The following is a 141,991-nucleotide window of genomic DNA, read 5'->3' as shown; positions in this document are numbered from 1 at the left end:
TGTACTGTCAATTATGTATTGATACTTGGGGAGTGTGAACCTTGCAGCTCTTCTCATCCTGAGCACTCCCAGCTCTTTGATTCTCCCTTGCAGTAACATGGTGGTGTAAGAGCTGGGTGAGTGGTTTTACAGAGGATTGATGCACATGATAATAAGGTGAAGTAGAAGTCCTGATGCGTGATAGATTTTTGAGCAGATGGTTTTACAGTGAAGAAAGAGCTACTTCAGCTCACTGCATTCTAGGCCTGTCTGCTGGAGGAGTCAGTTGGTAACTCCTGAGGTGCTCAGCAGAGATTCGTCGTCAGTTTGGTCTGGCAGCACCCGGTGCTTAGCTCAGATGCTCAAGGACTCTACGGCTTCACTCTGCGCTTGCACTGCTGACCCCAACATTCGCCAAACTCTTCCCCAGGCTTTGATTATGTTTCTAGGCTCCAGGCCCCACTTCTGATACTTGATTTCCTTTGGCCTCACTACTTATCTTTTGGAAAGTGTTAGCTCAATCTTTTGCTACTGTCCTGCTTCACTGATGGAGATTTCAGCTTCTGGATAGATGTGCAGGCTCCCCATAACACAGAGATTTGAGAACCTCAGAAGCCAGCTGAGGAAGGAGCCCCATAAATGAGGCAGGGGTTTGGTGTCTGGTTTGCTGCTTTGTGTTTGGCATGTCCAGCTGTGCAGCCTCCCCTAGAGGTAGGCACTTATGTTAGGTCATACTTTAATGTTCCTTTTACACAGAGATAAAAAATTGCTTCTGCGTCCCAACAGCCTCAAACCTAACGGCCAGGGAACACAACTGGATGGGACCATCTGATGTGGGGAAGAGTCAGTGCGGAGGGACTTAACACCAACCGGCAGAAACGCAGGTGTGGCAGAACATACCCTCAGTGAGAGCAACTCCGGTGCCTGGGGGGATCTTTGAGGTCCAATAAACAAAACAGCTTAGGATGCAGGCACCTAACTAGCCCTCTGGATGCGCAACTAAAAGTTGCACCCATTTGGCTGCTTCCTGGCCATGGCGATGCCTGTGCAATCCTGCCATTCTGCGCCGGAGCACACCCAAGAGTACCTCACTCCTGATGGGGCTGAGTATGTTGGCAGCTTGCTCACATCTGAGGTTTATCAGGTTCCTACCAACTGGTTGGTGCTGCCAATGGGTGTTTGCCCACCCTCTCCTAGCTGGGGGGCATGATGAGCCCACAGTCTCAAGGCACATTTGGTGCCACATTTGGCCCTGTGCAAACCGCAGGGGAGAGAGGAGGTCTCGCTGAACTTGCATTCAATATATGACAAGATCAGTGATTTCCGAAAGTGTCCTAAAGTGTTACAAGCCCCTGTGCTGGTGCCCTGAGCCCCCGCACTTGTTCCTTCTGGCAAACACTGTTCTATTTCCTGAATTATTAGTTAGGTTGGAGAAAAAGAGTATCCACAGCCTTGTTCTAAGCACACAGTGCAGGGGAGGAGAAGATAGATTCAAATCCCTACAAGAAAATTTAAAAAAATAAAGTGGATCAAGGGTTCTGCACACCTTCTTCCTTTAGGGAATACTAAATGAAGTAAGAGTCATAAGCTTACTTAATTACTGGGGAATATTTAAGCACAGTTGTAACTGAGAGGAGAAAGGGACTGCTAGGACCCTTCCCGCCTGAGCATGGTTTGTGCCGTCCCCTGTGATAGGAGACCTTGAATCTGAATCCCCTGGTATGCTGGCAATGAACTGACCTCTCCAACCTTGCACGCATGGAGCTAGTGAATGAGAATCCTCCTCTAGCTGTTTTAGAAGGTTATTTAAAATTGGGTTCAAGACAGTGACTGCATAAGAGGAGTATTCCTAACAGCCACCTCAGAAAACCTCAAGGAGGAGCAGGATTTAGGAAATAGTCTTGTCTTCAGGATTTCCTCTGGCCAAGGCAGGCAGCCTGGCGCCCGTTATAGAAGCCGGTTCTCGGATGCTTCACCTTCTCAAATGCGCTGCGGAGGGAACCGGCTATCCTGGAGCCTCGTAGCATTGCAGCCCAGCACTTCCAATCTAGCTTTTACGTTTTTAACTCTTTATACTTGAAGTGGGTTCTTTAGGGTCAAAGCTCTAGCAGCAGAAAGATCTAATGTAGGCTTTCATGAGCAGCACGTAGACTTCAGAAGATACAGACCAAGGCCCATTCGCCAGGACCACGTTGGAGAAGGGCAGAAAAGCAAAGCAAAAGCCTGTCCCACCTCACCTGCCCCCAAAGCTGTGATTACCAGCTGTGATAGGGTTGAATGAGTATTTAAGGAAGTTGGGTTCAGCCCTGTTGGGATTCATTACTTGTTGTTAGGTACTGGGATGATCCGTGAGTGCTGCTGAGCTGAAGTAAAAGGCTTATATTGATCCTATTTAGGATGAAGAGGATCTCATTTGGCTTCAGTTAAAGTAAGTTAACCTGATGATGCTGTAATGGAACAAGCCGAGCTCTGCTGTTGTGGTTTAGAGCTTGCTGAACTAAACTTGCCTCTCTGCTAGCAAATGTGGTATTTTAAAAGTGTTTTGTCTGTTTTGCTAAAGTTCTTCTACTGGGGTAATGACTAAAGAAGGAGCAAATGCATTCTGACTCTAAGGGTTAAAGCTGCAGTTTCAGGGCTACTTTTTAATTAAAGAAAACATGATAAAGTCACTCAGCAGGCTTGCTATGAAGAGCCTGAAAATCTGAATTCAGAGTTCAGTTCCCTACTGCAATGGTGATAGGGTGGCATTTTGTCTCTCCTTCAAGTTTATATTAAAATATGCAGGCAGTTATGACTGTAAACTGAAAAACTGTGTGTGATGGTCTAGCTAATTCCTTTGAAAGCCACGATATCCATTGTCCTCAGAGATGAAGTTTCTCATCAACTTATTCCCCAAGAAGTGGCATGACTGGCGGCACTGTGTACTCTGTAGAAAGAAGTAGGTGGAGCTGTGCTCTAGCTCTGTGCTTTGAGCCTTTGTGCAGGTCTGGCTTGTAGTCGCAAGATCTGTGCAAGGTGTGGAGGGGCATGGAGTCCGACACAGCCCTGGGAGGACAGACCGGGTGAGTGATGCTGAGCCAGGCGTGTACAGGCAATCAAAGCCCAGTCTTCAGTGACGTTAAATGCTGCACAGATGTGAGACTACCCTAATATGGGATCCTTCTAATCCCAATGCAGACGAGTCAGGGATGTGGTCTTTCTAGAGACAAATCATGGAGTCATTACAAAGGAAAAATGTGTATCAAAGAGAATAGTGCAGGTTCTTGCCAAAATATATTTATGAAGCGATGGCTTTCAGCTTTCAAATGCTGCTACATGGCAGCATCCCCGTGCAGCAGTGATACTCAAGTTTTATCCCTAAGGGGGCATTCTCAGTATGCCAATTCTTCCTCTCCACCCTTCCCTTGTTACGATAAACTGTGGCATTTTATATCCTAATCCAAAACTCAAAAGCTCTCTGCCCTTTCCCTGGTTGGAACACGTTCCAAAACCCAACGAGGGAGATACAGAGCAACAGATAGCACTTAAAGCTCCTGTCATCTGGCACTGCAGGGTGAACATGATGTAAGCAAAAGGAACTGGGAGACTAACCTAATGAACAGCTGCTGAGCTCTGTGGAGAAGTAATACAGCTCCCTGGAGCACAACTGGAAATAGCAGAATAATTGGCTGCAAATAATGCTGCCCAAATTGAGGCCTTTTTTTGTAGAAATGGGGAAAATTACTTTCCATTATTCAGTTAGCTCCTGGCAAGCTGGTTTTGATAGTGCTTTTGACTAAAATGTGATTGCTGACGCCATCTGAACCACTAAGCTGTGGTAACAGAAGAGCCATGAGCTACCTTCTTCTAGGGCCACCATACAGACATGTGAGTATATGAAAATATCTGATATCTCTCTAAAGTTCTGGTTAGAGATGTGTGGACTGTCACTTTATTAGGGTAATATCCTGCAAGAACATCTTGGAAATAAAGATGTCAGAAAGCCCTTAGTGTTATTTTTGAGCTCTGGTCTGCAGAGGTGTGACTGTCGTTCCCAAAGTACCAAAATTCGGAGGGGGCGGGGAGCAGAAACTCAGATACCAATCAGGCTGGCAGTGCTGCAAATAATATCTGCAGCTATTTTAATAATACGTAAATCCTTGCAACTATGCTCTCCAGGAGAATAAAATGCTTGGTTTACAGTTGAAGTATTGTTTGCATCTTTCCGCAAGGGAAAAAATACACTTCTAAAAGGGAAATAAATATATTTTGCCTCAAAGAGCCTTCTAACATCCCTTTCTCTTCACGTGGTGTGGTAGCAACAGCAGCAAATTGCTGTGCTCAGTGGTTTGCAAGTTCCTAGACTCCTCTTCCCGTGCAAAGGGAGGAGACGGTGCTTGGGGCTTGGGAAGAGCAGACCAGCATCTCGAGATGATGTGGGTGAAAGGTGCCAAGAAAGCAGCTGTGCCATTGTGTCCTCTAAAACCCAACACAGGTTAGAGCTTCTTGAGGCAGTTTATTTGTCTTAACTGGCAGCAGGCTTCAGAAAACCACAAACCACCCGATGTTTGTTGGGCTGCTGCGGGTCAGCTGCCAGCCCGTCCTTCCCAGGAGGGTGATGTGGAGAAGAGCTGCCAGGGAATAGCTGCTGGAGGCATCCAAGGTGGCTCCTGGTCACTCCGTATAGCCTGAAGGATCTCCGGCTCCTGCCTGTTTTCTGATGTTGCTGACAGGTTAGGGATCTCTGAGGGATGGAGACTATACCAAATGACTGAACTCCCCAGGCTATTGAGAGATGTGCCAGAAAGTGGTCCAAGTATTTTGTGTGGTCCCAGGCTACTGCAAACAAGTGGACATGAACTCTCCCAGGTGCTCTGTGTTGGCCTCGTTGCTCCATCAAAACTGATGGTTAAACTCCACCAGTTTCATCAGACTCAGAATTAGGCTAATACGTCGCCTTTCTGAAAGCACTCACCTGGCTTAAAGCTGCTGCTTACTCCTCTGTATCACCTTCAGAAGCCACATTTTTGGGGAGAACTGCAGAAAGGATTTAGCTTCAACCTACTATCTCAATGTCATAATTACACTGGCATTTTAATAATCTTCAGGCAGGTAAATTGACTAGTAATTAAATAATGAAAATAGCCTATTTTTTCACAAATGGTGCACCCCTCAGGTCTTGTATTGTGTAATTGGATTAGCAAATTGGCTGTTTGCCTGCCTATAGCAGGATTGCCTACCTGAGAGATGAACTGCCAGCGTCCTCTGCCAAAGCCAGAGCAGAGGGAAGGGAAAACTGGGTGAGTGAACAGCCGTGGAACGGCTGGGCTAATAAACCTGCCAAAAGTTTATTGTTAGTTAGTTGCCTTTGTAAAATGAGGTAGCGGGGGCTAAGTTTGTATTTCTATTACTGAGGGTCTGCATCAGCATTTTCACCTTAAGATTGCTAACTCTTCCAGAACATACTTATTTCCTAATTATTTTAGGATGATTTTTTTTTTTTTTTTTCCTTTGCAAAAACAAATAGTTAGTCTTAGGCCGAGTTTTAGATAGATTACAGAATGCATTCCCTTTATAAATCCTAGCCCGCTGAACTCGGGGGTTTGGAAATGGATTTGAAGGGAATTCTTAGAGCACTGTTGTTGTCTTTACAATGAAGATTATTCTTGGGATCAGGCTGCTTGACTGGAACTCAGACTGGGGTGGCTTAATTCCATGTCCTCTGTGGGCTTTTTGCATAGATTTAAGTCACTTAATAGCTCTATACCTCTTCAGAACATGGGCATAATATTCTTATCTGTCTTTCTTACATTTTAAATTGTCGAGTGGATTGTCCGTTGCTTGAAGGTTTCATGATAAAGCATGCACAAGGGGAGAGGAGGCAGTGTATTGGAGAATGATTGAACGTAAATTAGCAACGCAACCCTAACTTTTGTGTATTTAACTTTGTTGCCATCATTCTTTCAATGTAGCTGCATCTCTGATTTAGGTCTATACATGCTAATTAATTCATATTTATGATCCATTCCCTATCTATCTGCATGCCCTGTTTGGCTTTCCTCCTCAACAGCAATCTTCACTGACACGTTTACAATGCTGCTAGGCTCTGTTTCTTTAGCTGATGTTACCTCTTTAATACTCCGTGAGCTTTGAGCACGTCATGGTTTTTTTCCTTCAGTTCACGTTACTTTGTTCTTACCAGCATCAAGCTGCTTATTGCCCATTAAGTAGTTTAGGTCCCTCTGAAATTCCTCATGTTCTGTCCTGAATATACTCGGTAACCCCCAGGAGCAAATATCTCTGCTTCATGCTTCATCCATCTCTTCCAATAAAAAACTGGAAGGCATTAGGTTTGATTTCCAAAGAGGAAAAATTATCTTCCCACTTGCAGCAGTTCTGTGGAAAATTGAGATCGTAATGTTCTGTTCTTCACAATCACTCAAACTGTTTTTCCCAGATACAGATATAAAGCTTGCTAGTTTATAAGCGTTTGGATCATACCCTCTGGCTTCTGTTAAAATACGGGTATGGTCCTTGTGGTCCCCAGTCCTCTACAGCAATGTCTTGTCTTTCATAAATACTCTGTTTGCTGTGAATTGAGCCACTTCATTCTTAAACCTCATGGGTATGCAATCGTCTGGGACGGTAACACACTACAGGAAGCTGGAGAAGTTGGTAACCTCTTGCGGTATCCACAGGCAATCTCTTTACATGGTAAAATAGGGTAGTAAAAGTAGAAATGGAAATGCTGCACATAAAATTGGAAGCAGAATGGCACGGGGGTGCTAGAGCAGACAAAAGATGCAAACCATTTAAAGGCAAAACTTAACTGACTTCAAATGCAGCTAAGATCTCACCCCACATCTGCGCCAGCAGCTTTGTAATGTCGCTATTCTTAAACCTTGTTCAAGCCTCCCTGGGGGAGGAGGGTGAACAGAAATTATTCTGAAGAAAAAATTGTACACAGCTCTGAGTGGAGAATTTTGTAAGGCTTGTGAGGGGAGGAATTTGCCAGGGTAAGGGTGGAAAACATTTTCAGTTTCACTGGTTCAATTTAAATCCTGAGTTGTCATACAAATGTTCCCAGTCTTTGGCAAAATTGGCTTTTAAAATTATTTTTAACTGCTTTTTGTGTCATCCACTCCAGGAGGGAGGAGTGGTGGCAGTCGAGTACATTATACCACTAGCAAACCAAGCAGTACTTAAGTGGATAAAAGCTTTCCGAAGAAAACTCCAGATTTCCAGGGCGTGTTGACTGAGAGGAGGAAGAAAGGGCTTTGTTGCACAAACATTCCTGCAACTCCCCAGCTGCTGCTGTGCACAGCGAGGGGGAAGGCGATCAGCTGCGCTCTCCGGGATAAGATGAACATTGCTGAGAAAAACAAGCTTGGGATGTTAGTTATTCTCCAGATTCACTTCTCCTCGGGTCAAACACCAAGGAGTCTGTTCGTGCACAAAATGGCATTTGGGTGCCAAGACTCAAGGTGGCATTTGAAGTTTAACTCTGTCAGATCCAGACACAGCGAAGCCTATCGGTGGCAGCGCCAGTCCCCTTGCCTCCTCTTTTTCTTCGGCTTCCTATAAACACGTAATTGCTGATTACTGACAAACAGCTCCAATATTTTGAAATTGGTCTTGCATGGGTCAAGCCCTGGAAGGTACGATAGATGCATCCACAGTGTATGAATCCACCCAGATACTTCCACTAAGCTCGTCCATGGAGCATCAGGGAGCCTTCTGCCATCAGAGACTGCAAGCACCCAGCGCAGCTCAGGATCTGGCCCTGTCAGTCTGGAATTAGCAAATGATGAAGAAACGGAGTAAAGCTGATGCCACACTTAGCAGGGAAAAAAAAACCTGCACACTGATGCCTCTGTTTGCATGTGCAGCCTGGAAGGACCACATATGTGGTTACTGTGCAGATTCAAGAGAGTCCAACTTTCTGTCAGCAAGAATTGCTTAATGATTTGCTCATGCTGAAGAATCAATTCGATATTCTACCTTTTGCATCTTCCAAAAGTTGTTCCTTAAGTGTTGTGTGTGGGCAGGGGTTCTTGGCTGGTAATGGTGCAGTTCAAATGCTTCATTTTAAAAGCTCACAGCGGATGTATCAGTCTTGGTTCAGGTTGTAGGAATATTCAAATATAGCACCAAGTCACTGCTAAACAGTCTCATGCATACAAAGATGCGGTTATTTTTTTCCCCTGCTTTTGAAACTGTCATATATTTTTCCTCTTACTAGTTAAGTAGAGCTCAGGGATTTATGTGTGTGGTGGGTGGTTTTTTTTTTTACTTGTTTGTTTTATTCCCAGAGGATGCTTTAAATTAAACCTGAAGTCCTGCTTTTCTGTTCTTGGCACACACTGGGATTATCTCTCTGTCTTTTCTAATACAGATGATTGTACTGTTCTTATTTCTTCTTTTGCACAGTAACCCAGCCAGCTAGCTCACTGGGACACTGTGGCAAAAGCTGACCACTGGCTTCCTGCAAGGAGATGCTCCCTCAGCGGTGTGCCAGTGGCCAGGCTGCATGTTTGAGAAGGGAGATGTAACTGTCAATAGGACTGACTCAAAATGGCTATGCTGTTTGCTCTTTCCACTGGAATTTCTCTTTTCCCTCATTAATCTAGCTGCTGTTGCCTTTCTGACTAATCGTGTTGACCCTACAAGCTACAAAGACAGACACCACAATAATCTTGTTGGGGTTCGGGATCTGTTTCTTGGGCTCCTTTTTGCATGGCCAAGAAGCCTGTTGATGGTGGAGGTGAAGACGGCAAGGAGATGCACCCAGAGCTGAGCGTCTCCTGGGAGGTACTCCTGTTGCAGCCTGGCTTGCAGAAGACAATTTCTCATCTCATATGGTCAAAAGTGGTGAACAGCTTCCTTCAGCCAGCACATCCTCCTCTCTCTTCTCCAGACTAAAGCATATGTAAAAACTACACAGAGTAAGGAGCCCACTCAGCATAAATGCTTCCCCTTCCAGCAGAGGCTTTTTGGGAGGGCAACGCAGTGCAAGGTTTGCTCAAGTCACTGCCACAAGTGGATATTTTCCCAGTGCAGGAGTCCAAAGGCAATTCTCGGAGGGGTAGAAGCCCCCTGACTCTGGATAGCGGTCTATTTCTGCAGGAGTTCTATGGCCTCACCTCTGTGATTCCGTGGATGAGCAGTGATATCAAGCCTACACCATTTCCTATTGGGATGAAAGGAACCTGCAGGTCCACTTCTTCGCCTCTCTCCGTGTGGTCTCCGGCCAAAATGCCTCGTCTATAGAAACAGATCAAATAAATCCACATTCCTGCCTTCAGATGCTGGCCCTCAGAAAATCAACATATTTAAAATGTTAGTTTATTAGTGACAATGGCAGTGCTAATGCCTTCTAGACGGTGGGCTCCTTCCTTGCTGGAGGGCTGTTGTGGAAGTAGTGTGCTCCCTGGTCTGGGGCGCAGGTCCTCTTCTGGGACGTGCTTTCCGCTCCAGAGTGGTGTGGTGCTGGGCTTGTGTTGTGGTTTAACCCCAGCCAGCAGTTAAGGACCACACAGTCTCCCGTTCACTCCCCCACCTTGGTGGGATGGGGGAGACAATTTGGGGGGGATGGGGGGGGAACTCATGGACTGAGATAAAGACAGTTTAATAGGACAGAAAAGGATGGTAAAATAATAATAGAATATACAAAACAAGTGATGCACAATACAGTTGCTCACCACTGGCTGATGGATGCCTAGCCAATCCCTGAGCCGTGGTGCCCCCTGGCCAACTCCCCCCAATTTATATACTGGGCATGACGTCACATGGTATGGAATACCCCTTTGGCCAGTCTGGGTCAGGTGCCCTGGCCGTGTCCCCTCCCAGTTTCTTGTGCCCCCCCCAGCCTCCACTGGCAGGGCAGTATGAAAAGCTGAAAAGTCCTTGGTTTAGTATAAACACTGCTTAGCAACAACTGAAAACATCAGTGTGTTATCAACATTCTTCTCATCCTAAATCCAAAACACAGCACTATACCAGCTACTAGGAAGAAAATTAACTTTATTCCAGCCGAAACCAGGACAGCTTGGTGCCAGCATGCACAGCACCTCTGCTTAGCACCACAGGGAAATAATACTCAGAAAAATGTTGGTGAGAGTTTACAGTTTTGTGAGGATGGGCCCCACTGCCCCCAGAGAAGAGCCGCCCCATTTATTGATTGCAACAGCTCAGTCCTGAGCCTCTCTTATCAGGAAACATGGATCTTCTGTGCATCTCTTAAGATCGCCCATCGGTAGACATCACTGCTTCTCTGCAGGCTCAGTGGTATCGCAGCTCCCTTCAGGTGCTTTCTGGTTTTGTAGCGGATGAGAGCTTGTACAGTATTACTGTGTTACTATCCAGACTGGCCACTGGATTGCACCATTGCTCCAAATAAATGCATCTGAAAGCAGTGCAGCATCTGAGAGCGGAGGAGCCAGCTCTGTATATAAAAGGCCTTTTGTGTTCTCACTTGCCGAAGTCCCTCAGAGAACAGCAGCAACATGCTGAGCTTGCTACGAGAAAATCAGTCTCTGATCAAACATGTGTCTTCGTTTGTGAGCTGTCGGGGACTGAGAACCACGACAACCTTAGCACCCTTGGGTTTCCTTGGCCCTGGTTCCTGTGGCGTGCTCAGCCACGCGCTGTCTGGTGATGAGCTGGGCAAGAGCGGCTGCGTGGCGGTTCGGAAGAACACCCCTCCTGTGGTCTCTCATCTCATGGTCAAGGTGAGAAGATTGAGCAACTTGGAGAACTAATTGCTTTTTTGAAAGACCCTGGTGAGAGGAAGAAACAGCAGAGGGGCAGCGCAGAAAGGCAGAATCCGGGCTGCCCGACACAGCCATCGCAGCAGGGCCATCTGCAGAGACGTGGAGAGCTGGGATGTGGAAGGCCCTTTTAATGAACTGGAGCAAATAGTTCTTGCGATAGCTGTCTTGCTTCCACACCGCACGTCACCTCTGTAACCCCAGGTGTGCCTGGAGTTGCTGATATCTTCCCTGTAGCCCAGCCCAGGAGCCAGCAGCCTGAGACACTGGCACTGCTGCAGGGCTGCTGAAGCTCAGCAACTACAAGATTCGTTTCTGCAGAGAGATCGGATGACCCTCCTACAGATTTGGACCACGTGTAGCTCCTCTGCCTCAGGCACTCTGCGAGGCAGGGACCTCTACCATCGGTGTGCAGGTCCCCCAGTGGGTAGCCTCTGGGGTCTTTGGGGGAGCTTCCCCAAACCCGGGCTGCCACAGCTTGTACTTACATTGGAGGTCTCTGGTCATCCAGTCAGATCCTTCTTTGTCTTGCCTTGGTGCTATTCGGTTGTCGTAAGTCTCCAGTGGACCACGATTCTCTGTTGTGACTCTCAATCGGCTGCCTTGCAGCTATGGTTCGTGTCCTGCCCACCACCCTAAAGCCACCGATTAGGCATTTCTCTGGCACGTGGAAGATGTCCCGGGAAGACCCTGCAGATTCTGCCAGAGGTCCCCAGCAGAGCAAATGGGCAGGTTACAGAGAGGCACAGAAGGGGCTGGCATGGGGTCGAGAACTGAGTGCCAGGGTGTCCCCAGCAAGGCAGTCTCTTGTTCCTTCCCATGCGTGAGGTTTTCAGCACGCAAAATACTCCTAACAAGCTTACAGGCACCTTGCCTCTGCGAGGCAGCGTCCACTATTTCCCTGGGTTCAAATGGCACGCTTTTCCTCTAAGTGATGAAAGCAAAAGGTATGTTTGGCTTTCAGCCATCAAGTGCTTGACTTCTCCCTTTCACAGCGTCTTTACTTGAAGCACATAGTTCTGTATCTGCTAACTATGTATGTGAGATCAGTGATCTTTATTGTGCTTTCTGCCTGGCGCAGCATCTCAGTCAAGTGCTTAGTCCTCTTTCTTCCCGTGTGCCTGTGCCAGAGCTGTGCCCTCTCTGCTTCTGGATGTCTAGGCTGGGCTTTTTGTATCTTCCCATCTCATCTGTGCCCTGCTTATGCCCCACACCTCAGCGCAGAATATTACCTCTTTCCCTCTGGTGACACTGCTCCTTTCATGAGTATTAACTTGATTGCTTGTGTCTGAAATCTGTGATACTAACTCCGTGAACCTTTCTGACAATGAGATCAGACTCTGTTATGCTGAGCAAAACCTTAATGATGAGGAAAACCTTAGCACTGATCAGCCACCTTGGTGGCTTTTCTGAGAGATGAGGAGCATATAAGGCTGCTTGCACAGAATCAGGACAGCTGTGGGAGTGGGAGAAGAGGTGGCACTGAAAATATGAGAAGAGCTTTGCTTTGCTTCAGGTGGTGCAATGGGCCAACACATCTCAGGGACACCCATTCCCAGAGCACGCAAGAAGGGGAGTGATTATTATTGCATCTGGTTGTTTAGCTCATGTATAGCTGGTCTTAAGGCAAGGCAGACTTCAAAACAAGTTCAGACTGAGGTGCTTAACTCGTGTCTAGCAAGACGTATTCATTGCTTTATCACTGTGCCCCAAGACCTTGACTAAATTAAAAAAAACCTTCGCTGCAATGAAAGTCAGTGGGATACTTTTATGTACAGAGAATCCAAGAATGTTTATCTGTACAATACACTCCAGCACTGTTATTTTAAGAAAGAAGGGTAGAATGTGTATTTATTTCACTGAAAACCAGATACATTGTGCAAACATGAAAGTTAAGCTTTGCAGTCATTGTTGAGTTGTAATTTAAGATGCCCTTAGGAAATGCTGAATTCAAAAAGAATCTGTATCTTAAAAATATATCCTCAACATAGGTAGGAAGTAACCTAGTTTTACAAGTTGCCAAATATCTATGATTGTTTGAGACTATTTGATATGACTGTTCAGTCATTTGCAGGGATGCTTTGGATGATTCAGTTAGGCTTGCAAGAAGGTTTAACAGTTTGTTGTTGATAAAAGCTCTATGCTGCGATTCCTGGCTATGATACAAAGGAAGGTCTACAGTATTTGTCTGATGAATGTCTGAATTTAATCTATATCTTAGAGCATGACATAATAGGTTTCGTGCTTTTATTTATGTGCCATTAGTGTGGTAATATATTAAAGTGCATAGTGGCTGTTTTGTTTTGCACACCTAGCTTAAAAAGCAAAACTACGGTTAACTTGCTGATGTTGTAGGATCAACATTTTTATATACTATGAAGGTGAATATTGTGCTCAGTTTTTTAAATCTTTAGGCATGAGGGGAAGGAAGGTGTAGGTAAAGGCAAGGGCAGGTGTAGATCTCTGCTGCCATTTTACAGTATCTGGAGGTAACCTGGGACAGCATTCTTGCAGCCTAGGCACACTGTAATATTAATCATGTCCTTTGGGAATTTCTATTATTCCTCTTAAGTAACCAGCAAAAATGATCCAGAAGTTCAAGGGCTTGTCCAAGGCTATAAAAAGTTTCTATCTAAATTCATGATTGAACAGATCGTTACATAGTCCAGTGAACACAGAGTCCTCCAGGCTCAGGCATGAAGCAGAGAGCTTGGAGACACAAATGAGACCCGGAGAAGTGAAAACCTGAGGTCACTTGTGAGACAATTGCAAGGAGCTCCCATCAGTGGAGAGAGCCTAATTCCTAGAAAACCAGATCCCGATCCTCTACCCTTTCGGAAGTCCTTCCTTATTCTAGCTGTGCTGGAGGCTCACATCAAGGTAGCGCAAGGCAGCTGCATCAGACAGTGCCAGAAGATGCTTCTGCTCGCTCCACATGTTTTCAGTGCCTGGGCACTTTGGCTGACAGAACCTACTTGCATGCACAGTTTCTGCTCTCAGTGCCAAGTGAGACGGTCCAAGCCTGAAGTGGCACGTTCACTTTGCAGACAGCCTTTTCGGGCTCTTTTCTGTCCTGTGCCACATAAGGACAGCTAGGAAGAGCACAAGATGAAGCCTTTCACAAATGGCTTTCACCAGGCTGGAGTGACAGTGTTCAACATCATTGTTCTCAGTTCAGGAGGTGACATCATAGTTCTTCCCAGTGAAGGCCTTCCTCTTCCAGGAGGACAGACTGACCTCCTGCAACCATAAGTGAGAACACCCCAAGGTATCTCAGGGCAAGGTTTCCTCTCTCTTTGGAGGAGACAGACGTGGCTCTGAGTCCTCCTGGAGAAGAAGCATCAGAGTTGGGGCACGGAACTGCAGGTATTTGCTTCTCTGGGAGACTGAACACAGCCCTTTTTGAAAAGGATGGAGTCCAGTCATCCTTGAGGACTCCCCAAGGGGATGCAGTGATATCAGCACTTGGAAAGATGCTTGGTGAAGAGGTGAGCGAGGCCAACGCTGAGGAGTCCTGCTGGGCGTCAGGGAGAAGAAGATGGGAAGCAGGACCTTGTGCCCTGCAACGAAATGCCTTCCCAACTGTGGCTATTGGCCAAGGCCCATGGCAAGGACCACAGCTGACAGAAGACCTTTTCAGGGGTTGCTTTTCCTTGAAAGAGCAAAAGCAGTCCAGTTCACTCCATGTCTGCCACCCAGCTGGGGCTTTTGGCTCAGTGCAGCTCAGGAGCCCTCTGCAACGTGGCCTTGGAAGTCGCTTGACTTCCTTGAAGGACCACTCAGTCGGGTGTGGGTACAAGCCTCTCTCTTGTGTGGGTGCACCCAAGCTGCAAAAAAAGGGAATCAGTCCTTGCCAAGCACACAGGCAAATCACAGCTTCCCCTTGATCTCTGCCTGCCGCTTCCTTTGCAGGCCAGGTCAAGGTGCAGAGAAGACAGTCCAACTGAGGCTCCGGATTACCTTTTGCCCAGCTCCTTTCAAAGCTCCAGTGTCGTCCGTCTCCTGCGCCAGGCTACCCAGAGAGCTTTGCTCAGTGTGGTCACAGACTGGATGGGCACAAAGGCAGTGCTGGCCGTGGAAAGGTGGTGACAGGGACAATGTCCTGGCAGGAAAAGAGATCTGTGCATACGCCAAGCCAAAAAAAAGCAGCAGGGGCTTCCTGCATGGGTGCAGGAACAAGTCAGGACATAAGAACTGATTGATTCTCCAGCCTGTCATCAGTTTGAGGCTTGTGGTTGTAAGAAAGGGCTCTTGAGCACTTCTTAGGCATAAATGGGAGTCTCCGGTCAATAGATTTGTCTTTGGGAAACATGCCTCAGGTTGCCCTCAGAAGCAGGTTCTTTAGCTCTGCAACAATATGCCTACCCTCTGTTATGGATAAGCCCTTGAGCAGGACCATCCCTGGGAGAAGGGTTGCCAAAGAGGCTGGTGGATAGTCCATTTGGCTGGAATTTCCCACCATCTACGCTTAAAAAGAAAGTGAAACAATGGTGCACTTCCTACACTTCCAAAAGAGATGGCTTTGTTTTAATCGAACTTCTGTTTTTTTTCTTCCAGACAACCAAATCCCTGGTTTGTTTTGTGTGCCTTCAGACTGTGGTTTGGGAAATGCACCCAGTTCTTGGATAGAGGTGCTCTGAAGACAAAGTTAATAAAATAAGGCTGGCTTTTCTCTTGGGGGTATTTTGGTCCCTCCCCATGAAAACATCATAACCCTCCACAGCCATTTTCTCATCCTTGTATCTGTCTTGCCTCAAGCCCAGCACTGCAAGCAAATCGGCCAGGAGGAATCCACCAGAAGAGGAAGTTCACTGTGCCTGCACAGCCGCACGCAGTTGGGACTTTCTCAGTTACTAACAAAGTTATAGAGACAGGCATGGGGCAGCCTCCCATCTGAGCAAAAATAATTGTATATGAGAAGGTTATAAGGTCCTTTCCAAGGTAATGGCCATTTCTTGTTGCCCACCCTTCTTGTTTTGCATGAATCTGTTCTTTAAATTCTTATTGCATTTTTCCTATGTTTGTACACACGCATATACTAGGAAATTTTCTGTTGGGATCCCCAGCCCCTAGAGTTGCCACTGTATGGCAGTTTAAGGCACTGCCACATCCTGCTCTCCTCCTTACCTCTCTGCTGATCTCAGAACCCTCCAGGGTATCCAGCAAAGGCAATACTGGTCTCTCCTGTTCTTCTTTTTTGGGTCTGTAGTCAGTGCTATAAAGGAACATATGCTTTTGTTGTAGTCAGTTCACAGCTTGTTTTAAATTAAATAGGCTCAAGCAACTGAGATGTGAATATATTCCCTGGTAAAAAAACACAGGCATGAGGAGAATGAGGTGGAATGGGGGAAAACCAGACAGCTGTTCTAAAAACTTCCTAAAATAATCATAGCAGGGTTTATCAGGCTTGCTTTATCAGTTTTCAGCCCTCTGTGGTTCAACAGGGCAGCATATCCAGCTGTGAGGTTTGTAGGGCCAGATGAAAACTGCCACAGCCACGGGATGCAAAGTGCTGAACTAACATAAACTCATTCCACTGGTCACATTTGTTTTAAAAGTAATTACAAACCAACTGGACGATAGCAAGGTGGAGCAGGGGTTGTTGGTCCTTTTACACCTAGCATAAGCTCTGCATCATGTGTGCCGGGAAACTTGATAGAAGTGTGATCAATGCTTGACACAGACTGTATTTTTGTGGTCAAGTGATCTGGTCATATGACGGTCTGGCATTAGGCTGCATGGAATCAAGTGGTCCCACAAAAGCCACTTTGCTTTGTACTTCCAAGGGAGTTTGCAACAGGGTTTTTCTAGAATGGACTTGGAAAAAATACTTGTAATTACAAGCACTTGCTCTACACCGGACTAATTAACAGCATGAGTGATGTGATGGAATTTCTTTAACATTGTGAACTAGAGAAAAGGGCTTGTAACAAACAAGGACAGCAGTGTTTAATCCATGACCTTACAAGGAAAGCATAGCAGGAGCATCAAATTGCACTCCTTTTGATAGACTTTGTGCAGCCAGACATCAGAAATGCAAAAAGGGACAGAATATCAAATGGAAGTAAGGCACCCCGAAAGCCTTGGAGTAGGAACATGCTGTGAACTCAAAGCTATGCACATAAGATCAGACTTTAAGTTGAGATTTTCAAAGAGACCGAAAAAGAGCAGAGTGGCAGTATTGGTTTGTTGTTGGTTTTTTTTTTTTTTTTTTTCATCTGGAGCAGAGCAAGTGACTCTCAGGTGGGATTTTTCTAAGGTTTCTAATCTGCAGGGGTTTGGTCTCATCTCTCTACTTCCACTGAGCATTAATAGAGAGGAGACATGTGTGGGTATAGCCGGCAGAATGTTTTATTTTCTCTTTACAAATGTGACCACTGTTTTGACACAAGAACTGGTCAGTGTCTGATGGTTGAATATGGAGGAGGAACAAGATGTGGAACTTGTTTTCTCATTTCTTTTGTCTTCAGAGCCTTCTGAAATGTCCTGTGCTTTAAAGAAGGGCTTGGCTCTGTTTCCCTCGCTAGGAATCTGACTAACAAATCATTCTGGTTCTCAGCAGTACTGGGTCAAAACTCTTCAGACTCATTACCTGGTTATGGAGTAAGAGAAGGAAATGCTTTTTTTTGTTGTAGTCTCAGTGTGTGTCCTATCTGGGTAGTAACATGAAAGGCTTTGTAAAACAAAACTGGCTATAAATTAGGAGAAGCATGTACATCTGTCTGCATTTTGTTCAAGGCAGGAACACCAGCTGCAGACAGATGTGGTTGGAGAAACTCTTCCCAGAATCCACGTTTCCCCAAAGCATCCTCCTCTCATCCTGCCTAGAAATGCCCTCTGAGGAAAAGCTTTCTCTGGACTAGAAGGTATTCTTCTTCAATAGCATCCAGCTTACTCTTTCACAGGTGGTGTGTGGACCCCTTTAAGGCTACTGCCAAAAGCGTGACCAAGGGTTGTCTGCAGAAAACCTCTGGTATTTGCCACTGCTTTTCTTTCCCCAGATGCTGGGGGTCTGTTGGATTCAAACTAGGAAATCCTTTCACTAAAATGCACTTGTAGTACTTGCTAAGTGGCACTGAGGTGTGGGGATGTGCGAAGGGATCTAGAGAGGGTGAAGTAACAGAGCAAATCACTGAGTTCTCCACCCTCCCACTGGGACTAGCTGCAAGAAGTGGTACAGAAATGAATGCTGCAGGCTGCAAACATTCTCCCAGTTAAACAGAAGGTTTGAAATGAAGTTTCTTTAAAGAAAAAGGTTCCCCCTCATCCCATGAATCTGAGAGCCAATGAGCAAAGATGTCAGTACCTTGCTAATTAGTAACACCAAATAAAACTGTATGGCCTGGGCATGTTCCTAACCCAACTCAACAAAGTCAGTGGATTAAATCTACTTTCTTCCCCCCCTCTCCCCCTCCATTTTAAGTTAAGTCATATTTTAAGGTGTAACAATTTTGGGAGAGAGAAAGGAAGAGATACGTTTTACTTGTGTGGTTAGTTGTATGCAAACAATCAAGGCCATAGAGACCATGGTACTTAGGAACTACTTATTTGAGGTATGAATCTAGTCTTCTACTCATATTGGTTACACTCTACTTACACACAGTAAAGCCCCTTTAGTTTGTTTTGTTTTGTTTTGTTTTTTAAAGCAAACCCATGGTGGGGCAGGAGCTCATACAGTATCTCAAAAGCATGGAAGTTAGATGCTTATTCTCCGCAGATGTTTTGGATGCTCAGTGGAAGAGAAGGAGCAATTCAGAGCCACAGCCTAGTGTAGGTGGTGGATCCTGCATCCCCTTCCTAACTGCACGGGAATCCCACGGAGCCCACCACAATCTCGTAGGGTGCCTATTGCCCCCCTTCCCCTTGTTGCTCCCCCACAGAAAGCTTATCCTTCAAGAATGACCCTGAAAGACTGTTTCTGGCGACATCCCTGTCATGTGGAAGGGCAGCTATTAGCAGGGTAGGATGCTGACTGAGAGGAAGGGGAGAAGAATGCCAATGCCCTACACTTGGGGCCTAAATCATATCGTGTGTAGGCGCTTGTTACTGAAAACGAGCAACAGTGCTGATGGGGATAGGCAAGGGGTGAACTGACTGAATCCCACTGTCCTAGTTTCAGCTGGGATAGAGTTAACTGTCTTCCCAGTAGCTGGTACGGTGCTATGTTTTGAGTTCAGTATGAGAAGAATGTTGATAACACACTGATGTTTTCAGTTGTTGCTAAGTAGTGTTTAGACTAAAGTCCAGGATTTTTCAGCTTCTCATGCCCAGCCAGCGAGAAAGCTGGAGGGGCACAAGAAGTTGGCACAGGACACAGCCAGGGCACCTGACCCAAACTGGCCAATGGGTATTCCATACCATGGGACGTCCCATCCAGTATAGGAACTGGGGAGTGGGGGCGGGGAATCGCCGCTCGGGGACTAGCTGGGTGCCGGTCAGCGGGTGGTGAGCTATTGCACTGCACATCGTTTGTACATTCCAATCCTTTTATTATTGCTGTTGTCATTTTATTAGTGTTATCATTATCATTATTAGTTTCTTCTTTTCTGTTCTATTAAACTGTTCTTATCTAAACCCGTGGGTTTTGCTTCTTTTTCCTGATTTTCTCCCCCATCCCACTGGGGGGGGGGGGGAGTGAGTGAGCGGCTGCGTGGTGCTTAGTTGCTGGCTGGGGTTAAACCACGACACCCACGATCACATTACCTGCATGTTCTTCCTCATCAGAAACGACTATGAAAAGGAAACCCAGCTTGATTCGTGGATCCTAGTACTGTTTAACCTACTTCCCTCAAAGTCACAGACAGCACTTTAAAGGTCTGTCTTGAATAGAAATAAAAACGTATGTCCCTTAAAGTGTAAGACCCAGCCTGAGACTTTCGCAGCAATTCCACACCAACAAGTCAGATAAAGCAACTGATCGTGCCTCAGATAGCTGAAAGTGAGAATCTACTGATGCATTTGTTTAGTAGGATTGCCCTCAAGTGTACAAGCTATTTCTCACCCTTGCCGTACGGTGCTTTCTCTCACAAAGCTATCATGCTCTGATCACTTGCTTTTTAAATGAACTGGTCAAGCTGTCTGCATTACTGTAGCTTGGCACTGATTCTGCTGTCTAGAATTAATGCACCCTTAACTGGAAATTTTGTATTAAGTGCTTCTTACCTGGCATTAAAAATGAAACCTGTAAGATAATGCGAAGGAAGCCAGGGAAGACCTAAAACACCCAGAAGAGTAGTAGTTGTACACATTCTCATTTTTGCTGTACATGAGAAATAAAGTAAATCAAGCAAAATAATTTAATTGGCAAGAGAGGGGCAAATCCAGGGCCATTTTGTGACTAGCTGTCCACAAAGGCCTGATGTAGTTAGTTCCTTTTGAATGAGCGGGGTGTCTTCAGTAACTCGAATGCAGCCCTTCACACCTAAGGGACGGAAGACACGAAGGCTTCAGACTGCTTTCTCTGTGCCCTCGTAGATGAATCAGCTGGTATTCCCCAATTAGTATCCCCAAGTTATAGTCATGCCAGGTTATACCAGTGCCAAAGTAGGCGGTGCTGAAAGGGAGCTAAGCTGTGTACTGCTTTAGTTGCTCCCTTCTTCAACATGCAGCAGAATGCATTTAGCAATTTGTTTAATGCTAGTGGCTGTTGAGAAGTGGGAGAAAGGGTTGTTGCTACTGTTTTTTTACCAAAGCTACCTCATTACAGACTAAATTGTCAGCACATTTGTATACCTAGGCATGGATTGACGAGGGCAGGGGACATTTGCTCTCCCCTCACATTTTTTTCTGCTCACCTGCTTGTACTATATCCTGTGCTCCATGCAAAAAAGAGCAATCGGAAAGTACATGCTACCTGTATGTACTCACCTGCCCTGGTCCAGACACTTGTAGGCAGCAGTGTCATCTGCTAGCATGGACAAGGGAGCATTGGGTTGCTGGCAATAAATAAGATCAAGTTATGTTTTCTTTTAAATTCTCAGTCCTTAAGATCATTATGCTGGAAGTGATTTGGCAGCTTAAGAAGTTTAGGGACAACTAAGGCAAGTATCGCCATGGTGTCAAAATGCTGCACTCTGTTTCAAGTGGTGCCACAGCCTCTTCCCAAATGCTGCTTCCGCTTTGAGCCTCTTTGCGGTCACGTGTGTGTGGTGTCCTTGAGCAATAGCAGGATGTCCTTGAGAACCATGATTTCTTCTTGGCACTCCTCCAAATCTTTCTACATGACCCACTTTATTGCAAAAGTATCTCTAAGAAATCAGCAAGCCAAAATGAGCCATAATTACTGAGAGCAGGTATTTCCTAAAAAAGTCACATGAAGACCAAAAATGAAATCACCTTTGGAACAAGAGGGTTACACAGCAGCTAACGTCCAAGACCATTTGATTATATTTCCTTCTGTGGTTCTTCTTTTTGTCACTTCTTCCTTTTAGCCTCTTGTTCTCAATCTAATTTGAGATCTTTTAGGGCAGAGTATGCCTGTGCATGAGGGCTACTGCATGTAGCATGTTTCTGCTCAGATCCTCTTCCATAACATTCTCTTCTTCCCTTCTCTTGCAAAGACTCTTTTTCCCTCTTCCAAGCTTTCTAACAAATTGCAAGTGCCTTCACTCCTTTTTTAACTATTGTGGGTTTGGTTCGCCCCCTCCCCGCAGTACTAAAATTATTAGGGTTTCACCAGAAGCCTACCTGCTAGAAGCATCACCTGATGCTTCAGAATGGAGAGGATATGGCATTCAATAGCTACCATGTTAAGCAAAGAAGTGTTACCCATTTGAATGTTATGCCTCATGCTATACTTGGGCGAGTAATATCAAGCGTCCACGCATACCAGGCTCTCTGGAGAACTTTCCCCTTGCTCTCGGGCTCTAGCTGCAGAGACGCGGCTTTGAGATACACGCTGCCCCGTGGCTCTGTGCTGACTCATTGACTTCCAGCTACAGAGCGATGCCACGGTATTTCTGACTGTTAAATGATGATGCCTCGTGCCTTGTGCCCCGAGCTTACTGGTGCTTGTCTCTGGGCATTCATCTCCACAAAATAAAAAGCACTCTATAAAGATAAAATAACACTGTCAAGAAGGGACAGTGTTAGAGACAGACAGCAGGGAGGGAGAGATATTATCAAAGCTTGATTCCCTTTTAGATTCGCTCCTGTTATGTGCTACACAGCTCTTCCTCCTGCCCTTTAAATATTTGGCAGCCAAGTGCCATGTGTTGGGATTATCCTTCTGTAAGGCCATCTCTTGTGTACAGAATTTTTTGAATCAGTAGAAGAGACCGTAAAAATGGCTTAGTGACTTTTGACAATGACTGGGAAGGGGGAATTATTTTCTGTCAGTATTACACTATATGTCAAATAACAACCACAAAGAACTTGCTGACAATTCATCACTTGGAGGATTTGTGTGTTAGGTTTTTTTTTTTTCTCGGTGTGAATTCTGTCCTTTGGGAGGAAGAAGTGAACTAAACTTTCGGAGCAGAGAAAAGGAGCAGAGCGACAACCTCATTTCCATTGCCCCAACTGTCTCAGTCTAACATGGAGCAAGAGACCAGTTTTTCCCTTGGTCTCCCTGCTGAGGTGGTTGCAGTAGCTGGTGGTTGTGGTTCTCTTGGTATAGATTACAGCCTTCTAGAACTGGATTGATACCAAACCAGATTATATTAAATCTGTTTTAATTATCCAGTTGATATCATGCTACTGATTCCTTACATAGTCCCCAGCCAAAGCTCTCAGATGCTATAGCTGACTTGACTTTTGGAGGTGAGGCAAGTGACTATTGTGTGTGGAAACAATAAAGTGATTTACGAGCCAACACAGCTTTCCTACCCAGAGCTGCTAGGCTCCTCCAGATGGTCAGATGAATCATTAGCAATACAGAAAATGTGGCATTCATTGGCTAAGGTTAGCCTTTGATAAAGCATGAGCAGAAAGAGAAATGGGGTCAAACAATAATTTTCACTAGTATTGGGCTATGTTGCTCTGTTAGGGATAAAAAGACATGTTTAGCTGAGAGGAATTTTCACAAAAATTCTGGCAAACTATGGAATGAAGTCCCTGCCTTGACTCTAAATGGACAGTACATTACCTATGAGAAAAAAGAATATTTTATGCATTTCCTCAATCATGAGCCAGGGCATATAATGATGGAAGTTTCAAAAAAATTTGGCTTTCATCCTATGGTGATTCTTTTGAAACCAGCAAGACTTAAATGGCCACTACACAGAGGAAAAAAATCCCGTTCTTTGATGTTTGTGCAAAGAAGTACGCAAGAAGCCCAGGCCAGGGATGAAATTTGGAAAACTATCCCTTACTCCATTAAGTAATTTCACATAAGTAGCACTAATAACATGCAGCACTAATGTGAGCATACAGGAATCTGCTCAAAGGAGGAGGCTCCAGTGCTCCCTGCCTGCATGGACCCATTCCTGTTATTTTCTAAATGGCAGGCCTGGTTTTGATCTCTACCTTGAAGCACAGTGATATTTTTGGGTTGTGTTTTTTTTGTAAAGAAATATTTATCTCTTCTAATATGCTTCTTCCTCTCCAGAAAACTTCTTAAGCTGTATCTCCCTTTCATCACCAAAGCAGGAAAGATGCTTTCATCTTCCATCTCTAGTTATACTTCTCTCACTTCATCTTTAAAAAAGAAAAAAAAAAAATCCCCTTTTAGTAGCAATGCTGTTCAGAACTTTGTTGGACAATTCTTTGCCCTTGGTAATCTCTCTGCCTCCTGAAAGGAAACGGGTAAACCCTCTAATTTGAAATGGATGTGATAAAATATCTGTGCTCAGCTTGTGGGAAGCACAAAGATAAATATATACTCTGCAATATTGGCGTACACCACCTAACAACTGCAGAATAGAGGATGTAAACCGCAAAGCAGGGAATCTCTCAAGACAGGAAAGTAGCAAAGATTCTCTTAACAACTTTGATGATTATTTTGTTTTACCCTCAAGAGAGAAAGAAAGAAAGAAACCAGCTATACAGATTTGCTGGGGAATCTGAAAGCGCCTTTGCAGCACCAAGGGCAGCCGCACTTGTTCATACTGTAACAAAGGGGATGTTGCTGATTTCATTTTTACATGTTGAAAGAATAATTTTTAAAATGTCAAGGCATGTGCAGATGTTCAACTTCTTTGGCCTAAATGCTATATTTCAGTAAGGTCATAAATGCTCTTCTTCTATTTGCATTACCCTCCTCTGGGGTACATAACACTTGGCTGGTGCTAAGTGAGGAATGTGCACTTGTCGTGGTTTAACCCCAGCCAGCAACTAAGCACCACGCAGCCGCTCACTCACTCCCCCCCACCCAGTGGGATGGGGGAGAGAATCAGGAAAAAAAGTAAAACTCGTGGGCTGAGATAAAGAAAGTTTAATAGAACAGAAAGGAAGAAAATAATAATAATAGTAACAACAATAATAACAATAATAAGAATAATAAAAGAATTGGAATATACAAACCAAGTGGTGCACAATGGAATTGCTCACCACCCGCCGACCGATGCCCAGTTAGTTCCCAAGCAGTGATTCCCCGAGGCCGAATCCCCCCAGTTTATATACTGGCCATGACATCACATGGTATGGAATACCCCTTTGGCCAGTTTGGGTCAGGTGTCCTGGCTGTGTCCCCTCCCAACTTCTTGTGCCCCTCCAGCCTTCTTGCTGGCTGGGCAGGAGAAGCTGAAAAATCCTTGACTTAGTCTAAACACCACCTGGCAACAACTGAAAACATCAGTGTGTTACCAACACTCTTCTCATACTAAATCCAAGACATAACACTATACCAGCTACTAGAAGGAAAATTAACTCTATCCCAGCTGAAACCAGAACAGCACATTTCCCTAGTCACTATGAAGCACTAAGGGCATCTCAAAGATGCTACAGCACTGAAAAAATAGCAAAAGGAATAGCCTGTTGTTGTTACTCATGCAGGCTTCTTGTGACTTTTTATCTACATCTAAACAGCTTTTCTATAGGTTGTGTTTTTCAGGTTTTTTTCCTGTTTGCTGCTGTTTATCCTATGTCCCCTACATAAGGGTTACATACAACTAACACAGACGCAGCTCTTTTCTTAGTATCTTTTCATCAAAGTCTTGTAGACCAGAAGAAAAATTTTACTGTTTCAAAGCGCACACTTTTTTCTAACACTTAAAATTCTGATTTTGGCTGTACTTTATTATTTTAGTTTATGCCAGACTAGGACAAACTGTGCAAAGTTGTCACTAACTCCTATCAGCTGAACCAAAATAAGCACCCAGGCAGCCTTTTGCACAGGTTTGACTGATCTGTTTCAAATCATAAAATCATCTGGGTAGACCTTGTTTAAATGAGATACCTACGAGTGAAAGGCCTGAGCCTAAGGTGGGCTCTGGATTTCATTGCAGTATCGGGGCCTGACTACAGACAGGAAAGCTTAAAATGCAACAGCAAAAATGGGAAGAAAATTAAGAGAGAAGGATCCAGGTTACGTACCTATTAACTAGTATTTTAAGTAATTATTAGTAAGTAGTTTAAGTAGTTATTAGTAGTTTAATTAAAATGTTTGGGTTTTTTTCCTACTAGAGAGTGTTTTCTATATATTCTTGCCTCGCAACTAAGCGATGCTTCCTTCCCACTCCTGCAAGTTTTTTTCCTCCTCCGAAGCCACAGTGCCTGTGACCTTGCGTTCAGGAAATACCAGCTGAGCCTCTTTTAGCCTCAGTGTAAATAGCTGAATTCAGTGCTGTTAAATTTTTTCAGCTTTGTTTTACAAGATTTATAGACATCGAAACGTTACACCATATTTAAACACGGAGATCAGTTCAATTGTCCTTAGCTTTTTGTTTAATAAATACACAGTGTTAAGTCTGCTTTGTCAGGTTGGGGTATGTGAATGCACGTGCGTGAGAGGAAATTCAATGAGCTGCAGTGCTGAGAGCAGCAGATTATTTTTTGCTCTTCTCAAAGCAAATAGCTGTGATTACAGTTCATACACACACACCAAAAAACCCCCAAGAGTACAGGCTCTTAATGCATGTCAGACTCTGGATTTCCAGTTTGCTGCTTTGACACCTGATATGGACAGAACTGTGTGGTATTTTCAAATTCGTACGTTGGACTTTGAGCAACATTCACAGCCACGGTGATGCTCTCTGCACACTGTTGGTTGTTAGCAGCTCAATATAATAACTTTGCATTCACCTAGTGGACCTTGCACAATCAGAGGCAGATTTACTGAAGACAAAAATCTGTCTCGAAATGCTAAAGTAAATTTTGTGTATTGAAATAATCTTAGACCAGACATAAATTGACAATGTCATATGAATTGACAGAAAGAATCTTCAATTAATGTACAAGTTTGGATTCTGAAATAGATAATAATGACATGAAACAAACTGCATTTTTGAGGCATAAAAAACCTATTAGAATTTTAGAATTCTAGATGACGAATTTTAGATCTTGAGATGTAAGGTGCAGTACAGATGTTGTTATTACGTCTTTATTTTTTATTAATGCAATATGGTTTTATGGGGAAAGTAGTTAGAAAATTGAGATCTGGTTGAATTCCAGGGCTTAACTGGAAGTTCAAGACTACTCGGTAAAACCCTTAATTCCTATTCCTGGAAATGCATGCATTAGCTTCGTAATTCAGTTTTGGAGATTGCTTCCTCATGTATTACCTTAACAGCTGATTGACACTTTTGTTTTTACTGGCCCATTGTAGCGTGAGCTGCGTGTACTCTATTTTATTTGATTACCCCGGAGGCCAAGATCTGCTTGACTTCTACTTTCATCTGGCTTTGTTTGGTATAAAGCAAAATTGAGCTCAGTCCAGAGAGATGCTGAGCCATCCCCTGCCAGTGAAAGCTATTTAATTTTGAGCGAAGCTTTCTACCTTGCAATACTGAGGCCACCTGCCACGTGCTAAAATGAAACGCGGTCTGGATGACACGAGGGTACTCGTTTTCGGAGGTTGTGACTCCAACGTGAGGGTGAGACTTCAGCAGCATTTTAGCACTCCCTCTATTTCTGTCTTCTGCAGCCGCTCTAAAAGAACGAGGGGTGCCACCTCTCTCCATCCAGCAATGGGGAAAGGGGGTTCCCTCGCAGCACTTGGCAGCAATTTGCATCCGACAGTTTTTCCTTCAACCGTGTGGTGGTGGTGAAACGCTAAAGGGAAGAGCCAGGCAGCGCCGGCAGTCAACAGAAATATGGGAAGCAGGAGCCCACAAACAACTAACAGCTCTTGCTCAGTTTTCTCTCTTTTCGTGCTACCTGGCTGTTGCTCAAACCCTATCTCCTATTCTCTTCACACTTATTTCTCCTGTGTTCCCTTTCTTTTTTGCTTTGATTTCCATATACCACATATACCTCCACAGAAAACCGATGAGAGGAAAAAGTAATAATCATAGAGTTGCTGCTTGCCATCACCTTGTCTGTTTAGCCCACGGGGTTATAAATGTGATCTGCAGAGGACTTGGCAAGGCAAGGATCTGTCCCTGAGTGCTTGTTAGGCATTGCTTTCCTTACGTTCATTAAAAACTTTATGCCAGCTGCAGATGTTATTATTAGCACTAATTGGTGTAACTCGGCTTACTTCACTTGACATGAAGGCAATCAATAGTCTCCAATGTTTAAGAGTCACTCTATTTGTAACTACACTTCATGCAACATCTTTGTACAACCTCTCACATCTGCCAGATGCGTTTGCAGTGTCATCAAAAAGCCTCCTCTAACTTTTGATCATGGTAATGATGCAGTATGAGTTCCAGCAAAGAAATTGGCTTTCTTAAATAGGTTTCAGAATAATGCTGCCTTTCATGGTACTCACTTTCCTATTTTTAAAGATTACTTCGCAAAACAGATATCCCTGGAACAGCATTATGTGAACAGAGATTAATGTTTTACATCCTGGGACAAGTCGTTTCAACTATGCCTGTGTCTTGCCAAAAAATAACAAAGCTAAATGAAATTGATAGTATGAAAATGATAGCACTCTTCTTCTCTTGCCAGATGCTCATTTCTAGCCCTGTGTGCCCTCTCCCACAAGCTATGGAGTCCTCAGCAAATCACATTTCATTTTAAACATGGAAAAAGAGATTCAGAGACATGGAGTCTTGTCCATTTAAAGCATTAATGAGAGACAAAGTGTTAACATAAATGAATGGGACAAACCCAATATTTCACTAGAATCTGTGTAACATATGAAGGATGGATGCACTTCAGCTTTAAATAATTACAGACCCCATTCTGTTCATAGTTTCTTAAATTACTTGAAAGATGGGTTAACTCAGTACAGGGGCTTTTGTCTAAATATAATTGATGATGAGCTACTTAAATAGGCTTTTGGTCTGTTCTTCAACTTTCAGTGCTTTTCTCAAGGTGACCGATCATAATTTACAGCAATGGATAGCAGCAATTCCTAGAAAGCCGGCAGCACCATTGATTTTGACCTAAGCTTTCAACTGGCAAGCTACCAATTACTTCTGTAAAGGTTTCAGCTGCTCTGTGTGGAAGCATACACGGTGCTGGCTCTTTGGCGATTTGAGATGGCAAGATAGGCAAAGTATCAGTTCTATTGATAAAGCTCCTGGGCAGTAGCTGCTGTAGCGCTACTTCTAGATGCGGAGATTTTTGATCATTTGAGATTTAATGACTTCCCCAAGCGGAGGACTTAATGTGCATATACTATTTAGCAGTAATACCCAACTGGCAAGAGACACAATAGATACTGATTGATGGGCTTACAGAGAAGTTTACTAAGTATACGCTCTGCCCAAAAATTCCCCTCTCTTTTTGGCAAAGATGGATCAAATGTAAAGTATCACAAGGAAAATATATCAAAGCATACTAGGCAGATCTTGAATGAAAGTCTAATTGAAATTCACCATACAATGCTTGATTATCTGTATAGGCTTAGAGATTTTAGTGCAAAATGAAAGGTTTATTTGCACAAGTTTGGAGTCTTGCTTTTTGTTTTGGCCTTTTTTCTTGGGTTCCAAGGAATTTATCTAGTTTACAGCTTCTAAAGACACTATATAAGGGGTTCTAAAACTACCTCTAATCCCAGTAAGCAGATTTGCAAAATCCTTTCTCTTCTGTGCAAAGATCTTCATCAGATATACTATTCAACTACCGCTAAGGCTATTTGTTGTTATCTGCTATCACTGGAAACTCCAGCTATCTTTATCGCTAGAATCAACCTTAAAAAAACCAAACCCAAACCTGCTATCATACACTAAAATGCAGGCACGCATACAAGATAAGGAATATTAGTATGATGAGCCTTCCTTTAGGCCAAAAGGTATTTTAAAGTTACTTCGTCGTAATTGTATTGGTTTGGAGATTTTTGGTAGGATGAGCTAGAAGATAGTCCTTGGGCTGCACTGTTTGGAAGACCTTCTAGTAAGATAGCCTAACTCATTGCTGCCCCTATTTGCTGCTTGATTTTTGACTGTTTCTTAAATTCTAAGTTCTTGTGGGCCTGGTTCCTTTCTGTTCTGCATTTGTGAAGATCCTAGCACAGTGAAGCCCGAGGCTTGATTTCCTCCAATGCATATAAAGAAATAAAAAGCTATAGCCCAGAGGTTGGGGAATACCCTCTATTGAATATGTAGAATATGCCTTGTAGTTTTGGGACTTTCTGAAGAATGTTTCTGCGTAAGTACAGAGATTTTCAAAGAATTTCTAAGCACCATACACCTTCCTTTTAATTTTTCCTGCTTTATTTCCAATGGCTTTTGGCTTTTTCACGTGCAGTGGTTGTTCATAGTAATAACCCCTAAGAGAAAAGGCAGCGTAATGCTTCTGAAAATACAACAGATGCTTGTAATATCATTGCCCTCTCTACAGGGACTTCTGTAAACTGATTCCTTGCTACACTCAGCATGTTAACATCCAGGAGCGGAATATTGTTTGTGGAATTTATAATGGGACCAGGGATTCCAAAAATTGATCCATGGGGTCTTATAACTACAGGAGCTCCAAACTATATGTTATCAAGCTGCGTTGACTTTGCTGGTTTTCAAACACAACTCAGTTTGCATTTACAGCCTATTCTGAATAATCTTCACTTGGTACATCCTTACTCAGAGAGTGTCAAGGAGAATGATTATCTGCCAAGTACTGATGTGTTTTGGGAATATTCAGCACAAGTTTTGGTGTGTTATTTAAATGAATGACTTCTTTTGTCACCCTTGAAATATGCATCGTCACTCTGGCAACCTTTGTATCCTGGAAGGTGTGCAGCGCAATGAGACGTATAAACAAACAAGAGGCAGGCAGAACAGCATACATGATGAATGAGAAAAATAAGCCATTAGGAAAGCCTGGGGTAAAAACAGAAGGGACAAAAAAAAAATATCTCGCACAGGGGTGAGGTGGGAAAATGGGCTTGGTTTCATTTTCTTCTGTCTTGGCAGGTTTCTGGGAGTGCATGCAAGGGCTTAGAATGAAAATATGCATGAAAAATGCAAAAGGCCATGAAAAAACATAAACTCCTTGTTTCCAACATTCAGTTCTTTTATGGCATTATTTTGTCTTCTCTGACTCCCTGTTATTTTCCAGTGATTTCTCAAACCTTCTGATGAATAAAGTGTAACCCCCACACTACTCTGCCAGGCTTTGTAGCTGCAATCATTTTTCTGGCCCAGAAGCCCCTTCCTCCCCACGAGCTCTTTGGTTATAGAAAATGATTTTCAGCCACAGAAAACTTCAGTGGGCACCCACAATCTCTATCACTGTCTTCCTGCCGCCTCCTCGCCCCACTTGCAGACATTGATGAGCATTAGCTGTCAGCAGGCTTCTTTCCAGTACATCGGCTCTAATATCTAGCTCTGCTCTAAGCCCCACATTGTCTTTGCGTACGGCCTCTACCTGTTTGAGGAGGTATATAACAAACATATTTCCCTCAGGAACTGAAGGGGAGGCAGGCTTGCATCCCCTCAGCTAGCATTTCCTATTTTTCCTGATCAAAAATATTATTATTTCAGTAAGCAAAATGTGCTCATATTTTTTCTCCTGCATTTGGGTTTTCCTTATTCTTTTTTCCACAGCAGTATCTTTAGATCATGATTAAATGGATGAAAAGAAATGCTTTGCTTTTTTTTTTTATTTATTAAAAACTGGTATTGGAAAGTGGGATATTTCTGTAATAGTGTGTAACTTGGAATTAATGTTTTCAAGAATAATGCATAATGCTCATTTGCTTTTGAATGAATTATGATTTTAAAATGTACAAGTTATAAACTTTTACAGTCCTGTAATTTGGGAGAGTTCAAATCCTAGTGCAAATCTGTGCAACATTTCTTTCTTCTTTCTTTTTTTTTTTTTTTTTTTAACTCACCTAGCTTAAATCTGCACTTTCTCCTTTTGGTACACATAACTACCAATCGGGTTCTTGAATATGTATAGGGACAATACAAGAATAGAATAGAATGGAATGGAATGGAATGGAATAGAATAGAATATAGAATGGAATAGAATAGAATATTTCAGTCAGAAGGGACCTACAACAACCACCTAGTCCCAGCTGCCTGACCACTTCAGGGCAGACCAAAAGTTAAAGCATGCTGTTAAGGGCATTGTCCAAATGCCTCTTAAACACTGGCAGGCTTGGGGCATCGACCACCTCTCTAGGAAGCCTGTTCCAGTGTTTGACCACCCTCTCGGTAAAGAAATGCTTCCTAATGTCCAGTCTAAACCTCCCCTGGCACAGCTTGGAACCATTCCCATGCGTCCTATCACTGGATACCAGGGAGAAGAGATCAGAATGGGGTTTGCCCTCTCGGCTGCCAGGGCACGCTGCCGGCTCATACTGAGCCTGCTGTCAACCAGCACCCCCAGATCCCTTTCTGCAGGGCTGCTCTCCAGCCACTCCTCTCCCAGTTTATACTTGTGCCCAGCATTACTCCATCCTAGGTGCAGAATCCGGCATTTTGACTCGTTAAATTTCATCCCATTAATCATAGCCCAATGCTCCAATCTGTCCAGATCCCTCTGCAAGGCCTCTTGTCCTCAAGAGATCAACAGCACCTCCCAGTTTGGTATCGTCAGCAAACTTGCTAATAGCGCATTCAACTCCTGCATCCAGATCATTGATAAATATATTGAACAGGACTGGCCCCAGAATTGAACCCCGAGGAACCCCGCTGGTGACCGGTCGCCAGCCAGAAGTAGCTCCATTCACTACAACCCTTCAAGCCCGGCCTTTCAGCCCGTTCTTCACCCAGCGCACCATGAACCCGCTCATCCCACAGCTGGACAACTTGTCCAGAAGGATGCTGTGAGGGACAGTGTCAAAAGCCTTACTAAAATCCAGAAAAATTACATCCACCACCTTCCTTTCACCCGCTAGGTGGGTGACCTTATCATAGAAGGATATCAAATTAGTTAAACAGGACTTTCCTTTTGTGAACCCATGTTGACTCTGCCTGATGATTGCATTATTCTTTAAATGCCTTTCAATAGTACCCAGTATAGTCGTCTTATTTTTTTTCCAGGAACTGAGGTTAGACCAACAGGTCTGTAGTTCCCTGGGTCTTCCCTCACGCCCTTTTTGTAGATTGGAATAACATCGGCTAGCCTCCCGTCAGCAACAACCTCCCCGGATTCCCAAGACCTGTGGTAGATGATAGAGAGGGTTCCTGCCATAACATCTGCTAGCTCCTTCAGAACTCTGGGATGAATCCCATCAGGCTCCGTGGACTTGTGAACATAATGAATCTGGTCTAAGCTTTTGTGGTTTTTTTTGACAGCCCTAAATACTGTTGTGGAAATCCTGGTCTTTGATGAAAATGGTAGTGCATGGGCAGAACACCTTATTCCTATTTGTATCAGCATCCATTTCTAGAGGTAGTTGTCCTGCAATAAGTGTATCAATACAGCTAAAGCAGTACAAATTTTTAGTGTTGGTAAGATGTTACGTGTCATTTTCCTGGGATGCGTTTTTGCCAGTTAGGTATATAAAAAGTGTCAAATACCATAAGCCTTTGAACTTACCTGGGGCATGTACTTGCTGTTGTTAATACAAAGAGCAGTAGTAGTACCACCATCTTCTGTATGCACTCGTTAATTGGCTGCTTACCTCATCTGCATGTGAAGTCCTAACTCCATTCATCACGTGTTCAACTAAGACCAGAGGTCTTTAACCACTCCGGACACTTTAAATCAACCTGCAAATATACAGGGAGACTTCTTCCACTGCACCTCCTCATCCTACGAAACCACAGCATCCAGCATAGCTTTTTTGTGGTCCTTTTTTACTTCACTGATGGATTATAGATATCATCCATGTAAGTCTAGCTGCTTATCAGTCACACTCTCAAGTTCCCCGTTATCTCAGTTGCACAGTTACAAGATCGTTAGACTGTCTAGCATTGCTTTGGCCAGCTCATGTTATTTAGCTTTAAGTACATCTATTCCACTGGCTTATGAATGCTTCTTGTCCTCTGAATCCCCTAACTCTTTTTTAAATAAAAAATTTTTATGTTTTATGGAACTGCAGATGGGATACAAATTTGAGAACTTGTACGACAGCATCATTGGGTTTTGTAAATACGGCATTATTTTTCATGCATACCAGAAAAGGAGAACTGCCAAAACACCCCAATTGTTCCCAAATCTAATATCTTCTCCAGATTACATTTGCAGAAAAATGTTCCATGGCCAAAATGTTTTATAGGATAAAGGCATCATACAGATTTAGCGCAAATTTGTTTGGGAAGATATTTTATTCTCCCCTTCAGGATTACAGAGTCTGTGTTTAGGGACCGGTCTTGTGCTTAGCATGCTAAGTGTTTATGCAATTTGTCTTCCATGCTTGTGCTCTGACGTGTCCTTTTCATGGGATGCTGGAAACTCATCCAGAGCAGGGGGGTGTTGGACAGCCTGTGAGTATGAGCTTTGTCCTTTTGTATTATCTTTGTTATCTAGACATGCTACTTTGAGATTTAGGCAATTCACCTTTTAGAAATTTCTGACGAGTGGTTCACATTTTCTCTACAACAAGCTCTTCAAACCCCTTTCTAAATGATGGGTTTGACCTCTGTATTTCCTGATAGCGCTTAGGTATTTACCTTTCTGCACCTCAAATTTTCCCTTTTCGGGCTGAGGCTGCAGAGGTAGGAAAACTAGTACCATATGTGTAAGCACGTTCAGCAAAAAATGCTAATAATCTCACACCACTGGATAGTGATTTGTCTTTTTGGTTTCTTTTTGGTGAGGCCCCGGGGAATTTGCATAAATCGAGAGACAGGTAGGCATAAAACGGTGACGAATGGCTCCCTTGGCTTGAACACTAAGAAGCAGCTCCAGCTTGCATGATGAAACAAGGGTACTAAAATGATACTTATACAACAGTAAGAGATGTCTTCTCAGGGTGCTTCTTCAGCACTGACAATTATCTCTGTTAATGATGCGTTTGCAGTGGAGCTTGCTGGACTTCTTGGACCCAGCTCAGGCCAACCACAGCACCACCAGCGTCAGTGGAACTCTGCCCATCTAAACGAAGCTGGAGTTTTTTGTACCGTGATTTACAACGTGCTGCTTGGACGAAAGAGAATTGCAGTTGTACACTGGCTTTTAAAAATATTTTCACTTTTGAAAGAAGCCTGATTGACAAAGAATATGAGCCATTGAATTATAACGCGCCAGATTTTACTCAGAACACTCTAAATATGCAAATTTATGGGAGGGGAAGCAATATTCTTACTCCTATTTAGGATGGGTTTGATAGACAGAAATAATTCTCTTGTCACTTGTTACAGAGAAGAATTATTAATTTTGCTTTGTCTGTAGAAAGGCAAAAGCCAGCAATCATGTTACAAAGTAGGTTGCATAAATTGGTTGACTTTCAATGCCTCTTTCCCCATCACATCTTAGGAAGAAGAAAAGATTTCTTAATGGTGCCAGGTTCCATTAGAAGAGTAGTGCAACATAGTTTTAATTGACGCATACCATGTCTTAGGAAAATAACAGGCAAACTCTCTGACCATTCAATTACCATATAAATAAGAATGTGCATATCTCCCCTCATATCAGCATCTTGCTTTTTTTGTTGTTGACGAAAATATGTTAATGGCTAAAAGCAGCTTTTCATTTGAATAATGACTTAATGCTTCTGTGAATTTCAGATGGTGGATTAAGCCCTTTCTTTAAAAGTTTGCAATTTCCCTATAGTTCACCAGCTGCCTTTGCTCAAGCAAAAAAAAGAAAAAAAAAGGCAAATGGGAGACTTCAAACCTCAGCACCTGCTAGGGTGCTGCTGTGGTTTATAAATCTGTTTAGGGAAATGAAGCATGCGAGTCCTCTGCTGCCTCTTGTTCAGAAGACTATCATTGATGGGAGAGAGGAAAAAGCCCAGTGGTTTGTGTTTTACGGTGTAGACCAGGTTTCTTTTTTGTGCCTTGCCACGTGGAGGTGATCCTTTGCCGATACACACTTCAGGTTTACAAGATCACCAAGGAAAGAAGCAGCACTACCTTCTTTTGACTTGACCATAGGAGAGGCACCAGATTTGAGTCAAAATTAATTATGTGAGGAGCACTGATGTTAACTGTTCAAGCAGGTAATTATTTATGGGGAAACGGTGCTAGCTGTGCTAGTTGCATGCGATGCCTCCTTCATTCTGCACTGCAGGCCATTCCTGCTGCCAGAGTTTCATTGTCTCTCTTCATTTTTCAGCGCTAGGAGAACAGAAAACCCATTTGCTTAATAGTCAGTGGATCCCAAACAGCAGCTGCCCCATTTTCACTTACTCTTTCCCCTACTTTGGACAGCAGACATCAAACTCGCTTCGATCCAGCTAAAAAATCAGTAACGCTCCAGTCAAAATGACAGAAAGGGTGGGCCGTAGCACTTAAACCATCCATGAGACGTGTCTTGTAGCATACAAAGATGTGGTTCAACAGCCAGCCTCTAAGCCCGTCTCGATTTCTGAAGGAAAGCTCCAAGTTCAAACAGGTATTGCAGCTCAAATAATTTTAGGAAGAAAAATAAAGGCAATACCAAGCTCCCCACACCTCATTTCTGAAATAATTTAGACTTGAACACTGACTGCTTAATAGGAGTTTTGAGCATGCCAGAGAAAGTGAGAAAGTGGTTCAAGGCTCTACCATGTATCAGTGGAGGATCCCAATCTGTAGTTATATGCTGTGATATACAGGAGCGCAGGGGTCTGCAAGTGGTGGTTACTAGACTAAACTCGCCGTTAAAATTGCAGACAGTTCTGAATCAGCTGTTAAAAAAAAAGCTTCCACTAGATGGAAGGCTCTTCATTCTGCTTTCTCCTCATCTCTTCCCTCTACTCACTGAGTCTCAGACCTGAGAGCCACTGTGCTTTGATTGTACCCCCATGTCATTTGGAAAAGCACTTTCCTTGCATTGGCAATTCACTCCGCAAGGGCCATCTTCTATGTCTGATTTTCAAAAGGTGTACTTAGCACACCCATCTGAAAAATCCAAGCTGTTAATTATTAGCTCCGAATGATATATATGTTCAGGCTGAAAGCAGGAAAAGCATCAGGCTTTTCACAATAGTGATTTGTTTCTCCCAAGTGAGTTCCTCAATGTATCTATATCTTTCTATCCCTTTCACTGTGGCATAAGAGTCTATGCCCATTTATCTTGCTAGAGAAGAAAATAAGCTACATTGTACTATACACTTGGAATGGTGCAGATAAAGGAATGTGTAAATAGATACCTTTGCCTTTATTTCCTGCCAGCAGCCTTTGTGTTTCTTTCCTAAGGTTCTATATTGCAATAGTTGTGCTATAACAAAAGGACCTGTTTCATTGGTGTAGAAGGGGCTTTCCTGGTAGTGGAGTAAGATTTAGCGTAACCATCTTCATCAAATAGAAAAAAAAATTAAGTAGGGTTCAAGCAAGTATGACACTGATCTAGAAAAAAAAAATCTTAAAAACATCCAGTTTAAGTTCTTTTTACATACCTTCTGTATTTTTGGGCCATTGATAGTACACTTGGATTCCTAATTTCATACATCTATTTTGAAAAGCAAAACACGATACTCCATAATAGCATACAGAGAAGTTTCAGCATAATAGATAGAAGTCAACAGAGGCCATATGGAACATGAATAGGATTGTCTTGCTTTGTTGCCCGTTATTGTCTTGGTCTAGTTCCATATGGTGATTGAGCTCTGTTTACATGACTTTGATGTGTAGGCATCTATGTTATTGGAGCTGTTAACCAATTAATAAAAATCTACTGCCATATGTGCTGATTCTACAGTTCGCTGTTTTATTTGCATTGAAAACTGATTTGAGAAGAACAACTCTGTTCTCAATTCTGTTCTGATAATAATAATGTCCTTTTATACAGAAACTGCACTCACAGTCGCACTGCTAAGTTGTGCTTATTGAGAGGGAGCTCTTGATGTGAACTGATGCAGAGCTTTGGTAGAAATTCAGATCGAAGTAGTTCATGACCTGAAACAAGCCAGTTCTTCTCGGTCTGTAACTTGGGAACAAATTCTGATTAATGAACTCACGTCAGAAAGCAAAGTTTAAGTCATCACCTTATGTGTAATTCAGGTAGGTAGAAGGTGAGGTAGAAGGAAACCCATGAACAAGTTTCTGGACAAGGACTGATGAAAACAATGAAAAGAACTTGATTTTGAGATTGTTCACCAGTTGTTAAAATAATTAGAAAGGCATTTAAATTTCACACTTTGGTTGAAGGCCAGATCTTTTATCGATTCCATTAGAATCTTCATGAGGGACAGGTTTTGTAATTTCTTCCTTCTAGAAAGTGTGCGACTTTTTGGACACGTCTGGTACGCATTGAGAGGCAGGGCCTCGGCTGGGTGGACCACTGCTTGGGGTCAATGTGCTTCTTTCTGAAGCCTGTGGTTGCAGAAGGTATTTCTCAGAAAAATCCATATCTGTAATCTTTCTCCATTGATCCTTACTTATCTCTGCCCTCCAGGAATTACCAGCCAGGCTCACTTTGCTTTTTGTTTACATTATCTACTAAAGCAACAAATGTATTTGTACAGCAGTGCTTCAGTAGTACTTGTGGGTCATACCACACTACTCTTGCAGTTATTCTGTGCCTCATAATAAGCTTGTTGGAAACGAGAGTATGGATGATTTGCCAGAGTAAATTGGTTTGCTGCTAAATTCAGTGACACTAACCCAGCAAATGAGGATTTGGCCCATATTAGCGTTTATTTCCTTTAAAAGGGAATGACTTTGAAAAGAGCCTGTGGATTCACAGGACTGCTGTTACCATAGCTCACTAATGATAATTACCATGGAATTTCCTGTTTGAGGAAATCCAACTGTGAGTTCATAAACATGTGTGAAAGCAATGGAGAGGAAAAACAAAATTCAAACAACTCTTCAGTCCCTTAAATCTTGCTTTCGATTTGCAGCTTTCCTTTGGCGTTCAATTCTATTTTGTAGCAATGAAGGGCTCTGACAAGTTGCTTGAATGGGGGAAGTATTATAGAAAGAAAACCAGAAACCAAGCAATTCTTTTTTTATTGACGTATATTATTTTTTACTCTAAGTGGTGTAACAGGAATTTCTTCTCGCCTTTTAAATTAATGTTTTTGCTTTATTATCCATACAGTAGTACTGCACTGCCATTTTAGAAATTAGAGACACATTGAAAGAATACTGGAGGTTCCACTGAATCTGTGTATTTATGTTACATTCATTGTGGTAACTGATATGTTATACGTCATAAATAAAAAGACACGGTTCTCCATATTAAGTCATTTTGTGTTAGAGGGGTCTCATTTGCAACTTTCTTGAAAGCAAATTTTAACAATAGTGAATTATGGTCCTTAAGTGAACCTGTATATAAATTACAGATTTAGAGATGACAAATAGCATACATTTGGTTCAGGTTCATATGAAATGTAAGGCTAGAATATATACACACGGTAGAGTCAAATTTGGTACACTCTCCTATATAGTAGTGTCTTATTTTGAACACAAAAAGGTTGCATGACTTATGTTTAGCCTGGTGAGATGTCACAGCCTTACTTGAAAACATAACCTTGCTGTTTCTCTTGATCTTTCCTCCAGTTTGCATAAGGTCACCTGGCCTCAGCATTGAGTCTCATCTTAAGAGACCCACCACGCAAACCTACTGCACCTTGAGAGAAAACAGAGGTGATCTTTTACCAGGTAAAAATCTGCAGCCTGATGTTATTCCACTATTTTGTCAGTAAAACTTGCTTTCTGTGACCAAAGTCTCGTCTATGCTTAGCTTTAGATCCCACCTACAGAATATTGATCATCTACCAGCACAGTTAAAATAACACATGGTATACACCTTGCACAGGTGTTCTGCTAACAGGAGATGAACAGCTGAGTTAGCACTGAAGTCTTCCAGCGATGCTCCTACAGTCCTTAGTCATCGCTGCTCTGATTTGAATTTTGCTGCTCAGAAGAACTCAGTGACTGGAAGCACCCCTCTTCCAAATTTCTAGATAATCTTTTACAAACTGAGCTCAGTGCCACAGGATGGGGTCCACGTAAAGCCATCTCTAAACAACCTGTTTATTCAGATGTGCAAAAGGACACAGAGGGGCTGAGGTACATTAGGGGAGAGTTTCATGCTGGTTGAAGGATATGGAAGTACAGTGGTCCAGCCAAAAGTCTGGACCTGCCTTCCTCCCCTCCCATTTGTGCTACTGCTCTGAGGAATTAAATGTCGCTCTCAGCAAAGACCTCACCATGGTCTTCTCAGTCTGGAAGAAAGCAGCCTGGAGTTTCATATCAACTGGGACCTAACTAAGAAAGTGGCAAAGTCCAGGGAAAGAGATCTCTTTTAAGACCAACCTAATGCTAGACAAAAAGCTCTCTCTGGGTTCTGTAGTGTAAACTTAACACTTTATCTACCCACGAGCTTCACTTCTACATCTCATTTTGAGGTGGCAGTTGGCTGCAAATGGAGATGAGCAAAATGATTTTGTTTTAAAGTAATAAGATTTATTCTAAATCCATTGACTGGACAGGTTCATAAAGAGGAAAGTAGAAGCAGTGTTCTTCAGCTGTTCTTTTTGGGTTGCAGACAAAATGTTAATACAATAAGAATACAAACATAAAGAAATGTATTTGAAATGGAAAAGAGGTATGTGCAAAGAAATGCCAGAGCATTCAGGTTGCGTACATAAAATCTCAAAGGCATGATTGCAAGTAAATCTGGGAACTAGGCAATCTGAATGCATGGTTTTGCAGAAGAAACGTGTGAGGTGGGCTTTGAAGTAAAAAAATATAACATTTGTTTTTTTTCATCCCGAGGTGTTAGTCTAAAATCAATCACAGGCTTGCTGTGCCTTAATTTCAGGTCAGGCCTAGTGGCCACAGCAGCCCAGGAAAGACACTGAAAAGTCTGGAGACTTTTGTGGCAGACTTATACTTGGTGAGAAAACGGACTGATCTAAACGGACTACAGGCTCTTTTATCTGACCTCATTAGTACACAAAGCTTTAGAACAAACTCTGAAGGAAAAACTAATTAAAGATGTGGAGGTATATGAAAAACTAGTTAAAATGCAGCAGGACTTCACCAAAGATAGAACATACCAGACTAAGCCAGTATCTTTGTCTGATAAATCATTTTCTCAAACAATGAAAATACGGTAGATCAAATCTATCTGGACTTCAATAAAACATTTGAGAGGATGCCATGCGAGAAAATATTAATTAAGATGGAGAGATGCGGATGAATGTAAGAAATGAAAAGTAAGGACAATAGCGTGTGCTGAAAGGGAAACTCTAGATGGAAGGAGGTTACTAATGCAGTTCCATAGGGACTGATCTCAGAACTAATCTTAGTTAAAATTTTATTAGTGACCTTGGCACAAAAAACATGAGTGTGCTAATGAAATTTGCTGATGACATAAACCTAAGACCTGCTGTTACAACAGAAAAGGATTGGAATGCCCTACGGAAAGAATTGGATGAGTCTGTGGACAGGAGAAAGAGAAATGACATGCAATTTAATAGTAGAAATACAGAGTTGTGCACTTAGCAGAAATTCCTATTAATTTTAGTAAAGTGGGGTGAAGAGGAGGCTTCTCCAGATGGACACCAGGCAGAAAAGATATTGCGTGAATTAATCCCTCAGAAGCAGGAGTGAGTCCACAGTGAGCCACTTTCTGTTTGGAAAAGACAGCGCGAGGGGCACACCATGCAGCCAAAGCTGTAAGGGCAGTTGTACCAGGTCAGACTCCATGTCCCATAGCCCCCCTTTCTGACAGTGGCCACCAGCATAAGCCAGGGAAGGTGAGTCTGGCAGGATTTTCCCGGAGCAGTGGAAGCATCCGGCAATTTGTGATTCAGTGAGGCGGTGTCCTTGTGCCTCTAATTGTGTTTTGTCCTTTTTTCCCCCTACCATTGACTTATCTCAGCTGACTTCCCACTCTTTTACTGGCAATGACAATTTCCTAGCATGAGTTTGAGGGAGTGTAAAGAAAATGGCATGATCCCAGTGAAATTGTGGGACAAAAGATCAACGTGGAGTCTTTTGTCAGGACGATGGTGGTACTTTGGACCTCTCCTAACCACATGGGGACACGGGTAGAACTAGAGGAGCTACTGGTGTCACACGTGTAAAAAAGATACGTGAAAAGGATAAACGTCTGTTGTTTTTACACAGACTGGAAAATTACACTGGGCAGACGGAGCAATGCCACCAAATGCTTGCAGTGTAGAGCCCACCAGCATGCCTGTGCCTTACAGCGAAGGGCCACATCTGACTCCTCTTCCCTGCGTCACTTGAATAAATTACGAAGGGTAGGTTTCCCCCGGAGCTCTTTGTCAATATGTTCCTTCCTCTCCGCTGTAGTCAGATGGCGATGCTCGGAAACTTGGTAACCGATTTTTTTTTTCCCCTGAACAATAAAGAGGCACTAAAAAGAGATTAACTCCCAGATCTTGCTATTGCATCTGGTTTTGTTCCCCCCCTTCAGTCACCCAGCAGGCCTGCGGGGTGGGCAGGGGTCCACGGGCCGGGGCAGTGCCGCCCCAGCCCCGCAACGCCCCCGGCCGGCTCTCTCCTTCTCCTGCCGCAAAACACCCGCGGGAAACGAAACCGAAAGGCCGGGGCCGACGACGAGAGCCCCGCTTCGTCTCCCCTGAGGAGCCCGTTCCGCCCCTCGGCCCCCACGCCGCCTCCATTTCAGTCAACGGGGCCCGGTACCGGCCCGCCCGCCCCGGGTCTGAGGCGAGGGCGGCCACAGCGCGGCCCGGGGCCTCGCCCCTCCTCCGGCCGCCCGCCCGCCCGCCCGCAGGTGAGGCCGGCCCCGGGGCGGTGCTGCCGCGGCCCGCCCGCCTCGGCTCGGCCCGGCCGGGAGAAGCACCTGTGGTGCCCGTGAGCCTCTGCCGCCGCCAGGTACGTGAGGCCGGCCCGGCTGCCCGCCTCGGGGAGTGCGGAGGGGCCCGCGCTCCTTCTCCTCAGGGGCCCGCGCTCCTTCTCCTCAGGGGCCCGCGCTCCTTCTCCTCAGGGGCCCGCGCTCCTTCTCCTCAGGGGCCCGCGCTCCTTCTCCTCAGGGGCCCGCGCTCCTTCTCCTCAGGGGCGCGGCTCCTTCTCCTCAGAGGCCCGCGGCTGTCTCCCCCGGGGCGGCAGCGGTGTTCTGCCGGTGAGGGAAGGTAAAAGCGGATGGGGCTTCCCGCGGCGGGGTCGGGTGGGGGGCAGAGGTGGGTGAGAAAGTCGCTGGCGGGGTGGGGGGGTTCGGGGTCGGCGGGGCAGAGCGGCCCGGCCCGGGGCTCTTCCAGCGAGTGCTTCGGAGGCGCGTGTAGATACGTGTAGGTGTAAGTCAAACCAAGCGTTCTTCGTGCTTCTCGTGGTAACGACCTGTTTGTGCGGCCCGTTGGATGAAAGGTGCCCTGTCTAAAGGCAAAGCAACCGGTGGTTGGTTTGGGGTTCCCCCCCCCTCCCCATTTTGCTCCATCGGGTGGCGGCTGCACCCCGCGGAGGGTGCCTGGGCAGGCTTTCGTTTTTACTGTTTTTAACAATAATATTGTTCAAAGATTGTAACGAGAGACAGGTTTATACTGTAACAGGTATTATGTTGTTTTACACCGGTGTTACACCTCAGTCTTGAGAACTGTGGTTATATGCACAAGGATATGACTCAGCTGAATAGGATTCTGCACATTAAGAACGTGTGAAATAGTTTGACGGGTTTGGTGGGTGGTAGGTGCATTTGCACTCTTGTGGCCATCCCTACTGACTTTGTGGGAGAACTTCACAGGACAAAAAGTTTCTGGTATGAGTCCTATTGCAGAATTAGAGCTCGTATCGATACAAAACCTCACAAGAAACAGAAAATGGGGTGAAGATTATAGTATCATTATGTGGTAGTCTAGATACGGTACAAGTTGTGCATGTTGAGATTCAACACTATAACTATAAGCCATAAAATATCTCTTAAAGAATATCTCTAGCTATATATTGATACGCTGTGGTTTTAGGGTTTTCTTTCCTCCTCTTTGTTACCAGTCCTTTGAAAATTAATTCCTCTTCACCCCCGTTATAATAGATATACGTAGTTAGTTCACTTTTCAGCACTCTTTCTATGTGTTGCATCGTATATTTGGCATGTAGTTAAAAATCTGTATCAGTGTGCACGTGCACGAGGGGCTGACTTCACATGGTACACAAAACTTTCGTTCTGACCTTTCCAGATGTCTGAGCAATGACCTTGTTTTGTAGTAAGTTTTCCAGGCAGAAGGTGACACAGGGTTTAGGTAAGGCTGCTTTAACTCCTGGGGGGGGCTGTGGTAGGCTGGGAGGACAGACTGGAACCGGTTCCTCTCGTTCGCTGCCATTAGCATTCCTGCAATTCTTCCCATCCAGCCCCCCTGCCAAACACACCCTGGTTGAAGTCCACCAAAAGGCTGAAACCCTTTAGGGCAGACAAAAGAGGTTAAGCCTTTCTTCCCACACTTGCAGGGCAAGTAAGCAGCTCGCCTGAAATCTACAGGAAAGGCCTATTCCCAGTTAGATGCCTTTTCCCTTCCCACAAGGGTAACTGGAGTGCACAGCCAGGAGTTTCCTGTCCTTGATGATGTTTTATTAATGACCTTGCTGGGGTTTTGGCTTTTTTTTTTCTTTTTCTTTTTAACACAGATAAGCTGTTGGCCTGTTACTCGGTCTCTGAGCTGAATGATCGCTCAGCTTCTTTTCATCTGGTCTTTTACTTCTGCAAGTCCAACCTAGGTGGCTGGATGCAGGAGTAAAGCTCCACATCGAACAGTAGTCAGGGCCATTGAAGGTAGGATCCTTGCTTTCAACACCAAAGCCCCTTCCAAGGAGGAGTGACCTCTGCTTTTGGGAGGTGTTTTGGCATCTAAGTGTGATTTTTGTCACTGATGTGTTATAGACCTTTGGTATGCTGCCTAAAAGAGCATGCCGTTTTAGTAAATTTAGCAGTTTGCTGAGAGGTCTCTGAATAGATCTAAGTCAGGCAGTGATGTTTCTGTAACCAAAGAAATTATTTTTTAAAGTTGCTTTTACACAAGTAGCTTATTCCAGTGTCTTCAGAGAAAAATATGCACTAATGCTAGAAGGAACTAGCTTTAAGTTAAACGAAACTGAGTTCCCTGTGTGGTTTTCTTCATTGTTAGAGCAGGAATTCAAAAAGTAAATAAACATGAGGAGATGTAAACTGTATTTTTAAAGTTCTTCTGGATTGAATCAACGTTTAATAATAGTACTGCTGGGGAAATGTGTAAACAGTATTTTTTGTACTCCCCTATGAACTCCTAAGCTTTTTTTTTAAGAATACGGATAGACCCATGAAGTCATTGTGTGACTCTGCTGAGTGAGTATTCTACATGCTTATGTAGGTATTGGTTTTTATCAGTTTTAAATTTAACAGGTTTTTTTTTCAGATAACTTGTTCAGAGTCGAAACAGTCCTTGGTGTAAAGGGTTTGTGCATAGTATAGCTGTGTTCGTGCTGTGCTGACTGGATTGGTTTAATTTTGAAATTGAGATACAAGAGAACAGTCATTGTTTAATAGGCATTGTGTTATTGAAACTGTAACTCCCATTTTATTTAAAATTGATTTTTTTTAATTAAAATGACAAATGTTTCTTTTTTTTTTTAATGAGACTTAACAACATTATAATTCTAGGGTAAGGTTTGTTACCCTGCAGATGGTATAAACCACAGTCCAAGATCTCGCTGTGGCTGGGGATGTAGGATGCAGCTCTGAGAGGTGGAAATTAGGGAATCCAGGCAGGCTACTGCTCAGCAATGGGTCGAGCGACCAAGGCCGCCTGGGGGTGACTCCCTAACATTAGTTTGAATAGCTTTTGCTGCTCACGATGTCCACAGCTGGGGTTTCAGATTTCTTGCCAGCCTCCACACCAACATAAGCCACTGCCAGGCAAATGATACAGACTGCCTGTGGGAACCACGTGCAACCTGCTTGTGAGTTACACCAGACTGGAGTCACACAGGTTGACCCCCCTTCACTTTTGAAGAAAAAAGAAATTACATTTGTATCTGGCAGCTTTCCTGCATATCCCCCACTTCATTGGCCCAGCTGAACTGCGGAAAAGAAGCACCTATTTCATGTCCAGGAATGAAGAGGTCTGGTTAGGGTTTATATTAAATATAAAAAAAAAACCACATAAATTTTTGTGAAAAACAGGCTGTGTGGACAGTATAAAAATTTTAACAACAAAATAAAATAAATACAGAAAATAATAATTTGGAAAATATAAAATCATACTGGTTTTAACTGATAATTTTTCCCCCAAAAACCCTTCAGAATATATGGGTAAAAGTACTGATGAAGGGAGAGTTTGAGTCAGCAGTATCTAAGACTGAAAAGGAACGAAAGTACAGAGTAATTATAAAAGTGTTGCCTAAAGACCTTTATTTTAGCTACGCTGCTGGATATTACTATAATAAGGCACAAATTCTGTTGTACATATACACTGTTCAAGCCTGACAGCTTAAAACCTGACAACTCAGTTGGTGCCTTTTCAAGGAGACAATTATCAAAAAAGCTTTCTTTGCATCAAATGAGAGACTGGCAGTTAGTATTACCAGTATACTAAAGAGTGGTTTAGTTGAACCATCAAATTTTCCCTGACCCTAACTAAAATAAGCCTTTTAGTTCTCTTTTAAAAATGCCTTATATTTTATAACAAAATATAATCATTGACTTATAATATCTGGTTTAAGAAACAATAACATTTGAGGGACGAAAAAATAAAGAAGAAATGATTATTTCTTCTCTGCTTCTACTGGAAGTCTTACTTTGTTCATACTTAACTGAATCTTTCATTCTTTATTACTGAATTCACTTTATATGATATTGATGCAATCTATATTCTTTGAGAGTTTTTCTCCTGCTCACTGTCTTTTGGAGGCATAATCTTTGATCTATGATGACAATAATTTTTACAGCGTATGCAGACAGTGACTGCAGATGGGGAATAAGTAGCGTGAGCTGACGAACGTCTAAGAATTAACAGTCCTCTAATCATGCAAACATGGGATGTGATGGGTCAAACCATGTATTTGTAAGCAATTTTGAATCCTGTGAGTGCTGCCATTTACTACACCTGAGGCTTCAAGTACCTCTCAGAATCAAGGACTATGTGTCCAATGCCAGGTGCTCAGCACTGAATTCTAGCTGTTATTTGGGTGGCTATACTCAGTATTCTTTTATTCTCAAGCCAATTCTTTGTCAGGCTAGTCTCCATATTCTTAGCTCTTTGAAGAGCAAAGCATCTCTCTCTGTGTAAAAATGGTTTTGGGGAAAACCAAATATATATAGGTATTCCTTTATCTATTTTTTCATGCTTTTAAACTATTCCAAAAGTAAGGGTTATATTTCTGTTTTCATCATTCAGGGAGCACGGCAGGTCTGTCAGTCAAGGGCAGCAAGCTAGGATCAGTTCCCTGAGGTGACTGCTCTCTTCATAAAACTTACATGTTGTCTCTTGGCAAACTCGTAGGTAGTCTTCAAATCATCCAAGAGAAGAGTTTTGTTTAATGACTTAGAAAGCATCTCATTGGAAATTGTTGGCAGAAGCAAACATGGATTCCAGATCCATGTTAGCTCTGAGACCATGCCTTCTCCTCTTCCCTGGGTGAGAGCTTTGCTGCTATGACTATATCTACTATGTTACTTAACAAGAGGGAAAGACAATCATCTTTTCAGTAGAAATGAATGGTTCTTCTTCAGATCATGCTCTCCTGTGCAGAAGCTGAAGTAGGAATTGCATGGAAAGACAAAATACTATTTTGAGCCTGTAATTAAAACTACGTCTTTGCACACATGCACAGGGACATAAAAACCATTGTTGAGTGTATTAGGTTTGTGTGGCAAGGTTTTGGTAGCAGGGGGGCTACAGGGGTGGCTTCTGTGAGAAGCTGCTAGATGCTTCCCCCATGTCCGATAGAGCCAATGCCAGCCAGCTGCAAGACGGGCTGGCCGCCGGCCAAGGCTGAGCCCATCAGCGACGGTGGTAGTGCCTCTGGGATAACAGATTTAAGAAGGGTGGAAAAAAAGTTACTGTGGCGCAGAAACTGCAGCTGGAGAGAGGAGTGAGAACGTGTGAGAGAAACAGCCCTGCAGACCCCCAGGTCAGTGAAGAAGGAGAGGGAGGAGATGCTCCAGGCGCTGGAGCAGAGATTCCCCTGCAGCCCGTGGTGATGAAGACCATGGTGAGGCAGGCTGTCCCCCTGCAGCCCAGGGAGGTCCACGGTGGAGCAGATATCCACCTGCAGCCCATGGAGGACCCCACAGTGGAGCAGGTGGGTGCCCAAAGGAGGCTGTGACCCTGTGGGAAGCCTGCACTGGAGCAGGCTCCTGGCAGGACCTGTGGCCCCGCGGAGAGAGAAGCCCACGCTGGAGCAGGTTTTCTGGCAGGACTTGTGACCCTGCGGGGGACCCACGCTGGAGCAGTCTGTGCCTGAAGGACTGCAGCCCATGGAAGGGACCCACGCTGGAGCAGTTCATGAAGAACTGCAGCCTGTGGGAAGGACTCGTGTTGGAGAAGTTCATGGAGGACTGTCTCCCGTGGGAGGTACCCCACGCTGGAGCAGGGGAAGAGTGTGATGAGTCCTGCCCCTGAGCGGCAGAGACAACGTGATGAACTGACTGTAACCCCCATTCCCCGTCCCTGTGCACCACTCGGGGAGGAGGTAGAGAATTCGGGAGTGAAGCTGTGCCCGGGAAGGAGGGGACCGTGGGGGGAAGGTGTTTTTAAGATTTAGTTTTATTTCTCATTACCCTACTCTGGTTTGATTGGCAATAAATTAAATTAATTTTCCCCAAGTCAAGTCTGTTTTGCCCGTGACGGTAATTGCTGAGTGATCTTTCCCTGTCCTTATCTCGACCCACGAGCCTTTTGTTGTATTTTCTCTCCTCTGTGCAGTTGAGGAGGGGGAGTGATAGAGCGGCTGCATGGTGCCTAGTTGCTGACTGGGGTTAAACCACAACATTGAGGCAAACTCATCTCTGGTGTTCCTGAAGGTTTTCCTGTTAGGCTTAGGAAGCGCATTGATATTCTTGTAAAAACTCTGTGGCTTTGGATCCATAAATAAACTTCTAATTTTAAAAAACATGGTAATTCTATTGTAGGATATAATATTGACACTAGTGTAGGTCATCATCAAGGCTGAATCTCAAGATTAGCTGTACAGACTTCTGCGCCTTGATGTGATGGAATAACTGATAGCAATTGTAGGCTGCTATTTCTGAGGCCAAGCAGTGTAAGAGGATGTAACAGCTGATGTGCTGATAGGAAAAAAAATGGTGAGACAGAACAATCTTGGGTTTCATTTCAAGCTACATTAGTGGGCACAGATTTTCTGTTTATTATCCCCAGTTGGGACTCATTCAACTTCTCTCTTATCTCTTCTCTCTTATCTTGTTCAAATCCCATTTCTTTCACTTAGCCTTCTCAGTAACCCTTCCTGAACTCCTATCTTACTCACATGCTTCTTTTGAGGTTGGAAAATTTCAGCCCACAAATAAAGTTGTGAAGAACTGAAAATAGGATCTTAGACTTGGAAGTTTCAGGTGATACCAATTAGGCTATGATAGCAGTCCTGTCCATAGTAAAGAAAATCCCCAGCAGTGTAACTTCATTGCCCTTCAGCAATGTCTGCCTTAAGGGATTTTTCTTTGATTTGTTCATTCTGAACATATCTTTTATACTTTTTTACGTTAATATATTCTGGAAATATTTTTTAACTGTAAATTCTTAGCAAGGACTGTAGCTAACATTGTGTGCTGTGCAGTGCTTGTATTTCACTAGGTTTTTCTAACTTTGAAATTAAGCCTTCTGAAGACTTTGGGCTTCCTCTTCTGTATGGCTCACACAACCATTAGGTAATACACTGTCTTTGGCATGATGCTGCAGGATCGTGGTGATAAAGCTGAACATCAAAGCTTCAAGAAGAACATTCACCAGAAATTAGTTGTTCTGTGACATACAGTGACGTTCTCTGACATAGTAGTGACATGTGGTGACAGCATACTGCGATGAAGATAACCTATAACAAGTTACAACGTATACCAAGTTTCTGCAGATGGAGACATCTAAACTGAAACAATCTAAACTAAACCTTAAACTCCTTACAGAGCTCTCGGGCATTTGCATGACCGCATAGTAGCCATCAGTGGGGATTTTGCTGGCCATCCCAGGCTCACACTAATGAGCATGGAGAACTTGGGCTAGGTGCGAAAAGAGATGCACAGGAAAAAGTTACAAGGTTGTTTACAAGGAAATAGGTTTATTGTGGTTTTTTTATTTTTCTCCCTCATCTCCAGTGAAGAACCTCTGTAAATATCCACATCTTCTTAATATTCTCCTGACATCCTATAACCTACACTATTCCTGTTTTGTCTGATGTTGCTCTGTCAAACCCCTGTTGCTTTATGCATACACACATGCATGTCTACTAAAAATTTTCCACTAAGATGCCTACCAGCTAAAAAGCTTTAGAGCCACCTCTGTGTGAACATTAATGAAAACGTATTCCATTTCATTTGTTAGACCACCGAATATAAGGTCTATAAACGCACAATAATGTGTATACTGAGAAACCAGCGTATTGGATGCTACATCCTGAAATACTTCCTGGTATCTTTTATCATGTAACTAAGAAAAAACTAGAGAAAATTCAGAACATAAAGCTAGTGAGTCCATTCTTATTTTTAAGAAGGCATTGAATTATTATGGGGGAATGCATAACCTGCCATACAAGAAATTGGAAAGACTAAGGTGTTTCTGTTCAGACTTTCCACATCCATCTTTCTCTTACCATTCAGTATTTTAATCTACCATGTGAGGCAGAAAACAACTGCAAAAAGATTTTTTTTTTTTTTTTTTTGCTAGATACATAATCTTTCATGTGTTTACACATACCAAATATGTAAATGAGTTGAAACAATGAAAAAAGCCAAGAGTTCTTTGGGCTTTTTTTCTCTAAATCTCACTCTCCTTTCTCTTCTGGTTACTAGTGTTACTAGTGGAAGTCTGTAGTGTCATGGGAGCTTCCACTTTTGGAAGCTGTCCCAAGCTTGAGAAGCCACTTACTTGAAGCTTGAGTCTGAGGCTGAATTTCAGAAGTTTGGCATGTTCACTACAAAGCTGGCTTTGAACAAAGCCTGTGCACTAAGGGCTGATCTCTGTAGCTTCAGAGAATACTGACGCTCGTAGCAGCTCATTTATATCTGGCTTCAATACGTGGTAGCACGGAAACCATCGTAGCTTTAGCTTTATATCTCAGTTTGATATAACTGCGCTCTTTTGCGTGGCTGTAGCACTTATTGTCACCTATTGGATGAAATAGGAATGAAAAGTCACTTTTCTGAAAAATAGTCTGTTGGTTTAGGTCTACAGGGTTTGCACTCTGTTTTAGAAGTTGTGAACTGGCAGCTTCAACCTACTTGTTAAATATTAGCTGAGATTGTGTTCATGGTGGGATGCTAGGGAGTCCCCTGCTGAAGCTGGGTGCTGTGGGGGTGACTTGCCACAGAAGGTGGATAATTCTTGAGTTCCTCAGAAGAGAATTTTTAGCATAAGCAATGATCCTGTGCTTGGGAGGAAAATACCAGACGACACAGGAGTGAGATCCTATCCGAACTCAATTGAGGTCAGTGTGAGTTGCAAGTTCTATGTGAGTTACACTGGTGATTTCCTTGGGCACAGACTCTCGCTCTGTGTATGCATGAATGCCATTAAACCTGTGGGCGAGTTTTCATGTTAAACTCTGAAGCCAGAAATAACCGGTGCCTGAAGGCTTAGTATCATCTTTCCTGCCCCGGTATGTCCACTGGATCTTGTTTATTTGGCAATGTTTTTTTCATCTTGCCTAATGGTAGGAAAATTCTTTTGTGACAGTGTTCAGGTAGCAGAGTAAGTTGTGGTTATGTTTGCAGCTTTGTTTCTCTGCAGCTGGACTTATACATACTGTTTTGCTTGACAGAAAGATTAAGCAGACTTGACAAACTCATGCTTGTAACCTTATCTTTGCAGTCAGAAGCCTACAAGTCAGGATGAAAGATACGTTATTAAGACTTGCAAAGGAAAACACTGCAGGAAAAATGAGAAGAAGAAAAAGGAAATTTTTGTGCTTGATTCAACAGCTGTCTTTGCAAGTAGAGCTTGTAGTACTGCATATTGTTGTTATACAAATGCAAGTGATATTATAGGTCTCTCTCATGAGTCTTTATACATGGGTGACATCCCATGTATAAATATATAATGATTTGCTGCAGTTAAAATGGAAAGAATGACACTGGTATGAACCTGAAAGCTAGTAATTTTTAAGTAATTAATTGTAATTAGCTTCACATATTGCATTTCTTATTTCCTCTAACAACCTGGTAACTTTTCTCATCCCTTATTTTTTTTATCACTTAAAAAAGGTTTCTATCCCTTCTGCAAAAGACCCATGCAAAGAAACTGATTGTTTACTGAAAAGTCCATGAAGATATCCAAGTATAGAATGGTACTAACTAGGACCCATTAAAAGTACCAACTAAAAGAAAGAAATTGTAAACTGGGGAAAAATCTTATCCTTAATTTCCTGTAGTTATCTTTGCTCTTAATTGTACCAATAGTAGGTAAAAGTTTTTGGATAGAAATGTCATTTTAATTATAAGATGCCTTTGAACAGTTAAAATAGCTTCTTGTTCCAGCCCTAAACCTAGTAGGGCCCAATTATTATAAATGGGATTATTATAAATTCACCTTTCAGTTTCTTTTTTATTTCCTCTCTCTTCTTTCTTTCCCAGCAGACAGGAAGTGTGAATGAATTGGCTCTAGAGCCAAATGATCCTTATCTGCCCTTGGGATAACTTACTGAGGATTTTAAAGTCAGATGGTGAGAAAAATTTACACAGATGTGTAAGAAGCCTCATGAAAGCCTACAGAAGCCTGACTAAATCTATGAAAAAAGGAGAGGAATCATTAGAAGTCATATACCAAAGACTGGATGAAAAAGCAATAATACTTTACTCCCAAATGACACTTTTCAACTGAAGCTCATAAAGAGCTCTGATACGATACCATTGCTGACACTGAATAGTACGCTTCTCCTCGAGGAGTCCTATTTTTTCACTGAGTATCTACCAGGTGGGCGCAGGATGGGGTACAAGTTGAAGGTTTTGGTTCTAGCAGCTGTAGTTGGGGGAGTGGAACTGAATTTCATTGTAATCGTGGTATCTGTGAAAGTACTTTGAAGCAAAATATATCTCAACATGAGCTAAGAGTGGGAAGTTCTGATTAGGTGAATAGTGGCAGTACTGCTTCCTGATTAATCAAGCAGCTAATGCTTCTTCGAGGCATTGATTCATGAAAACCTTGAACACATAGTTCATTTTAGCTGGACTTCTGTTGAGCGTATATGTGAGCTGGTGCTTTATGGCTGTCTGGAATGCTTTCCTCAGTCTGAGCCTAGTAGGGCTGTATATTCATTTTATACTGAGGCATGGCAAGTGACTTACAGGTGTGTGTTCTTAATATATAAATAAAAGTGAAGAAAAGGATAAAAATCCATGTTTGGAAGGCGGCAGAATATGCTGTCAAGTGCTTTGTTGCATTGATGGGATTCTCAAAGTTTATGCCTCAGTGTGTTCTTGAAAACTAATCTGGTAAGCAGTGTGGAAGGTTGGTTTTTTGTTTTGGTTTTTTTTGTTGTTTGTTTTTTTTGTGTGTGGGTGCTGTATAATTTTAATTGACCCTCTGAGAGAATGGAAGTTGTCTTCATCCTGGCCTGAATTCTTTCCAGGGTTTGGCACTAAGCTGTTTCTTAAAAAAAAAGCAAGCTGGCTTAGTAATACTCATTCCAGCTGTTTCATATGGCATTTATTGATTATGGCCAAGAGCTATGACAAAGACAGCACATATATTAATCAGTCTAAAGAAATAATATTTTTCTTGCCAACCACATTGGTAAACCAAGTGTGTTACGTAGCATTTCTGGTGAGGTAGGCTGTGTGTCCACATCCTTGGAAGGGGTATAAATGTTGCTCAAGAAAAACTAGGGATTTATTTAAAAGGTTAAATTTTGAATTATGGCAGTTAGAGGAGAAAAGCCTCAGCTGACAGCCTTATTCAGTTCTGATCATTGCATTAATGAGTAATTTGTATGTTGTTCTCCTCTGCTATATGGCCTTGCTGTTTTCCACAGCTGACTTACGGTATCCTCGTGCCCCTGCTTTTTTCTCAAACTCTGCACTCTTATGTTTATATATTGCTTATTAAATATTTATTAAACGTATCAAAGGGAATATTGTTGGAAGGTGCACAATATGATAAGTTGCTGGGTGCACAAGCTTCTTTTTCAGGTCACCTGAAGGGCTTGAGTGCCTGAAAACCTACCAGTTGTTTTTTAACCCTGCTGCATTCTTTGATCTAATAAAAAACATTATGTTTCCCTCTATCCCTTGCTTAAATTCAGACCTTTGGTCACTTCTGTTGTGGTAGTACTTTAGCCTGTAACAACACTATAGACTGTAGCAACACTAAAAACTACTTCAACATGTAAGTAGTATAAAATTTTGGTATGTTTTCCATTTTTGTGATGTGCTGACAGAGAAGAATAATGAATAAACAATGTGGTCTCGTTAGATGTTAGCACAGGTTTAAGTAAGTGTGTATACAACGGATGCACTTGTATCTTTAGATTTGTGTAGCAATTAGCATATGTATGTTTGAAAGTTCAAAAAGATCCGGATACCAGTGTTGTTAAGTACCTCTGAAGAGACTTCTAGTTGTGTTTCATGGAGATTAATGGGCTAATATGTGTTATTCCTGCAATATGTTACCAGTGTTAGATTTCTTATGTGGGAAATAGGATTTATTATTTTCCAGATGTTAGAAATTTTGATTCTTTCCTAAGATGATAATTTGTGCCTGTTTGGGGGTGCAGTTAAAGAGAGAAAAGTAATAAACCAGGTGCAATGACAGCAAGTAGTTTTACATGACAGTAGGGAATTGGCAAGACTTCTTTTGAAGTTGACTTTTGTTAAAGTATAGAAAAGGTCTGATAGCAGAATTCAGTTAATAATGATAAGTCATCATTTCAGCTACCACGCTACAGCTATCGCTTCATTTCTTTTTCTACAATCTTTTTACCTGAGAACTGCTCTGTAACATGCATGAATGTAGACAAATACCTTTGGATAAGGTAATGAAGTCTTCAGGGTAGAAGCCTTTATAATGGGGCAATGGTTCCACAATCATTATTACCAAATATTACATGCAAGCAGATCAGCCAGCAATAAAAATTTGATCCAGATCATGCAGTGATGCACAATCCCATTTCTGTCAACTTAGTCAAAGTACATTGAGGCAGCAAAAAAGCATAAATCCTTGTTTATGTCAGCTTCAGGAAGACAGGAGATACTTGATGCCACATAAATCTTTCTGATAAAAAAGCTAACCTGCCAAAATTGTTTGAACAAATTTGAATTTGTAGAGTTTGTTTATGCTGTGTCATTTCTTTCTTTCATGTGACCTCAGTTTTTCTGATCCAGTACAGGGAACTTGAAAGTCAAACAATATATCATTGAACCATGACACAAGACACTTCTCATGCAGGTTTTAGCTAGTCTTTTTGGAGCTAGTCTTCTGTATGCTGTACCAGGTAAGAGAATTACACCTCTAAAAGACATGGGCATAGAGAACATGGGACAGGAAGCCTTTTAGCCATATTTCAAACTTTTAAGTCTAACCTGAGGGTTGGGTTGTGGTTTTTTTCCAGCCTTTACAATTCAGTAGGGAAAGATCTGACTTTTCCTCCCTTTTCCTCTTCTATTTCTTTTTCTTCCTCTAGTTCCCATTACTCCATAGTCTTGGCTAACATTTATTATTTTATTCTGCAGTTTTGCACATACAAGAATTCTTTGTGCTCTTCCACAAACATTTCCTATCACAAAATTTTGCTCACAAAAGTGAGCAAAATAAAGCGTGTATGAGTTGCTAGTGAGTTTTAGTTTCGGTGACAAGATGAGGAAAAAACATTTGAACATAGTCTTCACAATTCTAACATCAAGAAAACAGTTGGAACTCTTGAAGTGTAAAATTGTTCTTCATTTTTTTGTTCAGTGGTAATTCCAAAGCATCTATAGAAATCTAGCATGGGATGTGATTTTTTAAAATTAAGATTCTGAGGATGGGATGTGCTGATGTGAATAGAGGGGAAATTTGAGGTGGACTGAATATGGAAGGAAGTTGGGTTCAGGGTTAGATTTGAAGTGGCTGTTGTTGCTGCTTGATTATATTGCTAGTAGCGAACCTGTGAACTCTTTCAGGCCCTCTTAAGCCCCTTGGCACAAGCAGATCAATAAATGAGTTCTCATCTGAAACACTTACTAGACTGCTTTGGCAGCTTTGTGGACATTGTGCATTGAACTCTTGTAGTAAAACGCTACCAGGCTTTACAGTACTAAATTTCCTGCCTTGCACAGTAAGTTATGATAACTTACAAATTGGCTAGGTGGAAAATGTTTACTCTTAATACTTGTGAATTAATGGAGAAATAATTGTGTCGGGCAAACCAACAACTAATTGGGTCTTCAGTGTACTGATGAAGAAACAATCTAGTGCAAATGGAGAAACATTGAAATGATAGGTGCTGTTACCATCATTTAACTTGATTTGGAATTGAGATTTATAACTAAACATGGGCTATATGTTCACCATATAAAATGGCTTTTGGAATTCACCTCCTGTGTTTTACAGTACCATTTCATTTTGGTGCAGCTTGGAGGTGGGAGGGGTAATGGTGAGCCTGGGTTACATCTTGACAAGAACTGGAAACATTGGCCTGTGTTGCATAAATATAAGAAGAATATTAATTTATTTTAAAAGCCCTAATTTATTCCAGCCAGAGGAATCCCCAGTGAATAATTATGCAATTAAAAAAACCCTTTTCATCATAATACACCAACCCTTTGTCCAGTAACTTGTCAGATTAAGACTGTATTTTTTAATTAAATTAAAAATATACTTGTCTGCAATTGAAAGTGTGTAATCCCTTGAGATGGAACCGCTAGTTAAATATGAGTTCAGCCCAACATAATTCTGCCACATTAGTGTGTATTACAGTATATTAATTTAGAGAGCAAGTTCCATAGATGACTGATCATTAATGTTTATTATGATTACATTATAGTAATCTTTGTTTAGTCAATAAACATTTACGCTGAATCAAAAAATGGTGGTGTAGTGTGTCATATTGCAGCCACTTATCCATGTTCAGATAATTTTGTCCTAATGATACAGCAAGCATACGTGGCTTTCTGTTAATTGGTTATACATTAGGCACTTTTTTTTTCCATGTGCTTGCACTGTGCCAGATGAATGAGTGGATGTGATAAGAAAATAGCTGCAATGTTTCAGACAACAAAAGAGTATTTCCAAAACCTCTTTGCTGGTAATGGGTAGAAATAATCCCTTTACTTTAGAGCTTTCAGAACTGGGAATGGGTGATACATGCAGATCTTTATATGCAGTAGGGAAACAATTTTTATTTCACTCTGACATGCTTAATTCTTCCCATAAATAGATTTTTGACTCCTTCCAGCAGAAAAGGTATGGCAGGGTGGGGGGAAGAGATTGTCCTTACATATTTCATGGTCAATGAAACGATGATGCGTCACTGGTTTTGCAGTAGAGGAGGAAAACTAGTGATGGAGTAGAGGAGGAAAACTAGATAGCCTAGTAGAACTTGTAGGTTCAAAGTGTAACCTGCTTTGTTTACCTGCCTGCTCCAGTCCTGCAACAGAGGTGATCACAAGCATTACAGAGGCAGGCAAGTTGCAATGTACTTTGAGATTGGACATAGTATATAACTGTGGGAAAATGTCTTATTAGGTGAGTGAGGTCTGCATGGCTGCCTGCAGTCCAAAGTTAGCTCTCAGAGGAAAGAGAGGAGTGCACAGAGTTGGGTTTATGCATCCCGTGGAGGTTGTTAGTGGCCCAGGACAGCCTGTAAAGGACATCCCAAAGTGCAACGCAGCCCCTGCCACAGGAGGGGTGTGATTGTGCTACACCAGGCAGTAACCCTGTACTTTTGTATCTCTTTCCCACTCCAGGATCTGTACTATTTTAGGTAATTGTGTTCTAAATTTTCTTATAAACAAACGTGTGTATGTGTAAAAAACCATAATGAATACATTGTTCTCCCCCAAGATTCTCTCTGAAAAGAAAAATAATTCTGTCCAACAAAAACTAAACTTCTTATTTCAGGAGTGTGCTACACAGTGTTTACCATCTTCCCTGCTGAGAATTCACTTTCTTGCACAGTGTAGCAAATGTTGCTTTATCTATTTTATATACAGTGGATGTTTACTTTAAATGAATGCGGTGCTGGTTAAAAATTACCCAGTTGAGGGCATCAGAAGATGAAGTCTGATTTATCATCAGAAGTAGTACAATATAGCATGTAGGCACCTCCTCCCTCCCTTCAACATTAATAAATTTTTCTTCTAGACAAGGTTCAAACCAACAGGGGTTAAGAGGATGCTTCAAAATTACATTTCCCATCTTTGATAAGAATGCTTACTCTTTCTGTTAAGTTACTAGTATCTCCTATCTTTGCTGTTATACATCCAAGTGGTGAACATAGAGTTTGCTTTGTATTCACACTGAATTCACGCTGGTAACTCAGTGATGAAAATTGTTTGCATACCAGGTTATTGAGCCATCAAGCTTCACCAAACACTGTATCACAAATGAAGACTGTTGCTTAGAAAATTACAGTTCTAGTTGCCAGTATAATTCTTAGTACTAAGGGAATACAAACAAATACATTTACTCCTTCAGTCAGGTTTCATCATTAACAGTTTAAGGAGAAAAAGTATAGTGGGATGAATTCTTAAGCCTCAGTAATTTAGGAAGTTGTACAAATAAGATCTGCCTGCAAGTTTCGAGCAGAATTCTATTCTAACAAATATCAGAGTAGCAGTAAGAAATGTAGTGGTCTAAAGAAATGCGTTTTTCTGCAGTTACGGACTTTTAATTCCCTTTGTTCCTGGGGGGTCTGCAACCTTGGAGGTTCATTTATTCAGGTGCAGCCCAAGAGCTTGCAGTCTGATTGTGCCGGGGAGTGAGAGAGATGAGAAGAGAGAGCGCTTCAGGCGGGAGAACTTGGACATCAGCAAAGCAGAGGGTTGTGTTAACCGGCAGATTTGGTGGTGGTTGCAGGTGAAAAAATATGTACAGGGTAACTAAACCAAGGTGAAGGAACTAGGGAGAAGGTGGAAGACAAAAGAGTTGTGGTGGAAGGGAAAATAGATAAAAAAATGAGAAGGCCAGACAGAAAGAAGGAGAAAGGAAGAACTTGGTGGATGGGAAGACAGGAAAACAAGGTGAAAGGAGTTAAATCAAAGGAGGAATAAAGAGCCACTTGAATGGGCACAAAGAAGTATGACTAAAAGCACAGTCCTGGAGGCAACAGCAAGTAGCAGGTCACTGACTCCCCCTCCTTCTTCACATTGCTAGCGAGGATTGGGTTTACCAGAGAGTTGGCATTTGGCTGAACAGAAGATAGGATTATCCCATCCCATCTTGAATTGGGAGTGTTAAAAGAGTGTAAGCACAAAAAAATGGGGTGAGTTGCCAGCAAAAATTGGCATCAAAACCAGAGTCCCTAGACCTAAGAGCCATAATGCCTGCGAGTAAGGAAGTAGGGATTGGGGTGCAGGCTCTGTAGGGAGGTCATGCACTGTGGCAGGGAGGACCATGCAAGTGCCAAATACCCATAGCACGTTGTCCACAGTAATTGCTCTGCCAGGTTGAGACACCAGCCAGGATTTCTGCATGGTGCTAGGCTATGCTGGGTGGCTCTGCCATGGAGAATTATTATGTCATGGCTCAGATTTACAATGTGGATGTGCTCCGAGTGGCCCAGGCATTGGAGGAGCAAAGCCACGTTTCTGTGTGGCTTCAAAACTCCAAAGAAACAAAGCAATTCAGGAGTTGGGGTGGGGTGTGGTGTGGTGTGTGTAATTAAAGAATAATGCTTTAGTATTATCTAGGAGTAAATACTGAAAAACCTGGTGGCATGGACTCAGGCTTCCTTCCAGGTTTAGGACAATACATACTATCACCAAGTAAACGCTGTTCTCCTATTTTCCAAGAGCTGAATGGGTGAGCCTAGTAGAAAATTGCTTTCAGAGAAATCAGTGCTGTTTGATCAGTGTGTAACTTGGTATGATAGAGCAGAGAGACTAGTGACAGGGAGACTGTCTTCCTTTCTTTCTGATTTTCAAGGCTGTGTCTCAATCCATCACAGGAATTAACCTTTGTGTGTGCTCCTTCTCTGATTATTATATGAAAAGCAGCTCAAAATCCCCCAAACTAATGTGATATAGAAAGGATAAAGTCTTTGTTTAGTTTCTTTTTAAGGCCATATGCATTTAATTTTTATTTTTACTCTTCCATTTTAACATAATATTTTTCATCTTAGCCTTAAAACCAAACCTTAACTTCTTACATTATTTCTGGGACAGAGTAGTGATACTACAGCATAGTGTTATTTTGTATAGCGATTAGTAGTTTTAACCATTATAAATTCTTTACTGGTTTTGTTAATTCTGAAAGAACAGAGCTGTCAACTTAACATGTAAGAACCCAAACCATGTTAAAAGTTGTGCACAAGGTAAATGCTGAACAGTTGCAGGAATATTTCTAATATTTTGCTTTAAATTTTAGCATGACATTTTTGTGTGTTAAGTGATATGGAAATCAATTTATATAGATGCAATTAAGAATAGCGATTATGCTTTTAAAGTTGATTGAAATATCCATACATAGTTGGATAACCTTTTGTAAGTTTGGATTGGACTTTTCAAAATAATAATTTTCTAATTGTAAATATTAATTTATCAACCTGTGTATCATCATCCTTCATATTCTTTTTTTTTTTTTTTTTTTCAATTTGCTGAATTATTTTTTTCCTTTGAAAATGAATTTTTCATGGAAAATTTGGTTAAAAGTGTTTTGACATTGTGGAGAAGTGTGGCCAGTTCTAAGAATTTGTGTATATTTATCTTTACTGCACCAAAATCAATGGAACTTATTACAGTAGTAAAATTAATTTGGGATTAGAACCAAAATGAAAAATTTAATAAAATGAAAGCTGTTTAAATTTTCCTGAATTTCAGGGTTTAGTAACACTTTTTATCAATATTGACATGTGGAAGTAACACTAGAATATTTACTTTTCCAGGCTTCACAGTATTTTCATTTGGAAAAGGGTATTTCAGCTCTGTGCAAAACCAGCGATGCAGCCGTGCAGCTTTGCTTGTGGCATGCAAAGCCTCTTTATGCAGCTGGCATCCTTGCAGAGTATGGGAGTCCAGGCTGTAAGGTGAATCTGTACTGGCTCTCACTGTGGAAGCAAACAGGAGGCCCCCATTATTTTAAGAAGAGTTTCATCCATCTGTCTCTTTTTAAATTTTTTTTTTTCTTTTCCCTTACACCCCATTTCTGATCTGGTCAGCATGGAAGGTACAGTTGGGTGTTTACATCACACATCTACACATCTCTATCACAAAGAACAGGCCTGACTTTAGGACCCTATATATTCTGCAAAAGATGCAAGCTGCTGTCAGCAAGCGTGGCTGTAGGTTATAGGCTCCCTCTTCCTTCATCCCTTGGTGTTGGCGGAAGGCATAGCAGCAAGCAGGGCTGTACCACATCTCCTCCCTACCTGCAGGCTCTTGATGTGCAGAGGTAGCAGTGCATTACCCGCTATCATGATGCTCGGAAGGCAAATGAAGCACCGCCTCTCGCAGGAAAAGTTGTAGGGTTTTTTTGCCCAGGGGTAATACAATACCAAATGTGTACAGCAGTTTAGGGGAATCTGGGTCCTGTGTGTAAACCTCTGCTATCAGTTAGGTTACATATACAGTGTAAACAGTGGCCTGACAGAAGGAGAAGGAAGAGAGGAAAGAGGGTAGCTGGAAGTGTTAGTATGGCACCTATAGGTTTAAAAAAAAAACCCCCAAACCCAAAACCCCTTTATGCTGCCAAGTGAAACTTAGGAGTTTCTATGGTATGATAATTTGTAGGAACAGCATAGAAGAAAGGATTTTCCATATTTTCAGCAGTGATGCAGATCTCAATGCCAACATTAAAAAATACTGGTATTTTAAAATGAATGAGTATGTACTCCATACCCTTAGGTAGCCCACCCTTACAGCATTCTGCACAAAATAGGAAGCAGAAGCTGGAAGAAAAGAATAGCTGGCTGGGCATTAGTGCTGCTGCAGCAAAGATCTGGGATGGGGAGCTTGTTGGAGGAAAAGGCTGTGAAGAGATGGTGAGCAGTGAAGGAAAGCTGCCATCAATTATACTGCTTGTATTACTTGCATGGGTGTACAGCTGCTCTGCTGTTGAACCAGAGTTTCTTTTTAAAAAGCTAATCCATGTGTTGTATATGTGGAAATACGGTAATCCTCTTGATTTTATTTATTCATTCTGTCACGAAAATCATTCTAGGTTGTGACAGACCCTCTGAGTAGCAAGGCAGGCTTTTGACATTAGCTGAACTAGCCCCAAATCAGTCCTTAAAATAAAAGAGGCCCAAAGAACCACAGCCCTGCGTGCTCTCACTGGCAGTCCTGGTGTCTCCTTGCTATGCATGGTGTAGCTGATTTTCACCAACATATTGCCAACAAAGAATGGTAGGTCAATCAAGAATATGAAAATAAATGATGTCAAATGCCTGAAACCAACTGCTAATGACAAATATGGACTTTGGTTTTGGTAGGCATTGTGTAGGAAATACACTGAGGAAAAATAATATTTAGTGCAGACAACCTATGGGAAGGATGGATGGTTGTTTTGAATACACTTTTCATGACTACATTATACACTCAGCTCATGTGTTGCTGTGTTTATAAATTCCATAGCAAAGTTCCTGCAGTATTATAAATAATAAAATAATCTTCCGAAACCACTTTACCTGTTTTTGTAGATGATACCCCTTAGCAAATAACTGGGTTTACGCACAATTCTCATCCTATCAAAATGTAAATTGCAGACTGATGTTACACAGTGAGCTGTGTCACACCTTTTAAAAGCAACAAAGAATATCAGTGGAAGGCAAGAACATCAGGGAAAAAAAAAAGAGAAACCACACTATTTAAATTTGAAGAAGAATGTATCTGACAGCTGAGTGAACAAAAAGAATAGGCATCAAAGACGTCTGCGCCTTGACAAATGTTGGGAGGAATCCCTTGCCTTTGTTTGGACTATCTGTAGATGCAAGTTCATTATCAAGCAGTTCTGCGTGCGTGACTGCCTTCATTTTTGATAAAGTAATGCTCTTTTAGGGATGTCAGTAAGTAATAACCTTGCCTGTGGAGGCATATAGGATGTGGTATTTCGTAAAATACTTCCAAATTTCTATTATTAATAAAAGACTTGTAGTTTGGCTCTTTTTGGGGCTTTTTTAACTGCCTTTTTGGTGAGGTGAATTGGGGGAAGGCACTAAATCTGACAGTTTACTAGAAACAGTGATACGTGGCATGGAACGCTATTAAGGAGATTATGTTATCTCCCAGGAACAGAGAATGCTGCGGTCAACGGGAAATCAATTTCCGAGGGTGCTACAGTAAATTTGTCTTGTAACTGGAAACTTTCTAATTGCTGCCCCAAGGGAACAGTAAGCTGAAAACCAGGCAGATGGCTTCTTCCCCATTTCCCTTATTCTTTGATTCCATTTAAATTATTTCTAGCTTCCTAGTAACTTTGTGTGTTAAACGTTTGCAAATGTTTTAACGCTATCATAGTTGCTCTCACTTGTACAGTAACTTTGCTGTTCAAAGCCAGATGTTTTTCAGCAGGTTTTGGGAGAGATTTAAATTTGTCCTCTTTAGATTGAGCCACTACTTCTAACTATAGCATTAGCAATTAGTATGAAGGAGAAATTGGTTTTTTTTATTTAATACTATACAGCAGAAAGATTGTATCTTTTTTTTTTTTCCTTCAAGCGGGGGCTCAAGGAGATGGCTTTTTTCCCTGTTCCATCAGTTCATTGAGACTTTCATTACTCACACCATCTGAAAAGCATTCTAGTGTCAAAGATATAGCCTAGTTTTTATGACTTATGATTTTATTTATGATTTACGGTTAAAATTCAATAGGATGGAAAGGCCTCATATAAATAGGTACTTTAGAAGGAAGGTAGAGCACCTTTTCCTCATAAGAGCTTTGGGAAATATTTGGTTGGGATGGAGTCTGTGAAGATCAGATATATTGAACGTTGGCTTTCTTTGTTTTGAAAGTTTGGCTGAATGCAGGTGGTAGTCTATGAAAACTAAATTGAAAAACATAACAGAAAAATAAGTCACAAAGAGCTTATTGTGGTCAAGTTCCAGCTTCAGCAAAGAGCAGAAAGGCCTGCTTGAAATACTCGGTGGAGTTGGAGACTAAGAGGTGTGAATACAAGTGTGAGCTGTAGGTTGAATTTGGAGCCCCTTGAAAACTTCTCAGTATCATTACATTCCTACAAAATGTAAAGATTTTGTTATGGAAAAAAAGTTGGGAGGAAATTGTTCAGATAAGATAGAAAAAGTTAGCTTTCCATTTTTGCAACTACACTTTGCTTCAAAAATGTTGTTAAATTTTGTTTATTCAAACTAGATACTTATGTACCATTTACTGCTGACCATCACAGATACACATGATCAGATAATATACAAAGTGCTTACAAGCAAACTACGTCAGTTACTAAATCATCTACAATACCTGCTACAATAGTTGCTAAAACAAGTGTGTTATCACACTAGTTGCTAATTGTTAATTTTAGAAATGCCTACTAAATACCACTCAATAAACAAATTAATTACTAGTTGGAATATCAATCACCAAGGGTTTTTTTTAATCATAATTTAAGAACAACAATGGAATTATCATTTTTTAATACCATGTGTGAAATTAACATGAACTGAAATATATCTGGCTGTCCTGGTTTCAGCTGGGATAGAGTTAATTTTCTTCCTAGTAGCTGGTATAGTGTTATGTTTTGGGTTCAGTATGAGAAGGATGTTGATAACACACTGATGTTTTCAGTTGTTGCTACGTGGTGTTTAGACTAAATCAAGGATTTTTCAGCTTCTCATGCCCAGCCAGCAAGAAGGCTGGAGGGGCACAAGAAGTTGGGAGGGGACACAGCCAGGACACCTGACCCAAACTGGCCAAAGGGGTATTCCATACCATGTGATGTCATGGCCAGTATATAAACTGGGGGGAGTTGGCCTCGGGGGATCGCTGCTCGGGAACTAACTGGGCACCGGTTGGCAGGTGGTGAGCAATTGCATTGTGCACCACTTGTCATTTTTGGGTTATATTTCACTCTTTTTGTTATCTTCCTTTTCATTACTATAATAATAATAATAATAATATTTTATTTTTTATTTAAATTATTAAACTGTTCTTAACCCACGAGTTTCACTTGTTTTTGATTCTCCTCCCCATCCCATGGGGGCGGGGGGGGGGGAATGAGTAAGTGACTGCGTGGTGCTTAGTTGCTGGCTGGGGTTAAACCACAACACTGGCCCAGAATTGCTTTCATTTTTTTAAGGAAATTGTTGCTTAGTGAGAAATTGCATAATTATATCTTTTGAACTTCATGGGACTTTTCCCTGTGTATGTGCTTTTAAGTTGAGAGTTTCCTGTAAATGGAGATAATTATTTTCAACAAGAAATAAATAAGGTTGTTAGAAAATAGTTGGTAAGTGTTGGAAAATCTTCAAAGTCGTAGAACCATGTTCATATTTTATCTGCAGTGCAGCAAGTTATGGAAATGCATGATTGCCTTTGGTGATAATGACTATTATATTAGTATCAGATCTGTGAAGTGTTTTGAAAAATTATGGAAAACCTTCATTAGCCATCAGAAGCTCTTTGAAATATTATGGTTAGCAGGTACGTGTTTTACTGTAGTACTTGGGAGCTGTAGTCATACACTAGGATGCAAATTTGTTTTGCCTCCATAAACTGAAACCCAAAGGATAGACTTTGCATTAGCTGCTTAGAGTCCAGCTCTGGTTCACACATGTAGTACCTGTGGTCGCTCTAATGACTAATACCTCCTCAGGAAAACAAGTAAACATATGCTTATAATTAAACAGATGTTTACTTGCTTTGTTGATGTACGTTTTATTTTTAGAAAATTATGTCTATATCCCTCCTCTGGTTAAAAAAAAGAAAGGATGGTATCTAGCTTTCAGATTTGTGGGTCTGGAATAAACCTACTTAAGCTTTTGGGATGTGCAGGGTGGGCTGCAGCAAGCAGGCAAACTGTCTGGTCTTTTCTTGATCCAAAATAATTTCCCAGTTTCAGTGCTTTGAAGGAGCAATACAAAATGTAACCTCTTGGCAGAGAAGAAAATGCTTGTGTACATCTTTTTTTCAACAAGCAAGCCATGAATTTGCCTGTTCTCTTTTTATTTAATGTGTTTAGATAAAACCAAACTGGTATAAAACAAGGGTTTTAAATTAAATTAAAAGGAGAGTTCTAAAAGCTCAATTTCTTTCTCACCTCCACACCTGAGTCTGCATTTTTAATTTAAGGGAAGTACTCATTTTGCTTTTTGGAGCAGCTGCTTGGGGAAACAGTTCTTCTAAATCGTATTCTTTGCTCCTGATGCTCACTTTGGGTGTGTTACTTAGTATTCTGTTTACAAAGCACTCTGCAGAGCGTTTGACAAAAAGCAATGATTGCACACAGGAACTGCTGTTTTTTCAGTTTTTTATATGTTAATGCTCACTTGAAATTTTCATGAAGCTCTTTCATGTGAAATGTGAGGTATAGAATGTTTCCTGTAATAAAACTTACAACTGCTATAGAATAAGTGACTTTGGTGTAAGGGTATAGAGTATATACATCTTCTTCATCAGAGAAATAAAATTAAGAAAAAATTAAAGCTTAAGTTGTTTCCGGAAGTGAATTAATCTGCAATTCTGATGTTTCTCATTAAAAATGTGTAATATATTAAAAATGTGTAATGTTTTGAAGAACACCATCCCACCCCCCACCCCGAAATAAAAACAGGTCAATTTGTTGAAAGTTTTGCTATTATACATAGCTTTTCTTTTTTTGGACCGCTGTTCTAAAATACTTTTATAATACTCTATGTTGTAAGAAAATGGTGGCCAAATGCCAGTGAGCTGGTTCCTCAACAATAATTGGGCAGTAGGATTTCTGGGGTGTTCTTTTGTTTTCTTTTTATATCTGTATAGTGGGTAAAAATATGCCACGTTGTGATGACAGCTACTTTTCTTTATTTTTGTAGGGTTGACCCAAGGACCATTTCATCCTGCAACAATCAGTTAGCAAGATCTGCACAGACTTGTTCCTAAGGGGAAACATGTCTGAGATTGACTATGAGAAGTTAGCTGAAATAGGTAAATATTTTTTGTTATACTTCAAATGGCATCTGTGTAGAGTTACAGGTTATTTAATAGAGCATCTTCGGTAAGTGAGAGGCTTCACCAACATTTTGTAATACTTCTTGGAGCAATCCAATATGAGTTACAGCCACTGTACTGATGTGTACACTATTAAAGCCATTAGGGTTGAAGGTTAGTTTAATACATGCAGCTTTTATGAGTTATTGGTAGATGTTCCTAGTGCAATTCTAGGCTATTGGAATATCACCATCATCACATATTGTGGCACAAATGGGAGTCATTACTCCAAACAGACAAGTATTGAATGAGCATAGAGATTGCTGTATTGCATGTTATCTCCAAAGATGTTAGTTGAGCTGAGCAATATGACCATGGCATTAGGGGCGTCATCATTTTGAAAGATCAGCATTACATTTTTTTTTCCTTGAGTTTTTGAGGATGCTAGGCTGAACCTCAGAGCAAGAGTCTTCCAGATTTTTTTTTTCCTCCTCCCTCAGCCTCCCTTTCCCTGTCCCTCACCTTAGCTCTGATTTCCCCACATCATGACTTTCAGAGGCAGCTGGCCTTTTTACTCCTAGGGCCTGATTCAAAATCCATTGAAAGCAATTTTCCCCTCAGCCTTGGCAAATGCTGCATCAGGCCCCTCATGTTGTCTCCCAGCCTCGGTTAAACAGCAATAACAGTGTGAGTAGTTACAGATGATGCTCTGCTGTAGCTCATGGAGCAGGGCAATAAACTCCTCTATCATTTGCAGGAGAAAAATGGAGCTGAGGTCTCCCTCAGTTTGGAACAATGAATCTTCTTCTTTATTTGTGTTTATTACGAAACACCTCTTGAGCTCCTGTCCTCTTGTTCACACATTAAAAAAAACCCAAACCAAACCAAAACACAAAAAAGGAGAAGTATATACAAAGAATTCTCTCATTAGGTTAGGGTTAACTAGCTTTTCAGTAGATATGTTTACTGTTGGGACTTCTTTAGTCCCTGTGAATAAGTGCAGGACAAACGGGCATGCGTATTTACTTTGCTTCTCTAGTTCTTCTGCACATCTCAAAACCAGATAGCTTGATACCTATACTTTGTTACAAATCCTTACCCCTGCTTTTGGAAACATGTCTACTTCTATGCAAAGTACAACATAATTTTTTACAGAAGGAGTTAGCCTCTGCCTCTCCGTACCAAAGGCTGTAGTTAACGTATTGGTTGTCTCTGTTGTGTTTAACTTGAATATACGTTTCGCTTTTAATAAAGCCTGTTAAGTTTCAGTGGATTGTGGTAAAAGGTTCACATCCCCACAGACTAGCATTTTCTATTTCTTTTTCTTTCTCCCCTTTGCAACTTTTTGTTACTTTAGGTGGTTACAGTGCTCAGACACCAAAAAAGAGCCCTAATAAACAAAACAGTCTTTTCCTTGTTCTAACATAAGTTAAATATTTAAAAAAGGAAAAAATTGTGAAATTCATATACTGTATTATGTTTGTATTATTCTTCCCAGCTCTTGGGACAAAAACATTCTTTAAAGTGAAAGAATACTTTTCCAGTTAAGGTTAGTGTAATTTTTTATGTATGATATACTTTTAAAGGGTAGAAAAATACACATTTTTGAGATAATAATAATTTAAACTTTTTTGTGTGTATGAAGAGGACTCTAATGGTGTCTTTCCAAAGGCAGATTTTTTTTTCCTATAGGACTGCTGATTTATTTTCTGAGGAGCCTTTAACATGAATTCAGACATAAAGAAATGTAAAACTAGTACATGTGTTCCTGACTCTTCTTTGTCTTTGAGAAGCACAGCCACTAGTGGCATTTTTCATCCTTGTGAAATGCATTTTTGGTACAAATCATGTTAAAAATAAAAATGAGACAATAAAGCTTTCACGTGACTGTTTATAGGATAGAAAGACACTGAGAAACTGTGAGTAGAAGGCATTCCGAAATATTTCCTAAGAGTTTTTGTCTAGGACTTATTAGCTACTGGCACATAAATCTGGCTGAAATCAATACTTAATATATTCTCTCTGCCCAAGTTTCTTGCCTGGTGGTCAAGGCATATGAAATATGCAGATGCTCAGAAGGCAAAATGTTCTTGAAGTACTTTTTAAAGCGGCACTAATAATGTTATAGATAAAACTGTTAATTCTGCCTTATTAAAACTTGCATAATAACAAGAGATAGATGAGGTACAGGGATGGTGCACCTTATCAGAACATTAATTTTTCTCTTTACCTGTGCCTTTTCTTCTCTTAAGCCACCAAGACGCTTGTGTGTTAGTGTGTCAATTTAATGTTATTCCTATCAGTTTCTAGAAAACATTCATCTGAATAGTGTAGAGGCATTAGTGACAGTAATTATCACAGAATCTGTGTTCATTTGGATACATACTTAGGATCACCTCTTTTTGAACCTTACAACAGTTTGGAAAAAAATTGGAAAAAAAACGAAACAAAAAAAACCTGGAACAAGATCAATTGACCTTGTGTTGCTCACTTCAGTACAGAGTAGATTTTAATTGTAGGATCTAGTCCAGAATCTACTCAAGTTGGGGGAAGGACACCCATTGATTTTACTGGGCTTTTGAGCAGACTTTTACACCTTTGCTTGGCCTCTAGCTGGAGTATATGCTGGATGGACATCTGGCTGCCTTGTCTATTGCAAGTTCAGAGTTTAATGGATTTCAAAGAAACAGTGAATTTCAGGGGAGGTGAGATGGAGATTTGTTTGCAATTTGCTACCTTTATGCAAAGTAGTAAGTCTGCTCTCAGAGGGCATTCACACAGGGTGGTAATGTGGCGTAGCTGTCAATGCACACGTTAGCATACTGAAACTTTGACTTCTCCATTTGGGCAACCTTGAAATAAAAGGCAAGAAGTCATAGATGGATACAAGCAGCAGATTGTGGGAGTGTAGAAAATGATGAGACAACACCTGCAGTAGTGAATAGCAAGATCACAGCATGCCAGCTGTCCAGTCATTGTCGAGATTGTGAGCATCACAGTAGATATTAATCTTAAGGAGAACATGAAGGTAGCTTTGAGGTATTGAAGGGTTGCTTTTCCCACACATGAGAAAGGGTAAAGAACAAGAAACTGATTTGAAACTGCAACAAATAGTGATAAAGGCCTGTGTTTTTGTCAAACTGAGCTAAAATTCAACCCTTCAATAATGTATCGGAGGCAAAAGTTTTTCTCTGTTCATTAGCACTTAAGTGTTCTTTCTTGCTCCTTTAGAACTGCGGAAGGATGAAGTGGAAGATACACAGTCAGAACAGGAAGAAACATTTCTGCCTCCACCACTTGAGGATCCTGAGCTAAATATCAATCACCCCTACTATGATGTTGCGAGACATGGCATCATCCAGTTAGCAGGTAAGTTTGGAAAATACTATGGGTTTATGTTACTACACCTCTTACCACATTTTTCTTACTGTACTCCTCAAGGTGATGCATAGGAATCATGTTGATGCTTTCAGCCTTCATCAGCTGAATAGTAATAGATGAACTCAGTGCTTTTCTACGGATGAGTTGTGAGTCAAATATTTGAGCTTAATCTTGCTTTAAAATATAACTATAGCAATATATTATAATCTAAGGCCTAACTGTGGCTGTAACAGATCTGTACTTTATTTGTGATAAGCTGTTTTGTTTTCTGAATAACGTGAAGTGTTGTGTAGCCACACGTAATCATTTTTCTAGTCCTCCCTGGAAAGGGTGTGCAACTGAAGAGATATGGGTTACTGTATAAAAACTAACAAAAAGCTGAAAGGAAACTGTTGACATAAATGTTAACTGCATTTATCACCTGACTTTCTGCTGTGACATGGAGGAGAAGCTATGGGTACATAGAATATTTGAATATTGGATCATTTAATGTTTATGGTTATTTTTAAAACGTTCTGGCAACGTATAAGACATGCAGGCATATTTATAGAATCATAAAATAGAATCATAGAATCGTTTAGGTTGGAAAAGACCTTTAAGATCATCAAGTCCAACCGTACACCTAGCACTGCCAAGTCCACTACTAAACCATGTCCCTAAGTGCCACATCTACACGTCTTTTAAATACCTTCAGGGATGGTGACTCAACCATTTCCCTGGGCAGCCTGTTCCAATGCTTGACAGCCCTTTCGGTGAAGAAATTTTTCCTGATATGCAATCTAAACCTCCCCTGGCGCAACTTGAGGGCATTTCCTCTTGTCCTAACACTTGTTACTTGGGAGAAGAGACTGACACCTACCTTGCTACAACCTCGTTTCAGGTAGTTGTAGAGAGCGATAAGGTCTCCCCTCAGCCTCCTTTTCTCCAGCCTAAACAACCCCAGTTCCCTCAGCTGCTCCTTATTAGAGTTGTGCTCTAGACCCTTCACCGGCTTCATTGCCCTTCTTTGGACACACTCCAGCACCTCAATGTCTGTCAAAACTGAATACATTATTCGAGGTGCAGCCTCACCAGTACAGGGGTACGATCATTTCCCTAGTCCTGCTGGCCACACCATTTCTGATACAGGCCAGGATGCTATTGGCCTTCTTGGCTACCTGGACACACTGCCGGCTCATATTCAGCTGGCTGTTGACCAGCACCCCCAAGTCCTTTTCCGCCAGGCAGCTTTCCAGCCACTCTTCCCCAAGCCTGTAGTGCTGCGTGGGGTGGTTGTGTCCCAAGTGCGGGACCCAGCACTGAGCCTTGCTGAACCTCATACAGTTGGCCTTGGCCCATCGATCCAGCCTGTCCAGATCCCTCTGTAGAGTCTTCCTACCCTCAAGCATATTTATGATATAAAAGCAGCTCTTTAAAATATGCATTGCATATTTTTTTCCTTTTGGCTTATTTTTGGTATCAATGTGCTTGTTAAAATAGCATTAATAATCACAATCCTAAACTAAAGAAATGTATACAATAAGAAACAAATAGTGGTATTTAACACTGCTCATCCTACTGAAGTCTAAGATTGTGTTGTATTGTGCACACTTTTTGTGCCTCATGCTTTAGTGAGCCTAGATTATGATTTTTCAGGAAAATTATGAACTTGGGTTATACATAGGTACCTTCCTGAATTTGAGCCATAAACAGGATGTCATCCAGGTGAATATCAACTTCAGTAAAACCAGTCCTCTAGTAAGCTATGATTGATTAGGGCAGTGAAATCTGTGGTAATTTCACTTCTGACTTATAGTGGGAGGAGAATTTTACCCATAGTAACTTCTCTTCTTGAAGCTAGTTATACACAGGATAATAACTACCTTTTACCTTCTTTGAAACTAACCCCCAAACATAAGACTCAAATCCATAAACAAGGGAATAACAGATTCACATTCTTGTGATTCAAAAGCTACTGCCTGCTATCCCACTAGGATGTTTCTCACTCAAGCACCAGTTTTGGGATGGGGGAAATACCAAGATATAAACGTTATTAATGAAACCATTGAAATCAAACTGACAAAGTGTGAAATAGATGCGTTAACATACATACCGGATACACCAGGGTCACTATAACTGCCCACCTAAGAACCTCTTCCATCTGCTGTATTAGGCAGTGCTACATGATAATGCCCTAAAAGAGATCTTCAAGACGTTTTGTCCTGCTGGTATATTCAACATGAAATTATGATGGGCCATGTATTTACTGCTACAACTTTAATTATGAACAACTATTTAGTAAATGTTTGTTGCTGCTCCTTGTTCTTTGTTCACTCAAAGCTGCCCTGGAAGTCCTAAGAACTTGGTATTTGTCTGTTTTAGCTGGTGTTAATTCCAAAGGGTCCTTGCGTGTTTATTTTCCGTGGAGGAACCATCGTGATTTTTGCAGCGATGTGCAGAGCTGCCGGGTGATGAGCTGAAACCCCCAAGTCTATGCTTAGACAAAGCTCCTGTTCTCCATCCCTCCAGACTGGAGGAAAAGGGGACAAGTTGGCAATCTTAGTAAGTTCTTATTGACTTACCAATAAGACGTTCCCTACTGATTCAAAAAAAAAAGTTTACTTACTACCAAGGCAAACAAAAACTGTAACTTTCTTAGTCTCAGAAGGACTCTGTTGTTTGACTTGGAAGAGTTAAATGGTGGGGAACTCCAAAAAGGGGAAACTTTTGGAATGAGAAGATGAAATATACTGGAACATCTCCTTTTAAAAAATTCATGCTTTTATTGCTGGTGAAACAGAGACCATGTGGTGGGGACAGAATGATAACCAGCCTGCCCTTTCCTGAGCTGTCCTGCCTGGCTTCATCTTATGCATATGCCTTATACCTATGTTAGAGAATGGGAATGTGCTTCAGTATAGTAGAGTGAAAGCCACAGTTTTTTTTTTAAAGGAACCTACCTGTAGCTTCCATAGGTTCATCTTGGAACTTGCTCCGTATCAGTGTTTGCTTGGAATAAAGTCCAAACACTAGGTATACTCCTGGTTTAAATTCACCGGAGCAAATGGAGGTATTCACAAGATGAATCTTGGCTGAAATGTTGGATTATCTCTGATGGTTTTGTCCTTATATGTTGGGTTTGTGTGGCAAGGTTTTGGTAGAGGGAGGGCTACAGGGCTGGCTTCTGAGAGAACCTGCTAGAAGCTTCCCCTACATCCGAAAGAGCCAATGCCAGCCAGCTCCAAGATGGACCCGCCGCTGGCCAAGGCTGAGCCCATCAGCGACGGTGGTAGTGCCTCTGGGAGAACAGATTTCAGAAGGGGAAAAGCTGCTGCGGCACAGAAACTGCAGCTGGAGAGAGGAGTGAGAATATGCGAGAGAAACAACCCTGCAGACCCCCAGGTCAGTGAAGAAGGAGAGGGAGGAGATGTTCCAGGCGTCAGAGCAGAGATTCCCCTGCAGCCCATGGTGAGGAAGACCATGGTGAGGCAGGCTGTCCCCCTGCAGCCCATGGAGGTCCACAGTGGAGCAGATATCCACCTGCAGCCCAGGGACGACCCCACGGTGGAGCAGGTGGGTGTCCGAAGGAGGCTGTGACCCTGTGGGCTCCTGGCAGGACCTGTGGCCCTGTGGAGAGAGGAGCCCACGCTGGAGCAGGTTTGCTGGCAGGACTTGCGACCCTGCGGGGGACCCACGCTGGAGCAGTCTGTGCCTGAAGGACTGCAGCCCGTGGGAAGGACTCACGTTGGAGAAGTTTGTGGAGGACTGTCTCCCGTGGGAGGGACCCCACGCTGGAGCAGGAGAAGAGTGAGGAGTCCTCCCCCTGAAGAGGAAGGAGCAGCAGAGACAAGGTGTGATGAACTGACCCCAACCCCCATTCCCCGTCCCCCTGTGCCACTGCGGGGAGTAGGTAGAGAAAATTAGGAGTGAGGTTGAGCCCAGTAAGAAGGGAGGGGTGGGGGGAAGGTGTTTTAAGATTTGGTTTTATTTCTCATTACCTTACTCTGATTGAATTGGTAGTAAATTAAATTAATTTTTCCCAAGTCAAGTCTGTTTTCCCTGTGACAGTAATTGTTCAGTGATCTCTCTCTGTCCTTATCTCGACCCACGAGCCTTTTGTTATATTTTCTCTCCCCTGTCCAGCTGAGGAGGGCAGTGATAGAGCAGCTTTGGGGGGCACCTCGTGTCCAGCCAGGGTCAACCCACCACACCTTAATACTACACTCTTTTGTAGGGGAAAAAAGTCCTCTAGCCATTGTTTGAGCTCAGAAAAGAGTGACTTTAGCTGCCATTTCAGTCAGAAATATATGATGGGGTTTTGCAAGTCTACTGGACAATTTAAATGCAAAGCACAAGCCAGGAGCCGTGCTTCAGATGGCAGTCTGCACCCTCTAAAGCAGCTCTGATGGTGGGACGTAAGAGGAGAACGCGGAGGTGTGCATATGAATGCAGAGCACGGGGAAGGTGAAATATGATCCAAAGACATGCTTCACCTCCAGTGTTAACTGGCATGGAGTCAGGTTTGAATTTTGTCTGGGTTTAGATTCAAGTGAGGAAAGGATGAGCTCTTCAGATCTCCTTCCCGTCTTGGAAGAGGCCAGTCCCCTTTGAAACAAATAATTTTTAAATGATTGGTACCTAGTTTTTAATGGTTTCAATATCTTTGAATAAAACAAATTATATTTTCAGTGTTTGGAATGGCTGTATTAAAGGAATTCTAAAAGCAATTCCTTCGTTTTAAGTCTGTTATTGAAAGACAATGAGATGTATTGTTTCAAGTGATTGAAGAAAAAGAAAGAATTTAGCTGAAAATATTTGCAGTAATTTATCCATCTCTTACAATGATCTAGTATCAACAGTTAATTTAAAAAAAAAAAAATCTAAAATTCCTTCTTGATTCTGACAAATTAAAATGACTTATACCTGCTTTACATAACAATAGCTTTGACTATATGCAAAGGAGATTTTTTGAGCTGTATTCATAGTGTGAAAATACGATTAATTAAGAATAGAGGACATTTTTAAAAAGATGTAAGCTTTAATAATTGTTTATTAATTACAGACTGGTTATGTCACAAATACCAGTGTGCAGCTGACTACCCTAAGCATATGTTAATGCAACAGTGCTTCAGTGCTGCAGTGCTGGGTCTTTTTATTTCTATTTTGAAGGAGAAATTTCAATCTGTTGCCTAAAAAGAAACTCAAGATTATTTTTCTTTGTGGAAAAAGGAACATATAAGCATATATGAGGCGTCAAGCTTCCTTATTTTCTATAGTTTGCTTCCATGATATGATCGCTGACCACTTTTGCAGTACCTTTTTTTTGAGTATGTGCTGATTAGTAGGACTCTGTCTCTGATACTTGTGTTTTCATTAATTGCCAGTGACATCCTTTTATGTGTTAGACAAAACTTTTTAATGGAATCAAAGTCCATCATCGTTTTAAATCTATATTTCCCTTCTTAGCCTGTTACTGCTTTTCTAGTTATATTTAAAGATTTCAGGTACCCAGCCTGAGTCTTTGTAGAGACTGTCCATATTTTTCTTCAAGATCCAGTTGATTTCATGCCCCTTTCTGATATTGAACCAGTGCATTAGAAACTGATTAAAATAGTATTATGTAGATCAGACTGTGAAAGGTAAAGTTGTAATTTAGTTTTTGTAACATGTAAGGAGAAACTGTAGTGAATTACCTAATAAGCCTAAGACACAAGTCCTGATAATTTTCAGTCCATCTCAGTGACAGCTTTTCTACTTCTTGCAATACCTTCAGGAGCAGATCTGTGGTCTGTAAATTGCAGGCCCACAGGAAAGAACTGGGTTTAAAGATATTTTTTTTTTTCTTAAAAGATTTACTTTGTTAATTTTTTTTATTTCCATGGGGTGTTCCTGAAATCAGTATCTCTGATGTTATTTCATGACTACCCTTTTGGGGAAAACAACAAATCAACTGAAGAGATGTAAGACTTGGGCACTTTTCAAGAAGGAAGCTGAGGGCTCTGGTTCGTAACCTATTTGCAGCACAAGCAGATTGTAATGTGGGCTTTGCACATCACAAAGCATGTCCTAACCATCTGGGTGTCATGTTTTTCTCTCAATTGCTATGAGAGGAGCTCCAAAATAAAGGTTGATATCAATGAAAAGTATTTCCTGCTCTAGTGAAGGGGAAACTTGCCTGAGTGATAGAAACATGGGTTCAAATCCTTTAGGTAGGAATTGAACTTGGATTTTCTAAATTCTGCACCAGTTTTCCTCTTGCTTCTTTCTCCAACTATTTTATTCTCAGAATGTGAAAGGAAATAAATCCTTATTTACCACATTCCTTGCTTTGAACATCAGACTGTAAGTTATAGTGTCTTTTTTAAAGACACAGCTGAGTTAATGGTATAAAAATATATGGACATGCTTTCTTGTTGAATCTGAGAAAATATAACAGGTCTGCTTTAAACATCACTTAGTAGAGCAACAGGCTTGCTAAAATAAATGATGGCTCAAAGTGCCAAATTCAAATGTGAATGTGTACTTAATGTTAGGTTTGGGTATCCTGACAATATACCACAAGTCATTCTATACCCAAATATAGCTTATTAAAAAGAAAAGCCTAGCCCTATTTCCCCTTTACCAAGTAAATGTAAATTATATTCCCTTTCTGTTTGACTATTCTGCTGTTTCTTTGCTTTCCTTAAATTTTCTTTTATGCTTTCTGTGAAACATCAAAATACTTAGTTTTGCATCACTGAAAGCAGTTTTGATTTTCAGTGCCCCTTTTAAGACTAGAGCATTGTTCTAGTCCAGAGAGTCAGTCAGATAGAACTGTACTGATATTAGAGAGGTTAGCTTCAGTATTGGCTTTAACTCACCCTTATTTCAACTTATTTTACATACTTTAAGAGGAGCACAGATGAAATGTAAATAATTAATTATATCAAAAAGCAAGCTGTCCCTTTGCTTTCAGCTGATCCAAAAAAAAGTGCTATGGCAAAGTATTTTTCTTAGACAAAATTTAAAAGAAAAATTGATCATGGAGGAATCTGTGATGGGCAGTCTTTGCTTTCTGAGGGAAATGAATAAGGTTACTGATGTAGGAAATCTCCTGAACATTCACTTATAGTCATTCCTATTTAGAAAGACACCTGAGCATGTAATTGATTTTAATTGCACTTTTAGCACTTTCCAGAATTAGCCAGGTGCAGTGCAGGTGCAATCCTCTCTCAGAAAGTTGGTTTCTAAATAAACAGGTGGATGTGAGTAGAATCCAGAGGAATGAATGCAAAAAGGGAACTTTGTGAAATCAAAACAAGTTGACTCTTAGAATTTAGAGTTGGTGTCATTCTCTGCATTTCCTTGGTGGATCTGGTCTCTATCCCAAAGGATGAACACTCCAATGGGTATTTTAATACTTCATCTTTAAGCTGGCTAATATCTGTTGTAATATATTTTCATATGATTGGCTGAGGTGATCAATGCCAGGAGAAAGAGGACTCAAATCTCTACAGCTAAAGGTATAAGCTTCTTCTGCTAATGTTGAGACTCAGCTGTGTTATCTTGGCTGTGTATTTCTTAACTGACAAAGTTTGCCGTTATGGATGGGCAGAGATCCATAGTGGATTAGTTGTGGATGTATTTACTGTCCATTACTCAGCCTAGGCAAAACACAGAAGTTTCATAATGGCTTTTTTGAGATCCCCATATTTTCCTGAGTTGTGGAGTGTAGAAGGAGGCTTGAAAGCACAGTTTGTCTTGCCATTTAACATAATGTAATTGAAGTTTAGGCTCATTTTCTCTAGCATAAATTCTATTAATGAAACAAATATGTGAGCAAGTGTTTTCATTGGTGTGGCAAGTCCCCTGGATTTTGACCCTGCTTCTACTCCCATTGAAACCAATGGCAAAACTTCTGTTGACTTGAGGATCTTGCTTTGCTGTAATGTGATAATGACAAGCTTCAGTGAAGTAAAATGATATTTCACTTTTCACTTATAAAATAGTAATGTTTAGTATCATCAGAACAAAAGCTCTTAAAAAGTCATGCTAAAACTACAGCATTCAAAAGATCTCATTTGCAAATCGGAATGAGCTATATCATTAGAAAAAAAAATTTTCATTTGCAAGAAGCAGTTAGGAAGTGCTGTGCTATCCAAATTCTTAATTAAAAAGTAGAACAATCCCCTTTCCCACTTGCCCTTCCCGTGTCTTACTGTAACTTTTTTTCCCTACTGCAGAGTCTGATATCAGAAGCGATGTATGATTCGTGTCTGTTTCAGTGAAATCCAGACAAATGAAACCCCAGCAGCCAGCTTGTATTTTAATGTGCATAAATGTCATTCGGGACAGCGTGCTCTACACACCCCTCTTTACTCACCGAGGACAGAGGAGGCGGCTGGCATTGCCGTGCTGCGCTCCCAGGAGTGGCTCTGCAGCCAGCGCAGCTGATAATCCTGAGGCTGCCCAGTAACACGTCTGCGTGATAGCAAGTGCCTGGTTCAAAGGCAGGAGCCTCCTACCCATGGGCGAGAGAGGGCTATCGGACCTCTTTGTGCACAAGGGCAAAATCTGAGCTAGTGACTTTTAAAAAGGCATAGGTACGTAGCTGGAGGAGTGTGAGTACCCAAGCAGTTAAGGCACTCAGTGTTTGGGAATGCCTCCTGAATATCTGGAGCTCAGAACCAGTCCAGAAAGATAAGGGGAGGAGCACATTTTCCAGGGAGGGTAGAACAGGTTATCAGCTTTCATCTGAAAGTGTTTGGTGACATTAGCCTATCAAACAAAGTAGGTTAATATAAAACTACATTTTTTACCTGAAAGCAAAACATGAAGAGGCAAAGCTGATATTGCACTTCTTTTTTGCTTTGTCCTCTGTAGAAACTGAGACATCTTTCAGTTCTGTCTTAAGTCCAAATAGTAGGAAAATACAGGTTTTGCGGGATAAAAATATACTCTATGCTGATTTAAAATCCAGTTATGCTCTCCTTTGAATGTGAAGATAACTGCCATTCCTCACCTTACCCTTCAAACTGCACTTTCACATGTTTGGGTAAAAATTAAATCCTCAAGGTCGTGGGATTCAAACTGTTGAACTGGGAAGCAAATGCTGTACCAAATGTGATGGACATTTCCCAGGGTGCTCAGTCACAGCCCTTCTGGTGGAGGGCAAGGAAAGCCTGCTTCTGTTTTGATCAGCATTTCATATGTCATGTTAAAATTTGATGTTGTTCAAAACATTATTGATGCCTATGGAGAAAGAACAGCCTTTTTCCTTTCATTAGCTGTCATCACCAATGGGAAGCTGGCACTGCTTTATTTAGTTTTTAATGGAGTTGCGGTTCTCAGTCACCTTTTCTGGTTTGCTCTTGTTGCCTGTGTGGCACTGTGGGGTGGGAGAATGAGGTGCTCTGCTCTGCTGGTAATTTTGAGAAAGTTTCTCTGCCTCAGTTTTCCCATTATCGAAACCAGGCAATTATGTTTGTGTATGTTCTAAGTGTATCTGCAGTCTTTTATAAAGCTGGTTATTTTCCTGCCTTTTAATTCAAGCAGTCAAATGTGACCACCAGTAACAATTAGTGACTCATTTAGTAATTTAACTGGAAACCTTTCTTAGATTTATTTTGCTCATAAAAATGATTGTCTCTAACAAATAAAATATTCTACAGTGCATTGTAACAGGAATTTTTTCACAAACAAGTCATGATTTAGAGAACGATATTTTATTAATGTTTTAATTTAATTTTAGTACATCATTCATTAATGCATGTCACGTAATGCTTTAATAAGTACTCTGAGAATATCAAATAAGACACTTAAAAATAACTTCAGGAAATAAAATTGTGGTCTGTTAAAGAACAATATGCAGACATACTTGAGTGCATATAATTGTGGTGGTGTGCATATTCTTTCTTTAGTGGTGCTCAAGCACCTTATTTAACACACAAGTCAGAATTTATTTTTAATGTGGGAAGAGGCACCAGGCCTTGTGGGATGAAAAAACACCTTTGAGAAATATAATAAAAATAAGCAGTCAGCCAAAAAGGAACAGGAAGAAGGAACAAGCCAGCAGAAGGGGCTGTGTTTTGGAAGTCAAAACTACAGGACTAAAGTGGTAATGGCCAAAAGTCAAGCTGAGTTAGATCTTTAAAGGATGTTAAAGCAAATAGCAACAGGTTCTTTGGTTGTATAAATAAAAAAAGAGAAGCGATCTTCTGTGAAATAAGAGTGGGGTGGCCATCAGAGATAATCCAGCTAGAGCTGTCAAACTAAATTAATAGTTCATCTTGGTTTTCAGTAAATACAATGATGTTGATATTATTAGGAAACCTTTTTAAGTCCTATATGTGATGTTCATCTGCAATTTATTATCTAACTTTTATCACCCATGTTTAGGAAAGATGCATTCAGATTGGAACAGGGTAGAGAATAGATAGGTTGGGGAAGAGATAGATGATCTAACTTGTTTACAAGCAGTAAAATACAGGCTGGGAGGGGATACAATTATTGTCTACAGAGTCCTTTGGGATGGTAAATAGTACTGAAGGAGAAACACTGCTTCAGCTGAGTGATGTCAGTGTCACATAAATTGGGACAGACTTGCTGTGACTTTTAGACTGGAATTGAGAAAGCAGGTTGCTAGTTGTCAAAGCAGTGAGCAGGAGGAGCAAGAAACAGAAAAACCTAACTTTTTTAAGATAGAGCTCAACAAATCAATGGAAGGATTATGTGGTACAGTTCCTGGTGATGACACAGGCTTGGAATTGATAATGCAGAAGATGTCTCTCAGTCCACGTTCACACGTGAAAAGTCATTAAACGTTAATCTCGCCTCTTTCCTCCCTTTTCTCCTCCTGCACCTGTAATGGAATGGGTTTAAATAGATGCTGTCCATCATGACCTTTGTAAGTACTATTGAGCACAACTAGGTAGGAACTGGACAAAGCTAATACAGGGTTTTTTTCCTAGTGTGGAATCCGTCAGGTGAGGACGGCCACCTCTTCCTGAGTTGAATAAAGGAAAGCATATTACTATCAGTGGTGGGTTTTCATGGAAAATGTGTGTTTGTAAAGCTGGGAGGTATTCTGTTTGTTCAGATCAAGTAACTTGAACCAACATCAGTAATACAAACTAGAACAGCTTAAAAAGTGGTCTGAAGCTGTTCTACCCAGTTTTCACAGAAATGCTCATGTGATTTTATTTATTCATTAAGTGACTCTGTTACAGATTTAACTTCCCCCATTTTACTTCTTTTTTTTGTTTATTCATTACAGCTACTTACTTAATTAGGGGTGAAAGGGGAACAACAGAATTATAAAGAATATCTAAAATCCCACCAATTCTTAACTTTATTGTACTTCTGCTTATATCAAAGCCAAACTTTGATGTTTTAGTGGCAATAGAAGCAAGTATTAAATATCATTATTTTGAACCTTGAAATTAGACCAAGAATGTCTCAAATATGAATTCAGTCTAAACATTTTCTGGGACGATTCTGTATTGCTTTAAAAGGAATGGTATCTTTCATGTAGATATATGTTAAAATCTTAACACGTCACAGTCTTCAGTGCTGAGTTACCTTCAGTATGAGCATGACTCAACCTCTGCGCCTGGCTTTCCAGATAGAGGATCTTAGGTGCGGGCTGGGCATGACGTGAACACCAACCTTGTCTGTACAGACAGTGTGGGTGAAGCTGTCATGAGTCAGACTAAAGGAACTTAAATGCAGCAATATATGCTTTGTCAGAGGAGCTAAGGGATGGACATTTAGGGATCTTCAGGTTAGAAAAGCATACTTGTATGCCTTGCTTGTTGTGTTTTAAATGTGATCTGAATGTAGCAGTGCTTCTGGAAAAAAGTGGGTACGAAAGCCTACGTTGGTTAAAAAAATCTGACTTGGATGTGTGACAAAGCAAATTGCCAAAGTGCTTGTCAGCAGAGTGGTATTCTGATAAATTCCAGATATAAAGCATGAAGAGTTTGAAAACAGGTCACTTCCAAGACTACTAGGTAAAGCAGGCCTGTTTTCTACCACGATTGAATGCTACAGGCGGACTTAAGAGTTCCCTGTCAGGAGCTGAGTACCACCAACCACCTTTGAATATGACTTTCTCAGCTTAGCTTCATCATTTGCCCAGCAGCTGCTTCATTTCAATGCAGCAGTGGCCAAATTGCTTTCTGTAGGCAACATGTGATTTGACAGTGAAGTTTCGCAGTATGTTTTGAGTAATGATGGGAAATAGAGGTAGCCCCAAATATCATAAGATACAAGCCATTCCTTTAGACCACTGAAGTCCCATTGCATAAGTAAATTAGCGTTGTCTTTACTAACTGTTTTGTTCACTAGGTGATGACAATTCTGGAAGGAAGGTGATTACCTTCAGTTGCTGCCGTATGCCCCCCTCCCATCAGCTCAATCACACCAGATTGCTGGAGTAAGTTTCTCTCAATCTCCTGCATGGACTACTTTACATTTTTATAGGTGAACTTCTGTTAGCTTGTTTCCAGGTGAATGAGCTTTCAGAGAGGAGAAGCAGGAGTAAGACAAGGAGTGAAATGAAAAAAGGATGCAAGACCGACTAGTGTTAATATTAAGTGAATGAGATATGGATGAAACTGCAAGAGTTACTTCACCTATAATCTTGACTAGAAGCAGCAATTCACTGTGTACTGAAATAAACTTGTCGTCTTGATTTTTTTAATGAATTCTGACCGTATTTAAAAAAATTGAATTTATGATGAGGACCAATGAAAGAGAAATTCTAGTATTTTAGTGCTCCATACATATGTTCTTGTGAATAGCAGTGTTTGCCTTAATTTGCTGTACTTCATCTCCTAAATCACTCAGCAAGAGCATTATTTAGTTACTTACATCTTAGTGGTTTTCTTCTTTTATAAAAAGATCTGCATTACGTACAGTATGCTATGCTTAACATTTTTATATGTGTCTCACTTTGTAATGTTTGGCTTTTTGCATTAGAAGAGGTTGTGAATATGTAAAAGCACAACGTTATTCTTTATTAACTTGCTGCAGCAAGGTACCAGGACATGTTTCTGCCCTGTAGTTTGTCACTACAAGGAGATCTCTTCTGCCATGAGAGTCCTCTCCTTCTTAAGCATTTTAAACCTATTTGGAGTTCTTGTACAGCCTCCATTGCCAGAACGTTTGAGCACCTTTCAACCATGAGTACCCACCACCATTGGAAAGGACAGAAGTGCTGTTATCTCAACTTTTCAGAAACAAAAAGGGATTAAAAGACAAGTTACTCAAGAAATGTGTTTGAGACAATCTTGCTTCATTTTTATCCTCTTCACAGCTAGGGTATTTCCACAGCCTTAAGCCAAAGCTTCCTGTGTAGCATAGAGGGAGTGTTAGCACCTAGGAGGAAGAGCCACACCAGTCAGCTCCTCACCTAGAGGAGCTGCTTGCAATGACTAATAGGAGATGCCAAAGAAAGGAGTGTGACAAGTTTGCTACCAGACCGAAGAACCCTTCCTCAGATGTGTAAGAAGCTGCCTTGATGAAACCAGGGTTTCCAGCCCTTAGACTCTTCTAGACTTGAACACTTACATGTTTTCTGAGTCCACATCATCCATGTTTCTGAGTCCACTTACGTCTGAGTCCACATCAAATCCACTTGGGAAGGCTGTGCTAAGAGAGAACTGAAGACAGGTGTCTGAATGTGAAGCTAGCAATATAAATATCGAGTGATCTGCTTTTGAGTAGTTAGATGTTGAATTCTGAGGAAAAGCTACAGATTGGTAGGTATTTTGTGATTAAATCACTTCAAGAATGGATTCGGTAAAGCTTTTGCAATGTCCCTGCAGTTCTGTTACAGTCAATTAACTGTTCCAAGGCTGTACAAAAAGACTGGTTATTTTATGCCAACAAAACTCTCCCAATTTTTTTTAGAAGTACAGGCTTTCTGGATGCAATGTGCCCAGGAATTTACATGCTGTAAAATAAAACATGTGGCACTCTGTACGTAAGAATATCTGTTTAGATATATTTTAATTTCAAACTTTTTTTAAAAAGTCTTGAATGACTGTTACTACTACTTCTTCTATTAAAATACCATTAATACTTAAGTCGGGGATCAAAACAGCGTTATATTGCAGTGGCAGTCCTTGTCCAAGGCTATTCACAGTCTAAGATTTACTGTATGCTGAGGGAATAAGTAGATAAATGAGACTGTGGGAGTACAGTGTAAGAGTGAAGTTACGGGCTTTTGCATGCAAAGGTGGATAGTCAAAGTGGCCTTGACACTTGCAGATAGCCACAGCCTAATAAATGGCACATGGAACTATCTATTTTATTGAATGAAAATTGCTTACTTACAATTAAGAGCAATAGCTGGGGCTCTGTCGCAGAATAATAAGATAGCATTGAGAATGACATGAGAAAGTTGAAATCTGACACAGCAAGACATGAGGCCAGATTATACTCCTCCATCATTGCTTTATTTGAATCATTGAGCTGTGTAATAGGCCATACAGTGTTCTCAATTGTATGAGAAAGGGAAGAGAAAAGCATCTTAAACTATACCATAAAAGAACGAACACACAGAAATCTGCTTATAAAACATGCAGCATTATTTCAAGATGGGATAAGTAGTGTAGTTCTTTAAATTAGTTTTAAGGGAAATGATCTATGAACACAGTCCCCACAATGCAAACAAGGGAAAGGCAAGTATATTCAAGAAAACAGTTTACAGTAACAAGTTGTAATTGGCAGTAATTAGGGCTAATGGATTTTTCAAGAATTTAGGAAGTTTTAAATCAAGAGGAAAACCCAAGATTTATGCTTTTTTATTTTGAAAAGTCAAAATGACATTGTTTGCTTGGCTAAAAGGAAGGAATTTACAAAGACAAGAAGAAAGCAAAATAAGAGTCACTATCAGTTAAAATGCATCTTTTAAAAAATTTCTTGGAAAACGCAGTCCCACATTGTCTTCATCTTTTAATGATTCATGAGCACCATAGTTTTTGTAGCTAAATATGTTCTTTCAAATTTTAGGCTTTGCAGTGATGTGGAATTATTGGCAACACTGCCGCTAGAGCAAGATGAACTTGTTAGATAAATACATTGAAGCAAACGTAAATTTGCAGTCACTAGCATTCTGTGCAAAAATAGCACATTTTCTTTCTCAGTTACTGCTTTAAAAATCTCATCCAGTAAACTGTCTTAAAACTAAAATGTTATCTTTCTCCTCAGGTACTTAAAGTATACTCTGGACCAGTACGTAGAGAATGATTATACGGTTGTCTACTTTCACTATGGCCTGAAGAGTCTGAATAAACCATCTCTGAAATGGTTACAAACAGCCTACAAAGAATTTGACAGGAAGTATGCCTCCAAAATATTTGGTTTACTCTTTCAGTTGTGTAATGTCTGTAACTAACTTCCACGAAGGAAGCGGATCTTTCCTGATTTGCCCACAGCCAAATGAGTTAATTTTGTCATTGCAAATTCTTACAGTGATATCAGTACTGTTGGTTATCTTTTAAGTGTCTTCTGTGTAGTACTAAGGAATGGCCAGGGTGCTGCAGTGGTTATATAAAACTATAAAAACCCTTGGGAACAAAACCAAGAGCCATTGCCTTTTCTGTGCGCTATTGAACAAGATACCTCTGACACCTTATTGGTCATCGTTCTCGATTATCTCACGGTTACGTTTGAACCTTTGATCATCCCGAGGCTAGGCTGTATACAAAAAAGGAAAGATAGTTTTTAACAGTCCATATCTCACAGGCCTTGCAGTGTTTGTTGGTTGTTATATGTAAAGCCCCAAAGGGACTGCTGTACTTGTATATGCCTGACCTTTCAGGGTTGAGGCCAAAGCTCCTAGATAAATAGTATTTTAATAGTGGAAACTAAAGTTCTGATGTTTATTCTTTGAAAGTGCACACTTACCAATGAAGCTGAGAGTTCCTATTGAAATTGGTTACTCTTTTCCTTGTTGGCCAGTTGTTACTTGTCTGTAGGTTGGCCTCAAGAGGGCAACATGACTGAAGGCAAAAATACAGGTCTTTTCTGAGAGTGAGAGTGTGTGTGCATGTTGCGGGGGATGGATCATACATGTCTGATTTTTCCAAATTGGGAGCTGGAACAAGAAGCAAATCTCAAAAAAAGATTATTGGGTGTTTCTAGACTAGACTGGGAGCAGTCCCAGTGAAATACCTGACCCTGCTTTGAAAATTGAAGTTGAGGTGTATACAACACCTTTTGGTTGTCTAGTGCCAGTGCGCAGACTCTTTTGAATCTCACCCAATAACCTCCTGAAACTTTAAAACCCACTAAGCTAGAAGATGAGGTTGTGCATAGCAGCCATCAGAGTGGCAGTGGGAAGCTGTCATGTGAAGCCTCTAACTGCTTTCATGAGATACTGCTATCGCTATCCACTCAGCAACAGACCAAAACCGCTTATTTTTGCTGGTAGGTTTCTGAATATGGTTAGTACAATGTATCTGTTCTTTCTGGGACTGGGTAAGGGAGAAGAAAGGCAGAGGATCTCTTATATTTTTGTCTTTGGTGAGAGATTTGGACTACAATACTGTTTTTTGCCATGCACTGACAATTCCTGAAAATAAAGCATCACACTCTTTTTCTTCCGGGAGAATCCCAAGCCAAATTTACAGTTGCTGTATGGGGAGAGGCAGTACAAGGGAAATACCTTCTTTGTTGCCTTTTGCCACGCCTACAAGTGCACAGTGTGACTCTCATTTATGCCAAAAATCTGTTCTCTCCATCCCCCCACCCTGACCGAGAAAGCAGGAGACCCAAAGAGGAACTGAGAAGTTCAGGTAGCTGGGCAAAACTGTACACCCATCATTTTATTCACAGTTGGAACTTCTTAGCATACTGTCATTGACAAGCTCAAAGCAATATTCACAGCCTAACATGTATGTTCAGCTGTACTAGCCAAAGAAAAAAACCAGAAATAGCACCTTTCAGACTTCTTCTGTGTGTGTGTTTTGGGATCAAAGGAAAGCGGGGACAGAGGAGAGTACAAAGGACGATAGTAGTTAGCTAGCATCATGAAAGCAAATGTTCAACAGGAATAGTTTCAAAAGAGTAGATCTTGCATTGAGGGTTTACAGCAGAGGCTCACTAAAGTCTTTTGGGCACTTAATTGTAATCTAGGCAACTATGAAGTACGTAAACTTCCACAGAAGCAACAGCTTATGCCCATTGCTTCAAGGTACAAAACAAACTGAAAATGGAAACTTCAGTAAAACAGCTCAGGTTTTTTGCTTGTTAGTATTTATTGTTGATTTGGGGTTCTTATCCACAGTGGTGCCAATTGCACAGGGATAGTTGTTTGCTTGTGTATGATAGTGGCTTTGTGAAAACAATGCCTTTTTCATTCAAAGATGTATGGGCCCAATTAAAACCCAAAAGGAAAAACTGTTGTACTTGCAGAGTTGGTCCCTTTTCCCCCCTCTTACCATAACCTGTTACAAGAAGGTTTTTCTTAGAAGTTCACAGTCATTTTTTCCATGATCATTGTTTTCTAACAATGAGCAGTGAACACTTGGGAGGGCTGCTCCCTACTGAGAGGCACACTTGGCAAAGTAATAAGCAACAATTTATATATAAAAGCAGGATATTTTATTATGCGTTTCTCAATTTCATTTTGCAATAACGTTGAATAAGAGCAGTCTTTTTGTGCAGCCTGGTTTCCATTTCGGTTTCAGCCTCCTAGAATCTATTGTTTATGTATCATGATATGACACTGTAGAATCAAGCAAAGCTATAATGGAGAAAGGTTTTTGTTTCATACGAAGGGGACCGTCCAATACAAAACAGTGTGCAGTTGGCTTCACCTTTAGTAATTAATAGCAAAAAAGACAATAAAAGATTAGGTGTAAATTTTACATCTGAAAAGTTAGAAATTTTCTCCGACATGAAACTCCTGTAAGCAGAAAATAAAGGGAGATGAAGGAAAGTAATTTTTTTTTATTATAGATTTTTTTAATAAACTCTTCATTCTCTTCTCAATATTTTTTTCAAGTTGCTGAATTTTCTTTCTGTCCCCCTGATATTAAATCTATGACACAGCAGACATTGGTTAGGAATGTAACAGTGTTATCTTGGCCTACTATTGTATCATCAAAACTGACCATTTTTTAAAATGGGGCTTTTTTTTCATTTTACATTCCATTTCTTCTGAATTAGGTCTTTTTAATGTGTTTGAAAAGAATGCTGTATAATGTTCCTGTAATAATAGCTCCCATTCAGTTGCAGCTATTCAGTTCTATGATATTCAACAGTGTTCTAACAATTTCTTTTTTTTTTTTTTTTTTTCCCCAGGTATAAGAAAAACCTTAAAGCGCTTTATGTTGTACATCCAACCAACTTCATAAAAATTCTGTGGAATATCTTTAAACCTCTTATAAGGTACTTGGCAATTTATTCAACACATTTTCCTGTTTTGTTTAAGGATGGTATGTTCTCTAATAAGTTGCTTTTAAAAAGGCTTGAGGTAAAATATGTCAGGTAACAGCACAATACCCATTTAAACTGTCTTGAACTAATGAGTAAGGTGAGCTTAAGCTTGGGTATGAATAATAGGGTAGAGTTCTTTATAAGAAAAGGAAGTCTCAATTCATAATAGTTTTACTGGTATGTTAAAGTAAATATCGCTTTAAAACATAGTTATTCTGTGGACCATGAATGACTTTTTTGTCCTGTTTAACAGCACTTAGCACAATAGAACTGGGCCCATGACTGGAGTTGCTAGGTGGTACGGTAAAGCAGGTAATGAATGGTTAACCTTCGGTCTGATCTCAAGTGCTGAGATGAATAGGAATGATACTACTTGTGTGTTCAAAGTTAATGAATAAGCCCTGAAGTGCCCATAAGAATTTGAGATGGAGGGAATAATGGTGAAGGTGGATGTATTTTACTGGTGCGTTCTTTTCCTTTGCATGGTAAAAATTGATGCTGTCTACAAGGAACAGGCAACAATGGGTAGATATTGCTAAGTGCTAGGATGGTTGGGCTTTCTTAGTTTCTGCTCCTGAACTTCTGTCACTTCCAAAGTAATTCTAACATTTTGCAGATTATATTATGAATGTCCTCAGGGCTGGAGGATGAAAACAGGTTATCCTGAGAAGCCATAACGAACCAACTAAAAATGTCCATTACAGTAATTTGCAATTGAGTCAATTTCTGACTGGTAGAAAGCTAATTAATTAGAAACGGAAAGTTTAACTTCTAGACAGATCAGAACATGTAAGGAGCATGTGAAAATAAAAAAGTAATTACAGCTAAAAATCATTCCAGAATATGCTGTTCTTGAAACAAGAAGACTAACTATAGATCTTTATTTTAACTGGCAGTAAAATAAATGCCAAAGATCCAGGGAGATAGAGCAATGGTGAGAAAAGTGTGACAGAAGCAGGTTGTCCAGCAGGTGATGGTGCCTCAGGAATGGGGATGGATTTTCTTTTTTTGTTCATGATTTGCTGTAGGATGGCTATGGAGAGCTTTCTAGAAAAAAACAAAACAAAACAGGAAAACCAGAAAAACTCTTGATGGACATTACAACACTCAGGTGAAACCAACTTCTTTCTCAGAGGCAGCTGAGGGCTCCTTGGGAATAGCTCCAGGCAAGTGGTTTTGGGACACAGGTGGTTTTCAGTCTGTGCATGTTAATGCATGCAGTGGAGCCACAGCTGGACAACAGCTATGCTATTCGATTTAGAGTAGTAATTGGCTGCTAATTCTTACAAAAGAAAAGTTTACGAGTACCTGTTCCAAATGCTCGTTTGCCCTGGATCTTACCTCGTCTGTGTGAATAAGATGAATACTTTTTTTCTTGGATCAGATAACGCTGGTAATTAAATCCTCATTTAACTTGAATGTGAAAATGGGTGATCCTGATAAGCTTAAGCATTCATATCTAGCATAGAAAAATCAAACCAGGGCTTGTCATCTTAGATGCATCATGATCTTGACCTTCTGAACACCGTGCTTTCATCAGGATTGGCTGTTCCTGTTTGTACTCAACTTTTACCACTGCGTGCCTGGATACTTGTTTTGAATCTAATTTGGTCATACTCTACTGCCTGTTGTTAAAGCGTGTGACCAACAGAAACAAAGCTATTTGTACACTGGGACTGACAACGTAATTGAAAGTATGAGTAAACTCTGAAAAGGTCCATAAGCCAGAAGGCAGGAATTAGCTGAAGCTAGGAAAAAAACCTCTTTACTCCCTAAAATGGTTTACCTGCCAAATGCTCACATGCATTTGTGCTTTGGGTTGACTTAAGTTTGGGGTTGTCAAGTGAGGGAAAACGTAAGGATATAATTTTAAAACTGAAGTGTGAAAGTGCCCATGTACAGTTTGACTAAATTGTACTCTCATTGAAGACTAAAACTTATTAACATTGTTAATTTACTAGAATAGTACAATTTAAAATTTCTTCACAGTACCTTTTCCTTCTAGTTTAGAATAATCTTATCTTAGCAGATGATGCTTTTCTTTAAGTGTCAATATTAAACCAAAGTTCACAAAAAGAAGGGAGAAAAATCCTTTGGACTTTCTCTTTCCTAGGTTTGCTGAATTATAGCCCAGACTCATTTGTAGATAGTGTTTCCAGTAAAAGTAGCAGATGTAAAATAAATTTCATTATCAAGAAACATGTATTTATTTTTCAGAGGTCTGTCAGTACTTTTGGTACCTGTTAGTACCTGGCCTAAGTACTTTTACGTGAACAAGTTCTTAGCAAACACTAAGAACTGGAAGAATGACAGAATTATTAGAGCGAAGAACAAAAGTAATAAGTATTTTAGCATACTTGTATTTAAAAGTATTTAAGAAAATGTAAATACTTGAAATTTTCAAGCTCCAGATGTTGATTGATCTCCTTTCTAGTCCAAAAAGAGATGAGCAAGAAGGTAATGTGTTAAGTCAAATGTATTTTCTCCAAACTGCAAAAAAACTGCAAGAAGAGCACATTTCTATGTGTGAACCAACAGAAGCCACCCACCTGTTATCAAAAGAATATACATTTAGGTGGTGGTGGTGATGTGGCATTTTTAACAGCAGTAATTCCTGATTGCCCACAACTTAGTTACAAATTATGTGTTCTATAACGTGTCCTGTATTACCAGAGGTGAGTGGTTACAGAGAGTTCTGTGCTAGCCTGTGGCTTAGGTAAGATGTTGAAATTGCAGGCTGTTTTGGATAAAAGACACACTGAAGAGCTCTGAAGTTGTACATGCACAGACTGATATCTGTCAGTGTCCCAAAATCGCTTGCCTGTTAACAAAATTTAGCTCATTTCAATTAAATGCTTCTAAAATGCTGAAGTGACATATTTGTACTATCTCCCACTAGAGGGAGTGTGTGTATGTATATTTGACAATCCAGGGATGAATTCATTAATGCAAGAGAATTTTTCTCCAATTTTATTATCAAAGTAAGTTGCAGCAAAGTACACTTTTTATCATAAACATCTGTTATTTTGCTTGACACTTCATTACAGGACAGATATTTTGTGTTGTAGAAAAATATGAAATTATTTCAGACCGTGTATATAAACGTGTCGCTGAACCTTGTTTGAACACCTCACCCTGTAAGTAGTATATTCTGGCTGAAACTCAAGTCCTAACTAGTGATACTTGATGCTTCAAATTTGGAAATCTGTTTTGTACAACTTGTATTAAAACCTTATTATTCAGGAAGTTTCCTAGAAGCTATCCAACCCTTTACAAAATAGATAAAGCTGGTGGCCCAACACTTCAAAGTTATACACTATCCATGCTTTGAAAATCTTGCGTGTTGCTTATTACTTTATAGTTTGTGTCTACAGCCCTGTTATTTTTGTCTTTTGGCAGGGGGGAATACCTAAATCACACAAACATGTTGTTGTGTTGGCCGTGGAACATTTTCTCCAAAGTTAACAGTTCTTTTAGTGAGCTTTCTAATGCTGTGTGAAACCTGTTTTTCAGTGGTTTTTAAAGCAGTGTTTTTCATATCTATGCAAATCACAAAACATTCAGATGGTAGTCAGTTATTTTTATTCAAATCAGACTCTCAGGCATGCACTGTATATGTTTGATCATATGAAATGAAATACATCTTATGTCTCCTGCTGCTTCAATTACAGTCTAATTTTGAGTTGCATCAGCACTTACATTTTTGTAATAGAAACTAAACCCTTCGTAAATGTTCCTCCCATGCTGATTTTTATACTTCTTTGTGATTTTTTTTTTTCCTAGCCATAAGTTTGGGAAAAAAATCACCTACTTGAACTATTTAAGTGACCTGAGAGAGCATCTCAAATACGACCAGCTAAATATCCCTCAAGAAGTCATCCGGTACGTGGCAAGTTTAAAATATGTTGTCTCACCTTTTCTCAGGTAGAGTTGCATCCTGTTCACTGTATTCCAAGCAGAATCTAATCCTATTTCTTCAATGATTAGAAGTCTAATTTACCAATTTGTGCTTGGTTGGATTTAATTCTGAAAGCTGCATTGCCATCAAAGACGTGCTGAAGTGCATCAGGTGTTTAGAGAAGAGAATGCTATATAGTTTTCTACAAATTTGGAACATCTCCATCTCAGTTGTGGAGCATTTTCTTAGTATAACTACAGGTTCTGTGTGAGTGTTAGCAAAACCAGTCCACGTGTCATTACTGCTTATGAGTATCACGTAATGTTCATGGGAAAAAATGTAATCCTGACCTCTTTGCTTGTATATTGTACCAGGTTAAGTGACTTCCTTTTGCTAAGAGCATTCCCAGTCAGCAAAGTGTTGATTGATTTTAAACTTTATGGATACATCTATTGTTAGCGGATCCATTACTTTTAATATCGTGTGTGTATGTGTGTTAGGGAGGAGTATTGGAGAGGGGGCGGCAGAGGAAAAGAAAAAGAAATGCATAGGGCTGGAATTGTCAAGTGCCAGTATTAGTATCAATAACAGTCTTTTCGACACAGCGCTTTACATGGAAATGCTTTGATGTACTGACAGGAAGTGATTTTATGTCACTGCTGAATGAAAGTAACTGGAAGCTTTGATTATGACTGTTATTGATGCCTGGTGGGTTTTTACACACCTTTTGTGTAAATGTGGAATAACAGAAAATACCTTACAGCTCTAAGGTTATAAATTGGATTGCATGGTTGCCAAAGAAAGGGGAGTTATATTTTGAGTAGCAAATAGGTTTGAATTTTGCTGTTAAATTATAGTGTGTTCCTATTTTTTGGACACATTTATTACTATGCTCCATTGGCTGAAGCAAAAGAGCTCTTCTATGTCTTGCTTAAGTATTCTACCACAAATACTACTTAAAAATTTCCCTAATGCTTAAATTAAATGCAAGCTCTGTAAGACCTGCAGCATGTACACTATTGTCGGGAGATCAGCATCATGAGCAATACTGGTAGCTGTTCATGTATATACTTTGTCAGCCATGGTGCACAGAAATTCAATGATTTCTTGATTTTTGCAGGCATGATGAAAATCTTCGGGGGAAACAGAAGGGAAAACCACCACCTGTGGTTAAGGTTCCTCCACCACGGCCACCTCTACCTACCCAGCAATTTGGAGTCAGCCTACAATAGTAAGCCATGAGATTTCTAAAATATGAGATGTCTATACCCTGCAACCTTCTGTAACGTGCAGATTCACCGGACAAAACGTCTGCAAATATTTTGTTTATTATATGTTTAGTTTGTCATTCTCTTTGAAAGCCATGAAACTATGAGGCTAGACGATAGGTTTTCTGAATTCAGGACAGGTCTCTCTGTCCCAGTGACCTGCCTGGTCTTCATGTTTACAATATCTTTGTGGTAGTTAGTGTTAGCATGGCTGCACAACTTTTCTCCCAGTGGACAGAAATTTGCCTACATATGACAAGAGCCCCAAGCTAATCTGTTGCTGGTGGATGCTGGCAGTATGAAAGTGTTTTGGAGATATTTAAATGGTGGATAGCAAAGCCAAAACAAAGCTTCAGGCTCCGAAATGGCTGCATAAAGCTAAAATGGATGCTTGAGCCTTTATTTGTTGTTTTGTTGCTCACATATTGTTCTGATCAGAGTTTTATAAAATGAATAAAATCACTCTCTTCCAGAAATGCCCTGACAGCTGTTTACGTAGATTACAGCACTGTATGTGGTATAAAAAATGATTTACTTTACACAGGGAATGGGATGGCAATAGTACTTGCAAGATTCAATTTTGGTAAAAAACAACAACCCCCCCCACCCCAAAACCTTCTAGCTTCCTACCCACAGTCATTTCTGTCATCTTTCTACGGCATCCTTCTCAAAAATAGCTGAAGAATATTGTTCACATTCAGCAAAGGCAATTTAGGCTGTCTGATACATGGACATTTGTCGAATCTCCTCCCACCCTCAGTCTACTTCTCTGGTTCTAATGATTCAGCTGTAAATGAGATATAAAATATAATTTTTCCCTGGTTAAATGTTAAGCATTAGTCCTCTCTGGAAGGCCTGAAATTAGTACAATCAATATCTATTGTGTAAGAGCTACTATGACATTAACTTTTATGATACCTCTTTAGATTTCACCCTAACACTTGAAACATGGCTAACTCACTTCCCTAATTCAGAGAATACCTTTTAGGTGGGATCCACTGGGTCATTAAGAAGGACAATGTTTTATGTCGCCACTTCAGTAGTAAAACCAGGACTGTTTGCAGGCATCAGGGCACACTGTCACTTGCCTCCAGCTCGGCTTGGCTGCTCAAGCAGCACTATTGAACTTCTTGCAGGCTTTTGTGATCAGACAGCATGTTGTGTGCCACTCTTACCATCTGCTAGTCATATTTTATTTCTCTGACTGTGCCTGAACAGTAAACAGTGTCTTTTGCTGGGCTGCACGTGGTGAGGGTGTGGTGGCTGCCCTTCCTGGCTCTACCGCTTTCCAGCTGCGTTACCGTCAGCAAACCACATCCTTGCTGCATTCCTAGCTTTCCCAAGTATAAAAAGAGTGGCTGCTTATAAAGAGCTTTTCTGTGGAAGATCTGTGGGTGGAGAAACACTGAGCGAGGCATTATTATCATTTTTGACCCAAAGAGTTCCAGCGCTGGCGATGGAGGCGCTGACAGACGAACGGCCTCCGTGTGTGGGTGCAGCTCACAGCGCTCGGGTGTCCAAAATGGATGTACGTGTGGATATTTGTTCCTTCTGTTTGCCCACCCTTGTCCAAATTCCCTCTTGCAGAAGAGCTGGTGCTGCATCACCACGTAAAAATCACAAATAAACAAATCCCCTATGACTTCTAAATAAGAAATAAAGGACTTAATTTAGATGGTGTTTGTGAAGAAAGGTGAAGTTAACAGAGGAGAGGGAATGGTATGTGTGGAGACCACCTAAAATCTGAACCAAAAAAAGTATCAGCTGTCATCTTGATGAATGAATTGCTTTTGCTAATTCCCTCTCCTTTTATGAGCTCTGTAGACTGTAATGGCAAAATGGCAGTGACCTCCCACCTGTCTAGCAAAGAGGCAGTCTTCTCCTGGGTGAGGCTCTTCCATTTTTCTGAAGAGAGCTACAGGGAGACCCTGATTTTATTTTGTATAGGCTTATGGGAATGTGTGCTTTGTATTGCATTACAGTTAGTAAAAATTGTAATGTCAGGGATGCTGCTGAGAAAGCTGCTGTTGTTAAAGGACTGTTTCTCTGTGGAGTCTTTTTCTTTAGTTTAAGAAAAGACATGATAAAGCCCATAGGCCTGAGGTTTCATCAGATTCAGTAATTCTGGGATGATTATTTTTATTCAGTCAGTAAAAGATTGGGGAATGGGATTTATCCAAAGGCCTCATAGGTGGCCTAATTTTGATAAGATGTTTGATAATGGTATTCCAATGACTTCTAACTGTGGAAGGTGGTAAAGCCATACCCTTTTGAATGTGCCTCCCTAAAAGCAGTGGGCAATGCTATCTCTAGTAACGCTTCCTCATTTAACTTTTTTCTCAGTTTATATTGGTTAATACATTTGCTTTCCAGAGCTATAATTGAAAACTAGATGAGCAAAAAGTGACTAAGCATTGGTTCAAAATATCTCACTTTTGCCCAACAGACAGTGGGGGAAAAAGCTGTTTTGTTAGGACAGCAAAATGAAGCTGAAAGAAGTTTCCATCTAGACACTGATAAATGACTGTCTGGGACCAGTGCCTCATCTTGGAGGAATCTGTTAACTCACAAAGACATTTTTAACCTTGTGGAGTCGGATTTTCAAAACTACATAAGGCAACTGGGCATTTAAAAATCATGGAAGGTCTGTGAGAGCTGGGAGTATAATTCTTTGATATGTAATCTATACTGAATTGGGTTTAATTTATGAGCGAGCTGAAGGGCTTATTATCAGGTTAGGTCAAAACTTTTCTTTCTTATGCTACCCCCCATCCACTTAGTATCCAAAATCTGAATTTAAAATGGCTGCATTTGATCTCTTTAATCCCTCAGTGTCACCCTAAATTCTTTCTGGGGAGGAAAAACTAAACACACACCAAGCTGACTTCATCTTAAGTGTCCATCCAGCTTTATTTACATTTAATTGTCTGGAATTTAAGCGTGTACTTTATGTTAGGCACAGACGTGAAGTAAAAAACCTTCTTCCTCATTGTGAGCTCCTGTGAGGACTCAATAATTTGGTCTTTGCAGCTAGAACTTGAATCTAGTACCAAGATGTCCTGAAGTTTCCACTGAAACTACGCTAATTCAAACAATAAATGAGCTTAGTCAAGGCAGTTAAATCATCCAAAGGTGGCTTATAGGATGTCTTTAGAATAAAGTGTGGTGGACCAAAAAAGATTGGCTGTCTCCCTATTTAATTGGTTGTACCTACACGTGTAGAGCAGACTTGCCCAGTTTGCCGAATGACATTCCTTCCATAGCATTTCTGATCCCCACCCCAGATTGCCTGGTTGCCAAATTGCACCTTTAAAGGTTTGAGCTCATATTAAAAACTATGTGATTTTCTTGAAAATATAAAATAACACAACTGAAACTAATGTTCATCTTCATGGGGATATCAGACAGAACAGTTTTGTCCGCACTTAATTTTTTAGTTATAATGTAATGGGATTCCACACTCAGATTTGACAGGTATTTAAGAATATGTAGCACAGAGTGGGTGGGATAGTGTGCACATTTAGTGTTTATTATGTCCTTCTCTAACTTGCTAATTCAAGCTTCTTATGTGCAGATAGAGTGAGGAGAATAGCAACTGTAATGAGCTAGTTGAAAGTTTTATCAAGCCTCATGTCATCTCTCCGATAGAGGGCAATAGCAGATGGTAGCAGGGAGCAGTGTTAGAACGGGGCAAGCGTACAGTGGTACTACTTCGGGTATAATGTCCCAGCTTGTAGTGATCAGAGACTTGCAGAGGAGAGTACTACAGTACTATGGAAATTACTTTCTCTTACTCAACAGTAGCTATCATTTTTATAAATCCAGACGTTTCAAAGAACGTTCATGTATTATGTTGATATAGCAAGACTATTTTTCTGTTCTTTCAGCGATGCTACCTTCACACACGAAATGTAGAGCAGCAGCAATTAGCTATTCGGAATATATCCTCGCTAGTGTGCATTGCATGTCAGGGTGAAAAATAGGATTTTTATTCTAAAAGCCATTAGTAAAGATTTTATGTTTAAAAAGGCAAGGAAAAATTCAGGGGACTCTCTGCTTCCGTTGGTCAGATAAATACAGTTAAAATGCATGAATGAAGCTTCCTAAATTTGCAACACTTTAAGGGAATCAATAATTGACTATATGGGCCAAGCGGCATCATTGTCCTCTGCTGTATGTTCAGCAAGCTCCTATAAACCCCTGTTGCTGCACCCGATTGCCTCTGCAATCAAGGAAGGCTACAGCTGAGCTCCAGCACAGAGTTGACCTTGACTAGCTATTGACATTGTTCTGTTTTCTCTGACTGGTTTTAAAATGTAAAATTAAATATCTTTTGTGGGAAAACAGGAAATGTGTTGTTTTTCTATCTGTTGCCATGGATGGGGAGAGGAGGCAGAGAAAATGCACAAAATTGCCACAACTGTACAGCTTTTGCTTGTTGAATTGTTATCCTAAACATTTCAGGGTGTTTTCCTTTTGGTCATAATCTTTCCGCTTGTGCATGCTGTGCATGCATGACCAGGGAGGAAGAATGCATTCTAAACCAAATCTCAGCATGTCTCAGCAGGGAAAAAATGAAAAGGAGAGGAAAAGCAAAGAGAGAGAAAGATTATCAGCCAAGAATACTTAATGACACTTCAAAACAGTGTGTAAAGGTCTTTTGTGATAACTGTCCACTGTCTAGAAATGAGTCATTGGATATATAATGTGTTGCAGTAACTAATCATATATCCTATCGGGAGGAGTACTCATTCTCCCTGGCTACTGTGTTTACTAGAATAGATCCCTCTTGAATCTGACATGTTGCTGCAATACGATTCAGATCTGTGAATCAGTTACAGAAAACTATACTCTGCACTGAAATGCTCTGTTACGCTCGTCTCTTAAGCAGAAAGAGTAAGAGATCTCTCATTTCAAATTGCCTGTAGTAGTGCCTGATCTCCAATGTCAGTTTGCATTGTCCATCATAAAGCACAGCTGCTCATCATGCCATCCCGAACAAGGCAAGAAAAATGCAGATTACTTGACAGGATCCACAAAGAGAGGATAGAGGTGTAATTTCATTGACCTCTGAGCTGGTCTGATTTACATTAGCTGAAATAATGTTCCTATTATTTTCTGTCACCTTAGATCCAGTAAAATGAATGCTATGTCCCACATTGTGAAATGCTATGAAAATACGCATCCCAGCTTTCCCCAGTGTTGCAAAAACAGAACAATCCTTTGCATGTGAGTTTCAGTGAATATCCTACTCTATTTTAAAATACCTTTTATCTTGAGGACCTCTTTCATTGTACTGGGAATGGCACCTTTCCTTCAAGGGAAACAGGAATCCTGTAGAAAATGGTAGAAGTGCAGAAATTGTATCTTTTTTCCTAGAAAAAGAAAAATGATGTGTGGGTTTTATTATTACAAATTATAGCCCGGTTATTTGTCTCACCTCTCTGACAGATAAACTAGTGCTCAGCAGGAGCAAGTGCTGTAAATAATCAGTTTGCTATTTATACACTGAAATGGGAAACACATTTATGGGTAACAATAATAATTAGAAAACATTTATAAAAAGCTGCTGGGTTGCTATTTGGTGCCTCTGGAGTGAGCAGCTGTAAGAAAGCAAAAACAATCAGTGCAACTTCAGAGAGACTGAGAATGGGTTCCATGAGCTTAAATTGTCAATAATAAAGATGTAACAGCTTCCAAGCAAATTAAAGTCTTGATGATGTTCCCATTTAAGTGAATTAGGCTTTCGACTAATTTTAATAAAAGTTGCCCTGAATGTTTAGGGTACTGATCTGAATACATGAAACAAAATTATTTGACACACAAAGAGTGTGTTGTCACTCCCTTATTAGAAAGGCTAAAATAAATGTGGGGTTTTTTTCCCTTGATTTGCTGCAGGCTGGTATCCCGAACATTGACATTGGTACTGACCTCATCTCCCAGCCCCTTTTCTTGTTTAGTCCCTTACCAGGGGATATCATTTCACTGGGGATTTCAACTTTGCGTGCTGTGCAAAGAACACCTAGAACTTCCTTCCTCGTGTGGCTTATTAGCAAGGCTAATTTATTAATGGGGCTGCACAGTCTCTGCCTGTTTTGTTCTATGTTGTTGCAGCAGGGTTGTTATACAACACTGATCTGCTGCAAGAGAAAATAATTCACACACAGAAGCTGCCTTTCAGAGCAGGGTAGGGGGTTCACGTGTTCTGTGTTTGTGTGGCTGTGTTCCTTTTGCTGTGGCCAACTTTTGCAGGGGCTGGTATGAGAGCTCATGGTACTGAAGCAAAGCTACTTGTTAATTTTTTCTCTCCAGGGTCTAGGTGGAAGACAGGGGGAAGGGGAGAACAACCCAGGTCTCAGAGCTGGTTTGAGAGCACTGCACAACTCTTGCTTGGATGTTAACACGAGCACTGATGTTCTGCTCTACAGTGTAAGCAGCATGCGCCAAACTGCTGTAAGATTGTTGAAGCTGGAAGGAGCAGGAGAGACTAGGAGTGACAGGACACACACCCTGAAAAGGGCTAAGAGGATTTTGCTGCTAAGAGAGATATTTTGTGGAGGTACTTGATTGTCACTGCGGGTAAGAAGAGGATGCTGCTCTGAGGACTAGGTCATAAACTTGGTCCTGGTAGCATTTCAAGCCATGGCCTTCTCTAACCAGTGAGGGGTTTTTTTGTGAAGTGCTTAAGGCCTCTGGTTTAGCTCTCGTAAGATGTCTGTGATAATGGGGAAGATTGAGGTTGGACTTGGTCTTACAAGTCAGGTCATAAATCTTCCTTCTGGCCATTATCTTGTTGTTATGATACTGCAGAGAATGATTACTGCAGTAAGTCCAATACTGTTTCATATTGAAATTAATGGTGCCTTGCCAGTGTGTAAGGACAAGAAGTTGTATCATTTTATCTAAAGATCATACCTGCAAGCAGCAGCGAATGATGAGAATTACTAACGTATAAAAGATCATACTTTAGGATTATCTGAATTAAACTCGTTCCTTGCTGTTAGTCTTTTTCTTTCTGCAAGTGCATTACATACGTTGTAGAATTTATTTGGTCAAATGTCTAAATTTATAATGTTATAAACATGGTTTTGTGAAACTTGGCTATATTTTTTGTCAAAATTCCTACGTATGTTTACATCAAGGAAAATTTCCGTTTCCTAAACAATTCCTATTAGATGTAGATACAGCAATGTCCACAAAATAGTATTAACGCACACATAGAGCAGTATTGAATTTTATACACTTTAGGTTTTGGTATGGATACTTTGTGGGAAAAGCAGGGAAAATTTGTTCAATGGATTGATTTTTAATAAGGTTCGCAGAAGAGCTATGGACTTGTGTCAACCAAATTTGACAGAGGAATGGAGGTCTTGCAAATACTACAAGCTCTTAAAAATCATTGGCTGGAACGAAAGAAGCTATAGCAGGAGTTCAGTTTTCTGTTGTCTTTGGTCTGCTGGTGCACTAGTTAGTGTTTAGATGGTGATTAGTTATGAGGTACTCCTTACCTTATGAGGAAATATGAGATAAAGAGGTTAGGGGAGGAACTGAAAATACCTGTAAGGGAAGTGAGTTTATAGATGATATAAGGAAATGATCTCGTATTAGTATGATGAAGAAAGAGGTAGGACATAGGATACAAATCCATAGCAGATCAACTTCATCAGTTTTGCAGCTAAGGGAACAACTTATTTCCTTTCAAACAGCAGGTTAGTCTAGGTATTTGAAATAGTAGAATGAGCTCTAGGAGCTGGATTAACAAGTTTATTACAATCACATAACAAATTGTGTTGTTTTATATAGCACTAGGGGAAGTTACACACAAAATATGCGCAGTAGAGGGGAAAAAAATACAGTCTAGGAGAATCTGGGTAACATACAGACACACAGACATTAGTGCCTGGGAAGAGACTGGATGGTGAAAATAGGAAAGAGAAAAAGTAGGACTGAGTGGGCACTGAAACTGTAACTGGAAGTAATGGCACTGGTGGCTCAGCATTGTGTCCCTGGAGTGATGAATGAGATCAAAATGTTTGATGGCTGAATAACCAAATAGTGTAAAGTATATTCTCCTGTGAGGTTATGAGTAAGAAAGAGAGGCAAAACCACAGGGTGATTCACTACTTAAGTCATGATCCTGCTCTGAGTCTTCCCTTTGGAGGAACACCCCCACGGCCCACATAGGTGAAGCTGGGGGTGACCGATCTCCTAAGCTTGGAGATCCAAAATTAACCAGTCTACATATCTTCTTCTAACTCCCTTCATAGGCATAGGGAAAACATATATGAGGGGGAGGGGGGATTTGACAATTTCCCTACCCTTCCATGCTGCCTTATGTTGCTGTAACATTTATTTTAAAGTAGTTTTTATGTGTAGAGTAAACACAAAATATAATACCGGATTGCTGCTTTCATGCAACAATGTTACAGAAGGTGTATCAAATACACTACAGTTATTATCAATTGTTTTATATTAATAAAGTAATAAGCAAGCCAACTCAGAGAAGAAATAACACTAGGAAAAGAAAAAGACTCTAAGAATCATTCTCTTCTGCAGGTTATATTGGGTTTGCATAGCCAGGTTTTGGTAGGGGGGGGGGGGCTACAGGGGTGGCTTCTGTGAGAAGCTGCTGGAAGCTTCGCCCATGTCTGATAGAGCCAATGCCAGCTGGCTCCGAGACGGCCCTGCTGCTGGCCAAGGCTGAGCCCATCAGTGACCATGGGATATCTGGGATAACAGATTTAAGAAGGGGAAAAGAAGTTGCTGCGGCACAGAAACTGCAGCTGGAGAGAGGAGTGAGAATATGCGAGAGAAACAACCCTGCAGACCCCCAGGTCAGTGAAGAAGGAGAGGGAGGAGATGCTCCAGGCGCTGGAGCAGAGATTCCCCTGCAGCCCGTGGTGATGAAGACCATGGTGAGGCAGGCTGTCCCCCTGCAGCCCATGGAGGTCCACGGTGGAGCAGATATCCACCTGCAGCCCGTGGAGGACCCCACGGTGGAGCGGGTGGAGCATCTCCTCCCTCCAAAGGACCAAAGGAGGCTGTGACCCCGTGGGAAGCCTGCGCTGGAGCAGGCTCCTGGCAGGACCTGTGGCCCCGTGGAGAGAGGAGCCCACGCTGGAGCAGGTTTTCTGGCAGGACTTGTGACCCTGCGGGGGACCCACGCTGGAGCAGTCTGTGCCTGAAGGACTGCAGCCCGTGGAAGGGACCCACACTGGAGCAGTTCATGAAGAACTGCAGCCCATGGGAAGGACCCACACTGGAGACATTTGTGGAGGACTGTCTCCCGTGGGAGGTACCCCACGCTGGAGCAGGGGAAGAGTGAGGAGTCCTGCCCCTGAGAAGGAAGGAGCGGCAGAGACAATGTGTGATGAACTGACCCCAACCCCCATTCCCCGTCCCCCTGTGCCGCTGGTGGGGAGGAGGAGGTAGATAAAATCAGGAATGAAGTTGAGCCCAGGAAGAAGGGAGGGGTCGGGGGAAGTTTTTTTTAAGATTTGGTTTTATTTTTCTTGTTATACTACTCTGATTGGATTGGTAATAAATTAAATTAATTTTCCCCAAGTCACGTCTGTTTTGCCAGTGACAGTAATTGCTGTGTGATCTTTCCCTGTCCTTATCTTGACCCATGAGGCTTTTGTTATATTTCCTCTCCGCTGTCCAGCTGAGGAGGGGGAGTGGTAGAGCGGCTTTGGGGGCACCTGGCATCCAGCCAGGGTCAACTCCACCACACAGGTACAACCTCAGCTAGTAGCACTAGGTTAAGGCTATGTTTACATGTTGTAGAAACATCTCGTGTTTTCTGTAGATGAGCTGCAGCATTTGCAGCCTCTCATGGTACAGTCACAGATGGCTGTGCTGTTTTGTGCTGGTGCTTTAGAGTTTGTCAGTAAAGCTGGTCACCTTTTAAATATGAAATTGTACACATAAATATATATTAAGTCTACTTTAAAATCTGAGATTGATCATTTATTTTGTTGTTGATTACTATAAAAATGTAGCAGAATACTCAGCAGATACTGACTGTTTCTTTTGCTTCACTTTTTAAATGGTCAAAGACTTTTTTTTTTAAATAAGGAAGATAATTGCAGAATTTTTTGTGCTGTCTAGATCAAGAAAATGCTATGTTTGATTTTTTTGCCTCAACTGTTCACTCATGAAAGAGAAAGAAATTTCATTTCATGGGAGTCATTCAAAGTGTTAATAATCTTGCTGCACCACTTTGCCTTCAGAATAAATAGTACAATATCCTTTTAATTATATATACACTGTGGTTTAAAGAGAGACAAATGACAAAGAAAAATCTGCATGATAAAAGGTTCCTAAACTTGCAGCATCCCTTGATCAAGACTTACTCAGAAGCATTCGCTGCAAACCCCTTCCTTGCCTGCCTCTAAGCTGCCTGGAAACCCTGTTCCACCAACGGCATCCAACCAGCTCCAGTCAGAGCCGCCACCACCACTCCTGCTGTCGCTGCGTCGTGGTTACACACAGCCCTGCTGGGGCATGCCAAGTGAGGGCAACAAAGCTGGAGCAAAACCAATCTCAGGTGGGGGCAAAGTTAGTCTGGAACACTATTCTGCTGCTCTAGCCTTTGCTCCCCTTCAGTACGGTAGGTAGCACTTATTTATTACTTGGTGCCGTTGCAGTTATACAGCTTTTCTAGTGAGAAGAAAGTGTTTAGGAATGTCTCTGAATAGAAGTCCAAGTCACCTGTTTCAGTGGCTTGTTCAGTGCCTGTTAGAATTGTGGAGGACTCTGGTGTAGACAGCAAGGTGCAGGCTCCTTAATTTGTGGAATTTAATGTATGCTCTCAGATATCTCTCAGGTTTTTGCTGAGACTGTTCTGTCTTGGTTTTGACTCTTTGTTTATAAATACCATTTAAAGGCTGTTACTTTTTCTTTTTTTTTTTTTTCCCTAACAGTATCAAGGACAAAAATAAAGGTGAACTAATCCCTCCAGTAGTGAAGGAAACTGTATCCTACCTAAAAAGAAAAGGTGAGTTTTGTGTCAAAAGGGGATGTGTCTGTCAGAACAAGGACAATAGTATAAAACTATAGAACGCTCAGTGCCTGATTCAGCAAAGTTTACAGGATGTGTTTAAATCCTGAAAACTTGAGTGGTAATTGGGCACTGCCTTGAGAGCTTTGACGGATAGGGAATACTTATTATCAGATTATTGTTCCACTATGAAAAAAAACCCAAAACTTTTTCCCTTTAGGATTAGATTAGGGAATAGCAAATGAGAGAAGCTGTCTTGAAATACACATCATCAACCCATATCATATTGTTGGTTTTAAGTAGAACTCCCAGTAAAAACCAATGAGAAGTTCTGTTTTTACAGAACCAGTGGCCATAAAAACTCATAGAAAAAGTGTGTTTCGCAGGAGTAAGCCTAGAGTCCTCCCTTCACAAAATATTTTTACTGGCATTTACAGACCCTTTGACTGCAGTTCATATCTATAGTTACATTATATAGAGATACAGCTTACAAAGACCCATATTTAAAATGGGAGCATCCAAATCTGAGTTCCCTGTATTGCTTTCACGTACAGGGCAAAGAGAGGGTAGACTTTGAACTGCTGACTATACCACTGAGCTCCCCAGTGCATTCCTGACCAACATAAAGGACCAAATACCAGATGCTGTCTGTAGGGTAAGTGCACTGTATTCCCTACGTAGGGAGAAAGGTGCGTGCAGGGAGAAAGTCAGATATAAGGCTGCAGTCTTGAAATTCCTTTTCCCAGTGTAATGTGATTTTACATTTTGATCCCTGATTTTTAAGGCAATCACAGCAACATCTCCATAGCCCTTTGTGCTCCAAGGCCTCAGAGTTTCACAAATGTTTGCTAAATCTTACAGTACCAAATCTATAGCCTAGGTACATTGATCTTACAGGTGACAGTACAGAAATAGAGCATAACACAGTTGTGTGACTGGGACAACGTTACACAGTGGTAGAACTGGGAATGATTCCTAAGATCCCTGAAAGAAGGATGTGAATTTTTAATAGGTGTGTCAAGTGAAGAAAACCAAAATGTGTTTGGTTCAGTTATTTAAAAAAAAAAAAAAAGGAAACATCACTGGCATTTAATATGCCATTACGTTTGGTTAATATTTGAACAAATTTTGAGGATCAGCACAGTGTTTTTTTAAGACAAAAACCAGCCTCAGATTTCTATATTGCTGTTAGATGAGTTTTATCTGAGATTTTCCTCATTTAAAGAGCTATTTGTATTGACAGCACACAAATAATATGAATTTTGAGTAAATTATATTCTTTGGTAGACAGGCTCACCCAAAACCTATATCCCACAATATTCTTAATTTGCATTCTTAAGCTGTCATTCTGAACAAGGTAAATTTTGCTTTCAGTATTCAAATAGCATGCATCATTGATCTCAGTTCATTTTAACTATTGCCACTAGGGTTTGGTCTGAGTTTGAGTTTATTTGAACCGTAAGTGAGAAATTTAAAACTTTTTAAAAACTTGTACTGAATAAGCTTCATATTTGTGAAGACAAAGGGGGGGGGGGGGCAAGAAAAAGGTTGCTTCTCAGCTTTATTGCAGTTTCTCAAGAGAAATCCTGGCTTCATTTAAGTTGGTGCAAGATCATACTTATTGAAATGAGGACGGACGAGACAGTGTCTTGCCCTCATTGCTAGCCTATGCTCCTTCATATTTTAGCTTCCCCCACAGTAAATAAGAACGTTAAATAACTGCCCATTTTATTTTTGTGGGGGTTTCATACCTTGAGTGAAGCTGATTAATGATACGCTTAGGAGAATGAGTATCTGAGTGGATACCTGCTTACAGTTTGCAAGCAGTGGAGCATAGCATCTATAGGGATGCTTGTATACAGAACAGGTAGCTCCTCACCTCTTGAAATTGCTGATTTATCTTCAAAATACCTCCAGCAGCCAAGGCCAAGTACTGCAGTGGGGCCAGTTCTGCTATTAAAGGTATCTACTGATCTGCAGTAGATGAAGAGTTCCTAATAGACTTTATTGAAGGCCTCTTGGTCCAAATCCAGGACTTCACTCAAGCCCATAAAGCTGTTTGGATGTGCTGTTTCCAGACTGGTGCTAATGATGAAAACTTTGCAGGTGTAGCTTCTATCAAATATTATGGTTGGATACAGGGAATGTAAATAGTTCACTACTAAGAATGTTGAAGGCAAGTGACTGGCAGCTTGAGACAATCCCTGTAATTATAATTGTAAGTGGATAATTAGAGCTTGTGTAGTGTATCACTGCATGCCCCATCTGCAGATGAAAGCCAGACTTTTCCGTGTTTTAAATTGTTATGAAACAATCATCCTTACATATATTTAGCTTATCTTAATAGGCAAATACCTCTTTCTCACTAATCACAGGAGTCAAGAGAGCTAAAATGAGGATGAATGTGCACTAACATCATTACTTCTCACAGCTGTTATTATTTAGAAATAGAGGGAAAATTTAGTCACTAAAATGTTAATTGATTTAAACTTTCGGCTGTGCTTGGGAGGAGGGCTTTGCATATCTGGCACTTCCTTGGACCTATTTAAAGATTTTAAAGAAATAGGAGGTTTATGGCCATCATTGTATTGTGCTGGTGACCAGTAACTAGTAATTCTTGCACTGATCTGGCACAAACCCTCCTCCACGTCTTGCTTTTGTTCTTTCTGGGTGTTTTGTCTCATCACTATTGCACCAGTCCCATATTCTTCCCTCTCAACAATTGCTGAGTCCAGCTCTGATACCCACAGTTTTCTGAAGCAGCAATGCCAAGTGCACAGTACAAGGAAAAAATAGCAAGTTTTAGCTCTCATGTTTGTGATAAAAGAAAGGGTTGGCTCAACTTTGCCATTGCAGAATTTCTCCTAGATGAAATGTTTGTTATTCTGAAAGCAGTAATCATCCTTGGGTTTTCTCCAACTTCATCTTTTTTTGGCTAAAAATTCATCTGTTCAGTGCAGTATCAGCACGGTTTGTAAAGGATCGTCTCTGAGGAAATGCGATGATACTTCTGAACAAAGCCTTTGTCCTCCTTTGTGCATCTACGTAAGTCACTGGCATGGTAATTCTGGCCACCGATACATAGCCCAGCCCATGCACTTGCTAGCTGGACTATCTTATTTTTTTCCCCAGCTCTCTGTCCTTCTGTGCCCCTAGGAAGGAAGGGCATGGGCTTTGTCAACGTTGATATTTTCTAACCAAGCCCAGGTTTGCTCAGAGCTGTCATATTCCCTATCATAAGGAGATGTCCCCAGACCAGATTTCTAAGGAGAGATGGCTTGTCAGGTAGAGTGTTTTCTGACATTCTCAGCCAGCTGACGCTTGAAAGCCAAGTACCTGCCATGCCAAGGCTGTTAAGCAGTGGGTGATAGACATGCATTTTTTTGCACTTGATTATAAGTGTGCAGGTATCTGTTGTACCTGCTGTCTGCTATGATTTTAACTCTTTCTCTAAATCTGGAATATCTCAGTTCTGCCATCAGCTCCAGCAAGTGTCGGTTCCTGTGCTGACAGCCCTGGGAGGCTGACTGGCAGCGTTCTTTGCACTCCAGACGCGGCCGTGAGCACAGTGAAAGCTTCAGTTCATCTTCCGGAAGTGACAAAAATTCACTGTCATTACCCTATTCCATTTGATTTTGGCATAGTTTCCAGCCTCACAGAATTAGCAGAGTGGGTTTTGGTTTTCACCCTAGGTGCAGTATTTCCACTCCTTCTTCCCATTGCTAGATTTTCACGTCTACGTACCTGAAATCAGTTTCTGAAACTCTGACTTAGATCACAAAAGCTTCTGCAAAATCATGCTTCGTCAACAGGGTTAAGATTTCTTGAAACATCAGAGACCCTCTGACATCCATTAAGTCCATTCTGTACTGCTCAGGCTCTTATTTCTTGAACAGGTCTGATGCAGGAGCTGTGGTGGTATTCAAACTAGGCACCAGCCTGCAATAGTATGCTACCAGGCTAACGAAACTTTCAGTCTCTAAAGTTCACCCAGCCTTTTTCATCTTAATGACTCCGATCCCTTTGACAGATTGCTTCATGTCACTTTTTTCCTCCTTGATGTTTAAATTTTCTGCCTTGGTTTCAGACAACACTGTTTGCAGAAGTGTTCTTCCCAGCGTGGAGTCATCCTCATCTGTACAAATGAGCCAAAACTCCCCTTCTTGTACTGAGTTATTGAGTGGGCTCTGACAGCAGCAAGCATGTCCTCATCCCCAACAGTCAAATTAGCGTTATGACAGTGAGTGTGGGTTTCTTCCTCATATATCTCTCTGACTGTGTATTTAGATAGCTATTTCTGAGCAAGATGACTCTTGCTGGATCCAGTTAGTAGGTCACCCAGTACCTTAACAGAGACTAAAGAATCTACCATAAGCAGAGATTCCTCTACTGCTTGTATTATATAAATGAGATAAGTATTATATAAATGAGATTATTATGGCTGATGCCTCAGACACTATTACAATAAACACAATAAACTAAGTTTCTGAATTTCTATTATAATTTTCAGGTTAGTTTTTCAAGAAAGGAAGAGAAAGCAGCCATTTCACCGCTTTCGTTCTAGCTCCACTTTAGAGTGAAAAATGTTTTTAATACTGAATTTTAAAAATGTTTAATTTCAGTTCCTGCTAACCGTCACAGGGAAGAATTGGTTTCCTAAAATGAGTTCTGAGTATCTGAGAAATCATCAGCTCATTAAGACTAAGCCTCAGAGTTCATCTTCTGGACCAAACTGGAGAAGTGCTCTTAATTTCAGAAGGAAGGTGGTGTTGGATCATTCTGAACCCAGCTGATGATTTAATCAGGCCAAAGAGGAAGGACAGGTTTAACACAGCACATTTGTGACTAGATCTTCATAGTAACCAGCAAACCAGAGGACATTTTTTTCTATGCTTAGCCTCAAAACCACAACCTGTTCATCTGTCTAGTTTATAAATGCAAGTCTTGACTTGCACTAAATAAGATTTTTTTTTTTTTTGTATGTACTACCTTATCTCTACCATGCCATGAGAAATTACCTTGCTTAATTAAATATTCACTCTCTTGTCAGAACAATTCAGAAGTGTTTCTAACCTGGTGTCGTTCCTTTGGCGGTAATGATCTCGATGCTTTGCTCACAGGCCCTTTTCTCTAAGAAGCCCAACTTATGCCACAGGGTAGTAATTTTCTTTCTCTGGTTAATATGTCCCCACATGTCCTCAGCAACCTATTTTGTGCTGAAGTGAGACTGTAAAAGGGGGCTGTCGCTTCTGACCAGCTGTTTTGGTAACCAGGGATATAAGTAATGCCGTGCTACGGAGGATGCGTCTTTGTGTGTATGGCTTCCACAGCGCTCGGGGACGGGGTTGTGCGAGTGGCTGAAGCTGCTGGTACTGCCCATGCCAACCCGGCAGGGCAGAGAGGGGTCTGCTCGCTTCAGAGCTGCCCAGTCTCCGAGGCAGTTTTATCCATCGTAGGCTTTAGGATTCAGAAGTGCACTTCTGCTTTTAAATTCTAGTAAGGCATCACAGCAGAAGTTCCCTTTCCTGTCTTTTACTTACATGTCTTTTTTTCCAGAAAAGCAGGTTACAGACTGGATATAAGGTATCGTGATAAATTAAAAGCTAGGTGGTGTGTGGCTGGTGGTTTTGATGTTTGTTTAGGTCACTAGTAGTACAATTCACCAAGCTCTCTTAGTTTTTAAACTCTGACCCACAGTTTGAGTGTACTGATAGACGCTAAAAATAAAACTGCATGGCAAAATCCATATTTTGTTTGCAAACCCCCCAACATCTGGAGGTCAGGTGATGGCTTTTAAGGGAATTTTTATTTGATTCATTATGGTGGGTAGGAACTGCACTGTTCAGACCTGCATGAAGATGTCAGGTAGGTTACAAAGGGCAGTAATGTTGCTCAAGCCTATCTCAAATATTAATATACTGTCATTTGTATTGGTCGTATGCAAAATACCAATATAAAATATATAGGTAGGATTATTATTGTTAATGTATTTTATGTTTTAGAGAGTATCCCCAAGGGTATAAACGACATGCTTCTCCATGTTTTAAACAATTTAAAACCAAAGCTAGCCTGCTGGGATTATTACTAAAATTTCCAAAATCTGTTAACATCTGCATTCTATAGAATGGCCATATAAGGAAATAGCTACAAAAAAATTGCATAGAGAACTGATTACTAAAGAGACCATGTGAGATCAGCAGCAGCTCAGAAGTGATGGAACAATAAACTCACGGTGAAGGAATCACACTACAGAATTATAAAGCAGAAAAGATAGCTGTCCCCTGTAGGAAAATTATCTCGCAGTAGCCCCCATTGCCGAGTCTTTCTCTCTTACCTCATCTCTTTTGTTGACTGGAAGTACTTTGCAGCACAAAGTTTTTGTTCGATGTTGTCTTGTGGTACCACAGGAGAGTCCTGGGCGATGACTAAGACTTCTAAATGAAATGGTAATAACCATGATATAGAAGTTTAATGATAAAGTAATAAATGTCCTATGGTATGATTATAGTGACAACTAAAGCTGTCCTTTATCTGTTCAATAGCAGAAGCAGTGGTAAACAGCGATTAATCTTTCCTCCTCATCCCCTCCATGAAGCACAACAAATCTTGCTGATGGAGAAACTTTTGGTTCCATTTTTTAATGTGAATGAATACATCCTGGTGGTGATAGTCAGAATGGGTAAAGATGGATGGTTATGCATTCTGAATACGTTTGGATTGCTGTAGCTTAGCGAGTTTGCCTCCTGGCCTCCGCTTCTTGTGATCAATCAAATATCTTTTAAAAATGCAACACTGTGAAAGCTTGACATTGGCCATATAAACATTTCCGAGTTCTTGGCTCTTTTGTTTTCATGTGAATGTTTTTACCTAGGGTTCATGGAGATGAGAAATCCCAAGACTGTTTCGTGTGCCATCAAATAAAAATGAACCTTGTAATAAGCACAGTTTGTGTTTTTGGTGCTCAGGCATTGTAAATAAATTATGTTCAGAGGTGCCAAGTGTAAACTGAGAATATTCATTCATAAATCCAAAGGCTAGAGACTATGCCGTTCAAAACTGCAAGGACACAAATACACTTTGGGTTCTATGAAGAATGCACAGTTCTACATCCTTGCTTCTGCTGCTCAGCTTTTCAGTAGGGCTGGAACTGTCCCTTCTCTTCCCCTCTGCCCTTCATCTGCTGTGCACCTTCTCGCAGTGCAAATCATCTTTACAAACTGCAGACATCACGCTCACTTGTTCTGTATTCATTGCAGAGTACAAGGGAAAGGAAGGCTGTGCAATCTCCTCCTCAAACTGCACTGTATTCTAGCTTTAAAAAAAAAAATCTCAAATTTGTCTTAAGCATAAAAATTCACAGTTGGCACCACTTTGGGCATTTAAGATGTTACATCGAAGGTGGACAATTAAAATTTGCTATAAACTCATCAGTCCTTGTATTAGAAATAAATGAGTTCTAATTTTTAAAAAGGAATCTTACTAGAATTAGGTAATCTGCAAGAAGATGTCTAAATCAGTTGTATTAATGAGAATGAAAACCGCTTCCAAATCAGGATGGACACTTCCTGAGACTTGGCAGGACCGCAGTCAAAAGAAACGTTTCCAAACTCAATTTGGGACAGAAGGAATTCAGATGCTGACTCTTCGCTATTTCTCTTCTGAAAGCAGACAAATTAACAAAGGTTTTTGATGCCAGCAACCCTCAAATCAAGGATGATTGAAAGAAAAAGAATGTAAATTTCTCATCTCTCTTTATTTGACAAGTTTGCAGCAATGTGACAACGTGTGTTGCTTTAATTTATCTTTACCAGTTTTGATTTTTTGTGTCTTTCCTTTGGGACAACTGATTGGGGGGGGTAGAAGGGGGTTAAGTATTATTAGCAACAGTTTATTAATTCGGAGTGTGACACAGTTGTGTCATTGCACTGTGAAATTTTGTCTGCTGTGGTAAAAGACATCTAATTTCAATATGGAATGAAGTGCCTGCCTGTTTTCATTTATGATTACTGACATTTAAATAATTACTCAGTTAAGTTCTCAATCGCAGAATCACTTTTCATTGAATACAGATGGCTCCTTCACTAGTCACATCACTACATTTTTTCTGTACAGCACTTAATATTTAAAATAAAATTTTGCTCTTTTTGGTCTGGAGAGTTTAGTGCAGGGTAGCAAAACTCCACTGATCTCTATCTATCTTTCTATCTATCTATCTTTTTTTTGTGAGGGGCAGGGCAGAGTTATCTCAACAGAGGCTCTGCAGCGTTGATAGAATATGTGAGTGACATGCAGCTGTGTGTTTATCAGAACTGGAAAGCCCAGGCTAGCTGCTCATGTCAGTCATCCCCTAGCAGTGTTCTGGCAAGCACTGCTGCTCCAGGGTTGATATTCTTTATGGACTGTGTTACCCAGGCTATTAATGGCAAAAGAGTTCAATTTGTATACCAAAACAAAAATATTTCTTTTTAAAGAGACAGCTGACATGAGTCATGCTGTAAACAGGATTTGATTGAAGAATACTACTAACAGAAATTAAATAGGCTACTTCAATATTATTTTTTTAAAAGGACAGAAATGAATGCTTTGAGCTACAATGCCCAGGATTGTCTTCAGCCAGTTTTGTTTCCTCATCCTGTAACTTTCACGGGTCTGGCATGTATTTTTGTCTGCAAAAGGAAGACAAATTGATTAATCTTATTTTAGTGTGGGTACCTCGTGTTAGCTTAATTATGGTAGCTCCAAGAACTGGGTTTTTTTCCTGTAGTGTCTGAAAAGGAAGAGACAGGTTTGGAGAAAGTATTTCTTGACTGTGTTTAAGGCTGTGTATTTATCCATCACAGTGGAATAACCAACGAAAGGCTTCAGGTCTCTTTTCTCCTTCCCATCCCTTATTATGAGACCCCAGTTGGGGGTATATGCTAATGCTGTTCAGGTTATGCGACACAGGAAACACCATCATGCAAATCATATTTTCAGGTAGCTTTCCTTCGCCCTGCCTAAACACAGAAAGCGCTGAGAGCAATTAATAGACTTACAGACTTCTAAACAAAGTATCCTGCTCAGTTCATATGCATCACAGAAGTTAGAAAAATATATTGTAAAATGACTATCTCCGTCCCCAGGCTCATCATCTTCCCCCTTCAATAGCATAATGGCTGTTGACTCATATTTCTGTTTACCAGTAGGCTGAAGTTATGACCCATGCTTTATTTAAAAATCACTATAATATATTATTTTCTGGTCTGAGGATCTGTTATGCAACAAAGATGTGGCTATTTTGTTGTTGCGGTTCTTGTAGTTTAGAAGGAGAATATAGCTTTTTCTTTTTTCCTAAGAATTGCACTAACCTACATTTAATTAGTGTCACGTCATTTGGATAGGTTGCCCACAAATGTAGGAAGGATTGGAGATATGGGCTTTGGTAGTTGGCTTGTTGCCACCTGTGATCAAACAAATTGCTGTATATTGATTCAGTTTCAGCTGACCTGGAAAATGAATTCTGGAAGAAGCACTGATACTGCCCGTATCCCAGATTTCTGCAGATGAGGATAAAAGTTGCTTTTTCCCCCTCAGACCTCCAAAAAACATATCCAGCAAGAGCTTAGTGTTATGTGCCATTACAGTAACGTTGATGGGATACAGGGCCAGACAAGTACAGCTGCTGTCTATGCTACAGATTAATGTCTTTAATTAGACTCTTGAAAGCTTAGCCAATAAAGGCATAAACATGTTAAAAATTGATATTTACTGCATCGTAGTATATACAGTGAGATTCACATCAGATTAAAGCATTAACCATTAAACCAATTTCTGCAAACTGAATTGAAAGCATTTATGATGTCCATTTTTTGAAAGGCTTGTTTCTACAGAAAACCTCTAGTCCACTGACAGCCAGCATAAAATTCTACAAATTCTCAGGAAATCATTGTGTTTCTTGTTTGCTGAGGGCAATGCCTTGATGAGCTAGCTGTTCACAGCTGCCACTTCAAAAACCATGTCTTTAGACAGGTTGCACTATAAATATAATGGAACAGTTTTGCTACGGTGATGTTATTTGCCATAACTTTATTCAACTGAAACATGATCTGATCAGGAATAAAGCAAGTGGTCAAATAGATCATAATTATTGTCCATTTGGTTCCTTTAGTAACTACATATGTCCTTAGACATTGTATTTTGAAGTGTCATACTCCTTCCAGAACTGAGTGGGTGGGCTAAGGTTTTAATATTCAACCTGGAATTTAACAGGCAAAGGCATAAGTACTTAGAAAGTAACTAGGAACTCTATTCAGCTAAACTCCAGCTAAGCTTCTAAATCTAGTCAGTGGACCACTTTCAAACAGAGCTTGGGGTTCTTTGCAAAAGTCTCTGAAACATGCCTATGAAAATTTACTTCAATAGTACATTGTCAATTCTTTTAGTATACCGAACTAAATTCACATGAACAGTACGAATGCTATTCTGTACGAAATGGGTTCATTAAGGAATTTGTAGTAATTTACTCATTTTTCCTGTATAAAATACACATGCAACCTTGGTGAATTTACAAGAATGACTGAGTATCTTTCATTAATGTATGACTCAAAATTTTTCTAGAACAGCATAGAGATTCTTGGTCATGCAACTAGATGCATGTGTACTTTAGTTGAAATACACAAATATTGGTTTCAGTCTGGCTACTTAGCTGCTGAAAGGTAAGCATAAAAAAAATAAAAAAGTCAATCTGATCTTCCACGCTCACATAAAGAAACGTACAGCAGTCCCTCCAAGTCAGTGGGTGGTCTGCCACCCTTCTCAAAATGTCAGCAATTTTCTTTTTTGTCAGACCAGCATAGGCTAATATTTTAGATTAGTCTGCTTCCAGGAGGAATCTCCAAGGGAGACTACATGTGAGCCAAATTGCATTACCTGCTGGGTGGAAGGAACAGCACAAATTGGAGAGAAGGAAAGAGAGAGAGACATGATAATTTTACCAAACTCAAAAGCAAGAAGTAGCACAAGTCTCAAGAAAAGTAACACTTCTTGTCCTCATCCTGTTTTGCATAATAATTCACATAACTAACTTACCTTGAAAGCTGTGGTCCAAATTAGATCCTTGATTGGATGCATTTTATTGAAGTTTTTCCTCTGTAGCTGATGTCAGATTTCAGTTAGTTCAAGACATGAAAGCGAATTAGATAGGTACCCTTCGGGAGATTTATGATAAATATTTCAGAAGTGTCTCAAGACTAGAATCGCATATTTCAAAATACTGTGGGCAGGCGGAGTGTTAAGTCCCGCTGACTTCCAGAGAGAGGTGGAAGGAGCAGTGGTCTGCCCCAATCTACCTTTAAGCTGGGGAGGCCAGTATCCCTCTAATGGTAAGAAATAGGCTCTTCCATCCAAAGATCGTATGAAACATTCCCCAGCCTAATGGATCTTGTCTCACCCGCTGACAGAAGAGGGAGCTTAGGAAATCTTTGCAAATACCCTCTGTAGCTTCCTAAAAGTTTAAGGCATTTAAAAGGAGAACAGCAGATTTACAGGCATGGTTTGGTGCTCAGTTTGCAGATACGCTCAGTGAGAGTGGGTACATAAGCAGCCTGGTAAATCTAGGTCTCCTGCTTCTATGTCATTAGGTGCAACTGAAAGCTACTTTTAAAGGAAAATTATAGTTGGGAAGACACTCTAAAACACTTAAGGAAAGGTGGTGGTATTTCTATGAGACATGTTAAAGAAAGTGCTGTAGGCAATGCTGAAATATGATTTGATCTGACTTTACTCAAAAAATGAGTGTATCAAGTGGCTTTGTTCCCAAACCTTCTCCCTCTGTTCTGTTTTCAACTGAACCTATAGAGAAAAACAAGAGAGTGACAGCTTTTACAGATGAGACCTGCATTAACTGTTTTTTCAGGACTACAAGTAGAGGGCCTCTTCAGAAGGTCAGCCAGCATCCAGACTATCAAAGATGTTCAGAAACTCTACAATCAGGGTAAGCTGTCACCGTACTGTTACCAGTAATAGTGTGAGGGCTTTGTTGGTCTTGGTTTTGTTGGTGAAACAGAAATGCTAGCTTTCATGTAATTAGTTAATTATAAAACCATTTCTAACATAAAATATCATAATAAGAGCACTAGTACAGAAACCTGAAAGATAGCAACAGGCACTTTATGCTTACTGAATAGCAAGTCATCAGTTGATGTCAGACCAGAGCTTAGAAAATCCGTAGCAGCTAATGAATGATAAGGTTTGAGTCAAAAATGGTCTGTTTTTTCATAAACATTTGTATTGCCTCTATGCCCTTTGAATTACTTTAGTTACGAAGTACAATGTCTTTGTGTCATTTTGCCTCTGGTGGTTTTTCATGGTTATGGCAAAGAAATATAATTTTACCTAATAATTTATGAAATGTAGTGAAGTAATTTTGAAAGTCACCAAATTCCCCATGAAGTCATTTTAAGAAATGCCATTATGGGGAGAATCTTTTATAGCAAGATTAATAAAACTCTATGAAAAATACAAAAAGAAAATGCCAGGAGTTACCAGCAGCAGAAATCCAAGAGGTTTTGTGTTTAAAATGTACTGTGAAACAGTTTTTAAGTAGTAGTTCAAAGAAAAAGTAAAACATCACATGATTGAACGCCTTTTTTCTTCTTTTTCTCCTTTTAGGCAAGTCTGTGAATTTTGATGATTATCATGATATCCATATTCCTGCTGTTATCCTAAAGACTTTCCTTAGGGAACTCCCTCAGCCATTACTAACGTTTGAGTGTTATGATCATATCCTTGGAATCACCAGTGAGTATAAATAGGTTTTAGAAAAATTTATACAGCAAGTTGAACTGGACCTGGCTAATTCACAATCACTGCTGTTTGCTAACCATGACGCAGTCATGGGTATATATTTTTAGTGCTTCACTGCAGCCACGAATGGACGACCTCATAATCTGTACCAGCGCAAGGTGGTCAGGGTTACCAAGACCCTTTCTGATTTTTACAAGGTTTACTGGTTTATCTATGTATCATACTCTTATTATTAAGAATTGGATCAGACTCCTCACTGTCAAGGCTCCATTTTTATGTCATGGCACAGCACTGAGTCAGTCTTAGTGACGCAAGTTATGTCAAAGCAGCTTTAGTTTTAGCAGCAGGATTGGCAGAATTGTGGAAACAAAATTTAGTTCATCATTTGTATGCTTCTTTCCTTTTTTTTCCTTTTTTTTTTGTGGGGAGAGGATTGTTTTTATTGGAACTATTCCCATGGGATAATATACTGGGGAAGAAAGGATCTAAAGCCATGAGAAGACATTGATTATCTAAAGATCTGGAACCACATGAAACTATGAATTCTAAAACTTTAATTGTGTGGCCTTTGTTGGGGACTAGGAGGTTATAATGCTGGCAAGACAACCCCCTAATACATGGGGCTTGAATATCTGAGATCCCAGAATATCTGGGAGTTAGTATGTAGTATTTGTGGAGACTGGTATTTTGCCATCCAGGCTATAGTCAAGCTAGCAGGGAACCCGCAGGACTTCCAGTCACAAGTCACAAGCACACATTTTTCCAAAACCTGCATTTTGAGGAAATTATATCTAAATGGAGTACAACTTCCAACAGAGTCTGTTAGCGTACCTCTGGTAACCATGGGCTGATGCTGTTGCAAAGTATAGGTTATCATCACTATAATGACTGTTGCTGTTGGGGTGGGGCACAAAAATAATTCAGATGGGCTATAAATCTCAATTGCTACATGTTTGTAAAGTGTAGAAGTGCAGCAAGTTTAGTGTACCTAGATATACCATATTCTAGGTAAAATTCTTATACTGCGCCCATCACTAGCATCTACATGTACTGTTTCATATCATTAACTTTATTTATGCTTTTCCATTAAGAACTTAATCAGGTCATGTTCATAATCCTCTGAAGGCCTGTCCTGGTTTTCTATTTGCAAGTCTGTATAATCACCACCTTTCAAATCAAGGATTCATCTGTCCACACACTAAATATCTCAGGGCACTGAGAAAAACAGGTCTGTTCACAGGTAGGTTGTAGAAATGGAGGGAGTAAGGATTGTCACTCAGAACTGAGGAAAGAATAGGGGAAATTTGGAAAAAGTATATATAAATGTTAATTTTTGCTGAATTAATCTTGTGCTGACTTTGTGGACATGATGCTACTTCGTGCTAGAGCTAAGTGAAAAATGTGAAGACGTCTGAAAAGAATCTGAGAGCAATGCATTGTCCTAGGAACACAGGGAGGTTTTGCTTGGTAAAGCACCTGTGAAATGTTCATTCCATGTTATTTTTGTTTACTGGTGTTTTAAATGTTGACAAAATATGTTGAAAAGTGGAGTTTAAGAGAATTTCTCCTTGGGCTTTCTTGTTATGCAGTGTGATGTCCACTATCTTTTCTTGGTGCTGTGGTGATATCCTGATTTTAAAAGATCTTAAGCTTGAGAGCCAGGCTGGACTGCAGCAAAGTCGTATTCTCTGTGAATACAGTGCAGAAGGGAGCTTTGAAGAGGTGTGATCACACACAGCTGTCTTCGGATGATTTGAAAATTCTCATTCTGTCTTCTGGAAGACACCAGAGCAGTGTGTGATGTATCTATTACATCTCTTAACCTGCAGACCCAGAAATACAGTCTCTCTGCTTTACAGTACTTTGAAATGATAGTGAAGCTTTTCTCTTTAGTGTCTCATCTGAAACATTTTTTTAAAGAGTTATTGACGGGAGCTGTGAAATAAATTACCCGAGTGACTAACTAAAAAAATTAATAAACCCTTGAAGCTTATAATTGTCAAAGAACTTCTTCTTTGGTCATGAAAACTGCTAACAAGAGTTCCTTTACCCAGTATTGCTACACTTCCTCCATTATTTACTCTGCAGAAGGCTGACAAAAAAATTCTTGGGACTCAGATTATTGTGTTTTATGGGAACTGGTAGCTTTGCAGTAGGAAAAATGTCAACACAGCTCACCACAGTATAGCTTCATGTATTTAATTCAGAGCTTGAGGGAACATTTAACATGCTGGAATTTTGTGCATGCACACATCCTTATGCACACCTATAGCTGTTTCAGGGAAAGGGAGAGAGAAATGCAACAAATGCAGAAAAAACATCAGCATAAATCATCTGGTTAGGTCAGGCATGATTGTAATCATCAGACCTTTCTCCAAATTGGTGTTAAACTTCCAGTACTAAAATAATTACAATATTCCAGCAAAAAAAGAGAAAAAGTCACTTGGTACAGCATTTGAAATATAATCCAGTGTTAGTGTAATTCTCACCCAGACTGTCTAGATGATGCAAGGAGTTTGGGGTCCAGTTCTGGTTTTGCCCGTCTGTAGAAATAAGTTAATGAACCTGCTCAGTTTCATCTCTAGAAAATTCTTGCCCACCCAAGTGGCCATCTCATAAATTTTTGCCAAGACAGAATAGTTTCCTGCAGAATCGCAGAATCTCAGAAGTGTTTTTAAAGTTAATAGTGTGCCAGAAGAGCATTTTGGGCAGGACTATGTCTCAGCAAGAATAAAATCAGAGCATAAAAAACAGACGTCTGGATTCAGTGCGTGGAGAGATAACGGAATTCAAATCAAGACCTTTGAAAGTCCTCTCTAACAAAGAAATTATTTTGGCTATTTCCCTGAATCAAGAAAATACTCTGGAAGTTAGTCTTAGCCAAATACAGGATAATACAAAATATGATAGGGACATTCAAAGGGATAACCCTAACTGTTACTGTGGTCGTGGAGGTTAGTAGAGCTGAATTTTGTGGTCTGTTTTACAGATGAGTTTCTAAAGTAATTCCAGCAGATATAAATAAGGTATTATTTCTTGGTAATATTTTGATGGTTTGGAGTTAAGACTGACTTCGACATTGCAGGTGTGGAGAGCAGTTTACGAGTCACCAGATGTAAACAAATCATTCAAGGACTTCCTGAACACAATTACGTTGTTCTGAAATATCTGATATGCTTTCTCCATATGGTAAGTATAGGCAAAATTTCCAAAATAGTGCTGGTCTTTTCTTTCTAAATCTGTTCTTGTTAATGCAACATTTAACATCTCCACAGAAAATAGAACTGAATAATTTAAAAGTATGGTGAGGTGGTTGTGCAGTACTTGCCAATGGAGTGAACTCAGGATGCAGAACCCTTCAGTTCTAATAAGAGTCAGTGCTAAACAATGGTCTGGCTATCCCTTCACCATGAAATTCTTTAGATGTAATGAAAACTACAGTGTAAATTTAAGTGGAACTGTGCCTGCACTGGAATATTTAAAAGTCCTGTCCCTTCCACTCCACATTCACAAATGTATGTTTTTATTAATTTAGGTTTTTGGTTTTTTCCTATTTTGGAGTGAAAAAAAGCCTGAAAATAGTGGTTGTGTAATTTTCAGTGCTGGAGAAAAATTAGGTGAAATCACCTTTTTTCTCCAAAGTATAAATCTTGGGCAACTAAAACACCGAATAAGTTAGTGTCATTTTAGAAAATGATAGAAATATTAATGAGCTTTAGAACAACAATCAGCAAAATATTTTATATTAATGATAATGATTTTATATTAATGATAGAAATATTAATGAGCTTTAGAACAACAATCAGCAAAATATTTTATATTAAATCTTAAAAATAACATTTTCCTGTTTAAAATAGTCTTTCATTCTGTAATTTACTACAGTGTTAAATGAAAAAATTCCAACGTGCCATTTTGCAAGGATTTTTGGTATGCTTCACGATAAATGAAATCATGTGTCTTTTGTCCTACTTTTTGATTTGCTCATTTTTTTTAACCCATTTTTGGAAACCCCACAAGTCTGAGGGTTGGGGGAACAGCCATTACAAATAGTTCTACAGTTAGCCTAGTGGTATCTTTGGTTGCCAGTTTATGTGCAGGAAAAGACAGTAATAGGAGTGTAAATTTCCCTTCCTTCTGCCTTATCCAGTGCATTGCTTTTTGCAGATTGCATTTTTCAAACCCAGGTGCTAAAATTGAGGATTATGGTGTAGCTGACACCTAAATCAAGTGATCTAGCCTTCAGAAGTCCTAAGAGCCCACCAAAGCGATCATGTATGTGGAATGATGCTGATTTTCACCAGCGGGGGAATTAGCCCTTAGTAACTGTTCTTGGGCTACAATCATGTTTGCTATATTCTAGCAGTAGCATATCTCAGAAACAAGTACATTTAATCCCTTTTTCTATCAAAACTCTAGAGAAAAGCAAGATTAAAGGAAACACATTGATACAACCCTCACTCAGACAGCACTTGCAAGGTTCCTATAATACCCACATGTTCGTTTACTGTTGCTTAGCTGAACTCTAATGCTATTAAGGAAATCCTCGTGTCATTTGCTATTATTTTAGCAACTGATATCTCTCCTCAGTGTTATGAATCGTGTAAGTGACTTTGTTCCAATAATAGATGCACCATCTCAATGCACTTCTTAAGAGCTGAGCACTTGAGGTGTTAATGAGGTGTGCAAAAGTACTACATAGTGTTTTCTGTAATTGGGCAACAGAACATAGCATTATTTTTGAGTATGCCTTGTTATGTAAAGCACAGCGTCAAGTTGATACTAGTGCTCAGATCTGCAATTTTTGCTGATCCGTGGCTTTTCATCCTTAATGTCTCGGGGAATATTTGCATTTGGAAAGGTCAAGGGAATGTGAAACCATCTAGGAGCTAGAGATTTCTATTCATTGCAGATCGGTGTGCTGCACAAGCTGCCACAATTCAAACTTTAACAGAGCACTCTACCACTAATCCTAGTTTTTACCTGCAAGCATCAACCTTCTTACATGTAAGAGGCAATTTAATTCTTCCATGAGCTCAGCCTCGAGTAGTGCAAGAGGTACTTGTGGTAATTTCATGAAGTGGGATGAATTGTAATCACTAGATACAGGTTTTGAACACTCCGGGTTTGATACAGGCTTGTGGAAGGAGGAAAAGAAAAAAAACCCTGTTTTCTCTGCAGTCTCAACCCCCTTACTTAATAAAACAGCTCCTTCTAGTCCCAGGGTGCTACAGCAAAACAGTGCAACTCCTACAGAAGTAACAGGCTTGAATTTAAAAAATAGGCCCAAATCCTTTAACCTTAGATTACTGATTTTGCCAATAATGAGCCTAGTGTGCTGTGAAAGGTATAAGCTGTCCATCTCCACTTTGCAGTGCATCTGGCTGCTAGAGAGGGATTTGCAGGGTCCTCTTGGAGATGCAGTGGACTCTGTTCCCTAGGCAGAATTGGGCAACCGGGAGCAAGAGGGAAAACAAAGGCCGGTTTTCACAAGTCAGTCCCTGAATTATGTCTGTAAAAAATGTCTGTTCCTGCTCAGCTGATCTCACAAGAGAGGAGTGTGCACAAACAAGTGTTTGTTTTCCACAAGCCCCGCGTTGCACATGCAGTGAAGTGGATTTATGAATGCACATGCAAACTTAAAGGGCTCAAAGTCGTCGTCTTGCAAATTACTTGGCAAAGCACTCTGAGGGCTACAGTTACCCAGTTCTGAAGCCAGAAACCATGTAGTAGAAAACTGTAATTGTAGTTTTCCATGTCAGTCTAAGGCTAAACAATCAGGAAAGTTTGTATAATATCATCTAGATTGTGTTTTTATAACCATGTCTTTGGTTTTGGTACCAGCTGATACAGCCCCCTCTCCATGTTTACACACTTTCCTTCTCTGCTGCTTATTTCTGTCCCTGCAGTAATGCCTGATACAGGGGAAGGGTGGCTGACTTGGCTGAAAGAACATTGCAAAAACCTGCCAAATTCAAAAAGTCAAACTTGGACCAACTAGAAAAAATGCAGAAGGTTTTGGGGCCCATGAACTATGCTTCAGATCTGTAACTGGGAAGGATTAGATGACTAAGCCTCATGGAGCAGGTACAAGCAGTTGGCACGTCTGCGAGGTAGCTGAGAGTGGGGGCTAGAAACTTGTATTTCCAGTCAGTTTGTGGGGGCGTTTTAATATCTAGTAATTTTCTTTTGAAAATGTTTTGTGGAGTTCCTTTCAGCATTGTGACTGAGAAACCAAAGAGGTGGTGATGTCCTTATATTTTTCAAATGTGATGGTAATTGGCTATTTCTACCCTCTGTATTTCACTGTTTAAGTTCATTAGGTAGTGTAGTGGCTGTCTGGTTTCACTCCTGCAGTATCCATGAGGGTGCTGGGATGCCAGGATGTGGAATCCAAAAATTGTCACAATTTCGCTGGGGGGAGCTGGGCTTTTATTCTGGGATGGTGAAGATGTGTATTTTACATTTGTTGATGTGGCACTAAATCTTCAGTGTTTATTCCCAGTGATGAGTTTTGCAATGTACAAGTTTTATCTTTCTAGAGGACAGACTTTCGTTACTTAATGAGTTTTCTATACATGTTCCAGTGAAAGGGGGAAAAAAGCCAACAAACTGGAGCTGTGTAGTTCTTTGTTGTAATACTTTTCTGTGAAGTTCAGATGATTCCTTCAAAGATACGATCCAGGTCCTTGGAGAATTGTCTTTTATTAGCTTGTCAAATTGACAGAGCCAGTGTGTTTTCACTTGAAACAGATGATGGTTGCTAACTTTGTGAGGGAATCAAAGAAGGAGTCGAGGGGCTTAGTCCAAATGCTAAAGATGTCATTTGTTTTTCTTAAATAAAACGTAGCTTTGGGATGCAGTTATTTAGAGGGGTAGTCCATAAAGAGGTTGGCTGACTGCATGCTGCCCTTGCATCATCTAGTGTTGGAAGAAAACATCAGCTGCCCCTGATGGTGTTGTAGATGAAGTGGATGTATTCATGTCATTTGAGAAAGAAATCTGGCATTGGAGTAGTGAGAGGGTTGAGATGGTGTGAAGCCTGATCCCCTCGGGGAGGGATAAAGCCATTACCACTGGTGTGACAAGGCTTCCTTGCTTGCAACTCGTGATGAACTGGCAAAGATTATTAATTTGCACACTTTTTCTTGGATCTGCTGAGGAAGGGATTGCTGTGCATTTTGGAGTGAAGCAACATGCTGTGTCTCCCTTGAATTCCTAAGTGTCAGCCTCATTGATGACTCACAGATAAGGCTTAGTGTAGCCCTGCTTCAGATGATATAATCACTGTTTCATTTTATGTTAAGGATTTTCTCTCTCAGAAGAAGCTGTGTCATGGCTATTTTTGTTGATCATTTCAACATTGATTGTCTCCTTGAAATGCTCACAAAGTGGTGGTGGGTGGGAAGAGATGGTTTCATTTGGGAGTTAGAAACATTCTTTGAAATAGTTGGCCTAAAGAGAAAAAATAAATCTAGCTCTACCAGCAAGTCACAGTGTTATTGCTTTGAGCTGAAATGTTGGCCTTCAAAGGCAGCGGCTTCGTGTGTTTCAACAGCTGGGTGTGTTTCAACTAGCGCTTAAAGACAGCACCTGTACATGACTTGTGGGATGGAGTGTGTCAGGGAACACTCCCAAAAACCAGGGGAAGACAACTGCAACAGGTTTGGCTCCTTCCACCCTCCACTGTCCTCCAGTACTATACCACACGCTTCTGTGCCATCACAGGGTACCTGCCCTGTATAGACTTAAGGTACCTGCCTTAGGATATACAGCACATATCTTTGGTTTTGTGCAATAGAAAACACGATATGATAGGCTGAGGATCTCACATTATTTTAGAGACTTTCAACTGAAAGAAACACCAAAAAATAATTTCTCCTGGGTCCACAGGGGTTTCACATGTACAACATTACACAGTGCGGATGCAGCCAGTATGAGCCACCTGACTCAAAGGCCAGAATGCAGTCCCTAACCTTGTATATTTATTAGTATCCAAACACCAGCTTCATTGTCCAGCTACCTTCAGGGTAATACCTAGGTCTAGCGTCTCCTTGTTAACAGGGTACTCATCATTGTCCTAATCATTTTCCCTCACCAGTTATTTTGGTAGTAGTTTAGATTTTGCTACATTGCTGTAGTATAATGAACTCTTTTTTTGAGCTGATCTCATCTGAAGCAGATTAAATGAACAAGATGGGCTTGTTGGTTTTTCTGTGTAGTTAAATAGTGCATTGAGAGCAGTATGTGAAGGTCAGCAGGTTATATGTGGTTCGTGCTCTAGAGAGAATGATGTGGGTTTTGCATAAGGTCATGAAGCAGGCATTGCCGTTTAATCTGATGACTTTTTATTCTCAAGCTGTGAAGTCAATCCTTTGAAAAGGTGGTTGTGGCACCAGTATCTCCCTCCTTTATCCATCCCTGCTTCATGACCTTAAAAACAATTGAAGCCTTTAACATTTGTAGTGGAAGTAGCATCATTGTAGCTCATGTCCCAGAAGTGTAAGGCAAAGATTGGAAGGAAAAATAGTACCTATTATTGGAAAAATTAATATGGTTAGGAAGAAAATTTTATGCTTTTGGGCACATAAGTGCTTCTTCATGTCCCTCAAGGAAAAGAGTTCCATCCTGCGCACCTGTCTAAAGGACATTACATCCCCTCATGGCTGAGCAAATAGGCTCCTTGGTAGGTAACACACTGAGGAAGGTGGGACTGTGCTGTAGGAGATAGACTGGAATGGAACCTGTGTTACCGGTTAGAGGGCAACTGGAGTTTGTGCATACACTAAGAAGTGTTCACATGATCATAATGTTTCTTAGATTTTCCTCTAGTGCCCTTAGGCTTTTCATAGCACTACAGAGCTGCCTTTTCAGTAGGTTTTATGGCAAGGCAGAAATGGAGACAGTGAGAAGTAGAATTTTTGCTTTCCTATTCCACTCGAAATTGTAGCAGAAAGAATACATGGGAGACTTTGCCCAATAATTCCTTGTTCCGTTCTGTGATGACAGCTTCAGAGTAACCTGTACATCGCAGTTTGTGACTGCATGATCTTCCCATGAGAGATTACTGATCAACAACTGCAACCATCAGCCTGAGAACTGGATGAATTACCTAGGTCAGGAGGAATCAAGAGCACCTTCAGCTTGCTAGCTCTTTACAATAACAGAGAACTTGTCAGATAAGACACCCAGACCATATTGGGCTTTAGATACCAGCCGTGCAATGCAGGAGAGCAAAACACACACAAATTCCCTGACAAACTCACACAGAGAAAAAAAATACTTCTGCTACCCAGTTCTGGGCTCCCATCCACAGATGGGAGTAGGACACATCATCCAGGTGCAGAACAGATTTCAGTGCTGTGTATTTTACCTACAGCCCATTTTCACCTCCATTGCTTCAGAGGAATTGGGTGGATGTGGGGATACTTGGAAGTGAAGTCATGCATCAGTGGGAGAAAAAAAAAAAATCTAAACCCTTGCAAACAACTTCTGAAGTCCTCAAAGTTTATTCTATAGAGGACTTAGTACTGAAGCAGGTAGGATCACTGTTTATGCTGTCCTTCCCTGCCCCTGAGCAGAGATATCCATAGATTCCATATAGAAGGATTGAAAACAATTAATTTTCCTAGCATAAAGAAACAATTCAGCCTTTTTGCTTGACTTACTGACATCTTATCTTGTCCTTGAGGGACACAGACTCCAGTGGCCCCATCATAGCTCTAGGCTGCATAGTCAGCCCCGAGGCTGTTAAGAAGCCAGTGATGTACCTGAGGCCAGGGCCTACTCCTGTCATTTAATCATCCTCAATACAGGGTGGTGTCTTGTCTCTCACTCTCTGGGGCACCTGTCTGCATATTCATGTTTATGTTTTTCCAGGTTTCACAGGAGAGCATATATAACAGAATGACAGCATCCAGCCTGGCCTGTGTCTTTGGTTTGAATTTGAGCTGGCCATCAAAAGGAACAGCCTCCCTGAGTGCTCTGGTACCTCTGAATCTCTTCACTGAACTACTGATAGATTTCTACACGAATATATTCAACTCCCGAACAGTGCCTGGTGAGATCTTACCTTAATGGTCCCAGAAAGGAAAATGGAGTATGGCTGCCTGAGAGAAAGGTCTCTGTGCCTCAACTGGTGGGAGCTTTATATTCGGGGCTTTCTCCTGCAAAGAAAACTTTCAAAACAGAGTAAAGTTTCTATAGCTTTCCAAATACCAAAGATGTTGGGAGGAGCACACTGCCCCATATATTCTCATCACGTGGGGGTAGAATATGTACGTGAACATTCAAAGACCAATAGGCCGAAGTGAATTCCCTTATGAAACTTGAGCAGCTGACAAAAACTGGTATGTTAAAAAAAATCATGAAACTACATGCCAGTCTGTCATTTCTTTGGGGATCTGGAGACCTTACTATGTGGCATTATTTTCTGCATGGGCAGAGCTAAGTTCTGGACCACTCCTGAATGTGCAGCTTTCTTCTTTTTTTTTTTTTTTTTATTTTTATTATTTGAATGCAAGTTTGTTAGAAATTTCCCTATTAAGTTAATAAAGATGGAATCAATTTTTAAGATACTAAAATTCCTAAACTATTTTTCCATATATTTAAGTGTCTTGTTTTACACAAAAAGGCGTGGGCAGTTGCAGCACATCAGGTTTGCAATTACCATGGAGGATAAAGTGTTTCCTGGGTAATTTGAGTTGTGCAGACAGCTAACTAATTATGCTTGCAAATATCTAATATATGCAGTTAATCACTGTAGCTGCACATGCAAAATGTGTGGAAGTTTTTTTCTTCTTACAAGTTCAAATGTGGAGCAATAGTCTTATGGGCTTTTTTCTCTAAATACTTGGAATTTTCATCAGTGGAGTTATATCAATGAGTGCATAATACAGAATATAGACAAATTTTGAGAAGAGTACCCCTAATGTTTGGGCTGCGTGCTTTTGCTGTTTGAGTTGATAGAAATTTGCTCTTCAAATCAGTTTCTCTAGAAAGCAGTAAGAGCAACAACTTGGATAATATACCTAATATCATTTTTATAGATTAAAAGTCTATTATTAGTCCCAATGTGAATAATTAGCCAACATAAAGGGAGAATTTTCAGTGTTTTCTTTCTAACTATGCCATTAGTATTGCTTGTATTTGATGAACTCTTAACACACTGCTATTTCATTGTTTAACACTGGTAATGGGGTGGTGTAACGAAGTTATCATTATAGTTGTCTGCAAAGCAAAAGAAAATTAACCAGTGGTAAAAAACGGTAAGTGGTATTTTCCCTAATGCTCTGGTCTTCCTGCTTCTGTACAAAGCTAACAAAACAGAAGGACTATTTAGACTCCAGTAAAAGTAATAGTCTCAGGAGGACAATTTAGGCATCCCCTCCTCTGCAAACACAGAGCCACTTTTTATCCTGTAGGTTCTAGTGAGTTGAGGGTTTGTACTTCTGGCCTTCCTCTTTGCAGTTATGAATTGCCTGCCTGTGTAAAGGGTGCAACAAAATCTTATTGCAGAGAGTAAAGAGGATTTGTTCTTGTCAGCAATTTCAGGAAATAACCAAGTATTCAGAAGGCTGTGGAATGCTGGATGTGCCAGACCTTCATTTGCCCAGTAGGTGTCATCTACAGCATTAGGCAATGATTAAAATTTGAAAAATACAGAGGCTTTAGAACAAGATGTGTTAGGACCAACTTCTCACGTCACAGTTGTGTTTTCTCCAGTTCCTCATGTGTCTTAAAGACAACCTTTTGGCTTTTGAATAGGTAATAACCACCTATGACACCCATTTAAATATAAAATCTTGCATAATACAAAGAATAATTAACAAGTATTCATAACTGTTGCATTTCAGCAACGTGAGATTGCCAAGGGTAAAACTGTTGTAGTTTTGTATTGCAGCTCATTGGCTTTACATCTGAGTTATCAGTGACAGCATTCTAGCCTTGTTGTATTGTGAAAAACAAACACAATTACACTCCACACTGCTCAGCAACTTGGCAGCATGGTTCTGTGCATCAACACCTTGTTCGTATAGGGGAGGAATTTGGCCTCTGGGGATTAACAAAAACCTGAGTATTTTGCCACTCTCTGACCTTGGTCAAAATACGTATGCGTTAATTTTGCTGTCTGTAAAAAGAAGGAGCACCTGGCATTAGAAAAGTGCTTTAAGTGCTGATAAGTCCTTTAAGATGGTTGTTTTCCATTTCCCCATGTCCTGTTCCAAAAATCCAGCAACATCAAATGGCATTTAGTCTACAGGCTACACTGTGTAATGGAAATGTGAGTCCCGAATAGTTATAGCACAGTAACATACCAGAGGCCTGTGGGATGAAATCCTGAGTTCATGGAAGTCAGCCTTGCTCAAGAAGTCCCCAGAGCTTGGGGAGCCCTCACAGACCCTCAGAGCCCTCATAGATTTAGTTCTCCAACTCATCGCAGGTTGGGAGAGAGCGGGAATTTGGCAGCAGCAGTCGTGCTGGTGAAGTGACCCCTCGGGGCACAGCTGCCTCTGACCCCTTTACTTTTACAAGTAAAAGGTACAAGCAACAAGCATCCCTTCAGCTAATTTGCCTGCCTGTAAACACGTAAGTTGATAGTTAAAACCAGACTCACTCTTTCGGTATTGGTCACATGCCAAACTGCAGGTCTTCCTTTTACTGCTTTGTAAACTACCGTTTTCCAGCAATTTATAGCGCCTCTCATTTAGTGAATGAAGAGTAAAATGGCGTCTTCTCATCTCAAGGTGCCTTCTTCCTTTAAATACCAGATAACATCTGTTATCTGCTAGTGCGGGTAATTTGATGCTGCTTAAGAAAAGTAGAGGCTCTGGTTCTAATTGCCGTTAGCACTGGTGGGGCAGAGTGAGGCAGGGGGACAGGGGGCTCCTGCTCCCCTCTACCTTCCTGCCTCCCCAGCAGGCAGCCTGAGACAGAAGTAAGGAAGGTACTTACCTCCACGTCAGCCTTCCCCTGCAAGCCTGCCTGCCGCAGGGAAGTGACTTTCCCAAATCGAAGGGACCTTGGTAGCAAAACCCTCCTAGTGATGAGAGCCCAGCTCTGTCCCCCCTACCCCAACGGAACTGGCGAAATCCGCCATCTGCTGCAGAAGCCCCCGCTCTCTGTCCTGAGTGCCAGACTTAACTATGACATTAAATCAGCTCTCGTGAATTATTCAGAAGGGGTTGGAGTGAAATTCATGTTAGAGAAATATATGTTTCAAATTTCCTGACTCTAAGAGGAGTCCTGGAGGTGTCCCCTGCAGTTACTTTGATAACAGTTTCTCTTTACAAATGATAATTGCACGATTCGAGCTTTTGTACAGTGTGGCCTTGTGAACTCTTCTCTCATATCAAAGAACAATTTTCAGATCATTTCCATAGCAAAAAGAAAGTGATTATGGAGATAATCTGTTGGAAACACACATGCTGGATTTCAGTTTAAAACAATAAAATGCAGTCATGGAATGAGAAATCAGGTGTTACCTAGCTGACAATATACAGAGAATAAATTGCCTAAGCATTTTAGTTTACTGAGCTGTTAGGAGTTGAAAATTGGTCCCAAGATTAGTCTGATTATCAGGATGCCTCTAGCAACAAGCACCAAAGGGGGAAGGGAGTACTTTTCTACCCTGAATCTATGAAGAAATGTAAGAAGATTGAACAATGTCATTAACCAAGGGAGGTCTTTACAGTTCTTACAAAAAACTTCCATAAATGAATATCACTTACATGTGTGCAGATGATCTGTCTGTGTGTGCTGTACTCCTCGAGCGGCATCCATTGTAGAATCTCTCGGTCTTAGAAACTTTAATATATTCATCCACTCATGAGAAGACTAATAACAGAAAAGCCCCAGATACTTTATTCACATGTTCAATGTGTACTTAGGTAGCAAGTTGAACTTTTAATGGGATTGTATCAGGTTTGCATGGCCAAGGCCGAGCCCATCAGTGGCGGTGGTAGCACCTCTGGGAGAACATATTTAAGAAGAGGGGGAAAAAAACTGTGCAACTGCAACTCAAGAGGAGAGTGAGAATATGCGAGAGAAACAACCCTGCATATGCCCAGGCCAGTGAAGAAGGAGGGGGAGGAGATGCTCCAGGCGCCAGAGCAGAGATTCCCCTGCAGCCCGTGGTGATGAAGACCATGGTGAGGCAGGCTGTCCCCCTGCAGCCCATGGAGGTCCACACTGGATCAGGTTTGCTGGCAGTACTTGTGACCCTGCGGGGGACCCACGCTGGAGCAGTCTGTGCCTGAAGGACTGCAGCCCGTGGGAAGGACTCACGTTGGAGAAGTTTGTGGAGGACTGTCTCCTGTGGGAGGGACCCCACGCTGGAGCAGGAGAAGAGTGAGGAGTCCTCCCCCTGAAGAGGAAGGAGCAGCAGAGACAAGGTGTGATGAACTGACCCCAACCCCCTTTCCCCATCCCCCTGCGCTGCTGGCAAGGAGGAGGTAGAGAAAATTGGGAGTGGAGTTGAGCCTGGGAAGAAGGAGGGAGGGGTGGGGGGAAGTTGTTTTTAAGATTTAGTTTTATTTCTCATTATCCTACTCTGATTTGTAATAAATTAAATCATTTTTTTTCCCCAAGTCACGTCTGTTTTGCCTGTGACGGTAATTGTTCAGTGATCTCTCCCTGTCCTTATCTTGACCCACGAGCCTTTTGTTATATTTTCTCTCCCCTGTCCAGCTGAGGAGGGCAGTGATAGAGCAGCTTTGGAGGGCACCGCATGTCCAGCCAGGGTCAACCCACCACAGTATTGACGGTACAGTCACACCCCCCACCCCCTTCATTTCCTGAATATTTTGTCTTCACAACCCTGGAAAACGTAGGTTTGCCAACACTCCCACTTTTCAAGTGGCTGTGGGCGTGTTGGGGCATGGGGGAAGGCAGTCAGAGTTACTGCCAGCACCTGTAATTTGTGAGGTGAGAAGCTCATGTTCAGTTGAAGCTCTACTGGCTGCTCATACTCTATTCATTTCTAACATGTTCTTACCTACAAAGAGAAGTCAGAAGCAAACATACCCTTCTTTAAGTGGGCACATCTCCATTGAAGCCAAAGGTATGACTGAGAGAAGTATGTAAATCATGTGTTAAATGATACACGTGGCTTGTGTGTGAAGGGTATTATTCTGCCTTTCCCGGTAGAGTAATACTCATTTTTCACCATCTGAAGAGTTTGATTTTTGTCTTTATCCACGCACAGCCTGGAAAGCCATTTCAGTGTATTGCAGCTAATATAGCAAAGGATTCCAGTGTCCTCCAGCATCGTCCGAGAGCAGTGGAGGATTGTAGTGGGGGGCTACAAACACCGTCTTCTTCCTTGCAAACCAGAAAGCTTGAGAAAGGACTGCCTTAGCCGATGAGATTTCTTTGGGGTTATGTGGGTGACCTGGACGGTGAACTGGCCTTGAGACCAAGAAGGAAACTTGCAAATACAACCGGGAAAAAAGCGCTTTTCCACAGTGGGCCTATCGGCACCTAAAAGCTGTTACCCCAAATTGTCTGGCTCTGCCAGCCTCTGCGGTGCTCCGGAGCGGGGGAGATCAGCATCGCTGCTTCCCATTCATGGTCTCTTTTGAGATGGCGTCACCTTTCCCCACGCAGCGTTGCAATTATTGCCAGAGGTAAGGCGGGAGTTCTGCTGGAGCCGGGGGAGATGACACACATAGCTGACTGATCATTAAAGCTGACTTTTTTCTGTGGCCCTGATTTCTCCATGGTGCAATCATCATGCAGAAACTGCTTTCCTGCGTGGCAGTCTGTCTGTAGTCCCCAGAGCACGAGCTTGTCACTCACAGGGTTAGGGCTTGTGCCTGTTGTTGGGAGCAGCTGGATCTGATGCGTGATCCAAATGCTTGGGGGGCAAAACTGCAGGCTGCAACATGGAAACGTGCTTCTCCAAAACACAGCCTGGTCTACTACCTGCCTCGTTTTCTTTTGCTTTGATCCTCAAAAACTTACTCATTTAAGCTCCTGCTAGCCCAGACATTAATGCCAACCTCCTCAAGCCTAATATGAAATCAGGTTTTCTATCTTTTGGTTTTTTTTTTTTTTTCTCTGTTACATGGATGTGTTCCCCAATACTGAATTGTACTCTCAAATTATTTCTGCACTTCAACCTTTAATTGCCCACAAAAGCAGTTTACAGCCTCTTACTCTTGGGCCATGAAAATTATCCCCTTAATTAATGGGACAATAAAAAGCAACTGTAAAATGCACCAAACTGCATCATCTTTAGTGTCTGAACTGGATTTCTGCAGCAGTCACGGAAGAGTCTTTGGATGGGTGGATTTTTGACGCTTCACCCAAGAATTTCTTGACCCAAAGCTCTAAAAATAGTAAGAGCTGTAGTAAGGTACTTAGTTTCTCTGTTTCAAAAGCTTCCAAAGAAACATGTTCTCCCCCTGCTTCACCTGCCAATGTTGTCTTTTTTTTTTTCCCCTATATATTTCCCACCCCTTCAAAGCTGCATCCTCTGCCTATTGCTGTTTACATCCTTCATCAGCAGGCTGCTTAAGTTGGCGGATGGTGTTTGCGCTCACGCACGTGTCCCCCACTGCATTTTTGTGGTGATGGGAATGGTCCGAGGCTCCCGTGGCCATTCTGCGGCTGGATGAACTGAGCAGAAAAAGCAAGACGTTTGGTTCTGTGGGGGAGTTTCAGATTACAGTGTTTGAGTGAGTGAAATTGCCGAAATCATGTTTCCTCCATCTCTGAAGCAGAAAGGTGGTTATGCTTTTGATAACTAGATTGAGCTTTTATATCTAATAACCCAACACTTGTTGTGATGAAGGGGAAAAGAAGTTAGGAAGATCTTTTCCTTTCTGTATTTCCCACCACTCCCAGTCTTCCTCATGAGCCTCTATTTTTTGAAAAACCTACTATACTGGTGCATCCATGAAATGCAGCCACAGCTGATGTCCAGTAAAGCTAATATTGTATTTAATAACCATGCCCAGAATAGAAACAGCATCTCATCAGGCTGCATAGCTCTCCACTCTGAACACGTGCATGGAGCTGAGCAAGGCACAGGGCTGGTGTCGGTGTCTGCCTTGTTCCATGTTAGGATTTGTAGAGGGGACTTGTTTCCCTCCTCCCTTTCCCTCTCAGTACAGGAGCTCCCTCATGCTCACTGGGCTACCAAACAGCAGCAGCCACTAGCCCCCAAATGCTTTCATGTTAGTCCCATCTGCTTGGAGTACTTAATGCTGCTGCAAAAACCACTGCACAAGCAAGATGTGGGACTATCACAAACCACTTCCACCTTTGCAGAAGGATTAGCAGACCTACATTCTATTCCCATCCCCACATTCTGTTCTGAAGCTTGAATAAATCTTTTTTTTCTTATCTTTGGCTTGTGGCTGACCTCCCAAGCAATACTGTGGCAAAAGCCTTCCAGGGTTCAGAGTGCACACTGCCAGCCCTGATGGGTTAAGTGGCCATGGCACAAGGACAAAACAAATCCATTCCATTACAAAATAACATTAAAATTCAGTGAGATAATATCACTGTCTTCTGCACCAAAAGAGCTTTTACAAAGTAATATAAATGAGAGGATGAAAATAATGTGAGGCTTTGTAGAGCGCTTTCACAAGCCCTGACACCCAGCACGCTCCTGCCGGGAAGGCAATAAACACCCCATTCTCTGCATGTCACAGTATCACAACTTCTCCATATAATTACCACTTGAAAGTTAATAGGACTCTTCTCCCAGCGTGACAGCTGTATTTTCTGTAGTCACTGCATGTCCTGCATCCACAGCCATCACTGCGGACCTGGCTGTGGCAGCACCATCGTGGAGGACAACTTGGTTGAGGGTGCCTCAGAACTCAAGCTATTTATTTCCCTATAGGAACCTCATTGCACCAAGGCACTGAAGACAATGGATAGTGCAGAGATGGCGAGGCAGTTCCTCCTCCTCGCAAGAGTCATGATGGACAACACCAGTGAAGGGTGGGACAGATAAGAAGGAAACCAAAGCTACCTGGCTAACATCACAACTAGGGCGATGATAGTCAAAACCAGCGGCAAACCCCTCAAGCTCCTGAAACTCAGCCAAGCACCTCTTCACTGCTCTGGGCACCTAACCACAGTCACTGGCACCTTTTTGATTCTTCTAAATGACCAATGTTTTGGTCGATAGGTAAGTTAAAAACAGAATAAAGCCGTACACACTGGCCAAGGCAGGTTACAGCAGGCCAGATATCAATCTTTTCATGACCGTTTAATTCAGCCTTATGACAACTGCTGGAAAAATGCATGTTGGCCTAATAATTGTTTTGAACACCCTTGTATGTCCAACTAAATTTAACAAAAATGCAGTAAAATTGTACATGAGAAGTGTCACCTGAAAAGTCATCACAGCAGTTGTCAGACTAAGAAGCACCGACACTAACGAAATGTGGTACCATGAGGGTGGATTGCTTTGGTGGGGCTCCCCTGGGTGTCTGCTCCTGGTTAATCAGCTGGAGCTGATGCCTGTCACACACTGCTTATGCGCCGTGATCATAGCGGTTTGGGAAGTTTTAGACTAAACATGATCTGGAGAGAAAGCATTTCAACAGTAATACCTTAAATCATTCTTAACCTGTTTAAATACAGGCATTAGGCTGAGTATCCAGATCGGTGTAGGTGTCCATCGGCCACAGCAGCCAGCCAGAGCTGCTCTGCTGGAATCGACTGTCACCATATCCAAGACCGGACTGTGTCAAGTATGAGTGGGTTGACATTAGATGTGGTACGTCAAGCTCTTCATACATGCATCTTGCATCACACCTCATGGTCTTTCCATTAGGGGGTCCCAAAGTTGAACAGCAGAAGAAAAGACACCATTAAGCTCATGATGTGTATCAATCAGAAGACGTACCGTACACTTTTTATACATCCAACACTTCTGTCTTGGGCACATTCCTTTTGTCTTTGCACACATCAGTATAGCTAAGTGCAAATTAACAGTTGATTTGATTATCATGAGCAAATGATCAGCTGCTGGGGAGAGGATTTTTCAAAGGTGTTTCTGTTTGTCCTTCATGCCAGCGAACTTCTCCATCTACCCATAAGATGTTTGTGGTGCCCTGCCCTGCCTCTTGCCAGCGAGAGCCCCCAAACTGGCCACAGGCTGTGCTTGCTGCTCGAAGCCCCAAGCTCCTTCAACTTCTAAAGGAGAGGAGAAGGTGAGGTGGGAAGGGGAAAGCACCTGGACAGACACAGTTCTGGTGAATAGACGCTTAATGCTGTGAGTGGGAAACATCATAACCGTTTTATGACAGCTGGTTAGGTGTTTCCACCTGCGCTGTGCCAGATTTGGTCCCCTCTGCACTAGCGTGTTCTGCTTCTTGCCTTCGTCACAAGTATCCAGCCAACCTCCTCCTCATGAAGCCAGCCTTGGTCTTTAAACCAGGCACTTTGGGCCTAATCCGCTTTGCTCCATTCTTTGTCCATGGAGAGCAAGGCTGGCTGATAAGCTAATATCAGCACATTGGGAAATTTTTCATTCCCGCACCTTCCCTCGCCTAGGACTTTGACAATCATTTTATTTGCCAAAGACTTCCTTCATGTTGTACAGAGAGAAATTAAAAAGATGACTGAAAAATACCCAGAAATCATCTAGTAAAGAGAGTCAAATTAATTATTTAAAAAAAATTGAATTCCCTTTGTGGCTGTTTTTTTTCTCCAGCTGCGCTATCAAAAATGAGCTATCAAAGAAAACTATCATTAGTTTTTAATTCAGGATGACTTCAGACGGCGGCTCCGGCGCGGCGCCTGATGGCTGCCTGACAGCCCTCTCATCCCCGCCAGCTGCCGACTGCGGGTCTGCCTGTGCCCACAGCCCCCGTGGGCCGGGGCACTGGTGCGTGCTGGGAGCAGCGCTCAGAGCTGGGGCGACGGCGCCTTGCGGAAGGACTGCTGCAAAATGGTGGGAAGTTTCCTCTGCGCGGTTGTTTAGGGGCGAGGGGGAGGCTGTGACGGGAGGGTTCCCGCTACATCCATCTTTACCAGGAGCTCCAAAGACCTCCCAGCACGAGGTCTCTGCTGGTCCACCAGCCCAGCAGGATGGTGCCAGCAGCCAAAGGCTGGGAGTCAAACTGGGAGCGTCTGAACTCGGCACCCCGAATTTAGTATTTGTAACGTAGGAACAACTGAGGTGATGATACAAAACAACAGCCTGGCAGCAAGAGCTGTCACCTACGAGACGAGATGCACACCCATATACACTGCTTAAATGCTTAATTTCTCCCTGGGCCTGGGAGGGGGCAGGGGACAAATATCAGAGCAAAGTTTTACAGAGCACACCAAGCATCTGCCTGGCAAAAATCCTTCTGTGCCACAGCGGTGGTGCCTAGCTAGCTGGCCAGGCTCGAATGGGCATTTCTAAGGCTGAAATGTCTGGTGTTAGCAGAGGGTGGCTTTGGTACTATGCCGAGAGCGCCAGTCCCTGAGGGTAAATCCTGCCTCTGCTGGCATCAGTCCCAAGGTGACCCTGGGGAGTCCTTGCACCCCTGGTCCCTGGCTGACCACATCACACTGCAGTCACCAAAAGAAAGCAGGCCTTAAGTAGGTAAATTTCTTTTTAGATGTGGTGTAATCATGATGATTTGGGGCCACTGATTTGTTTCTGTCTGGGCAGAGAAAAGCAAGTCTACACCCTTTCTGTAGCTTTCCCCAGTAGTTCAAGTGTTTGCCCAGAGCTGCTAAAAGAGAAGCATAAAGCTCTTGTGATCTGACCCATCACATGGCTGGGCATCCCCAGCTCTTGGCACCATAGCTCCTGTGCTCCTCCAACTGTGCTAACAGCTGGCAAACAGGTCCTGATAGTTCAAGGAGAGTCAACTTCAGTCTTGTTGCTTTAAAACCTGCCTCAGTCCAAAATCCTGATGTTCATCAGGAGCTTAGGGCAGCGGGGCCGCGGGGAGACCCCACTGCCAGCAAGCACTGCCAAAGCCCGGGAGCAGCACCCCAGGCTTTTAGGTTAGTGCTCAATTATTTTCTGCACTATTTTCTTTGAAGATGCACATCTCTGGCACTGCTATTATTATTATTATTATTATTATTGTTGTTGTTGTTGTTATTATTATTATTAATTTATTAATTATTATTATTATGCCCTGGTAACACATAGGATGTTGCTTTTTTCTCTCCAAGAGGATTTAGACTGCGGTTTATTTTTCTAGGCCATTAGCTGAGCTCAGAAACAAGGTCTGTCCAACGCGCTCCTGGCTGATACCCTTCAGGCTAGCAACCACGTGGCCCTCTCATAGTACCACTGCAGAGAAACAACCCAGCTGGACCGCTGCCGGCAGACGAGGAGTTATCCCAGTGACCTGGCATTGCTCTGTGCAACCTCATCTTCCAAAATTCAGCAGGGCGAAGCCCTGAGGCGCATCCCTGGCTCCTTGCAGTTGGGATGGTAGGGAGTCCCACCACCCTTCAGGCATCTCCTGGGGGCTGGGACAGCTCGGGGTGGGTAAACTGGTGGCCCAGCTCCATCGAGGGATGGAGGAAGACCCCCCCCCCCCGACCCTTCTACCTGCTGGTCGGGGAAGCATGTGGGGCTGTCCATCCATCCATCCATCCTCAGCCCTTTCTGTTCCCAGGGAGACCCAATTCATTACAGACAGGCCAACGCTAGCATCCCTATAGCGTGATCTCTGCATATTCATGCTAACGACCTCCTCAGCAAGTTGCTGCCATGAGCGAGCGGCACCCACACACCAATGCCCGCTTACAGATTAAGAGTCGCATACGCTTGGTGCAGCCACGGCAGCTCCCGCTCCTCTGGGCACATGCCGGTTTTGTGCTCCCTGATGACGCGGTTGCTTTGATGTCACCTTTGCAGAGGCTGCCAGCCCAGCTGGCCAAGCCAGGATGAGTCCAGATTCCAGGGGGAAATGTCCCAAATTCAGGGTGCCCTCCCCAGGTGATCTGCCCCTGCTCGACTCCCAGCTGGCCCTTGCAATGCCATTTCCAATAAACTAATTACCTATGTTGCTCATTAAGTGAGCTTTTGACTGAGGAAAGCAATTTGATGACCAGAGGGGTAAAACAGAAAATGAGGCAAACCACCTCACATGAAAGCCCAGCAATCCCCACCTTCATCTGGAGAAAAAGGGGACTAATGCGGGCTGAGTGCCACAGGAGTGGGTGCCCAGCCCGTGGCACGGTGGGGCTGGGACCACATTTTATTTATAAACCTTGTGAACCCACTCCTGCCTAATACACAGCCCCAAAAGGAAGGGTTGTGCTAGCGTTCTCCCATGGAAATAAACATTTATGTTACTTGATAATACTTCATCTTGCCAGTATGTGAAGGCTTGATGTCATTTGTACAGGGATTTATTTGTATTTACAATTGTACAGCACTGAATCATCTCTGGAAAGCCTTACCCAGCTCCGTGGTGTTTTTAAATTTCAGCGTGTGGTTTTGCCACAGCAAAACCTGCTGCTGCTTTTACACCATAGGTCTCTGGTTTTGAAGGCAAATTTGTGGAGTAAATGCAAATCGGGAACCACCGAGTTGAGACCCCTGGAGGCAGTGACATCTGCCTGTCTTTGATAAGAATTTCTAAGAGTGAGAGTAAAGTACTTACTTAGAGTGAAATTAAACACTTTGATCTGGTTTTTTTGTTTCATTATTATTTCATGTCTGAGGCCTTTACATGTGCCTTTCAATTTTTACTAGGCTGAAATGTTTAGTTACTGCTCCGGCGCTGCATGGGCAGGGCAGGAGCTGGCAGGTGATGGGCATTGCCGGGACTCGCCTCCTGGCTCCGGTCTGAGCCCGGTCAAATGAAACAGGTCACAGACACACACCCAGAGCAGCGTTGCCTCAAAAAAAAAGTGCCCCTCTGGCCCCAGCACATTGGGTGACCCTCTGTGAGGCAGCCCCAAATGCCCAGGGCACAGGGCAGGGGTGGTGATAAATCACAGAATCCTTTAGGTTGGAAAAGACCCTTAAGATCATCAAGTCCAGCCGTAAACCTAACAAACACTGCCAAGTCCACCACTAAACCATGTCCCTATGTAAGTGCCACGTCCGCACGCCTTTTAAATACCTCCAGGGATGGTGACCCAACCACTTCCCTGGGCAGCCTGTTCCAACGCTTGATAAGCCTTTTGCTGAAGAAATTTTTCCTAATGTCCTATCTAAACCTCCCCTGGCGCAACTTGAGGCCATTTTCTCTTGTCCTAGCTCTTGTTACGTGGGAGAAGAGACTGACACCCACCTCGCTACAACCTGGTTTCAGGTAGTTGTAGAGAGCGATAAGGTCTCCCCTCAGCCTCCTTTTCTCCAGGATAAAAAATCCCAATTCCCTCAGCCTCTCCTCATAAGAGTGGCTTTTTGGGTGAAAGCACAAAACCCTGGTGTAATGCTTGAGTACGGGAAGGCAACGGAGGGTAAGGGTTTTGGCGTTCCTCTTCCTCGCCTGTAGCCGTCTCGGGGAGGGGATGGGGATGGGGAGAAGCCGGCCGTGTGGTGGTCGAGCCGCCGGGGAGCGATGCGTCGGCAGTTCCCCTGCAGAAGAGTCCCCCGTCGCGCTCGGGTAGCCGGGCTGGTTGTCATCGTCCCCCGGGCGCTTGGCAAGGGCTTTTCCGAAGGCTTATAGCAAGAGCCAGAAACGTCGCTGAAACAGACCAAGGGTCTGACGGAGGACGGCAGCGTCGGGACCTCTGCGGCGTGACCGCGAACGGGAGGGGAAGGCAGCGCTGCTTTGCCGAATCTCTCGCCGGGTTTGCTTCGCGTGTTAGGATGCCGTCGTCAGCGGCGCCGAGGCGGGGATCGCTCGTGTGCGACGCGGAGGAGAGGGGATGCCGCCTGCCGGGTCCTTCCCTCGCCTCTGTACTGTGAGGAAGGACTGGCTTTCGGGCAGTTTGGCCTCGCGGGTGCTTCGGGTTGCTTTTTCCAGGTGGACCCCGTGGCTTGCAAAGGTGAGCTCGAGCTTCGTCCTCGCCCCGCGCCCGAGGCCTCGAGCGGAGCGGTTCTTCGTTTCCGTGGCGCTTCTGGGCAGACGTCGTCCGCGGGAGCTCCCTTCCCCGGCCAGACGCGGCTGGAACCGGCCCGGGGGTTCCGAAGGCGTCGGGGGGTCGCGGCGGGAGGCGCGCGCTCTCGGGAGCTCTTCTGCCCGGGGGCCGTGGAAGCGGCGGGCTCCGCGAGGAGAACCTCGCGAGAAGAACAGCAACCTCGAGAAGCCGGCGGCCGCGGTTGCGTCTCCGAGCGGCCTCGGTAGCCGTGCCGCGTAGGGAAGGGCGGAGGAACGGCCGCCCCGAGCGAGTCCGGTCCCAGCTCCGCACCGGGACTGGCGGGAGGAGCGCGAGTGGGAGAGGAGAGAGGCCGACGCCGACGCCGAGCTCTCAGCCCCGGCAGGTCCGTTGACCGGTTCCCCGCCTGTCTTGGAGGAGCGTGGGCGGATTGGCAAGGGTGGCCGGCCACCCCTGAGGCAGAATTGGTGGAGGAGACTTCTCGCTCGGCTGCGCCGATGGAACAAGCTCAGCAGAGCGAAGGCAGGTCCCCCAGTGCAGGCAGATCCCCCAGCAAAGGCAGATTCCCCCCATCGAAGGAAACACCATTTGCGCACCCTGTTAATTCTTACTTTGTTTTGCCACCCCCCCAATCCATGCTTGACAGATGGGGACATGGTTCCCAACTAGGACCCTTTTGCC

General features: G+C 41.6%; 1 protein-coding gene across 4 annotated transcripts; it reads left to right on the top strand.

The window, feature by feature from the left end:
* Nucleotides 1–41,725: 41,725 nt before the first annotated feature.
* On the top strand, nucleotides 41,726–127,914 carry ARHGAP8 (Rho GTPase activating protein 8). Of its 4 annotated transcripts, XM_041129620.1 has the most exons (14): nucleotides 41,726–42,073; nucleotides 51,963–52,299; nucleotides 66,480–66,591; nucleotides 69,826–69,963; nucleotides 82,282–82,369; nucleotides 85,150–85,281; nucleotides 88,249–88,335; nucleotides 92,167–92,265; nucleotides 93,402–93,512; nucleotides 104,475–104,548; nucleotides 116,445–116,522; nucleotides 117,200–117,328; nucleotides 120,420–120,523; nucleotides 127,211–127,914. In XM_041129620.1, the coding sequence occupies exons 3-14, from the start codon at nucleotides 66,555–66,557 to the stop codon at nucleotides 127,406–127,408; spliced, it is 1,275 nt and encodes a 424-aa protein (XP_040985554.1). In that variant the 5' UTR covers nucleotides 41,726–42,073; nucleotides 51,963–52,299; nucleotides 66,480–66,554; the 3' UTR covers nucleotides 127,409–127,914. The 4 variants fall into 4 exon arrangements, with proteins under 4 accessions (XP_040985554.1, XP_029896801.1, XP_029896800.1 ...); XM_030040941.2 differs by lacking the exon at nucleotides 51,963–52,299; XM_030040940.1 differs by lacking the exons at nucleotides 41,726–42,073; nucleotides 51,963–52,299 and adding an exon at nucleotides 42,226–42,330.
* Nucleotides 127,915–141,991: the final 14,077 nt, after the last annotated feature.

This window comes from Aquila chrysaetos, chromosome 17 (genome assembly GCF_900496995.4).
Source record: "Aquila chrysaetos chrysaetos chromosome 17, bAquChr1.4, whole genome shotgun sequence".
In the NCBI taxonomy this organism is placed as follows: Eukaryota; Metazoa; Chordata; class Aves; order Accipitriformes; family Accipitridae; genus Aquila; species Aquila chrysaetos.
This window is presented reverse-complemented; position numbering and strand designations above follow the sequence as displayed.

Excerpts from the sequence above, each read along its gene's own strand:
- ARHGAP8 (XM_030040941.2), top strand. The coding sequence starts at position 66,555 with ATGTCTGAGATTGACTATGAGAAGTTAGCTGAAATAG. Across the intron at positions 85,282-88,248 it reads TACAAAGAATTTGACAGGAA|GTATAAGAAAAACCTTAAAG; the intron begins GTATGCCTCCAA and ends TTTTTTCCCCAG. Across the intron at positions 120,524-127,210 it reads TGATATGCTTTCTCCATATG|GTTTCACAGGAGAGCATATA; the intron begins GTAAGTATAGGC and ends ATGTTTTTCCAG.